The 144179-nt window shown below is 42.3% G+C and overlaps 2 protein-coding genes across 4 annotated transcripts; both read left to right on the forward strand.

Moving 5' to 3' along the window:
* Positions 1-12227: 12227 nt before the first annotated feature.
* Positions 12228-74570, forward strand: NUP133 (nucleoporin 133). 2 transcript variants are annotated; one of them, XR_013345683.1, is made up of 27 exons: positions 12228-12524; positions 15097-15215; positions 16848-16951; positions 19959-20066; positions 24661-24792; positions 26635-26805; positions 28910-29065; positions 29151-29221; positions 29835-29982; positions 32789-32933; positions 36529-36686; positions 37458-37549; positions 40887-41050; positions 42629-42723; positions 42818-43042; positions 44159-44281; positions 47756-47855; positions 53832-54083; positions 55423-55556; positions 56795-56953; positions 61681-61816; positions 63419-63537; positions 65090-65170; positions 69088-69152; positions 73049-73111; positions 73231-73319; positions 74316-74360. XR_013345683.1 is itself a non-coding variant. In XM_077813395.1 (26 exons), exons 1-26 carry the CDS (start codon positions 12352-12354, stop codon positions 74450-74452), a joined length of 3456 nt encoding a protein of 1151 aa, XP_077669521.1. In that variant the 5' UTR covers positions 12230-12351; the 3' UTR covers positions 74453-74570. The 2 variants fall into 2 exon arrangements, 1 of the variants encoding a protein (XP_077669521.1); XM_077813395.1 differs by lacking the exon at positions 73049-73111 and having other exon boundaries at positions 12230-12524; positions 74316-74570.
* A 6090-nt stretch (positions 74571-80660) lies between these two features.
* On the forward strand, positions 80661-85599 carry ACTA1 (actin alpha 1, skeletal muscle). Of its 2 annotated transcripts, none has more exons than XM_077813396.1 (7): positions 80661-81151; positions 82527-82667; positions 83139-83463; positions 83771-83932; positions 84433-84624; positions 84741-84922; positions 85192-85599. In XM_077813396.1, the coding sequence occupies exons 2-7, from the start codon at positions 82539-82541 to the stop codon at positions 85333-85335; spliced, it is 1134 nt and encodes a 377-aa protein (XP_077669522.1). In that variant the 5' UTR covers positions 80661-81151; positions 82527-82538; the 3' UTR covers positions 85336-85599. The 2 variants fall into 2 exon arrangements, with proteins under 2 accessions (XP_077669522.1, XP_077669523.1); XM_077813397.1 differs by lacking the exon at positions 80661-81151 and adding an exon at positions 81319-81501.
* Positions 85600-144179: the final 58580 nt, after the last annotated feature.

Consider the following 144179-nt stretch of genomic DNA (forward strand, 5'->3'; position numbering starts at 1 on the left):
CCTATATGCCATTGTGTGAAACATTAAAAACAGTTCTAAAAACTACTGCAGGCTAAAAATGCTGACAGAGAATGCTTTAACTTCAATACTTCCTACCCATTATTTCTCTCTATGTACCCTTTCAAACGATGGGCTTGTTCCTAAAAACCATTACTAGTAATCATTCTCAGGTAAGGTGCAGAATGAGCTCATAAACTGTGCACTAGGTGTCTGTGTGGACCCTGCTGCCACACTGTAAAAGTTCCATAGTGTGCTTTAATCTACTCTCATTTCAAAACAGCATAGATTAAAGTGCACCATGGAATCTTACAATCTATACTGTTTTGAAATGGGCGTAGATTCAAGTGCATTGCAGAACTTGTAGTGTGTGGCAGCAGGGTCCAGATGTAAGTGGCAGGCTAGTAAGTGGCAGGCTAGCATGAGTAGATTTACACCCCAGTTTGCCACGAACTAAGTGTTCCTATAAACAAGCCCTGAGAGTCATTGGGATTTGGGCTCCTAAGTCACTTAGGCTTTTTTGAAAAGTTTAGCCAGTTTGAAAAGAGAAGGTATATACCATAGCCACCATGCAACTGCTGCAGGGAGCTGTGATTTGCATTGTGGGTAGGTGCCCAATCCACAGATCCTGCAACGCGTGTTGGGAGTACTGTATGTGGCCAATACAGCATAGCTTGTGAAGTTCTGCACAGTTTTGTCTTATATCACTGCAGTCCTACTAGTTCAAGCTTCAACAATACAATTCTTCAGCTTTGAGGCTTTGTAGGGAGATTTAATCTTTCTGCTAAGAAAACCAGTGTGTTTTTAAAAACGCTCACAGTATTGCATTCTGGTTCACTAAGGGAACCCTCAGTGGTTGCTGGTATAGGCTAAACCCAGCAAACTGTTAGCGTGCATCCGAGACACCATTGACATACTTGCTTTGCCAAGGAAAATTTTATTTCATCCAGTCTGCTAATTCAGTGTGGTCTTATGAAGAAAAATGGGCCACGCTTAGTTAGAGTATCTGAATAGTGCACTGTAGCACCCTATATAAATTGAACTTGTTTGTTATACTAACTGATCGCATTTTCCAGCATTGCCCTCTTCAGTTGTTTTTTGTAATTTTTTTGTATCCTGAATTAAAATTTATAAAGAAAAAATGTATTGCATCTGTTGTCTCCTGGTAAGACATACTGCTTCATAATGATGTAACAAGAACTTTGATCATTTCAAAGACTGATTAAACAGTTCTTCTGAAGACTTGAAATTTAGAACACTAATGGTGATGTACTGAATGATAGTGCATAGAACTCCCATGTAATTTAATGGAAATCTTGTTCAAAACTCTGAAAGTGGAATATGGCTCTGTTTCCTGTGGTATAACACTTTAAAAAAAAAATTCCCATTTACTTACTCCCTCAATGTAGTTATTCCGTACTTGACACATTTCTTGGATTGCTGTACACATTAAATAAGATGACCAGCCTGTCCAACTTCAAAAACCAAATTCTCAGAAAGAATGAGAAACTACTTTCTTCATTTGGAGTTGTAGGCACTCAACAGGTGTTCAGCATCTCTCAGGATTTGACCCAAAGAAAATAAAAACCTTTTCTGTAATGTATAATATAATCTTATTTAGTGTTGAGTGCTTGCGGCCCCAGTGACAGGCTAGCAGTGACTGCTCCGTTCACTGTGTTTCTAATTTCTGGTAGTATGAATGCTTTCCTGAGGGAGCTAGGACACTGAAAATAAAATCACTGTCTTGCAAGAATTATTTTGATTAGCTTTTTTTAAATATTAAAGTATTATCACTGTTAATTATTGGCATGTTTGAAATAGAGAAGATTCTTTAATTCAAGTAGCTGACTGCTGCTGTGAAACTATATTTTTATCCTCTGATGCATAGAACCTCCCTCATTCTCTTCAAAGACTGCATATTGGCAGTCTACTTCTTGTGCAATACAAAAGATTATAATTCCTGAGAGAGCGCTTAAACAATACTGCCTTCACACCACTTCCACACTGCTGGGGTTAGGGTAACAGTTGTTCTACTGTCTTGCGAAAGTTTAGTAGCTGTTAAAACAGTCAAGAAAAAACTATCAGCATCTTAAAATGGAGGCTGCAATTTGTTGGAAAAAGGAGTCAGGTCAACAGTTGATTGTCCTTGACTTTTAGAGTAAATCTTTTGTATTCTGTGTGATGCAAGAAGCTGCATTTCTTATTTTTTGAAGGAAAAACATTACTGTTCTGTCAGTTAGGCACATTAGTTTGAGCCTCTGTATTGTCCCCCAAGACACCTTTGTATTCAGATAAATTAGTTTCATATGAACCAGCTGCCATAATATCAATTCTTGAAGTTGTTATACTAACTCTGCAGATCACAAGTCTGCCTGCTTCTATCTCCTAAAACAAATTGTGTTCCCAGACAGGTAGGCAATTCCCTAATTTTCTGCAGTAACCTTTTTAAAAAAAAAAATAAAAAAAAATTCATGTCTATTACTTTCCCAGAATTTCAAGACAAGCTTGATCTTTTTGAAGAGGTGTACCTGAGCATTAACATCTCTGCACATTTCAAGGAATTGGCGATGGGTGAGGGCAGCTCTGGGTACTGTCTTCCTGATCTGTAAAGCACCTAGCACAATAGAGTCCTGGTCTATGACAGACTCCTAGGGGCTATGATAATACAAATAATAATATAAAAAAAAATTTGCGAATACAGACTAACACGGCTGTTACTCTGAAACAAATAATGAAGAATACTGTAATTTAATTTCAAAGTTGCTAGTTTAAATCCAGATCAGGTCAGCAGCGTCTTTTATTCAATGCCATATGTGAAATGGGATGATTGTCTAAGTTCATTTCCTAGGTGAAAAATGGCTAATAGGTACAATTAGCACTAGTTGGCATTCTTTCTCCTGTGCCAAAGTTTGAATGACCTCCTCTCCCCTGGAGGCAGTGCACGAGTCCAGTTAAGATGGGTTGACAAGGCAATGAGGGAAAGCTTCATTGCTACAGTAGCTGCTTTGTTAATTAGTAAACACAATTTAATTAAGCAAACCTGTTGTAAGTACTATATTCTTTTAAAGTGTGACATAAGTTATGTGATAGGGAGCTAAATGACATTATAAAGAGTTTTAAAATCTGTTTTGATGGATGTTGGGAGGAGTGGATTGCACTCCAGTTCCTTTTTTTGGTTCCCCCACCCTCACTTCTGAGTATTGTTTGCATTCATTTTTGTGGTTTGGTTTTGTTTTTATGAAACAGCCATAACATGTGAGTTCCATGCCATTACATAGGGGTGAACTACCATAACAAAGAAAGACTGCAGGATAATAATTAGAATAAAATGATACAGTGAAGTCCTATTGGACATTCTGATTTATTCCCTCCTGTAAAACAAGAACCAGAGGACACCAGCTGAAATGAAAAGGCAACTTCTTTAAAACATCTGGAAGGAATTTTATGCAGCAACGTATAACTAACAAATCTAATACTGCAGGTATGATTGAGGCTAATAGCTTAGTCATATTTTTAAAAAATGGACATATGATTATGAATAGTAACTGCTGTTGCTCTAAGTAGGAAAAGTAAAGGTTTGGATCCTCAACTGATATAAATCAGCTGACCTCTATTGGCTTCAAATTATGCTAAGGAGGATTTGTCTGTCTTGAAGCAAGCCCATGGGCCACATCCACAACTGGTGTAAATTGACATATGTCCCTAACTGGGGATTTGGCCCGAGAACTATTAAACTTAACCTTTAAAACAAGAAGCTAATCCCCATGTGAGGGTCAGGAAGAAATGCCCTGTATTTTTATACTGTACAATTGGCCAGGTGCCATACCTCTCAATGTACCAAGGCCCAAATATGAGATGCAATCTGTGACCCACCCAAAGCAAGGGGCATAAGAATTATTTATGCAACTTGGTTTTGGAAGCTTAATGATGTAGCAGTCATTACTGTAATTCAGGGAGTGTATGAAGGTTTTGGAAGAACATGGAATGGGGTAAGAGGGATGGGGATGCTCCGACTTCCTTTGTGGCATGTGGGGTATGAAGAAGTGCTTATGTTTGCAATGAGAGAGGGGTGCTACTTGTGTATGGGGTGTGAGGTTAGCGGGGTCCATTTTTACCCTCCCTACTTCAGCATAATTTGTGTTTTCCTGATGCTAGGGAGCCTGTCAACTACATCTCCTAAAACGTAGGGGCCTCTGACTTCCCCTTCATGCTACTCCCTGGTGGCTGCTCACCAGCATCACCCAAACAACATAGTTCCAAGCTTATGGCCACGGTTGGCAGGGGAGACTATGCTTTGACTATATCCATGTGGTTCTTCCCAGCTGCTTGGTGTCTGTTTTACAAGTATCTAACCATGTAGTTGCAGCCTGAAGCCTCTCCTGCTCTCCAAATCGGTTTCAGTCCCACTGGGTAGCTTCAATCCTATTAGAAATTTTAAAAAAATTATAATAGCAGCCATTTCTTATATGGGAGAATTATGAATATAATGGAAAAGATAGCGAAGAACAATAATAGCCTTGCTGATTTGGAACCTAATTTCTTTGAAGGTATGTTTGAAGAATGCTAGCAATGATTTTGTGAAAAGTATGACTGACGCAAACCAGCCGTTAGCAAAAAGTAAAAGAAAAATGTCTTTAAAATCCTGCTTAATTTTCTCTCATAAATCGAGTAACAGATTTAGTTAAGTTTCAGAGTAACAGCCGTGTTAGTCGCAAAAAGAAAAGGAGTACTTGTGGCACCTTAGAGACTAACCAATTTATTTGAGCATAAGCTTTCGTGAGCTACAGCTCACTTCATCGGATTTAGTTAAAAATCCCCAGACAATTCAATTTCAATTTCCCTAGAGTAGATGCTGTAAGTATACTTTCCCCAAATCTGTATTCTTCATAAAAAGCAGTGCAGTTAAATGTCTGCTTAAATGGAAAAACTGAACCTTTACCTAATATGGAGGTGCTACTGCACATCGAAATGTTTTTTCTATAACCTCACTTCCATATTTCCTTATTTGTAATGTCATCTTCAACATTAAGGTTGAGTAACAACAAATCTGTGTGAAGCACAGTTAACTTGGGGACAAAAATAAGTTACACTGCTCACAACAAAGGAAATTTTAGAGATATGGCACATGCATTACTGGGTTGAGTATTAGTTTGTCTTCCTCTGAAACAGTGGTTTGTAACTTCAAAGGCTTTCCTAGCAAGTTGTATTGGGTGTCTAATTTTCACTACAAAGAGTTTATTTAGTTACTTGCAACCTGTTATCTACTGCTGCTATGTATGCCCCATAAATCATTACACTGATTTCCAAAGCAACTATTTTGAAGTAACCTGGGACTTACCCTAAAGGACTTGGGTGTATCTGAGGAGGATTAGTTTGGGAAAAATCACATATGGAGCCTAGGTAGGAAAAAGGTGGATAATTCCTGTGGCAGATCTGATAAAGGCCTCTGTTGGAGATGCAATACTAGACTAGATGAGGGACTATTTATGACATTGTTACCCCATTTGCCTAACCACTCAGGTCAAATTTGGGGTGTTGCAGGTTGCCCCAGCAAAGTGAGATGGAGAGATAGATACTTTATTTGATTTGTTTTTTTCCCCTTGTTTATTTACAAGGAACATACAAAGACCTATTTCCCCAAGGACGAAATAAAACACAGGAGGCAGTTTCTTTGCTTACAGCCCCAAGCCTCTTTAGCCAGCTTCCTCCCGAGGCTTTTCTCAGAGTCACAGGCTGGCCAGGCTATTTCGTACTTTTCTCCTGCACACCTGCCCCCTCAGTCATAGGATACTCAGTGATCCCTGTCTTGCTTCTTCCAATTGCTGGCAGCCTTGGTTGCATTAGTCTGTGTTGGGTAGAGCCATGTGCTTGTGCTTTGGGTTTGGACACTTATGTCCGTCCCTTCTTTCAATGTTTTCCCGAGAAGCTGAAATTAGGGGAGGTGTTTGAATTTACAGGGGAGTGAGGGTGAGACCGTGAGGGTGAAGACGTGCTGTTTTAAAATCATCACACAAATTAAAGTTGGCTACTCAAGCCTATTGGGGGGAGGGATAGCTTAGTGGTTTGAGCATTGGCCTGCTAAACCCAGGATTCTCAGTTTAATCCTTGAGGGGGGCCATTTAGGGATCTGGGGCAAAAAATTGGGGATTGGTCCTGCTTTAAGCAGGGGGTTGGACTAGATGACCTCCTGAGGTCCCTTCCAACCCTGATATTCTATGATTCTACTATGAAGCACTAAATCCTTATTGGTTTCGTACTGTAATTTTGCACAACTCCATTAATGAACTTCTACAATGCAGTGCATTCATCTTTGGTAGCTTCTTGTGTGTCCAGGACTTCCAGTCCTTCATGATATGTTCATGATCAGGCAGAAGGTGACTTATTTCAGACCACAAAATTGTATCCAGTGAGGAAAAAGAATGCTCAATTTAAACTGTAGCTGTTATGACTGAGAGGAGCAAGAGATGAATTCCTACTTCTTTCATCCCAGGAAACACAACAAAGATTGGGACAAACCACTGGTGATGATAAAGAAGAAGTTGAAGTCAAACTTTTATTCATTCATTCATTGTATGATATTTCATTCTGTGTTCAAATTCTTTATTCTGTCCTGAAAACATAGCAGCCCCATTGCTGGTACTGCCTCACTCCACTCAACTGTCAGTGTTTTATAAGACAGGCATCTGTAAAAGCTCTGTAGAAGCTGAGTAGAATCCAGAAGTTGCTGTTGGTAGATTTGTAAGAACCAAATCTGTGTACCTTTTTCAGCTGCCTTAACAAACGCTTCTTGGCCTCTTCACTTAAGGAGTCAATATAAATGCCTTAATCAATCAACTTCTGAACTGAAGTCTTTGCTTCTTCCAGTATGTTTTCAACTGATAACTATCTGATCCAAAAAGAAAAGGGGGACTTGTGGCACCTTAGAGACTAACCAATTTATTTGAGCATAAGCTTTCGCGAGCTACAGCTCACTTCATCACTCTGATCCAAGTACAGCTTTTATCACTGGACAAAGACCTACTATGGTTGTAGCAGGCACTTGGATGGCATTGTTTAATGACCCAAGTGGTTTCAACAGTAGACTTACAAGAGAGACAATGGCAATAGTTTTCTCTGAACTTAGTAGCAAAAGTAAACCACCAGCCTCACTACTTAGATCTGTCCCATCTCAGTAGATACTTTCCGAAGCCAATAATAATGGTTGCAGTAATTTTAAGACAACTGCCAAGGACCACTCATGAGAAAGTCACCAGGTTTTCCCAGGTTGCACTAATCTGAACTTCAGTCCCAGTGTATCTTCTATTTTTCCCAAGACGTTCAGTCCTTTTGGACTTTTGCTGAAAAAAATAATATAACTAAAACATTAAATTTATGACTTTTTAATGTCTTTTGAAGATTCTGCAGCTTGTACTAGTGCTAGTTGGAGTAGATGGCCTCGGCAGTGTGTATAGGAGATATTAGGAATACACTTTTCTCTGGTCAAAGCTTGTACCACATCTTCTAAAGAACTTTGCAGATCCATCAACTGCACAAGAAGCCATATCTTTAGGGTTTAATTTACAAGCATTTAACTTCTAAGATATGGGTTGTCACAGATGCAGCCAATCTATCTTTTATAACCTGAACATCTAGAAATGCATCAACTGGCCTACCATTGCCATCAAGATAACATATACAATGACTAGGGCCCTACTAAATTCGCAGCTGTGAAAAATGTGTCACGGACCATGACATCTGGTCTTCTGTGTACTTTTACCCTATACTATACAGATTTCATGGGGGAGACCAATGTTTCTCAAATTGGGGGTCCTGACCCAAAAGAGGGTTGTGGGGAGTTTCACAAGGTTATTGTAGTGGGGTTATTTCACAAGGTTGCAGTATTGCCATGCTTCTGTGCCGCTTTCAGAGGTGGGAGGCCAGAGAGCAGCAGCTGCTGGCCAGGCACCCAGCTCTGAAAGCAGCACTCTGCCAGCAGCAGCGCAGAAGTAAGAGTGGCAATATCATATTTCATAGAATATCAGGGTTGGAAGGGACCTCAGGAGGTCATCTAGTCCAACACCCTGCTCAAAGCAGGACCAATCCCTAATTTTTGCCCCACATCCCTAAATGGCCCCCTCAAAGATTGAACTCACAACTCTGGGTTTAGCAGGCCAATGCTCAAACCACTGAGCTATCCATACCATGCCATCCATAATTCTGGGTTGCTGCCTTCAGAGTTGGGTCAGGACCCCTACAGTTACAACACTGTGAAATTTCAAATTTAAATATCTGATATCATAAAATTTACAATTTTTAAAAAACTAGGACCATGAAATTGACCAAAATAGACTATGAATTTGGTAGGGGCCTAGCAATGACTTAATTCTTGATGCCCATTTGCATCGGTGCATTCATCAGTCATGTATGCACATCTTCTGAATGTGGTGAGAGAGTTCTTCACTTTTTCAACTGCTGAGTCTTTCACTGTTGCATCGCATGCTTCTAACCAGTCAGTTGAGTTTCTTGCAGAAAGAGAGTGAGCATTTGCTGGTCTTGTTTAGAATCAGTGTCCAACTTCAGGATTAACAAGTGACAATGCACCTAACATTGGCCTCCAGTTTGTAGTATTGCTTGCTTAAATAGAAAGTATGATGCGAAAGCCATATTTGTTTGCATAAACTGTGTGAGTCTCCAGCATTTTTAACAGCCTCATTAAGTACTTCTAAAATTGACTTTGACAGTTACTAGCTTATAAGGCTTTCTGCATGTCGATGCAGTCCAGAGGCTTGGTGTTTTGCAGCCTTTTCACAGAGGATGTCCGCACTGGCTTTGCTGATCACTCTGGTAAACCAAGCTCCTCCACATTTATATAAAAACACGGTATGCCCACATCTTGCATACTGTATGCAGTTCTTGTCGCCCCATCTCAAAAAAAGATATATTGGAATTGAAAAAGATACAGAGAAGGGCAATTAAAATGATTAGGGGTATGGAGCAGATTCCATATGAGGAGAAATTTAAAAAGACTGGGACTTTTCAGCTTGGAAAAGAGAAGACTAAGAGGGGATATGATAAAGGGCTATAAAATCTTGACAGGTGTGGAGAAAGCGCATAAGGAAATATTGTTTGCTCCTTCACATAACACAAGTACTAGGGGTCACCCAATGAAATTAATAGGCAGCAGGTTTAAAACAAACAAAAGGAAGTACTTCTTCACACAACACACAGTCAACCTGTGGAACTTTTTGCCAGGAGCTGTTATGAAGTTCAAAACTATAACAGGGTTAAAAAAAGAACTAGGTAAGTTCATGGAGAATAGGTCCATCAAGGGCTATTAGCCAGGATGGGCAGGGATGCAATAAAGAGTAGCCCTAGCCTCTGTTCGCCAGAAGCTGGGAGTGGACGACAGGGGATGGATCACTCCATGATTGCCTGTTCTGTTCATTCTTTTTGAACAGAACAGCCAACAGGCCACGGTCGGAAGACAGGATACTGGGCATAGATAGACCCAGTATGGCTATTCTTATGTAAAAATTAATTATAATATTGTAATAAATATTTAGTACAGAAACTCTCCAAGATAATGACCTCTTGAAATAGCGATGATGTGAGAAAATGACCTTGGCAAATAATGCATTTAAAAATGTTGTCCTACTAGGATATGTATATTTATATAAGTTTCCCAGTCACAAATCAAGCATTCTGGTGCAAAATCACTAAAACATAATCCAACACACAAGCGTTACTTTAACGTGCCCCTCCCTTCTCCCTCCACTGCACCCCACTCAAGAGTTGTTGTCCTTGGTCAGTGGAGACCCAGAGTTCAGAGGTGCTTTCATGCGAGTTCACCTCTCACCCTGGGGTCTGGAGAAGAACGCACCTAGCCTGTGCGTCCAGCTGCTCACCACTCACTCCAGCCACTATCGTTTGTTGTGCAACCATTCACGCCACTGCTCTGTTGCTGATGATCCTGTGCTGTCATCTTCTGATGCCACCTGCCAGTGTGACATCTGCAAGTCAGTCTCTTGAGATTCCACCCAGGTCTCAGTGGGGGAACCTCACTGCTAGTGCAGGCTGGGCTGTTTCTTCCACAGAAACACTATCCCACAGCAGGTCTAAGCACTTAGACCTGATTATCGGTGATTTCAGCTCTGGGGTTACTTAAAAAATCAAAGACACTCTATGGAGCCTAATTAGTTCATCTTTAAACAGGGGAGAGGACAGGTCAAACAGTGCCTGTGACTCTCTAGGCAGAGCCCATCTTCTCTCCACCGGGATCTGGCATCCAAGCCCCCTGATTAGCTAGTGCAGTTCAGTTGAGAGTGACCAATGCTTAATTTGTAATGAAAGAGGTGCCAGGGCTCAAGCAAGTTTTTTACTTTCATAGCTGATGTGGCAAGCCCAGATGTTCCAGGGCTATAAACTGCCAAGCCTAACTGTGCTGGGCCCCAGCCCTAGCATACACTGGCACAAATTAAGCACTGAGTATGACCCCCCGCTCAATCAGGACAAGCTTAGTACAGTTCTGCTGCCCTTTACTCATACAATAAAGATAATTATTCTTGTATTCAATATGACAGTGATTTGTAACTCAACACTGGCCAAAATTGATCACTTGGGCAACACAGCTCTGTCTGCTGGATACCTAGGGAGAGTAGGTGTGCCTGTAAATACAGTCTGGTCCTGAAGCCTTTCCCCGCCACTTCCCGGCTCATTACTGGCTGTCAGGGGAAGGCTCATTTGGACCTTGCTTACAAATCATAACTTGAAATTATTAGGTTGGCCAACATCACCAAAATGAATGCGTCAACATTATCATAAAAAACACAGCTGGGTGAGAAGCTAATCTTTGTTCATACTTTTCAAACCTACTATGCTTTTTCAGTATATATGCTTTTAAAGTCTGTATTAATGTTTCAATTTTAAGTCAAATTTCCAACAGACTAAATAGGCAACACTGCATGTAACCAGTTGATCACTGTGTGGATGATGGGGAAATTCAGAAGGGGTGTAGGGAAATCTCTGCCTTCTTTCTATTCACTTGGAATGAAAGGGGGTTGGGCAAACCTCACGCCTGACACCAGGGCTGGCCCTAGACCAAATGGTGCCCCAGGAAAGGAACATCTTTGGTTCTCCCCACCCCCGCCATTTGTTAAACTTTTGAATACCTTTTTTTTAATTGCATTTGTAGCCCATTTCATGAGTTTGATACATTATTTGCATGCATGATTTATCCCTGTCACATAAGACGATAAGTTTGCACACTAAGCTCTGTAAATGCAGTTCTCAGAAAGTCTGGAAGGTTCCATGAGATTCTACGAAGGTCCAAAACATTCTAGGAGGTTAATGAAAAATGAATCCACATATTGAATACCTGAAACATGTTACTTCAGACATGCTATTTTCCCTTTTGCCGCTAACAAAAACAGCACCCTAAGCCCGGCAACCCCCAGGCGGTCACCTGCCCCTAAATCTGATGCTGCCTGACCCCAAGGTTTAATCCAAGCCCAGAGGAGGATGCTGATGGGCACAGTGAGTCTGAGGGAAAAACCGCCAAGGCATGGAGCTCAGTTCCACCCCCCCAGCCCAGTCAGCACGCCTGCTGGCCTGTGGACACAGAACACTCCTTCCCGCTCAGACTGTCCAACAGTTAGAGCTGGCTGCACCTCAGGTAGGGTTGCCAACTTTGGTTGGACATATTCCTGGAGGTTTCATCGGATGACATAATCTTTAATTCCTGGAGACTCCAGGACAATCCTGAAGGGTTGGCAGCCGCAGGACAGGGCGCGTGGGGGCTTCCCCCGCGAGAATTCAGTTCCTCTATCTCGTTGGGGGATCACCCGGCTCTGGAGGCACCGCCGCTGCCCCCGCCTGGTGCGGGAGGCTGTGCAATCCGCCCCCTCTGCAGCGCTCGGCCGGGACGCTGACAGAGGCGGCTGAGTGGCGAGCACTGGGGACCCCTGTCCAGCCCCCTGTTTGTGCTAACGGCGCTTCACCGGCTAGCGACAGCCCAGCCAAGGTGGGTCCCGGCTCCGGGGGCAGCGCTTCACGCACAGCACCGCCTCGGGCGCGTGGTGCTCGGGGTCAGTGCTGCCCCGCCCCAGCCCAGCCTCCCAGCAGCGCGAGGTATTACCTCAGCGCCGCCGCCTTTCCACTCCCTCCCCCGCCTGCGGCCGGAGGCGCGCGCGCGCCCGGGCCCCAGCTGACTCCGCCCTCTCTCGGGCAGCGGGGCCGGGAGCGTGACGTCGGCAGTTGCGACGCCCGGAGCTGAGCGTGTGGCTCTCGTACGTTGGCGGCGCGCGCGAGGCCCGGCCCCGGCAGTTGGTCCCCAGGCGGTGCCGAGCTCGCGCCAACTCTCTCCCTGCGCCTCCTACCATGTTCCCTGCTGCCCCCGGCTCCCCGCGCACCCCGGGCGGACCGGCCCGCAGGACACTCGGGGCCGCCGCAGTCTCTGTTCCCCGGCCGGGCGGCAGGAAGACCCTGGCGGCGGCCGGCTCCCCGGGGCTGTTCTCCCCGGTGGGGAGGCGGAGCGGCTCCCTATCGGCGCGGTGAGTTCCCGGCGGGGGCGGTGGGTTCTGGGCTGGGCCTTAGTGCTCCAGAGCGGGGCTTAGGGGTACTGGGGGGCCGCGGCTTGTGCCCCCAGAGCAGCCGTCCCTATCCCCCTGCGCTGCCCAGCTCAACCGGGAGTGAGAGTGACCCGGCTCGTGGCAGGTCCGCGCTGTCCGGTGTAACTGCGCGGGGCTGTTGTCTAGGAGAGCCATGGCCAGAGGCACTGAGCTGCCTGCCGGCTCGGGAAGCCGTCCCTGCCTCAAATCATCCCTCCATTGCGAAGGGATAGAAACTTAATTGGTGCTGTTTAAATTAACAGTCTGCAGTGGGGGGTCCCTGTTCACAACTGAAATGCCCCAGTGGGTAGGTGGGCGAGATGAGATTTATAAGTCCAGTGTAATATTGATGTGGTCATCTACGTTTAGGTTCTCTTTTTCATTCTGTAAGTGTGCTTTAATACTGCAGTGCTCTTTTATGAGTTTATTTTATGAGTGTAGGGACCTAAACTGTGGTTCAAGTAACCTGCTTGATCACCCAGGGGTTTGTGCATTACCCAATTTCTTTGTGGTATTGTGCACAGGACAGTCCATTCCTAAAGTTGGCGATGTAAGCAGGATGTCTGCCCACTTCGATTGTAAGCACTTTGGGGCAAGGATTTTTTTTTTTCTTCTGTGTTCATACAGTAGCTAGCACAGTGAGCTCCTGTCCACGACTAAGGCTCCTAATGCTGCCATAATTCAGATAAAAAAACAGTATTTCCTTTATACTCATTATAGTGTTCATTTTCTTTTTGATATTTCTAAGAATATGGGGCACAGGTCTTTGTTAGGTCTTGAGTAATTTTGTGGCTGCTGGTAGTAACCCTGAAAATCACATGAACTGAAGCTCAGCATATGATTATTTCCATTCATTTTATGTCTAGAATGATTGTCAGTTGTACCTTTTTAGTTTTTGGGCCTCCGGTTGTCAAAGTTTCCATGGATTTAAAAAAAATCACTGTCCAAAAAAAATTATTGTTCCCTATCCCACATAGGTCAGAAGTGTTATAAATCCAGAACAGTTATATGACCCTTCAGAATTCAGTCTCAAAAGTAGTTATTTGCTCTTGAGACTGACAGGTGTTGCTCAGATGACATTTTCAGCCCTGGGGAATCGCTAGACTGAACTTTCAGCCTGTTTAGCATGGCAGCCCGTTCTCACTTTCTGACCTTGGTTTCAGGTTTGGGTTACAGAGATAGCCAGTCTTTCTGATTGAAAGATGCTATTGCAGTGTTTTCCTGCTTGTTGGCAAGGAAAGTGCACCCTGCTGAGAAGCAGGGAAAATTTGTAAAGAACTGAATTAGAGTAGAAAGGAATCTAATAGCAACCCAACAATTTCCTGGAAGGAGCTGTGATAATTAGGCCTACAAATTTACCATCATTTTGAGTTTTAGATAAAAAGTGCAACTTCATAAGATGTCACAATAACCTATAATAACAAATGTTGCTGGGAATAGATGCAAGAAAACCAGACAGAGAAACTAGATTTGTCTAAACCAAAAAGTCTTCATTGACATAACCTGTTGAAAACAGATGATGTGGAGCTGGAAATAAATGTACCAAAATTGGTGTGCCAGATATTAAGCCTAATTGGTGGACAAAATAATGAGGGTATGGGCTATTCCACCCTCGCTCCCTTTTTGGGTCCTTAAATGAGAGAGACTTTGGGGTGGGGGGGGAATGCAGAGCAAAGATCAGACTGAGGCTACTGGAGTGAGCTTCACCATCACTGTCTCCTGGGACCCCAGGCCTTCTTTGTCCTAATCCTGAGGGATGTCCTGACCAGATGGGGTCAGAGGGAGCGATCCAGGTGATATTGCTACCTCCTACCAGCTCCAGCTATATCCCTGACACCATTGCAGATAAAATGGGATCTGACTTTAACAGCAGCAGGAATAACATCAGTTCCAGCCCATCTCAACTAACTTATTTTCATTTTCCCAAAAGGAGTTTTAAATTTTTTACAGTAGCAACAGCTGCAGCTCATACCAACCAGCTTCTTCTCTTTTACCCAACAGGACATATATTGCCATCTTTAATACCATCTAAGAGACTCACAAAGTTTTTTTTTCCTCCTAAAACTCTTTCCAGCTGAAAGATTTGCTGTGACAAGCGCCAGTGTGAACAGCACGTTGTCAACAGGAGAGCCGACAAACAGGGGCTACACTGCATGACTTTTAGCAGCACGGCTGTAGCGACACAGCCATGTCGCTAAAAGCTGTGTAGTAGTAAAAGCAGTGTAGACATAGCCTTTGTTTAACACTGTTTAATGTTGGATTGTGACTGGGTTTTATTAATACCTTTGGTCCATTTATTCCATCTAAATTAATACAACAAGGGAAACCTAATATATGGACTTGTCTTGAGTGTTCCCAAAGATATGCATTTGTGCCTCTTTTTCACAAACCTGGCCATTTAATCAAATCTATCTTTTAAACAATTAAAAATGAAATAAATATTATATATTAAAATTGCAGGAGACATAGTAGAAAATTAATCACAGCTGGTGTGTTGGTTTTTTTGTTTTTTTAGAGCAACACCCACAAGGGTCATACAACATCCTTCAGCCAGTGAGACTATCAACTATGATGTTAAGAGTTTTGGATCCTCTCTCCCTGTTAAGGTTATGGAGGCCCTAAGAATGGCTGATGGTAAGGGTTGCATTTTTCTTTTCTCCACATGGGAATTGGATCAGATAAAGGAAAAATGGTAATCTCTTTATACTTTTAAATAGTTGATTTTTGAGCAAGGAGGAGGAGAAGATAGCACCTCTTTTTAATTGCATGCAGTAAGTCACTTGTCTGAGCATTTGTAAGCTTCAAAACATGTAAAACTGTAATTGTTTATGACCAGAACAACACAACTACTTTATTTCAAATGTCAGTCATCTGGATATCAATTCAGTAACAGACTTCTTGTGAAAAGCAGAACTATTTCATTATATTTTTGTTTTATTTGTAATATTGGAGAGTATCATTCAGGTCAAGCAAAACAAGTACCTTCAAAGTTAAGGTTGCTGCTCCATACATTCAACTGTGTTTAAATGTTATCATTCACAGTCTTAGGTAAGCTCAAGAGGTGTTTAGGCCACTTGTAATAGTCATGTACAAAGTCCTAAGTTAAAAAAGGACAACCATCCTTAATTGTTTCTTGTTTTGCACTTGTTGGTTGATGCCATCAGTCGTGCTGTATAGGTGCATAGCATGTGTGCACAGTGCTGTATTTTTATACATAATTGGACTGTATCCATTGATCCAGATTCTTTACCTTCAAAACAATAACAAATGTGAGTGGCTTCTAAAATTCAAGACTTGGGAATCACACTGCTGGAAATGATTAGAATGAGCTAAAACTTGTCTGTTTTGAGAGCGCAATGCAAAACTTTATGAAAAAGTCTTCCCTCAATAATAAAGGCTGAACTAATATAAAAAAAAATCCTTTCCAAATATAAATAGCTGAATCTAGGAATGATAAAGGAGCTGGATCCTTTATCAACAAAGTTAATGAGTTTTGAATTTGGCACCTAGATAATACAGTTAGAGGCATGTTAAAAACGCCTAAAATAGTGTCTAAAAGGGGATTGTCTGTGTCAAATCCAAAGGATTGAGTAAAGAAATCAAGTTGTGTATATGTCTGTCTTTTTTTATCTCTTTCATTTATTTTGTACCTATCTCAAACTTTAGGTGCTTTAATAGTTCTTTAAGAACACATAATGCAAACTGTTAAAACACAGATACATCAGCTTGATATAATCCAACCCCACATAATGGCATAAAACCAGCAGATAAATAGAAAAAGGTACTCATTATTATCTTCTTATCATTCTCCAAAAACCCAGGAAAATGGGCTTTGCCTTGAAACCAAGAATCTCTCTTCAGATATTTTTCTGTACATTGTTGTTTCTTTTTTATAATGGTTCACTGTTTTAGGTTTATATTATATCTGCAATAACTTTAAGTAATTTTCTCAGTGATTCTGCTGCTCTCAATTCTTATCTAATAAGATGTAAATAAAATGTAAATGGGTCATTTTCTTGGAGTGACTTTCAACTTTTGTGAGAAATGTAGGTTACATTGAAATGTATTTTAAACAATATTTGGTAAATGAGTGTCTTGCATTTAATTAGCTAAAGGACATAGAATTTTTCATGTGGCGTTGGATCTATTAGAAAAAAGTTTCCTCCTTTCCTACCAAAATGAAGATTTGATAGTTTAAAGACTGTTCTACAGAGTTTTAGAAGTCGTATTACTTCATGAAATTTTATATGGTCTTTTTGGATGTAGCTGATGACCTGTTAAGCGTGCAGGTGGATGAAAGTGGATGGGCTTGGCTAGTCTACAAAGAGAGGCTGATTATTTGGAAGATTGGTCAATCACCAGTTGCTAAGGTAAATGGGCTGTCAAACTGATGATGAAAAAGTGGGTATGTATTTGTTATGCTAATTGAACAAGTCTTTCAATTGTGTAGTTTGACCCAAGGGATAGTCGAGGACCTGAGACCTTAATTCACAAGAAAAAGATGAATGGGTTTGTACAAATCCGTGGTAGCAACTGCATAAGAAAGGTGAAAGTTTAGAACTTAACTCTTGTATTTTCTCTCTGTGCAACCTTAATATTTCCCTATTTCCCCTTGTTTTTTCCTCCCCCGCCCCCCGTTCCTCAGACGTTCTTGTTAAACCCTGGATTTGTGCTGGAAATGGCCCACTTTGATTATCATACACATTGTAAGGAGAGTGATCACTTTAGATAAGCTATTACCAGCAGGAGAGTGGGGTGGGGGGAGAGAGAACCTTTTGAAGTGAAAAACACCCATTTTTTCATGGTCTGTGTGTATAAAAAATCCTCACTACGTTTTCCACTTTATGCATCTGATGAAATGAGCTATAGCTCACGAAAGCTTATGCTCAAATAAATTGGTTAGTCTCTAAGGTGCCACAAGTCCTCCTTTTCTTTTTGCGAATACAGACTAACACGGCTGCTACTCTGAAACGTTAATATTGTATTGTTTTTTTTTTATTTAATAGGTATCTCTCAAAGCAGATGCACTCTAGTGATTTAAATAACGTTTTTAGAAATTAGCTAGTATATTAAGATTGGTTTTGATAATCCTGTGCCTGCTCTTCAACATGTGCGATGAAAAATGAATTTTTATAAGCCTCTTGTATTGTGAGTGGATGTTTTGATTAATTTCCTTTTTGTCAAGAACATATTTTTACCTATGCACCAAGAAACACTTAAGTGAAAAAACACTTTGGTGCATAGCAATTAACATCTGTAGGAGCCTGTAGTTGTTTCAAGTCTCTCTTGCTGATAGGGAATATGTCTCTCCTCCTCGGTCAAATGCAGTGTGTATTCCTTGTACAACTCCCACAGTACAATGTCCACAATACCAGAGTGACAGGTGCAGCTGTGCTGATTGTACTGATACAGTTGCCTTCCCTATTCAGTAGTCATGATTTTCTCCAGCACATTTCTTTGGATGGTTTTGCCATCTTGTGTCTGAAAATGTATAACCAGTGTTCCTGCTAAAAGGCTTCAAAGAAGCCTGCTTTGTCCGTTGTAGTGTTGAGAAGCACTCTTACCCTGTGTAATTTGTGAATTGTATTTTAAAATAATGTGTAAATACATATTTGAGCTATCAGCTGGCTGTGGCAATCTTGCTAAAAATGACAGCTGTGACACTCCATATGGGGACCTAATGTTAGAACTTAAGATAGTTTAAAAGCAGAAAATTGGTTCAAAATTTAGAGCTTACATTTTTTAAAAGAAAGTGCTTCATACATTAACAGTATTGTTCTGATTGGTACACCCATATTAGTGCAAAATAAGTAGTAGTTCTATTATTTACAATTTTTATTCCAGTAGCACCCAACCAGGTGCCAATCAGGATTAGGGCTCCATTATGCTGGGTGCTGTAGAAGCAGATAGTGATATAATCTGTGCTTTAGAGCTTTCAATCTAAAAGATTCCAGAGAAAATGAAGGGTTGGGGACATTGTAATGACATACATGCAGATGAACCCGATGCTTGGCACAGGTTGTTAGTTGTATGTTTTTCTTTAATTGGGGGTGTCATAAATATAAAGGGAAGGAAAACCACCTTTCTGTATACAGTGCTGTAAAATCCCTCCTGGCCAGAGGCAAAACCCTTTCACCTGTAAAGGGTTAAGAAGCTAAGGTAACCTTGCTGGCACCTGACGCAAAATGAACAATGAGGGGACAAGATACTTTCAGATCTGGAGGGGGGGACAAAGGGTTTGGTCTGTGATGCTTTTGCCGGGTTTGGTCTGTGATGCAGCCTTCTAACTCCTGTTAAGTTAGTAAGTAATCTAGCTAGAAAATGCGTTAGATTTTCTTTTGTTTAATGGCTGGTAAAATAAGCTGTGCTGGAGGGAATGTATATTCCTGTTTTTTTGTCTTTTTGTAACTTAAGGTTTTGCCTAGAGGGATTCTCTGTGTTTTGAATCTGATTACCCTGTAAGGTATTTACCATCCTGATTTTACAGAGGTGATTCTTTTACCTTTTCTTTAATTAAAATTCTTCTTCTAAGAACCTGATTGATTTTTCATTGTTCCTAAGATCCAAGGGTTTGGGTCTGTGTTTAGCTGCACCAATTGGTGAGGATTATTATCAAGCCTTCCCCAGGAAAGGGGGTGTAGCGCTTGAGGGGGGATATTTGGGGGGAAGACGTCTCCAAATGGGCTCTTTCCCTGTTCTTTGTTTAAAACGCTTGGTGGTGGCAGCATACTGTTCAAGGACAAGACAAAGTTTGTACCTTGGGGAATTTTTAACCTAAGCTGGTAAGAATAATCTTTCATGCAGGTCCCCACATCTGTACCCTAGAGTTCAGAGTGGGGAAGGAACCTTGACAAGGGGTAAAGGTGGGGTGAATTTATGTTCTTTAACAATGGGTTTTCTGAGAAGCCTAACCTAATACCACTGCCAAGCTGGGGCTGTTGTATCTTCTCCAGCCTTCACCTCCTGAAGAATTTCTCGAAGTGGTGAGGGAGCATCATCTGAAAAATGATTGGCATTGTAAATCACATTTAAGACATTTAAATAAAGAAATAAGTTCAGTGAAATAATTGCCTGCTTGTTGGCAGACACAAGTTGCTGTCTGGTTGACAGAAGACTGGAATCTAGAGTTCCTGTATTTGTCATTAAGATGGGAGTGAAGCATGCCTGGGTATTTATTTAACACAAATGTGACTATCCTCTGATAATCCTCTCTAAAACCCTTTGCTGTAGTTTCATGTAATTTGAGCAATTTAATTGTTTGCTTTTACCTTAGTATCTACTGTCAGAACAACGATTTAGTAGAATTTGTAAAATGGATATACAAATGACTTTGTCTGAGGCATGTTTATGATAGTGTCTCTTTATTCCTCGTTGTAGTTATCTGTATGCAAGGAACTACAGTTGCCATCCAGTGACTTCCAATGGAGTTCTAGCTTAGCAGCTATATCCTGCCTCAGTACTTCAAGTGAAGTACCTTCTCTACAGGTAAGCAACTTAACAAATTAAAAAAAACATCTATGACTATCATCTTCTTTGTCACTCATTCTTTTGGAAACTGCATTCCCTGTGTTATAATTAGGTTTGGCGGGATTCAGTTTTAATCGATAACTGTCAATAAACATTGATTTCTGTTGACACACTCAAATTGATGAAGTAACCATTGTTCAGCGTGCCTACAGGGATTTGGTGTCACCAGCCCTGTGGCCCTGGAGGGAGTCCTCTGCAGCCCTGCTGTCATGGGGGTGAGTGGGTCAGTCTGTGGCAGTGGAGCTGCAGAGAGTTCTCTGGGCTGGTGATACCTGATCCCTGCACACAAGGTGCAGGGGGAGGCTGCAGTCTTGGAAGGGCAGAGCGGAGATCTCTGTCCAGGACTGTAAGGAAGAGGAGTCGTCCCTGGCTGCGGGCGTGGCCACCTCACTGCTGAATGACTTATGTAGCAGTGCAGGGAGCCCTCTGTAGCACTGCTGTCATGGACTCTCACTCACCAGGTGGGAGTGCTGGGTGGTCTCTGCTTTGCTCCACCAGGATGACAGCCTTCCCTGCTCCTTGTGTCTGTAGAGATCTGGCGTCAATGGCCATGTAGGGATCTCTCTGCAGCTCTGCTGTCAAGTCCCACTCACTCACTTTTTTTGGTAATTAAATGTAGTAATTAGAAACTTCTTACATTGCAGTTCTTAAAGGATTAATTCATTAAAAAAAAATTCAGACTAGGGAAAATAGCATCATTCAGCAGTGGGACACCTGAAAGTTTAGTCCAGATAAGTGAAATTTGAACATAGTGCTTCCTGAAAAAGTTATGCATCATCTGTGTTTTAATTCTGGGTGTGTGGACTGACTGCAAATGAAAACTGTTTTTTTGCCTAAGTTTCATTATGAATGCCATCCAACACTGGAAGAAATAGGTGATCTGCCTGTCTGGGCCTGCTGCTTTGCTAAATACCTCTTGTACTGTGCGGGGATGAGAACCCAGGATCAACTAGGTATACACAATATTGCACTACTGTGTACGATATTGTGTGTAACTACCGTTCACAAAGAACATGAGATAGTGGCCAGTTTTCAGTTTCAGGTTGTACACAGCATTCGTTCAGTGCACCCAGAGCTTTTCAGTGAGGATCAGATCAGCAGCTAGTCCTTGAAGGGAAGAAGCCATCCATCCTGGCATCATCTTGAATTTCTAGGTGGTGAAAAGAGGTAGTAGCATTTTGCTGTCACATCCCTCCCCCCAAACTTGACCCCTTTAATCTTGCCGCAGTTTAATCATGCTAGAAGTAATATAAGAGGTGAGAACATGCAAAAGCCTAAATTATTAAATTAATCTTTCCTTAGCTGGGTATGTTTTGCAAAGACATCACTGTTTTGTGGACCACAATAGTAAGCCTGTAAGGGGAATATTAGTGGTGGGAAAACTGCAAGAGGTTGGGTAAAAGGAGTAGCTCAATGACATCCTCAACAACAACATTATAACATAAATTATTGTTAAATTTTTAAATATAATTGAACTGATCAGTAATAGTGACCATAACGTAATTAAATTTAACATCCTTGTAGGGGGGAAAATACTAAAGAAACCCACCACAGTAGCATTTAACTTTTAAAAGGGGATCTACACAAAAATGAGGAGGCTATTTAAATGGAAATTAAAAGGAATAGTCACAAGAGTAAAATGTCTTCAAGCTGCATGAAAACTATTTAAAAACACCACAGTAGAGGCTCAAATAAAATGTATACTCCAAATTAAAACAAAACAAAAACGTAAGAGGACCAGAAAAATGCCACCATGGCTAAACAACAGAGTAAAAGAGGCATTTAAAGGCAAAAAGGTATCCTTTAAAAACTTTGGAAGTCAAATCCTAATGAGTAAAATAGAAAAGAGCATAAACTCTGGCAAGTCAAGTGCAAAAGTATAATTAGGCATGCCAAAAAGGAATTTGAAGAGCAACTAGCAAAAGACCCAAAAACTAACAGCAAAAATGTTTGTAAGTACATAAGAAGCAGGAAGCCTGCCAAACAATCAGTGGGGCCACTGGATGATCAAGGTGGTAAATGAGCACTCAAGAAAGATAAGGCCATTGTAGAAATGAATTCTTTGCATTGGTCTTTACTGCAGAGGATGTGCAGGAGATTCCCACTCCTGAGCCATTCTTTTAGATGACAGATCTGAGGAAATGTCCAAGATTGAGGTGTCAGTAAAGGAGATTTTGGAACAAATATTCACCCAAGAGTTCTGAAGGAACTCGAATATGAAATTTCAGAACTACTGACTGTGGTATGTAGCCTGTTGATTAAATCAGCATCTGTACCAGATGACTGGAAGATAGCTAATGTAACAGCCATTTTTAAAAAAAGGCTCCAGAGACAATCTTGGCAATTACAAGCCAGTAAGCCTAACTTCAGTACTAGGCAAATAGGTTGACATTATAGTAAAGAACAGAATTATCAGGCGCAGAGATAAACACTGTTGGGGAAAATCAACATGGCTTTTGTATAGGCAAATCATGCTTCATAAATCTATTAGAATTTTTTGAGGTTGTCAACAAAATCTGGACAAGGATGTTAGAGTTAGATATAGTGTACTTGGATTTTCAGAAAGCCTTTGACAAGGTCCCTCACCAAAGGCTCTTAAGCAAAGTAAGCAGTCATGGGAGAAGACGGAAGGACCTCTCATGTATCAGTAACTGGTTAAAAGATAGGAAGCAAAGGGTAGGAATAAATGGTTAGGTTTCACAGTGGAGAGAGGTAAATAGCAGGGTCCCCCAAGGATCTGTACTGGGACAAGTGCTGTACAACATATTTAAAAATGATTTGGAAAAGTGGGGAAACTGTGAGGTGGCAGAGTTTGCAGATGATAGAAAATTATTTGATGGTTAAGTCCAAAGATGATTGCAAAGAGTTTCAAAGGGATCTCACAAAACTGAATGACTAGGCAACAAAATGGCAAATGAAATTTAATGTTGATAAGTGCAAAGTAATGCACATTGGAAAACATAACCCCAACTATACACACAAAATTATGGGGTCTAAATCAGCTGTTGCCACTTAAGAAAGAGATCTTGGAGTCATCTTAGATAGTTTTCTGAAAACATCTGCTCAATGTGCAGTGACAGTCAAAAAAAGCTTAACAGTGTTAGGAGCTATTAGGAAGGGAATAGATAATAAGAAAATATCTTAATGCCACTATGTAAATCCATGGTATGCCCAGTCCCTGAGTACTGCATGCAGTTCTGGTTGCCCCGTCTCAAAAAAGATATATTAAAATTGGAACAAGTAAAGAGAAGGGCTACAAAAATCTTTGGGATATGGAACAACTTCCATATGATGGGGAGATTAAAAAGACTAACTATTCAGCTCAGAAAAGAGACAACCCAGGGGTGGGATGTGATAGAGGTCTCTAAAATCATTAATGGTGTGGAGGAAGTGTTATTTATCCCTTCATGTAACACAAGAACCAGGGGTGATCCAAATAAATTAATATACAGCAGGTTTAAAACAAACATAAGTACTTCACACAACACGCAGTCAGCCTGTGGAACCCCTTCCCAGGGGATATTGTGAAGGCCAAAAGTATAAATGAGTTACAAAAGAATTAGATAAATTCGTGGAGAATAGGTTCATCGATGACTATTAGCCAAGATGGTCAGAGATGTAACCCCATGGCCCTTAATCTCCAACTGCTATAAACTGGGATTGGACAGCAGGGAATGAATCACTTGATAAATGCCCTATTCCGTTAATTCTCTCTGAAGTATCTCGCACTGGCTATTTATAGAAGATAGGTTAGTGGGCTAGGTGGACCATTGGTCTGACCCATTACAGCCATTATTATGTTATTATTTTGTGATTTTTTGGACAATCAGTTGATTAGACGTAGTGCTTCCTGTTCAGATCTTTACTTGGATAAAGGCACTTGCACCATTCTTTGGCCTTGGGTGGATCTCCAGGGAGAGTAAGTCCTAAAGTGAAGAACTCTTCACCCAAAACATCTTGATAGAAACATCTGAGAGTTTGTGTGATTATTCTTTGAAGAATACATTTGTAAAACAAGGCATTGTAGAGTTTAATGTTTCTCTTAATGGCTCCAGAACCATTTTATTTGGTTTACAGTTAGAGATTTTTTTCTCTTAGCCGTCAGCTTCGCTGGCTGACATTGGATATTAGTCAACCTGAGTTTTTGGGGTCACATGTCATGACCAGTAATAAAGATTTTGCATCTGGAACTTAAGTCCTTCGCTGGTTCTTACAGCAACAAATCTCACTTGCTCTCAGTAGCTATATTGACCCTGCTACATGATCAGCAGTAAAAAGTAGTAAAAATTATTTTTGTCAGTAAGACAAGCAGATGTGACTCAATATATACATCTGTTGAGTTAGAAGTTTCCATTTTTACATAATCCTCCTCCTCTACCCTAAATGTGCTTTAGTTCTGTTTGTGTGTGTATGTATATATTTACCATTTTTTGTTTTTATCCTCTTAACTTCTGGGACACTCAAAAGAGATTTAATAATATTCAAATAAAAAATTTCATCCTTATTATAGTCCACCTATATCATGTGTTGACTATTTTTCTGTAATTCCAAGTCTCTGTCAGCGATGGTTGCCACCAGTGAAGGGTTTGTACGTTATTGGCCCAGCCTTCTGCATGAAGGTTCCTATACGGAGACTTTTACAGACTTTGGCGGCTCTCTGTGCAGTTTTCTAACAGCTGTTAAGGTATAGTACAAATTTTGTTTTCATCAAAAGTATTAATTTGATTGCTAACTTAGAAACAGGAAAGAGTATTTGGAGCATCAAGTCTTAAACCCCTAGGAACTTTAATAAACTAAACAGTTGCAGAGTGAGCTATGTGACCTCATTATGGATAACTTCACAGAACTGTCAGAGAGGCGATACCACCATGAGTGAAAGTAAGATCCCTTTCCTCACAAAAGTTCCAGAATATGACAAACACGAATAGAGAATTATTTTGTGCATGAGCTTGTTAAACGGGATATATTTTTTTTATAAATCCTAGTTCAGAAATTAGATGTAAGAGGAGTAAACTGCAAAGATAAAATGGTGGTAAGACTACTTGTATTCTCTTTTTTAACCTGTTACGTTTACTAAGGAATTGTGAATTTTTTTCACTTAATTAAATGAACAGTTACACGTAAGTGTTTCAGATGTCAGCAGATTGACCCTGTTGGAAAATTTTTACCTGTATTTTGCAACTTCTAAAACCTGGCACATCTGAAGTCTAATTTAAATAAAATGATTTTCCTTTTAGGGCAGAATTATTATATTTATATGTAACATTTTTGATTAGCAGTGAGTATTAAAAAATCCCCAAACAACACATATGTTTCTTGTTTAACTTAAAAAGTCTAATAAAAGAATTAAGCATCTGTCAGAAAATGAAAGCAATTGAAAGTGTGTGTGCAGGCACCTCAGACTTTGAAGCACTAGACTTGCTAAACTGAGACTCAGGAAAAGTTCAAATGGAACTATACCACAGCATTTTGAGAAGTGTAAACATTTGTTTGAAAACATTACATGGAATTTTAGCTTTGCAATTTTTGTTGACTGAAATGCAATTCCATAGGTGAAATCTTGTGCAGTGTTTAGAAGATTAATCATTGTTGAACTCCAGTTTAATATTTGTTTGATACAGACTTCTTTCAATACTTCTGAGTAATGTGTCTTTCACAGTATGGGCTATATTCATCTCTCATGTAACACCATTGAAGTTAATGACTTTGCACAAGAGGTGAGCCTGTCCCTGTCCTCTCCACTACTGTTGCCAAATAGTGCTGCATTTCGTTTAACAACAATGTGGCATCTTTTACAAACACTACATTCGCTATTACCAAAATCATTTTTAAAAGATACTGAAATAAGTCTCACAACATAGTCTGATGGATATTTTCTTATGCAGTTAGTTGTGATGTGTCCTACTTAGTTAGGTTAGGGCACTTCAGTGAAAACAGCAAGCTACCCATGGAAATAAATTTTTGTTATGGAGCAGAGCAGTTCCTAGTAAGAAGATTATGAAAATGAGCATTAAGTTCACAAATAATAGTTGTTAAAAATGTTCATTAAAGGTGGACTATTTTTGTGATCAATAAAACAGTTTTTCAGAAAATGTGGTAAAATATTAATTTAAACATGCGTAACCTAACAAATATATTGTGTGCTATATGCCATAATTTTAGCCTTGGAAGAACTATAAATAGTTGTTAAAAAGCACTACATCTGATACATTTCAGTTTTTATGTAATGCATTATAATTTCCAGGTAAAGAGCACAGCCTATTGAAAAGCTGACATTTTTAACCAAGTGAAGTTTTTCCCAGGCTTTTACAGCCAGCTGGCTTTAAATTAATTTGCTGGAAAACATGTTTCATACTATATCTCTGCTAGCCCTTGTTTTCTTTATAGAGTAGCAAGGATGGCTATGTTCCCAGTCCTGTTTTTCTCCTGACCTGGTACAAATAATCCTTATTTGACAGTAATTGTTGCTGAAAGTTGGTGGTGTGTCTTTTATGTGTCTAATGTAGACATTTTTACTTTTTGTTAGGGAGGAAGTTTTGTTTTATCATCTTCAAGGGGCCAGCTAGTTCGATTGATACCAGACAGTTCTGGTAAGATCTATCAGCATGTCCTGCCACAGGGACAGGGCATGTTTTCTGGAATTGGCCGAAGAGTCTCCTCTCTCTTGGGGATTTTGTCTCCTAGTAATGATGCTGCGGTAAGTTCAAGAAATAGATTATTATAAATAGATTTTTTTTTAAAAAAATTGTAATGACGTGTTCCAACTTGTCTCACTCCTTCCTTCCCCTTTCACTCACTGCTACTTAAGGACATACTGTACCAGGATACAGAACATCTGAAACCCACTCCATACCAATTATATTCACTAAGGCTTAAAAAAGAAATACTTTACAGCAGTGGTTTTCAATCTATTTTCATTTGTGGACCCCTAAAAAATTTCACATGCAGGCGGAAATCCCTTTGGAAATCTTAGACATAGTCTGTGGATCCCAGGTTGAAAACCACTGTTCTTTAGTAACGACAACCTTTCGCAGACCTCTTCGACATAGTCTGTGGACCCCTAAAGAAAACCACTGTTTGACAGCACTGATGTAAACAGAAAGGAATAATTATCTTGCAACTGTTTTTAAATTTCCTCAGAAATCATAGCATCAGTGTGCTCATTAAATGATCTGCATCCAGTATGATCACTTGGACTTAGTCCTCAACATGATTTATGTTCCAGAATTAGTATTTCTTATGCTTCCTAGAAGATTCCCTGCACTGCGTTTGTCAAACACCAAGTGGCTTAAAGCCTAGAAAACTGGAGTCTACTACTGTTCCTCCTATTCGTTTGTTATAGATTATCCCCGTGGTAATTGAATGTCAAAAGCAAACTATACTTGGTGTCCTGTCTAGATTTGGTATTTCTCAACAGCCTGTGGCCCTTTGTTTATTTCGTGGAGTGGCCTTACACAACGTATTGTCTTCCTTTCTGGTCCATACCAGACTTGAACTAGCAGTTTAATTGCTGAGTGCTTGTGTATTTTTTAAGATTTTCATGATAGGAAGACTAATTTAAGTTAATCAAAAGAAACTTTAGTGTGTGCTTTATTGTGCAGTATTATCATTCAAGTCAGGAAATGCCAAAGTTAAGGTTGTATGCAGTGTAGTGGTACTTGTATATTCCAAGAATCTTTAATTATATGTTCACTTACCATATATCAAATATAACATACAGTTTTCTATAAAACTAGATGTGTGGCATTTTGTAGTTTTGTATATATGCTCTGCTTATGCTGACAGTCTCTGAAAGTCACTTACATACAAGATGAGCCCCATACAAGGTGAGCGATGAATGAAGCAGGCCCTGTGTCATTTGCTGCATGTTATATATTATTCACTTTTCAAGGTTATAAGGACATCTATTTGTATTATTTGTGACTTATTTTGTGATTATATTGTCATGCATATCCATAAGGAAGGACATAATTTAACTTGCATGTGAATATTAACTTTGGCATTTTCTGATTTGAGTTCTTAACCGTACAACTCGTATTAAAAAACCCCCAAAAACCTGTTAAGTTACGCATCACCAAAACATCCTATCCCATGCACCTTACTAGAGTCATAGGAAAAAGTACCCTTTTGTCTATCTGAAGAGCTGCAGTTTTAACATTCAAATGCACAAAGACTCATGCAGTCGCTTCTGTGGAGACCTTGCCTCATTTCTTGTGCATCTATAGCACGTTTACTTTATTAGGCAAATGTTCTTTCAGGTCCTTGCATCCCCAAAGCACAATTTTTAAAGTGTACATTGACCTATAGCCTGGTGTACACTTGAGATGTGCAGAGAATGGTGCAGGCAATTTGAATGACAATGGAGAAACTATTAGTAACTCATAGGTTCTCCCTAGATAAAGGGATGCCAGTGGTTGTGGGTCATCCTCAAGTTTTGTATGTGAATTTTACAAAAGCTGGAGAGGAGCATGAGATATATTTTTTCTATTTTTTTTAAATCCCATAAAATGACTTCCATCTGGAATTATTTTGATGCTTAAATTTTGTATCATAGTTAAAGCAGAGATTGTAAACTCTTTCGGGCAGGGATCATTTTTTTATCCTGTGGTTATATAGCCCCTTGCACAATGGGGTTCTGGTCCATGAGCAGGGCTCGTAGGCACTACAGTAATACAAATAATAACTGTCAAATTGAGCATCCATATGTCTTATCAGATTGAGTGGAGTGGCACAATATATCAGAATAGTAAGAACATACTTTAACTGACAGAGCTTGCTTTTTTTTTTTTTATTAAATGCAGCTTTCTAGTGTTCTTTGGGACAAAGAGAGATCAAGCTTTTATGCACTGACCAGTTCAAATCTAAACAAATGGGAGATAGACGATTCTACTGAACGTCAAGTTCTCAGCTGGGATATCAACAGAATCCTTAAAGAACACATCACAGATGCAATTTGGGTAAGAAGCAGTACACTTGAAAAATAAAATGACATTGGTAGTTAGCTGATTTATTTCTGTCACTATAAATTAGTGTCTTTTACAGGGCTCTGAAAGTAACTATGAAGATATTAAAGGAGGAGTCAATGTTCAGTATTTGGATTTGCAACGAAACCGGTAGGCATGAGCATTCTGCCTAGCAAGAGATGAACCATATGCTGATTTGATAAGTGCTTTCTATTTTCCTACATTGTTTTATATGCAAATTATTGGGATTTTAATTACTCTGAATGCTGTTGGGGACAAAACAGGCACCTCAGTGCAAATAACTAATTGTACTAGATGTGATGGCATTAGTAACTAGTAATTAGGTTTTAAAAATTCTTCACCCAGAATAACTCTATTAAGGTTCTGTCATTTCATGATAATTTTCTTTGCAATGTTTTTTTCCAGGAGGCTGGGTAAGCCAAATATAACTTCTATATAACTTCAGAATAACTGATCTGTGGCTTCTATTGGTATTACTTAAACAACGTGATGGGAATTTAGTTTTCCACATATTTTCAGTGTCTAGAAACCATTGTTGCATTAAGAGCATTAAAACAACAAAATACTCCATATACCCCCTTACTGTTTTAAGTTAGAGACTAAAGTTCCTGTTTAATAAAAAAGACACTTTTCTAATACTGTTGGATACCTAAAAATATTATTTATGTAGCGTTCTACCTATGTTCCTGTTTTCTGAACCATGGTGCATGTACTAATGGCATGTTGCTTTTTCAATGAATAGTGATGGACTGGTAATTTTGGCTGCAGCATGGCATCTTGGAGACAGTCCATGTCTCACCTATTACACTCTCATAACAGTGGAGGATAAAGGTTACCACATGTCTGATGATGTTGTTGTGGAGGTTACCCAATATAATCCACCTTTTCAGGTATGGAGTCATTGGACCTTTGCTCTAACGTGAATTTGGAATTAGTCTTGAAAATAATGTATACAGGCAACATTTTTGTGTGTGTGTTTTATTTTCCTCAGAATTAACATAAACAGCTTTTGATGAGAGCAATACGTGAAGTTCAATGTAAAATATTTAAATTTCATGTAAAATATATAAAGTAAAAACCCACAGAAACTCTCTCCTTTTTCAAAGTGTTATTGCTGAGATATTCCATACTGTTTAGGTTTACTATCTTGCCCTCTACATACTGCCATCTATGTCTCTGTTGTAAGCAGTTTTATTATAAAATCAATTTTGCATGAATTATGAAGTAATTCATCCTCAGGGTCTTGAATCTGAAGGAAGAGGCTGAAGGAATTTTGCTGAAAATGGATAGCTAATACAGAAAAATTAAGAGTAAAACTTAGAGCAGCGGTTCTTAACTGGGGGTCTTTGGCCTCTTGGGGGTCTGCGAGCCATTTCATGGGGGTTGCAGGGCCTATGGCCAAAGCCCCAAGCCCCGGCACCCCCCATGGGACCAAAGTCCTGGTGCCCTGGCACTCCCCCTGGGACTAATGCCCCAAGTCCATGGGCGGATTTGGGTGGTTATGAGGGGGCATTGCCCCCCCAAAACTGCAGTGCCTTACCCAGAGTAGGGAAGTCATGGGGGCAGCTCCATGCCTGCCCCACTTCCTTCTCTCCTCCAGCCCCCGAGGCCCTGCCCCCTGGCCAGGTTGGAGGCTGTAAGCTGGAGCTGGGCAGTGTGGGGCAGCTGCTACTCTGGCTGGTGCCATGTAGCTGGCAGCTATGGTGTTCCCCTGTCTCCTCCTCCTTCTGCTGCTGGTGCCTGGGGTTGCCCCCTTTGACTGCTTACGTAGCTGGTAAAGGAGAGCAGCAACCGCAGGGTGGGGAGGCTCTCCAGGCACATAGCCCCTAGCTACCCCTCTCCCTGCATTCTGAGCTACTCCCCCCTGCCTACACACAACACCTAGCTACCCCCTGCCCTCTGAACAGTTTTCAAACTTTTTGAGCTGAGCCACCCCCTTTGAGTTATAATCTCCCCCCCCACCCCCGCCCCGACAACCCAGACAGGCTGGGTGGCCTGCTGAGGTGAGTGGCACTCCCTCCCTGCCCCATCCCCTGCCAATAGAAGTCAAACTACTCCTATGCTTGAGGGCCCGGCGGACGGAGCCCTAAGTCCCCCCACACTGGACCCTGGTGTTTTTATAGCTTGTTGGGGAAAAAGAAAGAAAAAGGTTGAGAACCCCTGACTTAGAGGTTAAAAACTGTTGTTGAGGTAGCTTTTAATTTTAAAGCTTGATCTTTGTCTTTTTAGAGCTTTTAAAGCAGTTAAATAATATTGAGTAAGAAGAAAAAAGGATACTTGAAGAGCATTTCAGCCAAATATGAATCTTGTCTTTATTTTAAAATGAATCTTTTGTGAGATTTGGGCAGTACCTGATTACATGGATTTATATGCCATAGATCAGTGATATTCAGACCTTAGTAGTTCAGGAGCCGAATTAGCAATCAGCATTTCCCTAAAGAGCCTCAGTAGTGTGAATTCATTGTTTCATTTACTATAGTACTATATTTTTATTTTTAAACAGTATGACAGGGGAAATATAATATTCTCACAGCAAAATGACTAGCCAACTATTATTTTATCAGCTACAATTGGTTAATAAGATAGTAGAAGCATCCTGTTTGGTTAATAACTTAGATTGGTTAATAATTAAATCAGTGTTTTAATATCATGTGCTGCAAAGAGCTGCAGTAGTCTTATTAAAGAGCCACTTGTGTCTCGTGAGCCTCAGTCTGAGTATCACTGCCAGAGATTGTTTTATAGGGTATCTTGTGCTGTATATATTGAACTAATTTTCTAATCTGCAGTTGCTGCTTTATTTTTTGTACCTTGTACTGATGCTCAGCAAAGCCAGCTGAAGGTTCTGAATTCCAGCTAATATCACCAGTATACATACGCTCTTGCCCCCTCAGATGCATCATATGCTCAAAAAAGAGGCTTTGCCTCTGCTGCTGTCTGGCTTGTTGATATTTTGGAATCTCATGCTTTTGATTAGAACTGAAAAACCAGACCAGATTTGAATTTAAATTTCCTGGCTTCTGATGGGGTTATTTTTTTGGTCAGAATCTTAGCTTTTAAATAATGTATATAGTCTGTTATCTGATACATCAGTCTGCTTTACTAGCCTCTCTAATACCAATAATCTTGAATATCTCTGATTAATTAAACCCATCTATAACTAGTTTTCAGCGATCAAATCTTTAATTACAGATGTTCTGAAGATTTCTAACAGAAATCTGCAAAGTGTGCTTAAAGTATATTTGCTTACACAACTGACACTTCAAAAAAAATGTTTCATGAAGTGTCAATGTCTCTTTAATTAAGCTTTTATGTTCATGAATATTAGCTTTGACCTAACTTTATAAGGCTGGTATTTTTTCCATGGTGTCAATTTTCAAATTGGCTCTTACATTAGGAGGAGTGTCTGATGGCTGCTGAATTACTGATTTGTTCATCTCTTTTCTATCCTGGTGAAAATATACCTCTATCTCTTTTGGAGTTAGCAGGTAGATAAAACAGATCTTAAGTATTCAAAGCAAATTAGAAATAGAAACTGGGATCCTTTTAAAATAAATTTGTGATAGATGTCTGTCATGTTAAAATTAAGAAAAGGAAGATATTCATGTTTGTACAACTTTTTGAACATTTTTAAAGTGCTGTATTAAGTGTTAAATATTGTTTATTTGTATATTCTGTCATTCTTCTGGACACTTCTAGTCTGAAGAACTGATGTGCTGTTTCGTGGTCCCAGACTTCTTTAACCATGCTGCCTACCTGTACACTGAAGATGAGGTCTTTGCTTGTTCAACTGGAACTGGAAGAATTTCTTTACCACAGGAGAAAATTATATTTGGTGCACAAGGTAATAGCAATAGGAAACTTAATTTGTATTAACTCACTTAGTTAACCATATTGACAAAAAAATTCTTCTTTGATTTTAATTATTTCCACACTGCATTTAGATTGAGCTATCCGTTTTGGCATTCTGTTCCTTCATTCAAGGATCCCCAGTTACCTCAAAACTAAAATTGAGGCAGCATGAGCTGATGGAATGAACAAAGGTTTGGCAGTCAAAGGTCTGAACTCTAATGCCAGTTGTTGCCGCTAGTTCTTTCTCTGACCTGCAACCAGTCACTTTGCTTCAGCTTCCCTGTCTGTGAAATGTATAAGGATAATTTGTTTGTGCACACAATTTTGAATATATATAAGTGCTGAGTACATTTTTATTCATATACTGCTTGAAAAAAGTCTGGGATTTTACTCTAAAAATGGGATTGAAACTCGCTTGAGAGGAGACAGACGGAAAATGAAAATAAGATGATATTGTGTAACTGTACATAGGAGCTCTATTTTTAAATACCACCAAATCTTGCTTATTCAGATAAACTTTAAGGTCAGAACGAACCATCATGATCATGACCTCTGGCACATTGCAGGCCAAAGAAGCTCTCCCACCCACTCGTATAATAGATCCCTAACCTCTGGCTGAGTTATTGAAGTCCTCTAATCATGATTTAAAGACTTCAAGTTACAGAGAATCCACCAAAAAGAAAAGGAGGACTTGTGGCACCTTAGAGACTAACAAATTTATTTGAGCATAAGCTTTCGTGAGCTACAGCTCACTTCATCGGATGCATTCAGTGGAAAATACAGTGAGGAGATTTATATACACAGAGAACATGAAACAATGGGTGTTACCATACACACTGTAAGGAGAGCGATCAGGTAAGGTGAGATATTACCAGCGAGAGGGCGGAGTGGGGTGGGGGGGACCTTTTGTAGTGATTATCAAGGTGGGCCATTTCCAGCAGTTGACAAGAACGTCTGAGGAACAGCGGAGGGAGGGGAATAAACATGGGGAAATAGTTTTACATTGTGTAATGATCCATCCACTCCCAGTCTTTATTCAAGCCTAAGTTAATTGTATCCAGTTTGCAAATTAATTCCAATTCAGCAGTCTCTCGTTGGAGTCTGTTTTTGAAGTTTTTTTTGTTGAAGAATTGCCACTTTTAGGTCTGTAATCAAGTGACCAGAGAGATTGAAGTGTTCTCCGACTGGTTTTGGAATGTTATAATTCTTGACATCTGATTTGTGTCCATTTATTCTTTTACGTAGAGACTGTCCAGTTTGCCCAATGTACATGGCAAAGGGGCATTGCTGGTACATGAAGGCATATATCACATTGGTAGATGTGCAGGTGAACAAGCCTCTGATAGTGTGGCTGATGTGATTAGGCCCTATGATGGTGTCCCCTGAATAGATGTGGCACGGGCATGATGAATAGTTGGCAACGGGCTTTGTTGCAAGGATGGGTTCCTTGGTTAGTGATTCTGTGGTGTGTGGTTGCTGGTGAGTATTTGCTTCAGGCTGGGGGGCTGTCTGTAAGCAAGGATTGGCGTGTCTCCCAAGATCTGTGAGAGTGATGGGTCGTCCTTCAGGATAGGTTGTAAATCCTTGATGATGCATTGGAGAGGTTTTAGTTGGGGGCTGACGGTGATGCTAGTGGCGTTCTGTTATTTTCTTTGTTGGGCCTGTCCTGTAGTAGGTAACTTCTGGGTACTCTTCTGGCTCTGTCAGTCTGTTTCTTCACTTCAGCAGGTGGGTATTGTCGTTGTAAGAATGCTTGATAGAGATCTTGTAGGTGTTTGTCTCTGTCTGAGGGGTTGGAGCAAATGCGGTTGTATCGTAGAGCTTGGCTGTAGACAATGGATTGTGTGGTGTGGTCTGGATGAAAGCTGGAGGCATGTAGGTAGGCATAGCGGTCAGTAGGTTTCTGATATAGGATGGTGTTTATGTGACCATCGCTTATTAGCACCGTAGTGTCCAGGAAGTGGATCTCTTGTGTTGACTGGTCCAGGCTGAGGTTGATGGTGGGATGGAAATTGTTGAAATCATGGTGGAATTCCTCCAGGGCTTCTTTTCCATGGGTCCAGATGATGAAGATGTCATCAATGTAGTGCAAGTAGAGTAGGGGCATTAGGGGACGAGAGCTGAGGAAGCGTTGTTCTAAGGCATAAAAATGTTGGCATACTGTGGGGCCACGCGGGTTCCCATAGCAGTGCCGCTGATTTGAAGGTATACATTGTTCCCAAATGTGAAATAGTTGTGGGTAAGGACAAAGTCCAGCCACCAGGTTTGCCGTGACATTATTGGGGATAGTGTTCCTGACAGCTTGTACTCCATCTTTGTGTGGAATGTTGGTGTAGAGGGCTTCTACAGCCATAGTGGCTAGGATGGTGTTTTCAGGAAGATCACCGGTGGATTGTAGTTTCCACAGGAAGTCGGTGGTGTCTTGAAGATAGCTGGGAGTGTGCTGGTAGCATAGGGCCTGAGGAGGGAGTCTACATAGCCACACAATCCTGCTGTCCGGGTGCCAATGCCTGAGATGATGGGGCGTCCAGGATATCCAGGTTTATGGATCTTGGGTAGCAGATAGAATACCCCTGGTCGGGGTTCCGGGGTTGTCTGTGCAGATTTGTTCTTGCGCTTTTTCAGGGAGTTTCTTGAGCAAATGCTGTAGTTTCTTTTGGTAACCCTCAGTGGGATCAGAGGGTAATGGTTTGTAGAAAGTGGTGTTGGAGAGCTGCCTAGCAGCCTCTTGTTCATATTCTGACCTATTCATGATGATGGCAGCACCTCCTTTGTCAGCCTTTTTGATTATGATGTCAGAGTTGTTTCTGAGGCAGTGGATGGCATTGTGTTCTGCACGGTTGAGGTTATGGGGCTTTTCCACAATTTCAGCCCGTGCACGTCGGCGGAAGCACTCTATGTAGAAGTCCAGTCTGTGGTTTCAACCTTCAGGAGGAGTCCATCCAAAATCCTTCTTTTTGTAGTCTTGGTAGGAAGGTCTCTGTGGGTTAGTATGTTGTTCCGAGGTGTGTTGGAAATATTCCTTGAGTCGGAGACGTCGAAAATAGGATTCTAGGTCACCACAGAACTGTATCATGTTCGTGGGGGTGGAGGGGCAGAAGGCAGAAATTCACCATTTATACTTGTTTAAACCTGCAAGTGATCCCTGTTGCAGAGGAAGGCTTCTCTGCAAACCAAATAAGTCTCTCTCTCCACCTGGAAATTTCATTCCACTTCTCATCAAAGATTTGAGTGGAGCACTGTAGTGAGGTCTGCTATTAGTATTTTATAGTACAGTTCTTTTACTAGGATAGCATAGTGTATAACATAAAATAAAGGTGGACTTACTTTAATATGTGAGACTATTTTATAAATCTGTGCTTTAGATTTTTTCTAAAATTAGGTTTGTTTGCTTAGTTATTACCTCATATCATTTGGTAATCTGCAGTGGGTCTTATCGTTTGTTTGAATGATCAAGTCTGTTGTGAAGTACTGCTGTTAGCTGATTCATGGGAAAACTTAGTAAATGTCTACATGAAGATAAAGCTATAAATGCAGCATTATATGATCATTTTATTTATTAAATGTCTGTTTTTCTTTCCCGTTAGGAGATAGCATTTTAGGAGCAGGTTGCTACACCGGAGTTCCCATTTTTTTCACCAGAAGAAGTGGGCTTGTGGCTATCTTTTCTAGGGAAAATGTGTCTGTGCTTCCTGAAGACCTTGAGGATTCCCTGTCATCCTCTGTAGCTGGACCAAACAATGAGGTAATATTTAGTATGAAAATTCAGAATCTCATAACGCAAAAAGAAAGTGTGCCTAGAGTTTACTCACATTTTCATTCACAGAACATTTTAATTTTTTAATAGATCTAGCTGAAAACAAATTTTCAAAACCCAGAACAATTTTTAGAATATTTTGAAATTCCCAGTCAAATTGATATTTGTCAGCCAGCTCTACTCATTTGAATAATGTGCTATTTTAATTCTCCTTTTTTATCTAGTAACCAACTCTTTAGAATGGAAAAAAGTTTTTTCACATGTCCATATTTAACTTTTATACAATATGCATTTACTTAAAATCTCAGATTAGTTACCTAGTCAAGAATATTTTTCTAAAGTAGAATCTTTTGCTCAAAATGTTTTAGAGAGGGATGGAAGCTGGGTTTTTAGTATGGGGCTGACCAGTTCTTTAGTTGGCTAATAACGAAGAATGAATTGGTCATTATCCCATTTATCTTACCCTCTTGGGTCAGTTGCTGTAGTAGTACTTCATAATGGAGGGATCTTATGACCATTACTTTGGCTAGATCAATCTGTACAGCTTCTGAACTGTGATCCTGTTACCTTTGCCCCCAGTCTCTTTTTTGTTGTTGTTGTGATCAGCAAGGACATCCCACAGGAATAAAAACTTTAGATGTTGGCATGTCTATTTTAATCTTAAACCACTGTTGTTTTTAGAAGGATTACTGTCCTTCCATAATGAGGTTTGTATTTGCCTATCTGTCCTTCGGTCAAAATTTTTATTTTACGTTTCAGGGTTCTGCATTTGATGCTACCAGTAGAATGGAGATTATAGCACAAGAGGATAAAACTAAATTATTGAAAGCTGCTTTTCTACAGTACTGCAGGTATGAGGAGTCACTGTGTCGATATAGTAGAGAGGGCAAGTTTGTTTTTAATTAAGGGATTCTCTTGATAAAAATAAAATTCATGTTGATTAATTAAAAATCACCATGTACCCATGTTTAATATATTCCTTTTCTAGAGAAGTGTGTATACATCTTGGACACTGTTGAGTAAATTGTTGTTGACAATTTTTTTTGACTAGCTGTTTTATTTACCCTGAAATGCTTTTCAGATTGGTTGAATTTTTCTGGATTTTCAACACACACATCCCACGTCCCCCAAAAAAACAAATCAACCGAACAAACAAAAAACCCACAAGAAATTGGTTAAAATGTTGAGTTTGGTTTTCAAAAACATTTCAGTTTTTATTTTTTTGTGGTTAAAAAAAATCACAAGAGATTTTGTAAAAAGAACCAATTTTAAAAAAAATATTATTGCATGAAATAATTGGCATTCTTGAACCAGCTAGACAGTGATCCATGTTAGAAAGGAGCAGACTTGTATAGTCATTTTTACAGTTATAACCTACCAGAGCTGGTATTAATCATCTGACTGACACAAAGTAAAGCTATTTCAAGCTTAAAATTTTGTTTGTCTGTTCTCTGTAACTGGCATTGGTGAAGAAAGTTAGGGAAGAATGTAAATAAAATGAATAGTCAGGATTTTTCCATTTAAATTTTCAGTATTTAGAAGATATTTTTTATACAGTGCCATGAATGTGCATAGTGCTTCTCAAAACATAGTCATTGCCCTGATGAATGTATGATCTAAATTGACAAAAACGAGAGGAGGAGATAAACACAGGAAAGGGTGGAGTGACCTAAGGGTGAAAACAGTAAGTAATCTATAAAACTATAAAACTAAGCCTCCTAGAATAGAGGTTGGAGAAAGGACTTCGAAGAGAGGAGGATGGAGGCATGGAAGAGAGAGTCAGAAAGAGGGTTCCAGGCATAAGAAAGACCTGCATGAGAGAGACAGATATTTGTGTGGGAGAAGTGCATGAACGGGACTGTCAGGCAGAGCAAAGAGATAAGAAATTGAGTTGTGGAGATCCTTAAAATGCAAGGAGGAGGACCTGAATTAGTCTGGGAAGAGAGAAATCTTTGAGCTCCATTCTTGGTGTAGAAAGTTGCAACCAGAGAGGTGAATGGGGGAATTGATTTGTGACAGCAGGTTGAGCAAGGGTATTAGTAAGAGAACAAGAGACAGAATGGAAGTTGTGATGAGGGAAACCGAGTGAAAGTGAGACATTATTTGGAGAAAGATGATATTGGATCAAATGGTACCAGATATGAGAAGGAATGGATAACCTGAGCCATGGTAGGTGACACCTAAACGAATACGTTGCCTCAGTTTTTAATAAGGATAATGAGGAATTTGGGAGCAGAGACAAGGTGGATAATGGAAACAAGGATATGAAAGTAGAAATGACTACATCCGACATGAAAGTCAAACTCAAACAGTTTAATGGGACCAAATCAGGGGCCCCAAATAATCTCCATCCAAGAATACTAAAGGAACTGGCACATGAAATTGCAAACCCAGTGGCAAGGCTTTTTAGTGAATCCTTAAACTTGGTGGTTGTACCCTGTGACTGGAGAATTGCTAATATAGCACCTATTTTTAAGAAAGTGGGGGAAAGGTGATCTGGGAAACTGCAGGTCTGTTAGTCTTACCTCAGTAATATGCAAGGTCTTGGAACAAATGTTGAAAGAGAAAGTAGTTAATTATATAGAGATAAATGGTATTTGTGATAAAATACAACATGGTTTTACGAAAGTTGAATTTTGCCAGACCAGCCTGATCTCTTTCTTTGAGAAGATAACTGATTTTTTAGACAAAGGAAATGCAGTAGATCTAATCGACCTGGATATCAGTAAGACATTTGATACAATTCCAAATGGTAAATTATTAAATTGGAGAAGATGGGATAAATATGAGAATTGAAAGGTGGACGAGTAACTGGTTAAAGGGGAGACTACAATGGGTCATATTGAAAGGTGAACTGTTAGTCTGGAGGGAGGTTGCTAGTGGAATTCCTCAGGGATCGATCTTGGGACCAATCTTATTTAACATTTTTTTATTAATGACCTTGGCACAAAAAGTGGGAGTGTGTTAATAAAATTTGCCGATGACACAAAGATGGGAGGTATTGCCAACATGAAGGAGGACTGGAATATCATACAAGAAGATCTGGAGGACCTTGAAAACAAGAGTAATAGAAATGGGATGAAATTTAATAGTGCAAAGTAATGCACTTAGGAGCTAACAAGAATTTTTGCTATAAGCTGGGGACATATCAGTTGGAAGCAACAGAGGAGGAGAAAGACTTGGATGTATTGTTTGATCATAGGATGACTATGAGCTGCCAATGGGATGCAGCCATGAAAAAGGTGAATGCAATCCTAGTATGCATCAGGGGAGGTATTTCCAGTAGAGAGAGGAAAATGTTATTGCCATTATACGAGGCACTAGTGAGACCCCATCTGGAATACTGTGTGAAATTCTGGTCTCCCATGTTTAAGAAAGACGAATTCGAACTGGAACAGGTGCAGAGAAGGGCTTCTAGGATAAGAGGAATGGAAACCCTACTTATGAGAGGAGACTCAAGGAGCTTGACTTGTTTAGCCTAACCAAATGAAGGCTGAGGGGAGATGTGATTGCTGTCTCTAAGTATATCAGAGGGGTAAATGCCAGGGAGGGAGAGGAGTTATTAAAGTTAAGTGTTGCTGTTGACACAAGAACAAATGGATATAAACTGGCCATTAACAAGTTTAGGCTTGAAATTAGACCAAGATTTCTAACCATCATAAGAGTGAAATTCCGGAATAGCCTTCTAAGGGGAGCAGTGAGGGCAAAAAACCTCACTGGCTTCAGGATTGAGCTTGATAAATGTCTGGAGGAGATGGTATGATGAGAGTGCCTACAATGTCATGTGGACCATCTGCAACTGATAGTAGCCCCCAATAGCAAGCCAAGAGGAGCATTTGACACACACATTTTTTTTAATTAAAAAATTGTGTGGACTGCTCCTGTTAGCTTGGCTACTGGAAAGACATTCAGCATGCATAGCTAAACATCAGGGTTTTTTTGGTCAAAAGTGACTGTAAATTACTTACCCATCAGTAAAATAGATAACACCCCTTTGAAATAGGTAATTATACTGAGATGCTTTTTAAAAACTCAGGTTAAAGGTGGTCAGTACAAACAGTGTTAGCAATTATAACCTACAGATTTCATAAAAAGGATAGTAGAAAACACTGCTAGTTGTGAGAATTTTTAACATTTTGGCCACTTCTGATTAACTTTGTTTTATGCAGCCTTTCTCGTTTATTTCAGAAAAGATGTAATCAGTGCACAGAGCATGGTTGTTGAGCTCTTTCCACCAAATGCAGACCTGGATTCTGATACTGAACTGGATAGAGCTGTAATTCAGATCAGTGTAGACTTAGTGGATGACTACCCTGCATCTGACCCACGATGGGCTGAATCTGTACCAGAAGGTAAGGCTTAATATTATTTGTGGTTTTATATGTGGGAAGTTGTGCACAGTTTTCTGTTAAAAAGTAAATCATAAGGTAAGCCCTATGCTCCATGAAGTGGAGGCAGTTTTTGGGACTTATGGATTGCTTAGTATTCAACAACTTGCATTGATTGCACCACTTGGACATTTCTTTCCCTACGCTCACTCCTTCTTCCCAAACTAATCACCAACAACCTCCCCACAATTTTTGCTATGCGCTCTCAAGTGTACTTTCATGGAGGTAAAGAGGCTTTTGCCTTTGACCACTGTATTTCCGCCTAGCAACCTCTACTCTAAATAGCTCCTTTTCACTCCTTTTAGTGCTGATGTTTCTCTAGTAATGCTAAGAAGAGAGGATGGTAGCAGTTGCTGCAGGGGGGAGCTACATGCAAAGGCTAAGTGCCACTTTCTTACCTCCCCAACCCCTGCTGGAGGAATCTAGTGTAGGTGAAGCACTAAAGCAGGCCACCTTGTGATCAGACACTCCTTCCTGAGCAACTACCCATGAGAAGAGACCTTTCTTTATATCTCCCGGCAGCATTTACCCAGAGCTGAGCATGGACTTTGCTGGAAGTTTTATATGTAGCATGTATGGACAAGTGATGCTTTTTTTGCTGTCATTTCTACCTGGCAATCTATAAGAAATTATGAAATATCAAATACTAAATTTTTAAGGATTGATAACATATTGAAAAAAAGGCATTATCTGTATTAATTTCCTGCTAATGCAAAAACTGAAGTTGATTAATCTATAAATACTTGAAAATAAAAATAAAATCCTGATAAGCCTACTCATGATGGAGACTGCAGACGCAACTGTTCTTGTGAGTTTCACATCTTAGCAGTCTTCTGATAATAGAGTATGTAGAAGTTGTGAGAATTCTAAAGCAATAAAAAGGTACAGTGGAGCTCCACTGGGATGTCAAACACACAGATATACCCAAAGAAGCTTCCACTCCACTCACTTGTTCCTTAAAGTCTTTGCTACTTTGTGTCCCAAATATTACCAGGATCCTGGGATTCAAACCCTGAGGGAAAGGAGTGAGCTTGGGCCAACCATATTTAAAACAGCATTACATGGCTACATCTGGGGGTGAAGGAGAGGGAGCAATTTCCTTTTGCTTTGCTAAGCCCATATGTGCATGGAATGTACAATCTGTGCAGTGGTGGAGGTGCTTTAGGTCTTTTATAAACCCTTTAATCAGGATTCAGATAGTTATCTTCATTTTAATGTTGTCTGTCTTCTGTATTTATATATTTGTTTTATTTATATTACAGAAACTTAGTTTTAGGTTGTGTTTTCAGTCTTTTAATACCAAAACAAGGTGATCTGATTTAAAAAAAAAAAAAAAAAAAGTCCAGTCTTTGTGTATTGGTTTTTGTTAGTATCAGATATGTTCTTTTCAAGGGTTTGCTCTTATTCGTTTTTTTTTTTGTAATAATTAAAGACAGAAAAGCTGCAAAATGTAAGAGATCTTAAATTCCATCTTGCAATACCATGGACTTTATAAAAAGTGCTCTTAGCTAAAAATCTTGTCTTCTCACACACGCCTTTCAGAAGCAGCTGGTTTCAGCAATACATCCCTTATTCTCCTTCATCAGTTGGAGGATAAGACGAAAGCCCATTCCTTCTTCATTGACTTTCTTCATCAGGTACGGTCCTAAAATTCTGGTGGCATGAACACTTACATTTTTTATATTATATTAATCATTTTTTGCATATTGCTTAACATTTTTTTAATAAAAGGTTGGCTTATTTGAACGTCTGGGCAGTTTTCCAGTAAGAGGGATGCCAATGACAACTCGATTGTTGCTCTGTGAACATGCAGAAAAGTTATCAGCAGCCATTGTTCTCAAGAACCACCACTCCAGACTGCCAGACTTGGTGAACACTGCTATATTGATTGCTTTAAACAAAAGGGAATGTGATATTCCACAAAGTCTTACCCCTGCAGATGTTTTCTTTAGAGAGGTAAGACGAGGAAGTCTCCTTGATTAATTGGAACCATTTTCATGATGAATTGTTGTGTTGTAAAAACTGAAATACATTCATGTGTAATATAAGACTTTATTCTTCTAAAACAAATTTAACTTTCCGGAATTCTCCTGTTAAGACTTTATTGGTAGCATTTTCTCTCATTTTAAAACATGACTTTTTGCATGCATCTGCGACTAAAATATGAATCCTGACTGACATCCTATGGCTAGAGTAAAACTAATCTGATCTCCAACAAGTTCAGCTATAGGAAGGATGAAAAGACTGCCATGTTTTCCCTTCTCATCAGAGAATTGTATCCTAGGATTGCCATGTTACAGGAGAGCACTGAAGGACACTATTGCCTTCTAGCTAGGCCTCTTTCTCATAAAGCTTTCTCATGTCCTCATCTCTTCATTCCCTTCTTGGAATGAGTTGTAACCACTCAGTGCCTTTCACTATAATATATTGCTCTCTCTGATGCAGTATATCTAATCCAATTAATCAATTACATTTTTAAGGCAAACATTCCAGTTGTACTACATTCTGGTTGTGTCCAGTTTACATTGATTTCCTCTTTCATCTTAACAATGTGCAATAAAATGTTTAGATTTAGTTTTAGATGAATTATGTACAGAGTATTAATAGCTAGTGACTGACTGATTTCTCCCTAGGAGAAGTGAAAAGTGGTGTCAGCAGTGGAGAAAATAGGAATTGTGATACCTGATTGAAACAATTGTCTGTGTTGTCTATTATCCTTTTCCTGACAGTAGTCAGTACCACATGTTTCAGAGGAAGGCACAAGGAGCCCCATAATGGACAATGATGGAAAAACCTGCACATATGGGGAGTTTCTTCCTAACCCAGTTGTTTTGTGTCCAGAAGTGAGAGGGCCTATAACCCTTAAAAAAACCAAACCAAAACTCAGCTAAAATAACTGGATGTTTTCAATATCCATATAAATGTTAAATACTTTTTTGTATTCCGGTAGGCTGTTTAATCAAGGTCCTGTTAATATTTCTGTTTTCATAGATAGGAATCATTTGGCTCTCACACATCACCTGATAATGGGTAGGCTTGTGTTCAGTACAAATATTTTTGTATGTTTTACAGGTATCCCAGATAGATACGATCTTTGAATGCTTATTAGATCACGAGGAGCAAATCTTGAAGGATACACCAATTGAATCCATTGAATGGGCCCAGATAGTTGTCGATGTGAATAACATCATAAAGGTATCAAATTACATTGATTAAGGGAAACACTCAAGAAAAAAACCAAGACCAGAATTTAGCAAGTTGAGTCCAACCCTACTTTCTGAGTATTAGTAAGCAAGGAAAAGTTGTTGGGAATGCAGTATTGTTTTATAAAAACAGGAAAGAGAAATAAAGAAAACATAAGAATTATTTCTAAATATAAAATTATAGAAATGTAGGACTGTAAGGGACCTTGAGAAGTCATCAAGTCCAACCCACTGCTCTGAGGCAGGATCAAGTAAACGTAGACCACTGCTGATAAGTGTTTGTGCAACTTGTTTTAAAAACTTCCAATGATGGGGATTGCACAGACTCCCTTGGAAGCCTATTCCAGACCTTAACTACCCTTATACTTGGAAAGTTTTTGCTAACATCTAACCTAAATCTCCCTTGCTGCAGATTAAGCCCATTACTACTTAGCCTTCCTTAAATGGACCTGGAGAACAATTGATCAGTCATTTATAACAGCCCTTAACATAGTTGAAGACTATTATCTGGTGTCGTTTTCCCCCTCCCCAGTCTTTTCTCAAGATTAAACTTGCCCATTTTTAAAAATATTTCCTCATAGGTCAGGTTTTCTAAACCTTTTATCATTTTTTGTTGCTCTCCTCTGGGGCCTCTTAAATTTGTCCACATCTTCCCTGGAGAGGGGCGCCCAGAACTGGCCACAGTACTCCAGCTGAGGCCAGTGCTGAGCACCACGAAGGCTGGATAGAGCCGGACAGTTACCTTCCGTGTCATGTGGACAACATTCTGTTAATATACCTCAAATGATATTAGCCTTTTTTGCAACTGCATTACATTGTTATCTTATACTGAATTTGTGATCCGCTGTTAACCCCCAGATCCTTTTCAGCAGTGCTATCCTCCTTACCAGTTATTATCCATTTTGTAATTGTGCATTTGATTTTTCTTTCCTAAGTGAAGTAATTGTATGTCAGTTTTCCCACGTGATTAATAAGAAAAAGGACTTGCAATGTTGAAAACAAAATCAATAAAGAAGGCATATCTGGACAGGAAACTTCAAGAAATACTTTGACTTTGCAAATCTAATTTTACGTTTGTCCTTTATGTAGGCTACATAAATATCAAATGCCATGTGCAAGACTATCAAGGTACTAATAAACAATGTATAATGTAGGATTTTATTATATGGATATTACTAATAGAATCATGTAAACTTCTGGACCTGCTCAGTCTATAGTAGAAATTAATAAGCTGCAAGAGTTAAGAAAAAAAAACAAAACAAACCCCAGTGCCATATATGGAACCCTTTTTAACAAGGCTTTTACTTCAGCCAGCCCAAATATTGGAAGAGCAGAGTGGAAGGATAGGGTAAAAAGTACAGAAAACTGTAATTTGCATTTCTTGGCTGAACAAAAACCATGGAGTATGTATTAGTTGTTTAATAACAAATGAGTACTACTGATATTAAAATAAGTTAGATGGTTTCATGGTAGAGTTAGATGGTTTCATGTATAGTACAGGAATCATTTGTGGTTGTGGATTCAGTCACGGGAAATCCTTGACTACTGCTCAATAGAGTAACCTGGGTAGTTCTCATAGACAAGATGGCCAAATAAAAGAACTAGCCATTAATTAATATGAAAGTGCACAAAACAAGTTTTAAGAAGGATCCGTTAGGTGCCTCATCTTCCTTTCAGTATCCAAGCACAGTGTTAAAAGGAAATACGTAGGGAAATTCACAAACAGGGAAAAATAAAACTCACCAGTTGCCTGTCTCACTCCTTATGCATTCTGTAGTAGTTTATACAAATACAGTAGTATTTCTCTCAACAAGAGGGACAAAACACTTACTGAATATGACCTTGTTAGTGGCAGTATCACAAAAAAGGGAAAATATCCGAAACAGCTTAATCCACGTTTAATCCATCCCGCAATGCCAACACAAGGCATACTCAGTCTGACTACTTTACATAAAGTTAATGTCCATCATCTGTTTAACAATATGACTTTTTGTCTCCGCTTCTAGAAGTGTCATACTAGATAAAAGCTTTCTGAACTTTCTGGGCTGGCATGGATATATTCCAGAAATATAGGATCACATTCCAAGATATTGTCAGAACAGAGTAACACAACTGTAGCGAACCATATGTGATTTTGGCCTGTAGTGTTATCTTGAGATCCAGTTTCTCTCAGAATTCTGGCAGAAACCAAGTGCTTAGGTAGCTCAAGCCCCAGAAAATCAGAGGCACTGACCTCAATAATGTGTCAAATCACCCACTTTGGCCTTCTTTCTCCCTGCTAAGTCCCAGGAGTCTAATCTTGGATTTGTTCTCTTTGTTATGATGGGCCTGATGACCTGATTCAGTCTCAGTTCCCTTTTGTTCCACTACATCTGTCCCGCCCAATTACTAGAGCTCAAACATTTTTCCTGATTTATTTCACCCCAGTTTGTCCATTTGACAGAGCTTTGTGTAAAGGTGTACTTCTATATTGATCAGTTTCACTTCTTCCTGGTCTCATGAACAAGCACATGATATCAGGCACTCAAGCACTGTAGCGGAGGAGCTTATAATGCACATACTTCTCCAGGCATTTGAAGAGTCTGCTTAACAGTAAGAGCAACTCATGAATTGTTGCTGTTTCAGTACGTGGGCTTGGAAAGTCTCTCCTTTCCCAAACTCCTGCAGGGAGGCAGAAAGGAAAGTAATGAAAAGCATGGTCATGTTGGTTTAACCACCTCTTTACCTTACAATGGATCCAGAAGAAAGGTGGAAGGAGATGCACTTAGGCTCACGATCACCACCAGATCTTTTAATGGAGCTGAAGGAGGTTGGATGCCTCCACAGACGTAGAGGTGGCAAGATGAACCCCTTCACAGAGCTGGGAAGCACCGAAATTAGTGTAAAATAGCAATGGGGGGGGGGCCCTCCATTTGCTGGTGGAACCCTTAATAGTCTCTAGAAGCTAGCATGGAGGTGGGAGTCTTGTGGGGGATTGCCACCTTTACTTTGCATCCTTTTAGCAGGAAGGAGATGATGAAGTGATGGCCATGAACTGCAGCGGTGCACAGGAGCAGGAAGAAAGACCAGTAAAGACCAGGGGTATATAGTTGGCCACATCCTCTGAGCTCAGGAGGCAGCTGAAGTACTGGGGTGGGATTGAGGGTACATGGTGATTGTCCCTCTTGAACTACTTGTCATGGGAACCTTAAAAGTAGCAGGATGGCTAGCAGCCTGGGGGAGACTATTGATAGCAGATGTGCATGATAGAGAACTTACAGCTCCTGCGCCTGTACATTAATGCTCCTTGCTAGGCCTCTGCATACTCTTCTGTTTGTGAGTTGTATGCAGCAGTAGAGGGTGAAAAAAAATTAACATGGGAAAAACGTGATTGAAAGAGAAAATGTGGCAGGAGTGCTTAAGCAAGTATACTTCTCAAGTTTGTAAAATTGACCAGATTTTAAGGTGTCCATTTAATGTTGTACAGGATGTGCTACAAGCTGCCAGCCAGTATCGCCAGTCTAGAGCCTCTTTATATAAAACAGGAGAGCTCCCGGAAAGAGAACCTGAATATGTTCCATGGACAGGTGAGAATAGTGAAAATGTTAGGCAAATTAATATCGGTTTTAAAACATTAGCAAATACTGTTCATGTGTTTCAGAACATTTGACCGTATCCTCTGAAGTCTTTGCTTTAGCTCGAACTGTGAATATTAAACTGGACAGTGCTGTTATGCTCTCTTCTAAGCTTGTATGTAGATATGCATATGGATAGTAGAACCTAATGGTTTAAAGAAAAGGAGGACTTGTGGCACCTTAGAGACTAACCAATTTATTTGAGCATGAGCTTTCGTGAGCTACAGCTCACTTCATCAGATGCATACCGTGGAAGTCTGCTGCAGTTTCCACGGTATGCATCTGATGAAGTGAGCTGTAGCTCACGAAAGCTCATGCTCAAATAAATTGGTTAGTCTCTAAGGTGCCACAAGTCCTCCTTTTCTTTTTGCGAATACAGACTAACACGGCTGTTACTCTGAAACCTAATGGTTTAGTTTGTGGATGGGTGGTTGGTTTCTCCATTACTGATGATATTCCTTTAAGCTCGTTGCACTGGATACTGAGAATCTGGCTACAAAACAAAGGTGCCAGAAGTTGAGAGGCAGAACTAATCTTTGTTTTCAGGGTATCCTGATTCCAGCTGACAAGATCATGATTTTTTTGTCTAACTTTTAAAATGAAGCATATCTTACTCTGTTTAAAACAGGTGGATAGAGTTCAAGGTCCCCTGTCAAGAGTAAAAAGCTGACAGTTGCTCACTTTGCTTCTTTGTTGAGTATTTGTGCTTTGCTACTCAAGATGCAATGCTGTGAAAACTTGTCAGAACAAGTTTTGTAAAGTAAACGTTTTAACGTTTTTCTTCCAGCCTTTGTCCAAATGGACCCCTCTTACGGTATGCATATGCCTCATGTACCCAAAATCAAAATCTTCTGAACAGCAACGTTCGTTGGTGTTATGTCTATGTCCTGCATGTCATGGTGACCCCCATGTCTAAGGGCACATGTAGATCAGATTGGCTTTGATCACCTCTGTTCCCACTTGCCACCTGTGGCAGCAAGACCAGGGTAGATTTGATTTAAATCACTAGTCAGGACGACTCGATTTAATCATGGATTTCTACATAAAAGTTCATTCTTGTTAGTTGTTACAACCTTAATACATATTCTTCACAACTTGGAGATAGATGTAGGTTTCGTGTTTAGAAGGTACACAGTATACGTTTTTAAAGTGATATATTTTGAAAACTTTTCAAATTAGTTTTACAGCTATATCAGAAAATGAATGATTGTTTGGTTATTTCATTTACCAAAGGTAATTGAAGCAGATATTTATGAAGTTCACCTCCCAATGACTATCTCCAATTCAACAGGTTAATCATTAATATTTGGAGGATTTTCTTGCCATGCTGTATTAGGAGGAGAACATCACCAAATAGACATTTAAATTGTTTTATTTAACTAAAACAACAACGTTACGCATTCTGGATTTTTTTTCTTCAACAGCAAACATAATATTTTAACAAAACATATGAATTTTTGAATTTAAACATTCAAGTTTTTTTAAAATCAGGTTTGTTTTTGTTAATTGTTTTAAACTAAAATAGTTAAATAGTTTTTTTAAAAAAACACAAACTTTTAAAAAACAACTACCATTTTTTGCTGTTAACAAGCATGTTATCTCTGGAGACACAAATCCACAGTTTGAGAACTGCAAAACTAAGCATCTCTGATGTTATCTTCTAGACTGAGTATTGAGTCTCATTGGGTGGGTAGATTATTTAGGTTAATCTTTCTATAGAGAAGTCCCTGGAACCCCATAAGATTGGGTCCCTAATCCATGAACTATTGGAACTCATTTACAAAACATTACATGAATATATTGTCTCATACTATAGAATTAGAATTTATAATCCCTATTCCATGATGAGATATCTTTGAGCTATAATGTATCTTAATTAAAACTATCTTTAGATAGGTTTTTTCCCTCAAAAAGCATTTTATCAAAAAAATTGATTTAAAAAAAATTCAATTTTTTTTTAATCATTGATTTTTATCCACCCTGAGCAAGACTTATCTCTGTGGTGTCTGCTGCACTCTGCATCATAGTGCCTTTTCTTCTAAACTGATAATTAAGGTAGTTAGTCTAGTTAGTTTTTAAAGTGATATTGCTCTGTATGCAGATCCTTCTCCATCAGAACCACTTCTCTGCAGATACTTAGTTAAAATTCTACGTGTTGGAGCAGTCCACAAGATTCTGAAAATGCTTCTCAAACTCCAAAAAGGGATGCTCTTCCCAGGGATACCCATCGTTCAGCATTCCTTGGGGTATGGATACTCCCATTACCTGTATCAAGAAAAGGGCATCAACCCTTTCAGCTCCTCTCAACACTCCAAACCTATTTCAGCACTGGCTGCATGCTTGGTGCCAAAGCTCTGTCTCACTTATGTTATACCAATAAAATAAAAACCAGCAGGATCTTATTAAAGGGGAAAAGGCAAAATGCCACATTTATTGTGAATGCAGAAAGAATCATAGTAAGCAGTTACTTATAGCTATAACATTCCATTCAATTTCATATTTATTCACACATTCATTCATACACACACACAAGTTCTGCAAGGTTGTTATCATAGATACCAGCCTTAGAGTTGCTCATGCCAAGCCACTGGCCAGGTAGCCTGGACACGAGGAGGGAGCAGGGCCTTGTCAGATGCACATCTGACGCTCCTGGAAGTTGGTTTGCAGAATCAGACCCCAAAGTTCTCATTTTCTAGAGTCCATTTTTATAGGAATTTCTTCCTATGCCAGTCTATGGGAATTGCTTCATCATGCTGTTGCTGAATCAATCAGCAGATGGCACATTCCTGATGGCTCCGTGCTGCAAGATGTTATCTTATTCTTCGGCTCTCCCATCCTTGAGGCTGTTGGGTGGATTCCAGTCTGCCCTCTGGGGGTCGTCTGGTTGTTTCCACTTGATGCCTTCTTCAGCCAATTGACACTGGATTCTTAGGCTTGCACCTCCCTGATCATTCATTTATTATCCACACCAAGCAGCCATCATGTACATCCTTTATCTCTGTTTTAATCATAGTTGTTAAGAAAGCGAGATGAATACAACAAAAGGGCAAGGAGTCTCTGTGTGCAGTTTCTGTTGTTACAAAGTATCGCTTTGAGTCTCTCTCTGTGTGAGTAGTTGTTACAAAGTATTGCTTTGAGAACAGACTCTGCCTTAGGATGTACTAACACAATTAACAGCTTGCAAGTTTCACACAGAGAGGGTGAGAAACAGTAAAAATAAGAGACCAAAAACCAAGAGACCTTTTAATTAGTAATACCCTGGAATTTAAACTATAGGAAATCAAATTCATTTGTGATTTTAATACAAAACTTCTTTAATGTGATCCAATATAACACTTACACCACATCAAGGCAGGGCACATCTGAGCTGCTTTCTAAGGATGGCTCTACTAGCAGTCCTGTTTCCCAGAGAGAACAAAAAAACGAAACAAAGTCATGGGTTTCTGATTCTTGTTAAGTGACCCGAAAAGTCTAATCTCTTCAGACTGCCTAGTGTGAGCAGACTCTTTGCTCCACCCAGCTCCAAGCAAAATCAGGTCCACTCCCACACCAAAACTCATTACTGACAATGACTCCCTGTTGTCATCAAGACCCTTGGTACCAGACCCAACACTGATACAAAAATCTTCAGCAGTACCAGCAGATAGTTCAGCTACAGACCTTGAGACACCAGCACCAGCTTGGTTACCAGTGCTACCAGCACTGACCTTCCCAGTAACAAAAAGAATCAAGCCTTCAACACCAGTATTCTCTATCTCATTAGAGAGAGGTCATAACCATCTGTAGGACAAATATACTCTTCTTCCTCTTCTCCCACCCCTTCTTTCCCGATAGCATCAAGCAAAGACCTTTCTCCAGATGTTCAGATCTCCCTCCTCAACCTGTTCCTTGGCAAACTTCACCTTTGAGCCTCAACACCTACCCAGCTCTATCCATTTGGCTTACCACTTTATTGGGCATTCTGGCACTACTCTAGGAGCTACTCACACCCTTCCTGCAAATGACCTAGATCACCTTCTCCAGTTTCCCTTACTAGGCCAGTCAGCAAAGCAGGTCTCCAGAGGGAATGAGGGTTGGAGCAATGTGAGGAGGACGCAGACGAGTAGGAGGAAGATAAGATGAAAATACTCGCTTTAATGTGATGAATGTTGTTACTGTTTAAGTCCTATGCTATGGGAGAGGACATAACATTTATTCTCCTCCTCGTTCTTGCAACCTCTACTGCTCTGATTTCGAAGTCACTTGTTAGTTTGATTCTGTTCTCATGTATATTTGCTGCTTCTCCAGTAGAAGTGTTTACTTGGCACAGGTTAAAATCTCTGGAAGCCACTGAAGATTTGTTTGTCAGGGCACCCATTGATGCAGCTGAATTAGCATTGGCATGGATAGTAACTCTGGGAAATAATTTGCTGCTGAAGGCCTCTGTGTGTTGGAGTGTGCTACACTGATGCATGCAGAAACTTGTGACAAACAGTTTGGTAGACTAAAACTTGACAACCACTGTCCTGTAATAGTTAGAGCTGTTTGCAGTGCCTCATAACAGTTTCAGAATATTTTCTGATCTTTATACTTTTTAAAATTAAATTATTAAAATAAAACAGGTCCAAAAAATCCCAATATACACTTGTTTTCATTTTTTTTTCTGATTGAATTTTTTCCTATTGCTCACCAAATCTCTTGTAATCAGTTATAAATTTAGTATGTGTCAATGTCAGCATGTCAGTCTATATTTATGGTATGTAAATTGGTTGATTACTTAAAAGCAAAATTGCTTAGTTGTACTTGGTTTATATTGTATGAATGGCATAACAAGTTTGGGGCTCAGAGTTAACCTGTGGATAAAATGGGAAGGTTAGAATTAATGCTTCGTATTAATAATGTAAAAGAAAAATGGGAATATTTTAATATATTTTTTCTCCATATTTTCTGTTTCCCCGCTGGTATTTGAGTCACACCAGCAGCGGTGTACATAGCCATCACAGCTCTAAATAAGACATTTCCAGCCTCCAGGCCCTCTTCCGCTCAAACAGGTTCCTAGCTACGTCTCACAGAAGCTTATGCACCTCCTATTCCATCTGCTCTGGCCTTCCAGTACATTCCTGCTTTGCTGACAAGAACTGGAGCAAAAGATTCCCCATTCACTTTCCTTCTAGATCTGTGGAAGGACTCCCCCTGCTATTTGTTGACCTTTGGATAGTTCTCAAGAAGCGTTAGCCAGATCCAGTTGTATTCCCCCAGCTCTATGGAAATGTCCCAAGAAAAAGTTCCTTCCCTAGCTCATAAGTGCACACTACTTCCCTACTGCTTAGTTCTGTCTCAGGATCACAGGGAGGGGAGGAACACCACCTCTGCCACTGCTCTCTTACTTTCTTTTGCTCCTTTGGGATCTTGACATTGTGCATAATTTAAAAAAAAATTAATATAGAAATTCAGAAATTATATGATTTATACCAATGAAAAATAGTGAAAAAGCAGCAGCCAGCTGAACTAAGACATCAGCAGCTCCGTTTTTGTTATGTTCCCTTTAAACACTCTCTGGGGAATTGTGTACATGTGGGTTCCCAGAGTACTGTACCAGTGTGATAATGTCTCATGCTTGTCTGGTTCACGTGCAGGCACTGACAGAAGCACAAAGAAAACACTGAAAATGTGAAAGACACTACAATTTTTTAGATAATGTAATATGAGGTGCTATTTGTAACACTAGTATGTGTTTTAAAAAATGAGATAAAAAGGTAGTTTGTAAGTAGAGTGTCCCTTTAGTCTTGAAATTAAAAGAAAATTGCTAAGTCTGTATTTTGCATGTGGTGGTATATCTGTCTCTTTAATGCCTATAATTGTGCTCCCTTCATATTATCATACATAAAGTCACAAGCTAATTATAGAATCTAATGTTTTTTAATGTTCACTGTTTTTTGTCTTTCCAAGCATCTAATGGTGCAGCTGGCATACGAACAGCAATAGTACGTCAGCATGGAATTATTCTGAAGGTTGTTTATCCTCAAGTGGACAGTAACCTCCGTAGCATTGTGGCTGAACAGTTGGTGGCTCTGCTAGATTGCTTTCTAGATGGCTTTGTTTCTCAGCTTAAATCTGTGGACCGGCCTGCTGATCAAGATAGATACAATAATCTGGAAATGGAATATGTTCAGAAAAGATCGGAACTTTTGTCTCCTCTTCGTAAGTGCTGATCTCTTTTCTTTAGTCTAAGGATTAACCATTCATCTAGGAAACAATGCATGGAATGTTTGGATCCAAGCAAATACAGAAAGTTAAAAAAAAAAAAAAAGTTCCATATCAAGAGTAAAATGCCATTTCTGTGCAGCATATTAGTTGTTGGTTTGTTTGTACCATTTATGGGGAATTAGATGTAGAAATAGATTGAAGAAAATTGAATTCTTATTGTAATGATCCTAAATCAAACCTATGTAGCAGACAGAAGTCTCCTTCCTGAATTGTAAATTCAGTGCATTCTTTCCAATTATTTATTGCATAGCCTGATGCCAGGAACTTGATATGACTTGACAGTGTCGGATGAAAATAGCTTTAAAATATATTTCTAAGTAAGCCTACTTTGTTGCCACTAGCCATAAGTCTGTTTGAATATTTATCAAACATTTATCTAGCAGCATAAATATTGTAATTGTATAATGGTAATTGTGTATGATTTTAATAATCATAGCTTAACTTGTCATTGATGTAGCCAAAATATTTTGGGTTGAATAATGTCATCTTGGAAACAGTGCTCCCTTATAATAGGTAGCACAACATTTGGTAAGTTTATGAACCTGATGTTTTTTAAGGCTTAAAATGAATTAAATTAATAGAACAGTTGAATATTAAATCAATCAGCTTTTAAAATTATCATCAGGGAAGTCTTTGAAAATTCTGTTCTAAGTAAAGAAATTGCATGTGTTAGTATTTTTATACTAACATACATATATTCTGGTAGCGTGTAAATATGTACAAGCTCTGTAGCATTGTATTCAGTTTAAAGCTTTAATTTCCTTAGCAGCACAGTGATGGCCCTCATTTTTCTTGACTTTCATTGTATCAAAATAGAAGTGACCAATAACGTATTGTGTATATTAATCTAGTAGTCCTTATAATTGTTCTGTACATCGACAAAATGTCTTGTCTTGTTACTTTCTCACTTGTGGTGATGCCTGATTATGAACTGTAAATATTTATGACAGCAAAGAATTTCAAATGTGAAAATGGGAGTGGTGTGCTTACTTTCAGAGGTAGCTGGGTGCCTAACAGGCCTTTGTGGCTCTGAAAATCTCCCTAGATTTATTGTGCTACTTACTGTATATATGATACGTTTATGCATGTTTACATAAGCACGCATATCAGTTGTGGTTTGAAAGCTCAAATGAATGCATACTTGATATACAGCTATTTTTCTATTGCAGAGATTTTGAATTATTTTTATTATTGTGGTCCAAGACAACATGCATCCTCTTACAGACAAAGACGAGTGTGTTTGATTGACTTGTTTCTTTTTTGGCTTCCCTAGTTTCCCTAGGACAGTACCAGCTGGCAGCTGCTTTAGCAGAGAAGTACTGTGACTTCGATATCTTGGTACAAATGTGTGAGCAGACTGATAATCAGGCCAGACTACAACGTTATATGACACAGTTTGCAGATCAGGTAACTTTTTTTCTCACTCATTTAGACATTTGTTCTGCATTAAAACGGGATATAAATCATTGCCAACAAAATACTGATGGTAATTTTAGGCTTTCAAAATCCAGTTAATAGACCTTTGATATCTTAGGTTTTTATATTTAAAAAATTCTTTTCCTGTTCTTTTGATTCTCCATTCTGAGTGGTACAAAAGTAAAAGTAATCTTGCTGAACAAAAAGATTGTATCTAGAAATGGGATTTTAACTTGTTTAGTATGTGGTGTCCCTCTTCAGATATCCTGTTAGCTTCAGGATATGAATTTAAATAGGAGATTCATTAGTCAGTTTAGTTACTAACAATTTTTATCTCCTTTTTTCTATTTTTAGTCATTTTCTTTTGAGTCACTTTGGCAATACAGTAAAATGTTTTAAATTGTTTGACTCACCTGTACTACATAACATATGTTCAATCCTAATCTATTTCTAAGTCTTGCAAGTATATGCACAAGGTAAAGTTACTTGTTGTGTTCTGGAAGTCTTCTGTCTTTGCAAGTGTGTGAGAGACTTCCACAATCATGCATCTAATTTAAAGTCTTATAGTAAGGTGATTCTTTACAGTGGTCTTATATATCACACCGAAAAGATACAAACAAAAGAATCCTTTTGTTTTTATTATAACTGTTGAGTTAGAAATAATTTGGTCAAAATATAGTAAAACGCTGTGTGTGATAATCATAAGCAATGTGTACACAGTTTGTTGAAATTTGAGAATTAATAGATCACAGTCTTGAATGCATTTTATGGACAATGATTCTGCATGTGAGAATAATTCATAACAAGGGGCAAGTTCTCCACTCAGATCCCTATGGCAGACTTCCAAAGTAAAATTCTACTTTCCCTGCCTAATCAGTTTGCTTATTGATGGCAATGAACTTTCCAGAAGTAAAGAACAAAGATGTAATCTGTAACAACTAAAGTTCATACTAAGGATGTTCCTACTGAGACAAAAATATTGAGCTGCTTATAGCTTAAAATATGTAGAGATAATGGTGTAGATCCTCTTCCATAGACACTTATATTTTTGATCAAAACACTGGCTTTTTCAGTGGGATTTTGTTAAACACTTTTCCCTCTGGTTTTGTTGAGCAGGTAAATCCATGTTCTAACCACCTGTGGTCTGTATAGCATTTGGGTTGAAACTAAATTGGACACAAAAACTGACATCAGTTTTTAACATGTGTTCGTGCTCCTGTAATCTTTAGAATTTTTCAGATTTCCTGTTTCGTTGGTACTTAGAAAAAGGAAAGCGAGGAAAGCTGTTATCTCAGCCTATTGCTCAGCATGGACAACTGGCTAGTTTCTTGCAAGCTCATGAGCATCTCAGCTGGTTACATGAAATCAATAGTCAAGATTTGGAAAAGGTAGGATTTCAGTTAATTTTATATGAGAAGTGTTTGTTTTAAAACTAACAATTTGTTGAATACACATACAAGTGTAAGGGTGTACTAGTCACAACTCTTTGATGTCACTAACTAATATTTTGGATCAAGGAAGCTTTTATTAGAATAACACCCTTCACACCTTCAATTAAGGTAAAAGCGTTCACAATTAATATTTCCTAACACTGTCAATAAGTCTTCCAGCAAAACCAGGGAAACCCTAAGTTGACATTCTTGATATTTTAAAAGGTGGTAAATCTTTTTTTTAAATCACCTTTCCAACTTTTTTATACATTGTAAAGAAACAAAAAAAGTCACTAGTCCAATTTTTAAAATTATTTACAAGTTACCTTTAAATGATGAGCATGAGTAATGTGCATATAGGTTTTGAAACTGGCTTCTTCTATATTCGGGTTGATTTCTGTGATCTTCGAAATTTTGATCTTTATTGCCCAGTTCGTTGACAAATTTTCCTCCCCCTACTTCTCACTGTTCTCTTCCTTGTCTCCTCCCACCCATTTTTCTTGATTCATGGGCCCACTTCCCTTCATCCACCCCCTGAGTAGAACTCCATGGTGCTAGTTTGTTTTCCCAGCCATTAACCAGAAACTATTAATTTCAACCCATGTGTACATTTCTTGTATAAAATATGGAATAACATATCCCCCACCCATGCATTGTAGGGCTGTAATATGAGTTTCAATGACTCTGTAAACCAAAGGAGCTAAAAATCGTCAATATATACTGAGTTAATAGAGATTTGTAGCAGTGGGAGTTAAATTACTTTGTTTTCCTCTGGGTAGAATATGAACATAACATGTTAATATTTTTTGGAAAATACAACTGACATCCTATTCACATGGACTGAAACTTTTCTTTTCAAAGGAATAGATGAGCAGGGAACCCAGAAAAGAACTGAAAGTGTTAGACTAATTTCTGAATTAATATATTTTCGTACCAGAATTTTTCCACTCCCATGTCTGACATACCAGATGTATAGGCAAGGATTCACTTTTTACCTCAGGATTGTACATAAATTTCAGTTTCTAGCTAAGTAAACATTCCTGAAGTAACAAGTGAATCAGTCTGCATGTTAGACTGCTCCTTTAAGCTCATTCTGATACGGTATTTGCGCTTATTTGAATAAAGTCAGTGCTTTAGTGTGTAAAGTAGCAATTCATCTGCTTACTTGATCCTTTAATCACGTGACAGTTTTTCTTGACTAGCAATGAAACACACATTTTAAATTGTTGAACATAGTATAGGAATAAAGATCTGTCTTATCTCTGTGGGCTGAAATGGGGTAGCTATAATTGTTGGATGCCAGGTAATTTTATTTTAGAAATTACTAAAAAATATTTAGAGAAACAAGAAAAAGGGTAGGCCAGCTCTTACTAATTATTTATCTTTCTGCCAACTCAGCCCACTGTTTAGTCAGAGTGTTTTATTTACATACCTTAGAGGAACACTGTGATCAAGACCAAGCAAAATAATCATAACTATTAACCATAGCTATTTTATTATTAAAGAAAGCATTAAACTAAACAACACAAATGATTCATTGACCACAAATAATAAACTGGTTACTTCTGTTTGTACTCTCTTCTGTATGTCTTTCTGTGGAGAGCTTTTAACAGCAATTACATCATCTCTGGCGGGGTGCTTTCCTCTTGATAAGTTGAGACGAAATTTGTGAATTCAGTTTTAGTATCTTATTAGATACTTAAAACTGTTTATGTATGTGACAGGGTTCCCGAGTGCAACCTGGACTGTGGGGCTGCTGAGTCCTCTGTCCCACCAATGTGGGCTGCCTCTTATACTGTGATGCTGTTGGCAAGCTCCAAACCTCTGGCAGGTACTGTACTTGCACAGACATTCACAGGCAGGGACACACCCAACTGAGTTACATGCATGCTTCTCCCAGCCACTCATGAACCAACAATAGAGAGGCTCCAGCCAATTCCCCCCAGCTCCCTAGCCTTGCATCTCAGAACTGTACTGTCTCGCCCTGGTCAGAAGCCTGACCAGTGTAAGTTCATTACTCAGTCTGCCCCTCCTTCTATGTGGAGAGGACACACATTAGTCTTCGTAAGCTGAGCTGAGTTTTCCCAGGCTCTTCAACCAAAACACACTGTTTTAGGTAAAATATAAAACAGATTTATTAACTACAGAAAGATAGATTTTAAGTGGTTATAAATAGTACGTATAGAGATCAAAGCTGGTTACCTAAGAAATAAAAGTAAATTCGCAATCTGAGTTCTATAGACTAGACAGAACTTGAATCAAGCAGTGTCTCACCCTGATAGATGGTACAAACAGGTCACAGATCTTCAGTACACAGGCTGAAACTCTCTTTCAGCCTGGGACCACTCTCCAGTTCAAAATCTTTATCTTCCAGATATGTTTCCAGGTGTTGAGTTGTGGGGGAAGTGAGGCAAAGTCATGATGTCACTTCCCCTCTTTATAGTTTCTTCCAGTTCGCTGGAAAGATCTTTTGCTATGACGTGGGTCAAGCAGTCTCCACTATATACGTGCACTCGCTGAGATGGTCGTTGGGAGAGTGGATTCCCTTCAGTGGGCCATCAGCACGTCTGGCAACTCTTGTCGTACCTGAAAGGCTGGTTGTATGTGTTCCAGTCTAACAACATTTTTCAGTAACATTCACGTAGCAAAACTTCATAACCTCACTTACAAGTATAGCACATACAATCCAACAGGATATTAATGTTCAACAGATCAAGACTTTTCAAATGATACCTCACAAGGCATTGTTTGTACAAAATGTATCATAACTGTATGACAGTGGTGCTGCTTTGAAGTACAGAGTGCCACAATGTATGGGAAAAATAATTTAGGGGCAAATTTAGGGTAATTATTATAGATCACCAAACCGTTTATTGTTGGGCAAAATAAGCAATCTTAACTAAATTCTATGAAATTGAAGAAAATACTTAAATTAGTTACTTAGAAGAAGCCATTTAAGGAGCTGTCTTAAAACAGGCCAATTACAAATATTAAGAATCTTAAATCCAGTTACATCGCACTATTTATCGGTTTACCAATATTTAGTCCCTTTTTCCTTTCCAGAAATACGTGGTCTAAGCACTTAGTGATTAACAGAAGAAACTGTTAGCCGTTCAGCATTTTGATATTCCAACAAAATCATTGCAAGAGTTTTAAATCTAATCCCGTGGCAGTTTCTTAGTTAAATTCCTCTCATCAATCCATGTTGAAGTCTTGGGGAGGTTTTCCATAGTTTGGTTTCTTCTTGAGTCTTCTCTGTTTTTTTCTTATCTGTCTGTGGCAGCTTGTTTATAGAGTGCTGTGTAACAGGGTCTGTTGAGCAGGGTAACACAGGGTGTGTGTGGGGTGTGTGCTCACTTCTGAGTTTTTATACCCTTTTCCTTCTTATTATCATGAAATTATAGGAAAACACATCACTTTCAGACTTGTTTAGATTCAAGTCAGTTGCTATCTTTACATTAGCTTCATGCCTTTGGGGTTGACCTAGGTGACCCTTTCAGCTCCTGAAATATGCAGTCTGTTTAATGAATATGCAACATTTCTTTAATTGCCTTTGTTCTTGTAACAGGAAACCATCAGATAACTAGCTTTGAAAGTTTTAATTCTCTTTTTAATCAGTCCATTCTAGATCTGTAATGTCTATTCTGAGATATTCTTTCAATTTTATTAGTTTGATAGGAAATGAAATTGTTTTCAAAAAGTCTAAACACTTCTATAAGAGATCTTTTTAGTTCCCAAAACAATATTTTAAAATTAAATAACTTTCAGAAAGTCTTCAGCTTAAGTTGTTGATTCCACGTGACAGTTTTTGGAACTGTGACTTTTTTTTGTCTTCCTCCATTGGGTGAGGGTTTGCTTGTGCACTGCTGCTAATTCATTCATTCATCATTAATATAAATATTCTATACTTAAATGTCATCTTACACTAATTTAGCAAGGTCATTAAATTTCATGTTGGTACGTAAAGCATTTTACAGCAATGACATCAGGAGCTATATTAGGAGTATTGCATTAGCTAACATATTTGCAAGTCTGCATTTCACAAAGGTGTTTGTCATTTCAGTATTAAGAAATAAACAAGAGTTTAAAATATCTCAACATCATATGTTTTTTGTTAAAGTTTTTAAGAACATAAACAGGTTTTCTTGCAAGAGGGTGGGGTTATTAGAGCCCACTTTACCAAGATTTATTGATCTGATAACACACACCCTGCATTTCTTTCACAAGCAGGTTTTTTCCTAAAATGTGAATGTTTACATTGTTTGTCAGCATGGAATTTGCTTGTTGTTGGAAGATAGAAGCAGAAACCTTTGGAATTTCTCTGATTAGCTTTAACATATGTATTGTTATACTTCCAACCATCCTTGAAATAACATTCTTGTAGCTATATGTATTAAAAGACACAGACAAGTTTGTAACAACTTAAAAAAATTGCAATAATTTTACTAATATCACTTTTGCATCAATATTGAAGTCTTATTGCCACATGTCCTGAACAGTGAAATGCAGAACTTCAGTTTCCAAGTTGTGCAACTTTTTTTTTTTTTTTGGAGTGTTACAGCCTATAAAATCTTGGGGGGAGGGGTTTAAAGAAAAAATAGCCATAAGGGTTTAGTTCTAAAGGATTCCATCTATTCTCTTTCTCCATGTGCCTTTGTTATTTCTAATACCCTTCTTAACTTTAGGCTCACAGAACGCTGCAGGCTTTGGCAAATGTGGAGACCAGATACTTTGCAAAGAAGAAAAGTCTTCTTGGCTTGAGTAAACTAGCTGCATTGGCATCTGACTTTTCAGAGGATTTACTGCAAGAAAAAATAGAAGGTAAGAAATAAGACCAGAGCAAAGAAAACAGCAAGATAATGGATTCTTTTAATCAGAATCTTGTTAAAGTGTTACACATGGTAAAGTTAAATCCTTAGTGCTGGCGCTTTGGAAGTTTTCACCATCAGTGTTGTCTAGTGTCACTGGAAAATTTGGACCCTAGTTCACGGGTGTATAGTTATTTTTTAAAAGGCTCTATCAGCTACTCTGGTAAATAGGTTAATAAAACTACTGCAATTTAAAAAAACCCAAAACCACCTCTGATCATTTCTTGGAGCCTTATGTTGACTGCCTTTGGAGGTGAGGTTACATGGTGCTACATGCCCTCATGTAGTTGCAGGAGAAAGCCTTAGCAACTTTAAAAGCCTGTCAGTTTTCCTTTATTAGTATATTTGCAATGTGAAAGTCTAAGCATGTGTGCTGTTAATTTGGATTGTCAGTTTTTATTTTAAATGTCACTTAAATTTTTTTGGTAGGGACATGGTTTCGTAATACTTTAATTCAAAACCCATTGAGGTTGAGAGCACCTGTCCCTTCTCCAAGTGGCTATACAGGTTCTGCACCTTGCCCCAGTTTTTAAAATGTAATCTACCTTTCTGGTGATAGTAACTATTGCTGCGTCTTTACTACCAGATTGTGGAAAGGCTCATGAAAGATTCTTCAGGAATAGCTGCTGTAATATTGCCAATCAGGGGGAGCATTGCAACATACTTCACAAAATCGCTAATACAATAGTATTTTGTTTATTTGTTTTAGTACCTATTTATGGCTGTTCTTGAATCATCCCTTTCCTGTTATCTGTGTTTTTAAACTTAATGACAGTTCACTGCATATCAACACTATTGTCATCTTAACTTGCATTTTTAATTAAAATGCTCAGACTGGGGATGTATAAAGCTCCTCTTTCAGTTTTTGTAGGGAGGTGAACAGTTATCTGTACAACCCCAAGTGAAATAATATTAAATTTACAAAGGATATTAATGGTAACTAAGCAGACTTTTTGAAACTGTGTGCTTCAGCTTTTAATATGTTTAATATCCTACATAAACTTTTTAAATAAAATAAATTGGCAGCATCAAATTTTGAACTTAAAAAGTTGTTTTGCACATTGGAGAAGCAGCCACTCTGGAAACATATAGACAGGCTGATGTGAAGAAATGCCTTTGAAACGTAATGATGAGAGCCCCAAATGAGAGAGAGAATGGTCTGTCTTGTGGTTTAAGAGTTAGGAACTCAGGAGATCTGGCTTGAGTTCCCGGTTTTGCCAGAGACTACCTATGTGACTGTGGGCTAGTCACCTAATCTCTCTATGTTAATACATCCTTTCTCCCACCTTTTCTCTTGGCTATTTAAACTGTACTCCCTTCAGAACAAGAACTGTCTCTGTACAGTGCCTGGCAAGTGAGGGTCCCAGTCTCAGTTGGGGAGTCTGTGTGCTTCTGTAATACAAATAATTAAAAAAACCCTAAATAAATTCACTCTTTAAGACAAATAACTTTGTAAACCTGAATAGTTTTGTGACTTGTCAGAATTTATTTGTATGTTCAATGCTCATAATATAAATAATAATGTGAAATATTCTTCTCCCTAACTAAATGCAAGAAATATCAGAACAGGAGCGTTTTCTGTTGCATCAGGAGACCTTACCTGAACAACTGCTGGCTGATAAACAGTTGAACCTCAGTGTCATGCCTGTATTGACTGCACCTCAGCTTATCGATGTATGTATCTCAAATTTTCTTAGCTAAAGTTTACCTATGTGCCTATATTTTCAACAGAATTGGTGAGAAGATCAGAATTGAATTGTCTTTTTGTTGTTTAAAGGATGGTTTCCATCCCACCCTCAGTTGTAAAATATGAATTGGTTATTTATACTTAAGCCTCCGTTATGGCTTATGATTAAACTCTAAGGTATTGCTTCCAGTTCCTGCTTTAGCTTCCTGGTTGAACATGTGCACTGTCATGATGCATGGAGCAAATCAGAACAGCATCAAGAGCTGAGCTATCGGATTGGGGCACTGTGTGGATAAATGATAACTTGGAGTCTGGTTTAAGAAGCAGAAGGGACCCAGAACTTTTCACCTTTGGAAGACAGGGATGCTGCAAAGTGGAAGAGGGGGGAGGGCTGCAACCAGGAAGGGGGGATTTTGATGACCAACTGCACTGAGAGCCAAGAGAAAGTCTTTGATCCCCTACAGCAAATCCAGCCAACAATCACTGGTAGAGCTGACTTTCTCTCCTTTGTCCCTCACTTCTTTTTGCAGTAGTAGCTACAATCACAAATTGCCTTACCAGTTCCTATGCCTTTTTGGTAGCATGATCTTTTCACCTGCTTCTCTCTTACTACCCACTGATGTGTGCAGAAAGTAGCAGAGGAATGTATGGTGGCAGCATGTTGCTACAGTCACCATCAAAAGAAACCAGAACCTATCAGTGGTGTCATTTCTTATATTCATTGCTCTCTGTACAGCCTCTACAAAAGAAGCAGCAAGTTGCACATTCTGTTATTACTGTCCTTCTGTCTTCTTGGACCTGCCCTAATAGTCAGCAGGTTCTGAGCCCTCTACCCACACCTTAAACTAGGCTAGTTAGGGGGAAGAGGTAGAAGAGGAGATATCACATAATCCCTTTTCAAGCAGTTGGGACACTGTCAGCTGTCCAGTTTTCCTCAAATAAGTTCCTGCTACCATCAGATCAGTGTCTTTAGTCACTGTTTACCAGGAAGTGAAAATCAGAGGCTGGGAACAAAATATATTAGTCTTAATCTTAAATTTCAATTTAAAATCCTGATTGAGGGTTTCCTGTATGGAAACTCTGTATTAAAGGGTGAGTTGCAAAATAAGTATCTGCAGTTTTAAATGTAAAAGGCTGATTTTGATAGCAAGCATGTCTGTTTTCAGGAGATGAACAATGGTGCATTCATTTTTATATTGCTGTGAGCTCATTTTATTTGTGGAGCTAAGCTCTGGCTACAATAGGCTAGGAATGTTGCAGCCTTTAAACAGCATTTAAATTTGAAACCTGTACTATAGCATCCTTATATCCAATATAGTCTTTCCACAGACCATTGTCATGTGGGTGGAATGCTCTCCTAAAACCTTGACTATATTCCTTACCATAAAAATACTTGCAGCCGAATCAATACATATTTCAATGAAAAGGTCACATAAGTGGAAAATACATGGTGGTCTTCCCTCAGAGTTCTTCACAATATCAGCTTACATCAGTTTGCAAGCTAAAAATAATTCTGTACTTAATCTTTTCATACCTTAGCTGTACATATGTGATGAGAACAGAAGAGCTAATGAGTATGACTTCAAGAAAGCACTGGACCTTCTGGAATATATTGATGAGGTAGGAAAACTGTTGGATGATCTCAGAATCAGAGGAAGTATATTTTAAGTTCTCTGAGCTGGTGTTATTACTGTAACTTGAGGATTACATACTGGCCCTTGGTGCCCCCCAATGGAAGTGACTTTTTCTAGTTTTTCAATCTTTGGAGATATGTCAAATGTGGTGTAGGTAAAAGTAACTGTGGTTTAGATCATAAGTGAAATAACACTTATCCTTGTAAACCGCAACAGGGTAGGCCATCTGTTATATTGAGAACCTTGCCAGTCTAGAATTTGACACCAAACAAGAAGGGGGGGTCCATCAGTTTTAGGAAAACAGTACTCGTCCACTATTATCAGTTTATCTGTGTGCCAATAAATAATCTAAAATGAATCTGCCATGCCTCCTCAAATTGACAAGACTTCTTTGGCCTACTTCTGTGCTTTTTATCATTATGATGGTACTCTTTAGGGCATAAGACTTGCTGTCTTAAGCTTGCATCTTGAGAGGTCACCATTTGTCCTTGCACACTCTTATTCCCTGTTTGCTGACAATTTATTCTGGCAACGCCAAAAATCACCTCTCCAGGACCATCACTCCTGAGCAGCATTCTTCAGCCAAAAATAAAAGCCATGTCATTTCAGAGCAGTGTTATTTCTAAATTATCTAGGAAAGGTTGCTATAGAAAAGGTTCCAGCTTGAATCCACTGTATGATAGTGATTTGTGCTACAAAGAGGCCATTGTGTTACCCAACAATAACTTTATTGATCATGTAGTTATTTAATTTAGATTATTTAGACCTTAAATTATGGTCTTTTCCTTGTTAAAGTTCCTTTTTGTAATACCTGTTAAGTAATTCTTATTTGTGCTTTATGTATGAAAAGTTTCACGTCGAAAATATTTGCCTGTATTTTGTGCTTGTATTACACATTATTGTATGTAATGGAGGAGGAGAAAAATTTTAATGTTTGGGACAGTGTATTGTATCGATAGACCCAGAATTAGTTTTCTTCCACTTTAATGAAAATGTTGCTTAACACACGTACCCTGATTTGACTGCTATATAAGAACTAAGTGTAAATAATAACATTACTTTGGGAGAGAATAGCAGTAAATGGGGTTACTGGACTTAGTTACTTCTCTTCTTTCATTTGTCATTGCCTTTTTCCAAGTTCCCACCATCCTTTGTGAAAATAGTCGTATCGTGTCATTTTAAGAAAATAAGATTTAAAAGTTTCTCATTTAAATTAGAGAAACTTAGATGTCTGAGTAAGAATATACACTACAAATGGGAAAGCATAAATTAAACTAAAATTTCTGAGTGGACAAGATCACCCTAATTTAGGATTTCATCTTTATCATCCATGGAAAAGCATGATTTACCAGAGAAACTGCAGAATTTTGAGGCTAGACATGGGTTGCCTAATTGCTCTTCTTAGCTATCCCAGTCACACTCTAACTGGCAAAAAGCTGATAGCACAAGGACTTTGCTCACACTCTTGCTTCCAGAAGAGTCGGGGGGTTAAATAGCTGAGATTGGGGAAGGGGGGGTTAAATAGCTAAGATGCCCAAGAAGGCTAATGGGAAGACAAATGGCCTTTTGTGATGACAGCATCATTATCTGAGCAGAAAGGTCTCATGCCAAGCCTCTTAATATTTGTGCTAGAGGTCTGTCTGCACTAGGGTAAAGGCATATTTTAAAGACATGTTAGTTAACACATTAAAAAACCCTAATGTAGATAGGGTAAACTGTATTTTAACATGTGATAGATATCTGGTCATGCTGAACACCTAGCTAGCATGTAAGACAACTTGCCCTGGGCACACTGGGGTTTTAAAACAGAGTAGCTAACATGGGTTTTAAAATATAGATAGAGATAGATATGGGGTTAGAGAAATTCATAGCCTCAGCTGCAGATGGAGAGGAACAGCCTTTAATGGTTGAAGTCCGAGCCATGTTGCCTTAAAATAGGAGTTGCACTCAGACAAGTGATTCTCCCCTCCTTTACAGACTTACTTTTCCCTAATAGCCAAAGCCTTTATGGCTGCCAGAGTGCCAATGGGTAACCCCTTTGTGAGAGACATTTTCTTAAACTTTTTGGCTTTGCAAGTCAAAGCTAAAGTCATTTCCAACTCTGTCTTCTCAGATGTCTTTAAACATCAAGGGGCATTTTTGCAAGGCATTACTTTAGAGCAGTGCTTTTCAAACTTTTTAGGCTACATACCCCTTTCTAAATAATGTAGTCTAACATGTACCCCCATCTGAGACAGGTAGAGGAGATGCATGGGGGGGCGGGGCAGCGTGCCCCTCCCCCTCAAATTTCTGCCTTCCATTTAGCAACAGCTTCTAGAGGTTCTCAAACCGTGGGATGTGGAGTAACATTTGGGGGTAGGGGTGGTGACGCCAGGCAGCTTGGGCCAGCCCCGCGCAGCAGGGCTCAGGGGAGGGATTGCTACCTCCATCCCCGACTCACCTCAGCAGGCCACCCAGCCTGGGTTGGGGGGAGGCATAACCAAAAATTATAACTTGCAGGGTGAGGGGGTTCAGCTCAAAAAGTTTGAAAACAGCAGGTAATGCTCCCTTTTCAGTAGCTCAAACATGGGGCTGATATTTTCAGAAGGTTTTTTTTTTTATTTTTATTTCTAATTTCTATCAGATGCTTTAAGGTCTTATTAGCTATTACTGCTTTCTCAGTTAGGTTTAAATAGGTGAAACCATTCTTAACTGTCTGACATAATGAGCACCGAGGTCCTTCATCTTTTTCATCTAGTAACTGTATCTCAACCAAAATGCAGTAATTTGTGGTTTCCTGAAACAGGTCTTTCCCACAAATGGGTAGAAGTTGAAAAACATGGCAGCCTTACTATAATGCTGTAATTGATTTTTCTATTTTTATTAAGACCTACCTCTGCTAGTCACTGTTGGTTTATCTCTTAGGCCCTAGAGGACCTGTTTGTATTTGCTTTTATTTTGCACCATTTTTGCTGACTTTCCCACAAGATTTGTTCTTTGTAATGTGTGCCAAGCATACAAAAAAAATAGAACAAGTAATTGTGCCCTAAATGTTGCATTGAATGTAGAGTAAGTTTCAATCTTTTCTCTCCTGTTGATTCTTTTCTGTTTTAGAACACAAGATTATTTACCCTTTGCAAGCCTCTCAGATTTGGTACTAACAATTGTCCTGCTAGTAGGGCAGTAGTGCAAAATTACTCAGGGTCAAACGATCATATATTGGCCAGTTAGATGGTTTGACAATGCAAGAGTATAACACAGCTGCGTAGAAACATACATACATATTACAATACTTACTTTCTCTTATACTTCGTTGCACTTATGCAGTACTTTCAAATCTTCAGATAAAACAGAACTAAGTCTTAAAACTCCTGTGAAATAGATCAATAAAGTGAGGCACAGGGAGGTTATTGCTAATCTACAGTAAGCAGAGCTGAATAGAATTCAGAGGCTATGTGAAGCTTGCAGCCCCTGCAGTTGTGAATCAAAAGAACCAAATGACTGAATGAAATGTGGACAAATAGCAAGTTTTAGTAAGTTTTTGTGTCAAAACCATGTGAAAATACTGCATTTTTCACTGTTTCCACCCCAAGTCATAACTGGGCTTCATTTCAGGTACCTGTCTCAAGTGTTGAAGTGGTAACAAAACTAGGCAGTTTTGCTTTGTTTGAGGGTTTTGAGAGATGATCTGTTGCTTTGACTACTAGACTGCACTGCCTCTCTGCAATGAAGTAGACCAACAGGTTCCTATGTACTAGTTACCAGTATCAATTATTCTTTTGTAAACAAGAGTAATGAAAGCATCCAAGTCAACTGTCAGATCTGGATGTGATGTGGTGGTTAGGAAAAACCCTTTATTTGTCTTTTAAAAAAACCCAGCAGTTAATATTAATTTTCCTTCTTTTTTTTTTTTTTAAATTGAAGGAGGAAGAAGTGGATGTAAATGATCTTAAGCTTAAAATTCTCTGTAAAGCTCTCCAAAGAGACAGGTAGGTCATAACTGAACATACATGAAGGGTACAATTTTCTCTATTCATAGCATTGATTCTTCTAATTGTAAATTTTTGTACTATTCTCCAGCTTCTAATATCAGATTGAATGTTCAAATGGTATGTATGTATGTTTAATATAGATTCTGAAAAGTCTGTCCAGGACAATGTGTCTTTTTAGAGGGAGAGGAGAGGTATCACTTACAAAGCTACTTCTGTAATAGTTTATCCATTAAATCCTCTAGCTATTCTACAAATACTTTAAACATTTAGGGAATTAAAATGAAACTATGTGGTTTCTTGAATTTTCTTTTGCCCTTTAATGGAGGGGAGAGATGACTGTCTATGAAACTGGATTTTCTTCTTTGAGGCTAACAGCATATTTCCAATTGTGGAATAAGCAGATCCCAAGCTTGGGATCTTCTAGAGCAGTGTTTCTCAACTGATCACGGTTTAGGAAGGCAGCAAGCTGGTCCTCGGTATAAAAAAGGTAGAGAAACACTGTTCTAGAGCACTGTCCATTAAGGCTACTGCTGGAGACTGTCATGTCACTTATGCTGGGCACAGAACTACTTTGACAAATTATTCTCCAGAGCCAGCAGTCCAGGATGTTCAGCACTGGACTTAGTTGACTTGGACAGCTCCAGGGACCTTGGTTCTGCTTATGTTGGACACAAACACTTTGGTAAGCTGTTCCTCACTTTGTAGTCAACAAAACAGGACCATTGGTACTGGAAGAGACCAGGGACCTAGATATTGTTTTAGCTAGCTATAGAGCCACTTTGACTGGCAGATCTCCAAAGTCAATGCTGGACACACCTTACTAGACTTAATCACCAGTGTTTGAGGCAACCCTCCTGCTCTTCATAGATCTTAGATCAGTGGTTCTCAACCAGGGGTACTCAGAGGTCTTCTCGTGGGTACATCAACTCATCTACACATTTGCCTAGTTTTACAACAAGCTACATAAAAAGCACTAGTGAAGTCAGTACAAATTGAATTTTCATATAATGACTTGTTTAGACTGCTCTATATACTATACACTGAAATGTAAGTACAAGATTTATATTCTGATTTATTTTATAATTATATGGTAAAACTGGGAAAGTAAGCAATTTTTCAGTAACAGCATGCTGTGACACTTTTGTATTTTGCTGTCTGGTTTTTGTAAGCGAGGTGAAACTTGGGGTAGACAAGACAAATCAGCCTCCTGAAAGGGGCACCGTAGTCTGGAAAAGTTGAGAGCCACTGCTCTAGATAATGCCCATGACATGTAGGGGACCCTTTCCTCCAAAAATAAAAAAGGATAGAGAATAAGACGGAGAATATCTTATTGCCCTTATGTAAATCCATGGTACACCCATATCTTGAATACTGCATACAGATGTGGTCTCCTCTTCTTAAAAAAGATATACTGGCATTAGAAAAGGTTCCGAAAAGGGCAACTAAAATGATTAGGGGTTTGGAACGGGTCCCATATTAGGAGAGATTAAAGAGGCTAGGACTTTTCAGCTTGGAAAAGAGGGGATTAAAGGGGGATATGATAGAGGTATATAAAATCATGAGTGGTATGGAGAAAGTGAATAAGGAAAAGTTATTTACTTGTTCCCATAATATAAGAACTAGGGGCCACCAAATGAAATTAATGGGCAGCAGATTTAAAACAAATAAAAGGAAGTTCTTCTTCATTCAGCTCACAGTCAACCTGTGGAACTCCTTGCCTTGCCTGAAGGTTAGGACTATAACAGGGTTTAAAAGAGAACTGGATAAATTCATGAAGGCTAAGTCCATTAATGGCTATTAGCCAGGATGGGGAAGGAATGGTGTCCCTAGCCTCTGTTTGTCAGAGGGTGGAGATGGATGGCAGGAGAGAGATCACTTGATCATTACCTGTTAGGTTCACTGCATCTTTGGGTCACCTGGCATTGGCCACTGTCGATAAACAGGATACAGGGCTGGCTGGACCTTTGGTCTGACCCAGTATGGCCATTCTTATGTTCTAGTTTTCAAATGCTAGTCCAGTCAGATTTTTTAACTATAGTCATACCCCACCCTCCACTCCAAGGGGACAGAAGGGGAAAAAAATAACCAATGAGGGAAGAGTATATTCCATGCCCACTGCAACTTTGGCAGTCAAAAGGAGCTGAAGAGCAGTTGGAGCCACTCCCGCTTAAAGGGGAGGTTAGAAAGGATAGGGATTTCCAGAAAACTCCAAGCTTACATGGCCAAGGAGCATTTATCCTACAAGTGGGAATATGCAGGCAACATAGTTAGTTACTGATTAGTAACCTTCCCCACGCCTTATTAAATTGGGGGTAGATCCTGTTTTAAAAGCCTTCACAATTACAGCCCAACAAGTTTTTAGGCCTTGTCCATTCTGGGCCAAGAACAGAGTTTAGAAATGGTATTTAAACTCTGCTAGAACAAATTTTAAACATGACTCTGGCTAGCCAAACCTAATCAATGTGGATGGGGCCAATCTGTATTCAAACCAGTTTGGGTGGAATAGTGTTTAGATAGTTTACATATGATTTCCAGATTTGGTTCCCAGTTCACTGAGGTTCTGTAGCCAAGGAGGCTAATCCCTGTTCCAAAAGAGGTAGTGGCCATTCTCTAGCATCTGGAAAATGCTACATTAGGCATTCCACAACACCTGCTTTTAGGGGTGGAGCTTGTTACATTCCCTAACTTGATTACTATACATGGTGACTGGATTCTTTGGTACAACACCAAGACTCGCTAAGCATGCTTAGCAACATCCTAATATAGTGCTGGATTTCAGTTTCTCTCATTCTCTTCACCACTCCAATGCCTGTAGAAGGAGTGGAGGTAGGGGAAAAGGAGGGTAACAGGAAACTGTCTTTTTCTCCTCAATAAAACTATGGGTGAAATCCTGACTCTGTTGAAGTCAATGAGAGTTTTGCCACTGACCTCACTGGAACAACGGTTTCTCCCAAGATGCTACCTTTTGTTGTTGTTAGTGTACCTATTTGGAGACCAAACCATCCATTTCCCAGTGACCACACAACGTAATTATGTCCGTTTTAGGACTGAAATAATGGGTATATCTACACTGCAATTAAAAAAAACCCCACAGCTGGTCCATGCCAGCTGTCTCAGGCTCACAGGCCAAAGTGCTGTTTAATTGCAGTGTAGATGTTCAGGCTCTAGGACCCTGTGAGGTGGCAGAGTCCCAGAGCTTAGGCTGCAGCCTGAGCCTAGCATCTACATCACAATTAAACAGCCCCTTATCTGGAGCCAGCTGGCACTGGCGAGCTGTGGATATCTAATTGCAGTGTAGTCATACCCAGCGTAATTCCAGGCTGCATGGCATTTGACATTGGGGACAAGAAACCTCAGCAACTGAAAAATCCAGTGCCAACAGCAAGGGAAGTTATTTTAAATCCGTTTTTTTCCCCTTTCTGCCAGGCATTTTAGAATGGTTTGAATTAGGGCTTCAACAGCAGCCTGACCTTTCCCTTGAATGACTCAGCATATCTGATCACATATTAAGGCTTGCAAACCTCAGAAATTAAGGATATTTTGTGCTGAGTTAGGGCCTTGCAATTTTAAACCTTTCACTCGACATTTTGTTCTTCCTTTGCTTCTCCTGTTTAAAAAAGTATGTTGGCAAGTTGCCTTTGCTTCTGTGTTCTGAAGAATGTCTTTTTACAGAAAACTTGTCAAAATGGTGATTGTGGAATAATTAAAATAATTGTTTAAACTAGCTTACTTAAACCCATGTGTGTAATTGATTCTGAGTTCTCTAACTGAAGCAAATAACTTTTTTCTGCTGTTACGGTTTAGTCAGTGGGGAAGCATTCCTATTATCTGCCTTATTAGATTGTCTTGTAATGCCACAATTTTAATAAAATTTTTCTCTAAAATATTAAAAGGATAATCAGTTCAGGATGCAAAGAACACTAGCTTTCAACTGTAGAAATGCACACAGAATACAGGTATACTTCAAGAAAATTTATTTCTATTTTAGTATCAGGTTTTTAATTATCCTGTTCTCATATTTGATCAAGTTTTTAATCAACTTTACAACTTATAATTTATACTTTCTGAGTTGCAGTTGGTCCAGTTCAGAAGGTAAAGATGATCCAATTGAAGCATCTAAAGACAGTATATTTGTGAAAATATTACAAAAGCTATTGAAAGAAGGTAAGTTTTGTTATATGTAAAGAATACTTTTTCAGATTACTGTATGTCAACCTTGTTTTAAAACATACTTAACAAAATAAACAGCTTTTATCTATTAAAAAGAACAAGTAAGGTGTAAAAGAAGCAAAAAAGCATTGCATCAGTAATTCATCAGATAAAAATGTGACCATGTGGCACCCTATTCTATCTTTTTGTAGGGAGGCGACAAAACATGTAAATTCTCTCTCTCGAAGCCTCCAGATTACATCTGTTTTGCAGGAAGATAGTGTTTATTTTTTTAGTAACTCATTATTATACAATGAAACTCAGCCTCCAGTGTGAAGATTCCCTATGAGACAGGAGGAATTTTAAGACACCAGGACCGTATTTCAGAATGGCTTAATTGCTTTAACTCAAACTTTTAAAAAACTAACAAAAAGCCTTGAGTTCAGACCATTTAAGCAACATCACAACTCAACACAAATTGTTGGGGGGAAATTTTATAAGCAATTAAGAGATTAGAATAGTAACTCAACCTTAACTATAATGTTCACAATTTTAAAAAGCTATATTGTCAAATAAGAGAAGCTTGAAGGTTATAAATCTGAAGAAATGCACTTCCATAAGATTTAAAAATGCAACATAAAACTATCTGATTCTTGACCCTTTTTAAGGGCTGCAGTATCCAGTCATTTGGACTAAGTCCATTTTCATTTATCAAAAGTATGATTTGTTAAACAGGGACTTTGTGGAGTTTACATAACTGTTCAAATATAGAATGTGAAAATGGTCAAATTGAGGAGGGGAATATAATAATCTTTAAACAATGAACTCAGTTTTACAGAACACTTTATAGAGTTGTTTCACTGCATGACACAGTAGATGGAATAGAATTAGAACAGTCTTTACAACTGCAAACAAATGAATCAGGAATTGAAATACAGGTACAGATGTTTCCATTGGCATCCTTTCTAAGTATCTTACAATTTCTGTAATGCAAGTTTATTTGTGTTGAAGGAGTTCAGCTCAGTGAATATTTACCAGAGGTGAAGGACTTGCTGCAAGCAGATGAACTTGGCAACTTGAAATCGAATCTTTATTTTGAATTTGTGCTAAAGGCAAACTATGAACACTATGTTCAAGGACAAGCATGATGACTCAACATTTTTGAAAGTAGAAATTTCTAAAGAACTGAGTTAAAGCAGTGTATACTTCTTTACATTCTGTACGTACTTCATTAAACCTTTGTAATAAAGTTTATACAGTAATGTGTTTGGCTTTTGAAGTGAACAGTCTTTACAATATAGCTAAGTCTCTTAATTTTTCTCTGGGATACTTACTTTCTCTCCCAATGGCTGAAAATGTATGGTTGAGTAGATCAAGGGCTAACAGCAATCTATAGTTATACATAAACTTTAGCCAGTCTAACAGCTATTGAGATGTCTCTCTGGGCATACGCTGTGGATTATGACTGGGTACAGGTGGTTAGATTGTATGGAGATGAGTCGGAAGGGCGGGGGCTGAGAAATCCCATCAGTACGTTCAAGGCTTGACCAGAAATGTCCACATTACTAGACACTTCAAGCTAATTTTAACAAAGCTAAAGCCCAGGAATAAGATACCCCAACAAAGAGTGCCAGTCCTTTGATATACCATTTCCCATCTCCTTTCATTTTCTGTGCCTCTTTTGGTTTCACGTTTGTTCTATACTTTTGTCTCGTGTGCAGGAAGTCTCAGCACTGGCGGCACATACACCAGGGGTGAAATCCTGGCCCCATTGAAAACCATGGGAGTTTTGCCATTGACTTCACTGGGGGCAGGATTTCACCCCAGGGGTATATATTGGGGAAAAATACAGTAAATGTTAAATGATGGCTGAATATATAGCTTTTTGGAGTAAGAAATTAAAGCCACAATTGTGTAAAGCACTCTGCTTAGAAAATAGGCTTTTGGTATAAAACTTTGCATTGATACAGCACCTTCCATCTGAAGAGATCCATGCAAAAATGGATAGGTAAGTAGTCCCCCTTTACAGAAAAGGAAACTGGCACAGAAAGGATAAGTGACTTGCACAAGGTCACTCCTGGTCAGTGGCAGACGGGAATAGAACCCAGATCTCCTGACTCAAAAATCCCCTGGCCTAGCAAATACATCAGTCTTTCAACTTGTACATAAATGCAGTTTTTCACATAAATTTTCAACAAATCCAGAGCAATTTTTTAGATTAAGATTACAAATACAAAAGTTATCTATAGATTTTTACATTTTTAAAACTGAGATTGACATTTTCACCCTACAGTAATTGACAATAAATGCCTAGAACCTAAGCTCACAAGAAACCTAGAAAGCAGTTACCAAAGTGAGAGTCCAGGAAGACCTTCCTTACTCGAAGACTCGTTCTTTACTAGTAGATGCCAACTTACCCCAGTTCACTTATCTCTGACACGATGATAAAAAAAAAAGTCCATGTAACTCTTAAAACATTGTAATGGTTCTCATACTGAAATAACAGGTTTAATTTAAAATCATATAAAAATTGCTTTAATCTGACAAATCGCAGGAGGAGCTTTTCTTTTACAAATAGTTTAATGTCCAGAGATTGAATGCAGAGCAACTTGCATACCCTTATGCTCTACTTGCCCTGGCTAGGTGCCTGCTAAAACAACTTGATCCAACAGCTGAGAAGGTCATAAGTTAAATCAGTTGAAGAGAATCCAATTTCTAGTTTAAAAAGCACAGCTATCGCACCATTGCTTCCCCCCTCCCTGTGCTAATACAGTGCTCGGCTGAAAGGCTGAACATGTTTGGAAGAATAGACTTAGCTAGAGGTGTTCTAACTAATATGGAAGCGATACTCATTAGCAACCTTGTAAAAAGTCAACACAATTAAACATCACCTGTTTCTACAGTATTACATGGCTGTGAGAGCAGCAGGTAGAATTTACAGCTTTGACTTTACAAAAGGGAATAATTCAAAGTATTGGAAATTTACTTACTCATGTAAAACACAATTTTAAATGGAAACGGGATCTCAAATTATTTAAACTAAACTAAACATTTAGGAGATGGGAAATGGTATATCAAAGGACTGGCACTCTTTGTAGGGGTATCTTATTCCTGGGCTTTAGCTTTGTTAAAATTAGCTTGAAGTGTCTTGTAATGTGGACATTTCTGGTCAAGCCTTGAATGTACTGATGGGATTTCTCAGCCCCTGCCCTTCCGACTCATCTCCATACAATCAAACCACCTGTACCCAGTCATAATCCACAGCGTATGCCAAGAGAGACATCTCAATAGCTGTTAGACTGGCTAAAGTTTATGTATAACTATAGATTGCTGTTAGCCCTTAATCTACTCCAAAGAAAAGGTTATTTAAGCATTCTGTTTTGCAGAAAGTCAATATTTATAGGTTGTAAGCTCCTGCAGGCAGATTGTTTGTCCTGCGCAGCATGGAGTATACGTCCTCAACAAATGAACTGTGTAATGTTCACAGCTAAGGCTCTTTGGTCTAGTGCTGGTGTAAAAGGTACTTTGAATTGATATAGTACCTTTCATCTGAGGATCTCTAAAGCACTAGGCTGTAGGCAGTAGATTTAAAACCAAACTTATTTTAATAACTTCCATACTCAAACTGAAGTTCAATATTTGGATATTAGGAATGTTCAATGTGTTCACCATGTCAGTATAAAATTTGAAAGGTCAAGATTATTGGGTTATTGTCCCTTTGCAGCTGCTTGTTCATTCTATGCAGTCAGAACTCCGTGATTCCTGTTGGAGATCTGCTTCTATTAGGGCAAATGGGGTCCAAAGTGTAAATTGCAAGAGTTACAGAGTTAAGATTTGATATTTGCTCCTATTTCCAAGCTTTTCTGATAATCCGTTCTCTAAAACAAAACTTTATGGTGAACACTTCTCTTATAGAATAGACTTCTCTCAAATAGGGGCACAGAGAAGATGTCTTCATTTAGCACTACATATGAATGTCACGGGTATCCTATTTTGCTTCATAATAGATCTAAAAAAATTGCAATGAAGGGAAACCGTTACAATAAGTATAGACTACTACCTGTTCCTGCAAGAAAGTTTTCAGTTAGCCATGTGGTTAAATTAAACAGGGGAGAAAATGTTCTCAAATGTTTTTTTTGGGGGGGGAGGTGTTACATAAGTTTTATAATTAAAGAATGTATTAAGCATTTCTTTCCTTGTAGAGGATATAAATCATTTTAAATGTCCAACCCTCACTTGTAAAATCACAAGTTTAAGAATAATGGGAAAGGGTGTGAAGTTGAGATTTGTATCAAGATAAGTGGAAGAAATTGGACATTCCACTACGGAGATCAGTTTTATTCTTGCCCTGGTCTTATTGCTGAAATGTGAACTGACTTGTCGCTGTGGTGGCTGAGCACTGAAAAAATAAATAAATATTGGTTTAGCCCCTTGTGCCTATCCTAGGTTTTAATCCCAGAGAATGTATACAGGGGAAGTGGCCTTTTATGTGGAAAAATAATATTGCCACCAGGCATTTGTCTATATTGAATTGCTATTTATCATACTTAGCGATAGTATCAGTTTGAGATACCATGAGATTTGTTGTAGGAAAACCAAAATGGTATATATCCAGTAATTTTTTTTTCAAAACTTACAATAAAAGGTCACTGACAGTGCTTCCATTGTTAATATTTTAAGCATGGTTTATGCCACCACATATGGATGACTGGACTACAAATACATCTCTCATGAAATAACTAACCTGTACTTTAGTCTGCTTCTGAGCATCTTTTTTTAATATCTGATTGTGATTCCTTAAAATCCTCAGGAAAGGTAGTTTCTTTTTATGGTGAATTTATGTAGGTTCAGTTTTAGTCAGAGTTTGGGAAGAAGGAAGAGGAGAAAGTTGCAGAAAAAATCATTATTCCCCCAGCCTGTTTTACAACAATAGCATGGCAGGAAGTGGAAATGGAAAGCAGCAGCAAAAAGACATAGGGTGCAGCCAGAGGCGAAGGGAAGAGCTGCCAGACTAGGAGTTGCAGAGATTAAATGTTCGAGAAGAAGAAAAGTCACCTGTCTCCTGATAAACCTTGCTGCTGTCTTGCAGCTGGGGAAATCCAACTGCAGAAAATGCCTTCTCCTTCATAGTGGTTCCTGGTAGCACAGAGACTTCCTTCTCGCACTTCTTTCTCTACCCCACATTTTAGTAGTCCTTTTTTCAGAAAGATTTTCCTTTGGTTACTCCTACCCTAATTTCTCCATAGTTGGTTGCTACAAACCAGACCTGCTTTCTTCATCTCCTTTACCTGATTCTTCCTTCTAATTGTAACAAATTTCTAAAGAAAGTCTTTCACCTATGCCAAATAGAATCTCTGCTTATTCAGAGCCTGGCTAGATGAATAGTTAATTCCCCTTTATTTAACTATGGAGTAGTTTCATCCAGTCAGAGGCAGCTTATCAGTAAGACTAATATACCTTTTTAAAACCCTTATGGATGAGCTATTCTGAGTCACACATCAAGTCTGTGTTCTAAGCCAATCAGAACTCAGCAGGTCAATAATGGATACAGTTCATAACTGCAGTTGGAGTGCACCAGGATCCAACAGCTAGTGGTTAAATCTACATCAGCCTTCTGGTATTAGAAATAGTCACTGATATAAATTTTCCCAGGACCAATATCTCTTGAAGGGTTTCTTTAGCAATCATCCACCGCTACCCTATGCATTTTTTTCATATGCAGCTTTAAACCAGACCCAATAAAATCTGTGTGCTTTAAAGAGCTCACTAATATGAAACTGATTTTTAAATGTAAGGTCAGATCCCATATAGGGCAAATGAAACCATGAGGGGGGCATTGTGTATAAGTAAATCATAATCTACTGTTTCCTTTTCAGTGTTATTTTCATCTGTGCTAACTCCCCTTCTTACCTACACAACCTGTTACTTTTCTAAATGTGTTTTCCCCCTTTTATGTCTATTCTCTGTTGGGGTAAATACAATTCCTATTTATGGAGGAAGAACTGACCCTTCCCTGATTTGGCAAAGAATTGTACAAGAATTGAATGGGTACTTAATAATGTTCTGTGATCCCTACCTTTAAAATTTAATTACAAGCATTTTTTCAGGATGCCTGAAAGTTACAAACCTCTCCTCCTCAAAAAGAAAAGGAGGACTTGTGGCACCTTAGAGACTAACCAATTTCTTTGAGCATAAGCTTTCGTGAGCTACAGCTCACTTCATCGGATGCATGTAGCTCACGAAAGCTTATGCTCAAATAAATTGGTTGTGGCACCTTAGAGACTAAGTCCTCCTTTTCTTTTTGCGGATACAGACTAACATGGTTGCTACTCTGAAACCTCTCTTCCTCAATAAGTCTTGTGGTAGATGCAGCCAGGCCTTTGTTAGCCTAGATATGTAATTATCTTGCTGGTTGCTGAAACTATAAGTAGGAAATGTAGGAGCAGTTTCTTCTACCTAATTTTACAGAGAAATAGCCTATAAAAGGATATTTTATGGTGGAAACACTTCTACCTTTATCTTCCATAGAGAAAAACCCTGGTGAGCATATGGATTCCTTCCAGCATATGTGTACATTATGTACTTTAGAACAGTAGATGTTGGTTACCATTGCTCTAAGTGAGGCTGCCTCTCTCTTCCACTAACTTTTGTCACCATATCTGTCTTTCCTGACCCGCTAAACGATCCATTTATTTCAATTCTCTCCTAAGCAGCTGCTGTGCTTCCTATCCTAACAGAAGTTCGACAACTACCAGCTGGACTTCCAGCCTTCCCCAACCCAAAATGACCATTAAACCTCTACGTGACCATAAGTAGATTCAAATCCCTGGAGAATTTTTTTTAAATATATCTGAATGTATCAGTGGTACAAATAGCATAAACAACAGCAGACCCACTGTGCATGGGAGCTGTCCAACCCATACTGGCAAGGAGCCAGAACGTGGGTCTTTCTCATCTATATATAAAACTGATTTTGCACAGCGTTTATTATTATTATAAATAGCTGCTGCTGTGCAAGATTGCATTTTTCTACCAAAAAAAAAAAAAATCTGCCGTGATTAAGACAAGGAAACGTGGCCCCCTGCGCGGGCCCTTCCCCCTGGGATGGAGAATGCTCATTAGGAGGCAGCGTCCCCCGAGCTGCCGGTGTGTCTGACACAAAGGGGCCGCTTCAAGAGACCCTACGCAAGTGTGCCTGGCTCGCCAGGGCGCTGTGCGCTAGGCGGCCGGCATGAAAGTGGGGAGCGGGAAGTGAACGGCCAAAGGCAGGGGCCTTGCTGGGGGGCCCGAGCGGCGCTGGAGAGGTCCCCGCCGCTTGGCTCCCGGCGGGCCGGCGTCAGAGCCCCTTGCCCCCGGCCAGCCCAGGCCGCTCACCCCGCGGCGCAGCTCTCCGCCCCTCTTCCTCGGGCTGAGCCGGGCTCGCCTCCCCCTGGCTGCCCCGGGCCGGGGGCTCCCTGCGCCGCCTTCTCCTTTCTGGGTAGCGCGGGGTCGGGATTATTTCGGACACGAGCCCTCCCGGCCCCTTCCCCTGGCCCGAGGCGGGGGCCGGGGAGGGCCCGGCAGACGCTCCTTATACGGCCCGGCCTCTGGTCCCTGGGCCCGGGCCAGGAGCTCCTTCTTTGGGCAGCCCCGCGGCCGCGCGGCGGGTCTGGGGGGCTCCGGCCGGGCCAGCTCGCTGCCCAACACCCAAATATGGAGACAGACGGGGAGACATTCCTGCGGCCGGCGGGGGAGGCGGCGGCGGCGGCGGCCCTATAAAGACCTGCCGGGGCCGGGCAGCTCACCGAGCTGGAGAGCCGCGAGGAGCCTGAGCCGGAGCCGGAGCGGAGAGCCAGGAGCCACCCGAGGTGAGCCGGGGGAGCCCCGCGGGGCGGGGGCTGAGTCCGCAAAGCCCAGGGAGCGCGGCGCGCCGCCAAACGCCCAGCCGGGGCCCGAGACTAAACAGTGTCTGGGGAGCCGCCAAAGCGCCAGCCCCCAGAGGCGGGAGCCTGCCCTCCGCTGCGGAGAGCGAGCGAGCAGGCCGGGCTGGCTCGCCAGGCTTCTGCCCTCGTGCTGCTGGGGAGGAATCGCGTCTACACGCGGGGGCACAGCTCGGATCCCTCGCCAGGCAGCGAGAACCTAGCGCCTCTTGCCTGGACTGCGGCCGATCTGCCGGGCAACTTCCCTGGCGCTGGGTGGAGGGAGAGAGTGCTAGCAGGTCCGCGTTACCTACCTCGCCAGGACCTCGTTACTGATCGTAATGAACAGGGACATCGTTTAAGTGGCCCCTGCTGAGCCAGTCTTCTCTTTGATTGTAGCCCGGCGGGGCGGGGTTCAGATTGTAAGGAAAAGCACAGTACCATAGATTTTTACTGTTTGGATTTTAACTATTTGTGCCATCCAAGATGGCACTGGAACTTGGATTACTTCGCAGTTTCTTAATTCCATCCAACTGAAAGCAGCACGTGTATTGTTTCAAACGTCTAAAACCCTTTAATAACTAGGCGAAAAGTAACTTTTGAAAGTTTATTCTTCCTGTCTCCAGTTTTTGCCACACTGTTGAATCAAAGTGCCTGGCCTTTATTTTGAAACTGTGGCTTACTATTGTTATCCTGATAAAGGTTTATAATGATTTCTCCTAAATACTCTTGGCCGCTATGATCTACTTTAACTTGTGTTCCAGATTGATGAGATTTTTAAATCAATTGAAGATGATTATAGGATCACAATTTTTACCCTCCCCCCACCACCAAATATAATCACTGTGTGTAGCTTAACTGTATATATTAAAACTACCAGATTACATGGTGACAATCTCTAAACTTGATAAAATGAGGATCAAGGAATAAAGAATGCAGTTTACTGAGGATGTGGTGGATTAATTCTATTAGTTCTTTGAGCTAATTTACAATTTCCTATAACCCATACTGAGTGGAATAAAGATTTTAAAATAGAGTTATAACATTGAAGGGAAGGCTGGATCTACTTTGAGTTTAAAATGTGATTTTAATTAACCACTTTAAAGTAGCATAGAAGTTTTTTGTTTTAAATCAAACCCTTTGAGATGCCCATTGGACCTTGCAGCCCCATTCTGAAGCCACGCCCCACTTTACCCCGCACCTTCTGTGGGTGGGGAGAGCCTGGCTCCTCTGGGACAGTGGATCAAGAGTGGTGAGACTGCGGCTGTGTTGCATTGTCTCTCGTTGGCTCTTACAGTGGTTTGATTTTCTTGCCGTTCCCCAGAAAGCCGACACCATGTGTGATGAGGATGAGACCACCGCGCTCGTATGCGACAACGGCTCTGGCCTGGTGAAGGCTGGCTTCGCCGGGGATGATGCTCCCAGGGCTGTGTTCCCCTCCATTGTGGGCCGCCCTCGCCATCAGGTACGATGCCCTGGCTTCTAGCCGTTCCAGGACTGCAGCTTCACAGAGGTAGTGGTGAAAAACCAACCCCTACTTTCTGGGGAAAGTCCCTAATCACGTGGGAGAGGCTGACCCCCCTCCATAATGGGACTGAGTACTTTATATGCCAGCTGTGCTACAACTGCCTGCTGTCACACCAGCTGTGACCCAATCACCCTTCCTCCCATCATGAAACTAGCATATATATATATATTACTTACTAACACTTATATAATACACCATCAGTGCCCCACAAATGTGCTCTGTGCTCCATGCAGACACACCTGCTCTTACAATAGGCTGGATTTGCCCTAGCTGTACCCTGTGACTTGGGAGCCTTCTCCTCTTCTGACCTGAGCTGGCTGTCACTCCCCAGGGTGGATAACGTGTGACTCTCTCCCTCCTTCCCCAGAGAGATGTTAAGCTTCCCAACCCCCTTTTGTTCCTCTCTAGGGTGTCATGGTGGGTATGGGTCAGAAAGACTCCTACGTGGGGGATGAAGCTCAGAGCAAGAGAGGTATCCTGACCCTTAAGTACCCCATTGAACACGGCATCATCACCAACTGGGATGACATGGAGAAGATCTGGCACCACACTTTCTACAATGAGCTGCGTGTGGCCCCCGAGGAACACCCCACCCTGCTCACTGAGGCCCCCCTCAACCCCAAGGCCAACCGTGAAAAGATGACCCAGATCATGTTTGAGACCTTCAACGTGCCCGCCATGTATGTGGCCATCCAGGCTGTTCTGTCACTGTACGCCTCCGGCCGTACCACTGGTAAGTGAGGGTAATGGGCCTCAAACAGCACCCACCCTCACCTGGGGGGCATCCACCTACCAGCATAGGTGCCACCCACCCTCACCTAGTGAGGGCACCGACCCACTGGCATAGACTCTTAGACATGAAGAGAGGCCCCCCATTCTGCTTTAGATTGATGTTGCCACTAGTAAAAACCAACTTTGCCTGCCCCTTTTCCGTGAGGTCGTGCAGGGTTTGCTCCTTCCCTTGTGACCATTTCCCCAGCCTTGCCTTGTGTTGGCCTAGGGAGGTGCTCGGTCTCACTCACTCTCCCACCCCCTCGCAGGTATTGTGCTGGACTCTGGTGATGGTGTCACACACAACGTGCCCATCTATGAGGGGTATGCTCTGCCACATGCCATCATGCGCTTGGACCTGGCCGGTCGGGACCTCACTGACTACCTGATGAAGATCCTGACAGAGCGTGGCTACTCTTTTGTCACCACTGGTAAGTGGAGCCTGCACGCACACCACCACCTCTGATCGGCAGCACACGGCAGTCACACTTGAGGCTGACTTGTTTAACTTCCATGGGGATGGCCAAATCCTGCAAACCTGCACTCCTTTGTGTGACTAGGGATCACCACTCAGTGCAATGGGCACTTGTACTTAGCTACTTGCTTGTTAATTGGCACAGGTTTGTACTTAATATACACAACCTGAGCTGGGGATACCTGGTGCGTATTTGCTCAGTGTGGTCTTGTTTGATAGATTTAATGTTAAACACGGGGATCTGTATCTGATGTTCCATGTTGAAAATCTGGGACCATGATTTGACTTCCCCCTCCAGTCATATTGTTGACTGACTCTGCACAGTCTCCCCCAGAGCCAGAAAACATGTAGGCACGTTTTTTTGGAGCCCTTACCTGTTCCCCTTGACTTCTGGCTGTGCTGTTTTCTCCTCTCTCCTGTTCCAGCCTTCTAACATCTTGTTTTTCCCTGTGACAGCTGAGCGTGAGATTGTGCGCGACATCAAGGAGAAGCTGTGCTATGTGGCTCTGGACTTCGAGAATGAGATGGCAACTGCAGCTTCCTCCTCCTCCCTGGAAAAGAGCTATGAATTGCCTGATGGGCAGGTCATCACTATTGGCAATGAACGTTTCCGTTGCCCAGAGACCCTCTTCCAGCCATCCTTCATTGGTATATAATCCTCTCTCTCCAAAGAAGTCCTTCCCTTCAGTGTTACTGATCCTTCTGCTTCACTGGTGAATTAAGTGCACTTACCTCTGTATTCCTTTATCTCCTCATGTCACCAGGTATGGAATCTGCTGGTATTCATGAGACAACTTACAACAGCATCATGAAGTGCGATATTGACATCAGGAAGGACCTGTATGCTAACAATGTCATGTCTGGTGGTACCACCATGTACCCTGGTATTGCTGACCGCATGCAGAAGGAAATCACAGCTCTGGCTCCAAGCACAATGAAGATCAAGGTACATTTGACTATATGATTATTGACTCTTATATTCAGATAAGACTTATTTTCAGACAAGTACAGTGGAATAATATATAATACTTAACACTGCTGATCTTCAAAGCACTTTACAAACAATCAGATGCACCCATTCGAACTAACTCTGCCTCTTTGGCAAATGCCATTCCACCTCCCTTAGCATGTTAAGTTAGGTGTAGTAAATCATAAAATGTTTTCTGTGCCCATATATGGTTTGTTTACTGATCAGAGCTCTGCTTACTCTTGTAGATCATTGCACCACCTGAGCGTAAGTACTCTGTCTGGATTGGTGGCTCTATCCTGGCTTCCCTGTCTACCTTCCAGCAGATGTGGATCACAAAACAGGAATATGATGAAGCTGGCCCATCCATTGTCCACCGTAAATGCTTCTAAGCATGTTTACATGATCACTATGCTAACCACTCTCAGGATGACACTGTTGTAAGTTGTAGGTTGTTGAATACCTGCAACAGCCATGTAACTTTCTATTTTGTAACAATTTCTGTTACTGTTGCTGCAAACTCCAAGTGACACAGAGTGTATGTAAAGTGTACATAAATTAATGTATTATCTCGTTTTGTTTATTTTTAAAACCATGCCCTGTGGAAGGAAACCAAAAACTTCAAGAAGCATTAAATCAGTCATTCTGTCACGCCCCATTGGAGTTGGTTATGTCATGATTTATTTCTGTTTCTGGAGCTGAAATCTCTACATACATTTATCCTGTTCTTTAGAACTGGTTACAATTTAGGGAGGAAAAAAAGGTTATGACACTTTAAATTGACATAATAATGATGCAGGGTTATTGTACATAGTAGCAATGCTACATTAAACAAACACACTGGGTTATAGACGGTCAGAGTGCTTCACAGTTAGTTTTCAAAATATATTTAAAAGGCTTTGGTGTCCTTTTTTTTCCAGTTTAAATATAAACCTGAAACTGCTTTCTTGGTTCTGAGAAATACTTAAATATCTCTAATTTTTAGAATTACACCTGATCTTCCTATTCTGTGCTATCATACAGGTACTGCCCTAGCCTCAAGTTCAGGTTCACATTTTCTGCGTAAAATCTTTTTCAACAGATTACAGCCTGGCTCTAAAAAAATGGTCATAGCTGTAATGTGCCCATCTCAGCCTAGACACCTTTTTCTAACTTTTTTAAAAGGCTGTTGGGTTGTAGGAGTTGCTTAAACTCAACAAAAACAAAACTCCTTTTGAAGGAGATGCAGTCTTACGCTGGCCCAACGCCAAAGAGATTTCACTGGACAAATGATCCTATGCAACACATGTGTTGCAAATGCCTCATTGGAACAGAATGTAAATAGTAAGTTTTTTATAACCCATTTCTAAGTGGAACTGACAGGAGAGGGTTTTCCTTTAGAACTACTAGTAAATCACTGGGCTAAACTATATATAACTTAGTTGAGCCCTTCACTCTTTATTTGGCCATTCTGTGACTGCCCTGAAACACTGCATAAAGTAAATGCCCAGTGGCAGACAGGAAGTGGGGCTTAAACATAGATCATTCCACTCTATTATACACAGGCAAATATCAACTACACCTCCTCTTGGGAAACAGGGGCAGTGCCCAGATGAGCCTTGGGAGCTTTCTCACAAGTTAGGCAAGGGACTTTGGCACCTGAGGGAGATCCCTCTTTGAGAAGGGGTCAGAAACTTACTGTTGTGGTTCTTGTTCAATGGCTTCAGACTCTGAGTCAATCTGGTGGCCCTAGTTTGGCTGTCAGTAAATAGTAAAGACTGAATCATAAGATCCAAACCCAACTATGGATACAATTAGGAGGCCCACGGATAAGCCAGAGCTAACTGTTCAAGCTCCCTTTCATTAGCCACAGCATTTCTTCCCTGAGAGGAAGCCACACCTTTTAGCTCTTGATTAGGGGATGGGACTTGGCTGCCCTTATTAATTCAGCTTCAGCAAAAATCCAAATTCTTTCCCCTCTGCTCAGGAACTCCTGACCACTCACTCTTCAGGTGCTCCACCCTCATGGACCCAGCAGTATGAGGGGATTGGAAATGTAACTGGGAGTGGCCAAGTCTTTCAGTCCACTCCTAATAGCCCAGACCCCCTGTTTGTCCTTCTAGTAGGAAAACGGAGATGGGGAGTGTTGTGGTTGTGGGGATGCACCCTAGAGGTCCTGAAGGAGCTATGGATCCTCCTTAATGCGGAGTTGGTAGGCTGGAAAATGGTAAGTGACAAAACAACCAGTTTTGACAGAGTATCACCCTAATGGAGGTAAAATAGGAAGCCAGTAACCCTGTCCCCTGTGTGTTCCTCCCTCATGCCCTGGAATGACTGAAATGGGTTCCTTTAAGCATCGTGGCATGATTCTGTTAGACAGAAATGAATCTCTAAGAGCCTTATTTGATATGGATTTCTTGGTCATGATCCCATTGAAATAATTGCACAGTAAAGTCAAAGAGATCACAAAGATCCCCAAATACTGCATTTGTTTTAGATAAGGGTTTTTAGAGACATAAGGTATGTGCATGTGTGTAAATGACTGTTAGAATAAAAGATGATCACAAAGGGATTCACACTGGTATAGGACTCAATCCTACAAGCTTTAGTCGTGTGGCTGAGTGTTTTCAGGTCTAGACCATTTAGTGTCTTCAAAGTATTGTCAAAGTCAGATTCAGGACTCACATAATTTGTCAGACCACTCTATTTATTAGCAAAGCGCTTTGCTAATGCACCCAGATGTGAACCCCTCTCTGAGGCTCAAGATAACTTATTTATACAGCTAAGCCAAAGCCAATTTAACATGAGAGACAAAAGAAAGCAGAAACTGACAAATATACATACATATCTTATTTGCATACTAACGTTTACCAATCTCCTAGCTCAGTAGGAGCTCTAAGTTAATTAGTTTGAGGACCCATTGTCTCACACTCCTTAATGTTTCTCTTCCTGACAACTATATTTCAACAAACCCTTCAAGTAGCATTTCTTTAATGAATTATAATTTCAATATAATTCATTCTACTTTCACAATCCCTCCTTTTGGTCAAGCTACGCAATGACCAATAATGACTGGGTTCCACATATCAATCGTTCTTTATCTCTTTGTTCATCAATGATATTTAAAATCATCAAATTAGCACTCTGGTTTGGGGCAGCTATCTGTGTAGCATGCCTGACACAATTTTGGATACAACAGGAAAGTAACTGAAAACATACAAAAATTATTAGGATTCCAAACAGGAGAGTTAGGGCTCCCTGAAACAACCAGTTTCCTATGTCAGAGAAATTGAAAAGGTTACTTAGCCACTTTCATAAAGAACTTGGCTCTTCATGGGGAAGATATGCTATTTGTTCTAAGTGACTAGCACGATCTATTACCTCATTGGTGTTGTCTGGTATATACACACAGCAGTCTTTTCCAATGAGAGTACAAGTCCCTCCTTTTGCCGCCAGCACTATGTCCAATGCCTGACGGTTTTGGAGGGCCATCTGTTTCTTTGGCCAGGGTTCTTAAACTTTCTCCAGTTTCATTTGCCATTATTTCAACTGCTGCTTGTAACCTTAGGATACTTTTTGCATGATGTATTACTCCCCCTAATGGTATTAAGGAACCGCCAATGGCCTCTTCCCAGGTTAAGGGGCTTATGTTGTTTACATACCATTGGGCATCTGTTAAGTCCCTTCTTTTTCGCCTGAAATTGCGGAGGCGTTCTCGAGGGAAGGTTCCAAGCACTCAGAATTGTGGGAAGAGTCGGGCGGGATAGCAGATTCCTGACCAATTAGCTGGTAGTGCGGTATAAGCTCTGGTCCCACACATCCAGTGATGGCCTATTAAGGCCAGGAAGGGTCAGTTGCACCCATTTGTCATATAGGTGTTTGCAAAGGAGGAGGAGTATCTCACAAAGGGTACAGGGTCATTCTCCTTACGAGGAGTGGTGTTATTTGCATGACATTGAAAGATTGTATTGTTTTCACTAAGGTTACTGTAGGGGGAACATGAGATTGATTTCTCTGTTTGATCCCAGGTTGAGAAAAAAATTCATATCTCCATACCCGGCCCGCCACTTTTTAGTTTTGTTTGAATAATCCCATACACCATTGGCCACAATATGCTGAAGGCAATGGCTTTTCCCCAGATCCAGCCCTGTCCCATTACATACCCAACACCAATGACTTTTTCCCTCCGCCACACTTATCCATTTAGATGCATTTATTCCCACCGCATCCCAAGTGTCATTGCTGTTCCATATTTTGTTAAACGGACAAGGCCCTCCAGTGAGGTCTGGGGACTTGAGTGGGATAGCCAGGACAGGAACACCAGTTTGAGAGTGGGCTGGGATGTGGCTGCAGACCCAGCAATTAGAAATATTAAGGTTCTGAGCTATCCACACCTGCTGCTGGATAAAAGAATTGTCATCGTGGTCTCCCCAGGCCATAAGATACCAGCAGCCGAGGAACAAGCAGAGGCGCATGTTGGAGGCAAGGCTCTTCTGGTTCTGACAACCTCAACTGAGGGAACCACAGTCACGGTTTTATGCCCACCAGGCAGTAGGCGCTAGGCTCGCTACTGCTTTTTTTTTTTTTGCTCGTCGTCTGCTTCTGGCAACCCTTACGAGAGCGTAGATTGTAAGGTATTGCAGACTGTTCCTCTATGTCTTCTTCCGAAGTCAAAATTGACTCTGCGTTGTCCTGAGGCGATGGTTGGTTCTCTGGGGATGGTGCCTTCTTATACCGTGAAGCATGTATCCACACTGCGATGCCAGATAGTTTAACAGCCGTCTGTGTAGTAAGCAGTACCTGATGAGGACCCTTCCACCGGGGCTCCACGGCGTGCTTTCAATGATGGCGCCATACGTAGACCCAATCACCTGGCTCGAGGTTGTGGCAAGCATCGGAGGTGGGTTCCGTGGGCCAGGCGACTTGAACCTGTGAATGGAAGTGACTTACAGCTTGCATTAGTCCCTTGCAATACTGAAGGAGCGCACTGTGAGTCAAGTTCAAATCTGGAATGGGAGTAATGGTAGTCATAGCTCGCATAGGGTGTCCCAAAACAATTTCAAAGGGACTTAATTTATGCCTTTGGGATGGAGTGGATCTCATGTCCATAAGGGCTACTGGCCAGCTTAATCCTGTAGAGTTACAAATTTTAGCAAGCTTATTCTTAAGTACACCATTTTGTCTTTTCAACTGCATCTGCACTCTGTGGGTGGTAGGGACAGTGCAACAGGTGTTTGATATGCAATATACGGTCCCAGTGTTGAACAAGTTGTCCAGTAAAACGTGTACCCCAATCACTGGACAGAGTAGCAGGAATTCCCTTGGCAGGCATAATATGATTTAACAAACATCTGGCAACAGACAGTGAGTCAGTCTTGCGACAAGGAAAGGCTTCAATCCAACCAGAGAATAAACATACCATAACCAATATAAATTCATATTGTTGACACTTAGGCATTTGTGCAAGAACGGTGCTTGAGGCAGGCCCCGGAACCCCTGGGCCACTTTTACAGGTTTACCAATATTATGGCTTTGGCAAATGGTACAGGCTGCACAGTGGCAGGCTGCAAAAGAGCTAAAATGGGGGGGCCCACCATCCTGTCTTTGTTACAGCAGAGACCATCCCCTCCTTTCCGACATGTGAAACACTGTGTAGCAGGGCAGCCAGAGATGGGTAGAGTGAAAAGGGGGCTACAAAGGTGCCAGTAGGCGAGCGCCAAAAGGAATCGGGATGTAGAGAGCAACCCTGGGCAACCCAGGATTCTCTCTTGGTTTCTGGGGTAGAGTCTTGGAGCAGGGTGAGGTCAGTGAGGGACCAGGAGGGTAAGAGGAGAGCGGAGAACAAGGGAATCAGACATTTCGACTAGGCGTGCTGCAGCAGCCACAGCATGCAGGCAGGGGGGTAAGCCTTGGGCAACAGGGTCTAAAGTGGTAGAGAAATAAGCCACTGGACGGTTCTTTTCTCCGTGCATCTGAGTGAGAACTCCAAGTGCACATACAGATTGTTCGTGGCAGAAAAGGGCAAAAGGCTTAGAGTAGTCAGGCAGCCCTAAGGCAGGGGCAGAAGCCAAACCCTGTTTGAGGGAAACAAAGGCAGAATTGGCCTCAGGGGGCCACGGCATGGGGTCAGGCACAGAGAATCGAGTGAGTTCCTGGGGAGGTTTTGCAAGGGAGGCATATTGGGGAATCCATTGTCTGCAAAATCCAGCCATGCCTGAAAACTTCTGGATCTGGCGTGGGGAGCGGGGTCGGGGAAAGCTAAGGATAGCTTGGACGCGTGGGAGAAAGTGCACAGGAACCCTGGGAGAGGAGAAAGCCAAGGTATGTGACAGAAGCTTGACAGAGTTGTAGTTCAGAGCGAGAAGCTTTGTGACCCTTATTTGCTAGGGCAGTAAAGAGCACTAAAGAGTCAGTTTCAGAGGCAGACAATGAAGGGGAATAGAGGAGTAGATCAGCTACATATTGGACTAGTGTGGACCTGGAAGGGAAAAAGGTCAGCAAGGTCTCGGGCTAATGCTTGGGAAAAATATGACAGGCTTTCAGTATACCCCTGGGGCAGTGTGGTCCATGTGTACTGTTGCCCCTTGTAAGAAAAGGCAAACAGGAACTGGGAGTCAGGGTGAACCGGGACAGAAAAGAAAGCAGAACACAAATCAACAACAGTAAAATGAGTTGCATCTGGTGGGATAGAAGCCAGAATCTTTGAGAGAGGCAAGTTTTGATTCTGTCCACCTGTGATTTGCCTCTTCCCCACCACTGCATGAAACAATCAACTTCTTCTTTTGCCAATTTAGTTTTAGGTTGGCCGAGTTTGTCTTTTAAGACGTCTACTCGGTCTTTGTCCCAAGATCCTAACAGTGGCCACTGAATTTTGGGATTCTCCTGAGTTAGCCTTTTGCATTCCCATACACAGCCTTTTGAAGCTATCCCCCACCCATGTCATGAGGTTTTCTGTTCATTAAAACACAAGAATGCTAGCAACAAGACAAACACCACAGACAAACAACACAAAACATAGATCCATGGTATTCTGAGTTATTCTTCCACTGGCGCCAGCTTGCTTGTAGAGTCTAAAAACAAAAGAAACAATTTCCACCGCCCTGGTGGGGACAGATTATTGCTTAATAATAATACCACTTTCTTTTACAAATTTCCTTGCTAACTGCAGGAAAAACAGAAGAATTACCTCCAGGCTGTACTTATTTTGTTCTATAGTCAGGCTGTTCTATAGTCAGGCTAGTGAATTACCCCACGCACTGATCATTTATGAAATTCATGAGGTGGTGTGCCTCAGTTTCCCCTCTTGTGCAACAGATCATGTTTGCAATAGTTTCTCTGCTGTACCAAGCTATAAGTTTATTCTCAGGTAATAGCTGAGACACAGCTTCAGATTTTAGCACTATACACACACACACAAAATTTTCTTTTGCCTAACATCCCTTGCACTGTGATTACTCTTCTATTACACTTCCATCTTGTACAACTAGACACAACCAGGAGCAGCCAAGTTAAGTTCCAATAGAAACCCCTTACATCCTTTAGTGATTTTGATTACATTACCCAATAGTCAAACAATTTTGATCAGATTCTCTCTCTGCCTGCAGCAGTCCCTTTCTGTGGGAAAAGGGCCCATTTTCCCTCAGAATAGCTGTAAAGGCTTCTGGGGACAGAAGCGTAGTGGTGGTAGTAGCCACTCTACCTGACCCACTTAGCCTAGACCATTTTTCCAGAAATTTACAGGAGTCCGGACTCTTCCTAAAATACATAAACTGAGCCGGCATTCTTTCAGGGAACTGTCCCGACTTAGACGTCTGGTTACCCATACAGGAGGACTTTACACACCAATCACACAAGAAGGAAAGTCGGGTTCGTCAGAGCGATGCCCAGTGCAACACACAAAAGGAGCCCACAGGCTACTGCCTCAATCGCCCTTGCTTTCACACCGAGGGTTTTACCCAAGGTGCGGTGTGGCTGCGACTGTGCAGATTTCACTCACTCAGACCGTGGGGACAGGTCAGCCGATCCCCGGATGGAGACAGCGCCCAGACTCAAACACACCACAGGGAGGACGGATAGACACAGAGACAAGACAGTCCTCAGTCCAGACGAAACACAGAAATAATTACCTGACCAGATTCCTGATGTCAGATCCCGGGATCCCTACCAGAACAGAGTGGGAACCAACAGGTTCGATGGCGTAGACTTCACTGTGGTCATGCACCCTTCTGTTCTGGAGAAGGACCGTTTGGGCCAAATGCTCAGGTGCCAGCTTGCCATGGCCATCCTAAGAACAGTCAGGAGTCACACAGCCCCAGAGAAGACGGTTGCCATCTCGGTGGAACTTCCAAATTGTCAAAGTCAGATTCAGGACTCACATAATTTGTTAGACCACTCTGTTTATTAGCAAAGCGCTTTGCTAACGCACCCAGATGTGAGCCCCTTTCTGAGGCTCAAGATAACTTATTTATACAGCTAAGCCAAAGCTAATTTAACATAAGAGACAAAAGAAAGCAGAAATACACAAATATGACAAATATACATACATATCTTATTTGCATAGTAACGTTTACCAATCTCCTAGCTCAGTAGGAGCTCTAAGTTAATTAGTTTGAGGACCCATTGTCTCACATTCCTTAATGTTTCTCTTCTTGATAACTATATTTCAACAAACCCTTCAAATAGCATTTCTTTAATGAATTATAATTTCAATATAATTCATTCTACTTTCACAGTATGTACATTATTTGTAAGGAAAGACTGGGTGGATTTAATGTCCGCTTGAAAAAAGGTTTTAAACTGGTTACCATTGTTATCAACGGCTACAAATGTTTTGAAATCTACATACTTGAACATAAGGTATGTAATATGAAATGCACATGATCTTTAAGCCTGTAGAATATTTTGTTTTTTTAATGATGTCTGTAAAGTGTAAATAACGTTAAGGCATAAGAAAGGTTTGATCTGTTAGCCAAAAGTTTGGGAAGGGTTCACATTTCCTTTTAGCTCTTTGGGCAGCTTTTCTACAACTGCCCTAACCTCATATACTATAAACAGCTAGCTAGGTAAAATGTCACCATTAGACTTGGTTGGTAACCCACTTCTCAGGGGGTTACATTTCAGTTGCTTTAGTTTGCTTCCATCTTAAAAGTAACAACCTCAACCCTCCAAAACAAAAAAAAATCTTTTATACATCTATTTTGCTAAGAGCTGGTAACCATTCTGATAACTCCAGACACAATGAAATACATAGGACACCATCCTGTCAGACCCCTGCAGAGCTATCCCCCTGAACTGTAAGGCCTTAGAGGATACGACCCTTTTTCTTTTTTAAAAGGTTTTCTGGTACCCCTTAAATTCTATATTAAAAACTGGCATAAGTGTCCACATATTGCAGTGATGAGCCTTGGATAAATGCCTAGACAAATAAGAATTTTGCTGGCATTTGCAGTGGTATTCACCCTAATGCAGGGTTTAAGCGGGGCATAGGAGCTTACCTGGGAACTATGTGCTGATGTGAATTTCACTCTTAGTTCAAGCTTTTGTTAGCAGGTTTAAAAATTTTTAAACTGCTGGGGAAAAAATGTTAATCTAGAAGAGCAGCTGCTCTTCATGATGGGACAAATGCTGCTGTCAGATCTATGCATGCAGACTAAACTTTCCAAAGTGGGGACCTAAAGTTAGGCTCTTGACTCCATACTCAGGCATCTGATTAAGTGGCCTGATTTTCAGAGGTGCTGAGCACCCTCCATTCTGACTGAAGTCAATGGGAGCTAGGTGCTCAGCACTGCTAAAATTCAGGCCACTTATTCAGGTGCCCAAATATGGAGTCAAGAGCCTAACTTTAGGCACCTATGTGTGAATGTTACTAATTTCATTGGGATTTGTGTGTGCTTATCTGCAGGCAGAATCTGACTCAATGGCTTTATTATCCCTGTCAGTGAATTACATATGCTCCATGTCATTGGAGAAAGCCTAATAATTCTCTTGACATCTCAGTCCTTACTGTCCCTAACAGCAAAATTCAGTGTATTACTCATACATAGTAATTGCCCTGAAGATGCCATGTTCTTACAACCAGATTCTCCCATTCTGTATCTAAGTGCCATTGTCCTAGTTCTATTCCTACTGAAGTCAATGGGAAGAATTGGGATCTCTGATTTAAATGTTAAATGAGTGCTTATGGGCTCCATCCTGACTGATCCCACTGATTTAGATGGAAGCAGGATTGGTCTCTAAGCTACCACATTCTCTTCACTTTGGGGAAGCCAGGTACCTGCATCCTCGTTTATGTCTATGGGGGAACTTAGCTCATTATGGTATTATTACAAAATCCAAATGCCTGTTTTCCTTCTTATATGGTCAGAGAGTAAATCAGGGAATCAAATTCCAACTGGGTATATGTGGATGCAACAGCATAGCTTTCTGTGGCGTTTCATTTGCTTTCACCAGGTGGGACTTTAGCGCCTGGTGTGTATTTCACCTGGGTGCTATTTCTGCTTCTGGTTATAACAACACAAGCAAAACAGGACTGGAAACATTTACAAACAGCTTCCAAGGCAGTTTGAATACAAGGGTTCAACTGAAATGGTCAGATTTCGCTGGGTAAAACCCTTAGTCCATGCATATTTTGTTTCCTTCCTCAAAACTGAGGCACTCCACTATGTTTTCAAAATAATGTTTGAAGCCCTTGCAGGAGGTCAGACTAGAATGATCATAATGGTTTCTCCTGATCTTAAAATCTATAAATTTACCTCATTGGACAACCCCTGAAGTCTCTCCTCTAATCCTTTAAGCTAGTCTTTGGCAGTTTCCATTGTTAATCGTCCTTTTTCGTGATTATAAATTTGTATTCTTGATTGGATGCTGAATACATCCTTGTCACCGAATCCCCATTGATGTGCTCTGTGAGGGCAGCCATTGTACTATGTACAATCTACTCTATTTTGTTAGAGCAGATCAGTATGTGTGAATGTGGCTGTAGGCTGTTTCCAGCTCCATGCTTCTGCCAAATAAGGTTGGTGTTACGCCCATGCCTATGTCCCATCTATGTGTCATTAATACAGGGCTGTCAACTCACGCGCCTTCGGAGGATGACACCCACACATTCCCTGTGCCACCCACCCCTTTTTGAAACACTCCCATCAGCTGTGCTGGAAGGGTCGGCCGGACTAGTATTTGGGCTCCTATTCTGAGAGGGGCAAGGGAAGGGTGGTGGTGGGATGAAATGGAATAGAGAGAACATGGGAGATAGAAATGGAGGTGAGAGGAGACCCTGGGGAAGTTAGAAACACAGCAGAGGAGGATAATGGTGGGGCGAGATTGAGGCAAAGAGGAGAAAGAAAATGCTGAGGACCAGATACACTCTTGTGATCCAGCTTTTTTGTGCCAGTCTGGTGGTAGAAAGCGGCCAGAGCACATCAGATGGGGAGTGTGTGTGTGTGTGTGTGTGTGTGTGTGTGTGTGTGGCTGGGGGCCCCAGCTCAGGAAGCATCTGATTACACGAACTTCTACACCACCCATCTCTGCAGCCCTGGTATAGAGAGCTGGTATAGGGTGGGGGTAAGGCCAGAGCACCACTTTGCTGGGGCTATTCTTTGCTGGAGGAGTGTCCCCCTGGGGCCATAGACAGCTGATATAGTTTTGAGAAAATCCCTAGGCTGCTCTACCATATGCTGGGCCAGGCCCACACGTCAGCCCTCCTCTTCAACTGGGCCCAATGATCCCTGGGCATAGCTGAGAATCTACCCTGGAAGGTAAAAATAGATAGGAAAGAGAGGCTAAATCCAGCAAAAAGTTTTGAAGAAAGAAAGAAGATTCAGAGAAACATTTAAATTGGACATGGGCTCAGATTGCACCATCCAGAGTAGCTGTAGATGTGAGCTTCCCCCAACCTGGTAGTGTAGACGCAGCTGTAGTACAGCGACAGACTGGGTATGTCTGTTGCTGGAGGAGCACCACCTTTCTGAATGACAGCAGCCAGATCAATGGAAACATTCTTCCATTGACCTAGCAACATCCATGCTACGGGTAAGGTCAGCATAGCTACATAGTTCGGGGGGGAGGGGGATGTGGTGTGGATTTTTCACACCCTGAGTGCTGTAGCTGTGTTGACCTAATTTTAAATGTAAACCAGGCCGCATTGTCACTCCAGAGCTCTAACACAGCCCCTTCCCTGCTTTGATCATTATACTGGTGTTATTTAATCTTTTACATAGCACTTCTCACAAATATCGAGGAAGCTGAAGAGTCAAGGCTTAGGGACCAAACTCACTTCTCAATGATGCTGTGACTCCAGGGTGACTCCGCTGAATTAAAAATCAGCACTACACTGACAGCAGAATCTGGTCCAAAGTGTGTCTTCCTTTCCTGAGAGGCGGACCACATGCCATGAATGCCACACCCCTTTTCATGTTCTGAATTGGGAATTTGTACCCTGTTCTTCTCTCTCCCGTGGTGATCTGAAAATGTTAAACTGAAAAGCATTTTAACCCACATTAGTTGTTAGTATTGACCTATGCTCCCAGGGCTGGAATCGCCTCTCTCACAGGTTTTACGTCAATGTAACTCCATCAGTCATGCCTGATTTACACCATGGAGAGATCAGCATCAGGCCTAGATTAGTTATCCAATGAGGGCTTATTATTACACACTAAAAATCAAAACAGGAGAGCCGGTTGGAAACTGTCAATTATTTTTCACAAAAAAAAAAAAAAAAAAAGAGAAAAAAATCACTTTTTAAACAGATTTCCTGTGGAAACTTTTTTTTTTTTTAAAAATGAAAACAACCGCCACCCTTCCAAAATTTTGGTTCTTGAAAACTGGAAAATGTTGGCTTTACTTTACTGACAAAAAAATGATTTTCAGTTTGTTTTTTCCAAATTTACCCCAAATGAACATTTGCTACAAAAATTTTTGTTTTGTCCAAAAAGCCATTTTGGGGCAAAGTTTTGATTATAACAATTCAGCCAGCTCTGCAAAATCGCTTCCAGAAAGTATTTGTCACAGATGGAGAAACAGCACAGCTGGGTGAATGTGGCCTATTGATTGGCTTATGGGTTCCTACAAGGTGGTGTTGCAAATCCACATGATGCTCTTAATTGACACTTGCTGTTGCGAGGGCGGGCTAGGTGTAGAGAATTCCCTCTGGAAGGATGGCTTTGAATAAAGAGCCCTGTCAGGAAGGACTGATTGGCAGATGGATTAATTCAGAGAGTCTCCTGGCCATATCCTGTCCTAGAACAGCACCCCACACTTCTGGGGTTGCACTGACTAGATCTGGGCCCCTGTGGAAGGGGAGGTTGATGCAGCACCTCTCTGAGTGGACTCTGCACTATGTTCTGGGTGAAGAGAGAAGACTTTGATGTAACCAAGGCTCTTAAATGCTGGAGTTTGCATTTGGACAGGGGTTAACTAAACAATGTATCAAACTCCCCAGTAGTCAGACAGCTCCTTATTGCTATGCAACTGGCAAGGCTATGTCCATTTCATGACACAGACTAGCACAGGTGTGGGACTTTGTTGCATGAATAGGGTGACCAGATAGCAAGTGTGAAAAATCAGGATGGGGGTGGGGGTAATTGGCACCTATATAAGACAAAGTTCGAATATTGGGACTGTCCCTATAAAATCAGGACAGCTGGTCACCCTAGCAGGGTGAAGCTCTTTATTTTGCAAGAAAAAAAAGTGTCATGCTAACTTTAATGATGCACAATAAATGCTACTAAGGGTAGGCTTTGGGACAGGCTATGGAACAGCCCTTCTTGCAGACAGCTGAGCTCCACTCTGCCCGCCGGGATCACAGCCAGACATAGGAAGTTCCCACCCAGTTTCACATAACTTTGCCCCAAAAAGCGTACGGCCAGATTCTGCTCTTAGTTACACCCGTGTAAATCCAGAGTAACCCCACTGACGTTACTTGGGAATCGCACAGTGTAACTGGGATCGCAATCTGGCCCTGAGCATCTAGGGAGCATCCTAAGCAGCCAAGGCATGAGCCAGCCTTTTAGCCACACCCCAGAGAGCTCCGTATATATGGCATGCTGAAAGCAGCTCCCCTCCCACCAGCAGTACACGCCCAACCGCAGGCCCAGCCCCTCTCCCCCAGCACGGCTCTCTGAGCTATGGAGAGATTTACAAAAAAACCGCCAGCAGCTTATTTATTGGCTCCAAAGCAAATGACTCTTTGAAGCTGAGGGAGCCCCCTGGCGAGGGGAGAAAAGAGGGAAGGATTGCTGTGCAACGGAGAAAGACTGACAGACCCAGGGCCGTCCCCAGCCATGCGGGTGCCCTACGCAGCCCCCCCCGTAGGGCTCCAGGCCTCCTAGGGTCTGGGAAGCAGGAACTGTGGGGGGAGGGGGCACTTTTGGGGGCCCCACAGGCCGAGAGCGGCCTGGGGGATTGGCGGCGGCCGGGAGCAGCCCGCTCCGCTTCCCTCGCCCCGGCCTCAGCCGCGTCGCTCGAGGGGGTGTGGGGGGGGGGGAAGTCGCCCACCCCGCGCACTCACCGGCAGCGGTGGAAGCGGAGCAGCCCGGCCCCAGCCCGCTCCACTCCGCCAGCTCCCAGCCGCGTCGCTCCGCTTCCCCCCGCCGCCGCCGGTGAGGGGGGCGGGGGGTCCTTTCCTCGCGCTCACCGGCGGCGGGAAGCGAAGCACCGCGGCTGGGAGCTGGCGGAGCGGAGCGGGCTGGGGCCGGGCTGCTCCGTTTCCCGCCACTGCCGGGGAGCTCGGGCTCGCAGGGGGAAGAGGTGGAACGGGGGCGGGCCGGGGGCGGAGCAGGGGGGAAGGGGAAGAGGCGGGGCGGAGGGAGTTGTCGGGGGCCCCACACCCCTCTAGGGAGGGCCCTGCCCCTTGCAGTGGGCGCGGCCCGAGGGTGGGCGAGGGATAGGGCTGGTCGCCGGGGCTGGTGCTGCGGCGTATGGAGCACGCAGCTGCCTAGGGCACCATGAAATTCGGAGCAAATTTGGTGCCCCAAGTTTCATGGTGCCCTACACAGCTGCGTATGCCTAAGGAGGGCCCTGGACAGACCCATACCCGTAGAAACAGGCGTTTATTTTGTGTCTAATGGGCTGCGCCTGGAGCATGAAAGTCAATAGGAGTTTTGTCATCAAGCGCAGTGGGAAGTAGATTAGCCTTGGCCATAGATCTGGGTACCTCTACACGGCAAGAGACACTGGCGGCTGGCTTGTGTCAGCTGGGGTGACCAGATAGCAAGTCTGACACACTGGGATAGGGGGTGGGGGGTAATAGAGACCTACAGAAGACAAAACCTTGAATATCAGGACTGTCCCTATAAAATTGGGACATCTGGTCACCCTAGTCCAGTGGCTCTCAAACTTTTTTCCTGGTGACCCCTTTCACATAGCAAGTCTCTGCGTGTGACCCCCCCCTTATAAATTAAAAACACTTTTTTATATATTTAACACCATTATTATAAATGCTGGAGGCAAAGTAGGGTTTGGGGTGGAGGTTGACAGCTCACGACCCACAACGTAATAACCTCACGACCCCCTGAGGGGTCCCGACCCCCAGTTTGAGAACCCCTGCCCTAGTCATCTGACTTAGGCTTGTGGGGCTCGGGCTGCAGAGCTTAAAAATGGCAGTGTAGACATTGGGCGAGGGCTGGAGACCAGGCTGTGAGACCGCACGAGGGGGGAGGGTCCCGGAGCCTGGGCTCCAGCTTGAGCCTGAATGGCTACCTTACAATTTCATAGCTCCACAGCTCGAGCCCTGCAAGGCTGAGTCAGCGGATATGGGTCAGCCGTGGGTGTTTTATTGCAGTGTAGGCATACCCAGAGACTCTGGTTGGGATTTTCAAAGGTACCTGAGGCCTGGTCTCTACATAATTTTTGAACCAAATTAACTGTTTCAGTTAGGGCTGTGGTGTTTGGGGGTTTTCTAAAAAAAAATAACAAAAAAACCCAAACCACTCAAATCACAGTTATACCAAAACAACCCCTAGTGTAGCCACTTACACCAATATAAAGGTGCCTTACACTGCTATAGCTTATTTCCTTCCCCTCACAAAAATATCTGTACTCGTGTAAAGTGCTTTAAATTGTGCTATAACTGCATGTCTGCTCAACAGTCTTCTACCACTTCAACTATATCACTGTTAGAGCTGGGTGGCGAAAGGTAACTCCATTTTCCAGAGGATTTTGATATATCAACATCTGGTTTTGTTCCAATTGAGAATGAAACCCAAACATTTCAAAGTTCTCTTCAAAAGGAAATGGATCCCTGGTGGTTGCCCTAGAGTTGCAGATCCTGGGAGCCTTGCAGTCCCCATCTCCAAGGCAGCCTGCCTCAGGGATCCTGAGAGGTCGGGCTGCCAAGGAGCCACAAGCTGGGGTTTCCAGGCTCCCAGCTCCCCACCAGACCTTCAGGCAGGCTGCCCAGAGGCTGAGCTGGCAGAAAAGCAGGCAGGGTTCTATTGGAACATCATCAAAATCAAACCATCTCCACAGAATGTTTCTATTCTGACAAATTAGCCAATTCCAACAACAACAACAAATTTTCATCAGAATTTTTCTGACTAGCTCTAATTGGTATAGTTAAGTGGTACAATGTGTGTGGCCTAGGGCTGAGGGATGAGGCAGGCACCCAAATCCCACTGAAATTCAATGGGAATTGGTCACAGGCTCTTTTGAAAAACCTAGTCTCTGGCAATAGTACTTAGGTGCTCAACGTTAATTATGAAAACTATATCATGCTAACTGGTCCTGCCCTGCCTAAATGATCCCCTGGCCAAAGAAATCCAGCTAGATGGAGAGGTGACACGCAAACAAAGAGACCCAAAATCAGATTTAGATCCTTCAGACCGAATAAGGTTTCACCTTTGGTGTCTTAATTACCATAACCAGTGGAAATAATAAAAAAATGGTTAATATGACACGGAGGTTATGGGCCAAACTATGCTGAGTCAGGCAGTTCAGAGTCAGCTGCTATCACTCCATCCTTAGTTCATCCTGCTTGATGCATATGAGCCTTAGGGCAGAGGTTTCACAACAGTCTGCTGACAAGCACCATGCTAAAACTGAAGTAGTGCCCAGGTGCAGAACTAGTGCTTTTAAATGTGTCACTAACTATTTGTGGGAGTGTTTTCATGGGGTCATCTTTAAGAATGCTGAGGAATGTAAAATTGTTGCAGAAGAAAACTTTTTTTTTTTGCCTTCAAAAATTTCTTTTAATAATTAGTCATAATAAATAATATTTTGTGCCTCTATAGTTTCTTGTCTAGGCATTTCAAAGCTTCTGATATAATGAAACTATTATTATCATCAAATCCAAGAGGGATTCTACAGCTGAGACGCTGCATTTTTGTGAGAGCAGGATTGGGCTCCTTAGCCAGGAACAGTGGCTTTGTGGTAAAGGCAAACAAGTGGGAATCCTGAAAACTGTTTATAATCCCAGTTTTGCCACAGACTTGCTGGGAGAGCATGTGGGCTGGGAGAAGTGGCTTTCTGTGCTGCAGTTTTCCCCATCTGTAAAATGGGGCTAATAATACCTACCACACAGGAGGATTATGAGGATTAATTAACATTTGTGAAGGATTTTGAGATCTTGGCAAGGAAGTAGCTATAGTAATGCAGAGTATTAAGATATGTCTAAACTACAGAAATTATACTGGCATAGCTATGCTGACGTTCAAGGGTGAGGGGATGTTTTCCGTTGGCATGTTGATGGAAGCTCTCTTCCGTTGACATAGCTGAATCCATACTGGAGTTTTGTCAGCATAGCTATGTCGGTCAGGGATGTGGGTTTTTTTCCCTGTAGCTATGCCCATATCACGTTCAAGTGTAGACCAAGCCTTAGTCATTCCAAATTCAGCTCCACAAGTCAGGTCCCATTTTCACAGTACAAATAAAAGTTCTAAAACTCACCACTGGCTGAAAATAGGGCACTGCTTTGGTTATGAGGTGCTGCAATATTGATCATCTTATGGAATCCCAGGCTGCGTGTCTCTTCTTTTGGGCCCCAACAAATGGATACAACACTATACACTCCTTTTCTGTCTGACTGCTGAGTATCCCAGAAGCTCTTTTAACAGATCTGGTCACTCCATGGGCACAAACAACTGGAGCTGGTGATGTCTTACAACACACAAGGGTCATGGTCCAAATCCTGAGTTCCAGCTCTCCAATGCCACATAGCGGATGGAGCCAGTGAGGGTGTGAGGAGCCAGAGCTCTGGAGCTGGGTTTTTAAAAAATCCAAAATTTAGCAACTTTTCAATAAAACGTGGCACAACTTTTTCACAAAAATGTGTCCCCTTTTTTCAGCCAGCTCTAGTTGAGTACACTCCAGGCAGTGAGGGAGGGGCAGGACAAGGGCAGAACTGCTATGCCATGAAGCTCCAGTCCTAGCTGTGGCATTTTTTTGTCTGTGTACAAGTCACTGTGTTAAGAAGACGTTCATCATTTTAAAAGAGTTGGCTGACCCAGCTGGGTTCAGAGTCAGGTTGTCCATATGTTTATAAATGATCTAGAAGAGCCAGTGACAATATGTACTACTGCAAAATTACTTGTTAGTAAATAGTATGGTGGCTTGTGAAGTACTCCAAACATAGCTGTTAAAACTGGGTGATTAGGCAATGTGATACCAGATGAAATTTAGCAGAGACAAGTGAAAGGTAATATGCATTAGAAGGTATACGTTAACCTACTTGTAAACAACATTGATTTCTGAATTATTGCAACTTCTCCACACAGAGCGTTAAGCATCCGCATGGACAGCTCAGTGAGAACATCTAGTCGTCGTGGATCATTGCTTAAAAAACAAAGGGAATAGGTTGCTGTGAGGAGAGAACAAAGAATAATAATAAGAATATTGTAAGGTCAGCATATGCATTGATGGAACACCCTCCCCTTGGATACTGGACTGAATTTTGATACAATCATCTCAACAAAGACAGGAAAAACTCCTGAGAGACACAGTGAAAGTGACTGGAGTCATGGGGAAGATTCCTTTCGAGGAGAGAGGAAAAATCCTGGGGTCACTGAGAGCCAAATCCTACTCACTTTACTTACATGACAGAATTATCTGTGTGAATAAGGTGATCTGAGTCTGGCTCTTTGTTTGGAAAGGCCAAGGGACAGAACACAGAAGTGTAGGATTCATACAAGGTTTATGCGCTTGGCAACATTCAGGGCACACCCGGAGTGTTGTATAGGAGCTGTGCACACACAGCTCTTCTCAAGGGCATGAACCTTGGAATCTCGCCCAGATAACATGAATCGTGGGAAGCCTCCCAGGACTGGGCTCAAGGCCCGAGAACAAGGAATGCGGTAGATAGAAACTGGTAAATAAGAATGTTAAACAAAGCCAGTGTATTCCTTTTATCTGTTGGAGAATGTAATGCGCGGGGGGAGAGAAAGAATAAAGGGGAAGGTGGAAAGCTGACAGTCAGAAGCCCGTTAGCAGACCAGCTTGCTTGCTTGCTTAAAGCTCTGTGCTGTCTTGTCATTGAACCGCAACACAGAAGGTATGAAAGAGGGATATAAAATGATAGAGAAGGTCAACTGAGTGCTCCTATTAACTCTGTTCCGGTGAGTATTATTATATAGTCAGCGGATGTGAATTGACAGAGCTGGATTTGGCCCAAAGTGCTTTAAAGACACTTGGAATTTTGCAGCGTCAGACCCAAACCCTCTATTTGACGTACACACTTAGAAATGTGAGTAGCTTGATTCAGGAACAGTCTTAACTGAAGCAAATAGGAAAAAACTCACATGACTATAATAACTCCCATGCAAAAGTATGGGCAGGATCAGACCATAGATGCAATAAGTGAGAGCTGCTGGGGGTAAAAGTTGGGAAACCGAGTCACAAGTCCACCCAATTTAGGCTTAATCAATTTTCACCTTTATTTTGTACAAGTTCAGACAGAATTGTCACTTATAGTGCCTGGCTGTACACGTGTGCCAGACAAATAATAACAGACATTCTGGGGCAGTGGGAGTCCTTCCACCATCCATGATAGTTGTCATCTTCTTTTATTCCCTTGTGTGGTCTTTCAGTCACATTCTTCAGTTTCTGGTCCGGTTTGGGCCCAAGTTCACTTAGGTCCTTTATACATTTCTACATTAATTCATCTTTATCCAATTGGCTTTTAGGATATCAGCCCTTTGGGTTTTAGGTAACCTGTATATTATGCATGCTCAAGCTTCAATTATCTAACTTGTGCGTTTTTCTGGCAGGTTTTGCAGTTTCTGGGTCACGTTAATGTATGCCACCCTGCCACTCCCAGAGAAAGTGGGTGTTTATTTATTATTCCCTGTCTGTGTATCTTTTACTTACATCTTCTAACACAACATCTTACTTTTGGTCTGTCAGCAATGACATTTTAAGCAGATTAGCAATTCTATATAAAAGAAGAATTGGCAAAACCACACTTATGCCAGCAAGAACTTGGCCTAAGTGTTCTCATCTGTACTCATTCACTATCCATAACTACAAATTGTTAACATATAACTAAGAAAACTTTTAATTTTACCATTAACAATTCTTCCTTATATTTCAATGTTATAAGTCATTCTGTGCTATCCTTGATGGGTTAGAAAGGAGAGGAGGTGTTAAAGAAAACATGATGATTCTTTAATGTTAACATTTCTTATCTTCCTTAAAGATGGGTTTTTCATTCAAATTCCAATTTTGTTTATGCATCATTACAAAGAAACTTCATTAGAAATTTTCCTGTGAATACAATTTGAGGGGTGTCTCAATTTAGTTGCTATTAACGGTACCCCAACAGAACCAAAAACAATAGCAGCAAGAAGGGAAGAGTAATATAATTAGTTATGCAGTCCAGTAATGGGCACAACTTGAGTATATGAAATGATTAGTTAAAAAAATAAAAAGCCCTCTGCCTGGTTCTTTTATTTATTTATTTTTTTTGGTAATTTTTAAACCTCCGCCTGTTTCCCGCTTTCTTAAAATTAAGTTTCAAACCTGTCTCTTTCTCTCTACTTTATATCACAGAAACAGAGTGCAAAAGGGCATGCAATAAAATGAAAAGGTAAGCAGTATGTACGTAAAAACAATCAGGCTACAAATATTTCGTAGAGCTTGGCAGGTAAGATGCTGTAAAGAAGAAATCGGAGTACATGCATAAGGCCTCGTTCTGCTCTCAGCTATTTTATACTTGTATAACACCACGGACTTCAACTGATTTACGCTATGTCTACACTACAGCCACTAGAGTGGCACACCTACAGTGCAGCAGGTGTAGCATAGAGGCTTCCTGCATCGATGGAAAGGGTTTTTCCTTTCATGTAGTTAATCTACCCCCCTGAGCAGTGGGAGCTAGGTTGACAGATCTTTTCCCTTGACCCAGCTATGTCTACACCAGGCCATGTCTACACCATGTCTACACCTAACTACAGTGCTCAGTGTGCAAAATTCTTCACAGCCCTCAGCAACATAGCCAGGTTGATATAATTTCTGAGTGTAGATCAGGCCTCACATTGGTGGAAGTGAGAGCAGGATCAGATGCTGAGGTTGGCTTTTACATCATGGTTTATATCTCAACAGCAAGATGATAAATGGTTTCACACTAGTTTTGGAGAAATCACCCTAAATCAAATTGATTGAACATGTGTATGGTGCTTTTATGGCAAGTGTGAGTAACGTGCTTTTATGGCAAGTAATGTGAGTGTAACGACAAGCCATGTTTGGAATTGTGAACTGAATGTTTAAAGCCAATGCCTGATAAGTTGCTCCCTGGCAGTTTGATTTGTGATTCACATTGCACAGTCCCCAAACCATGCCCCTCTCTATTTATAAATTCATGCCTTGCTATATCTGACTTGTTAAATAAGCATTCCAAAGTGTGGATGGGACTCTGGTGGTATATTATAGGACCTAGGAAATAATTTAGAAGAGTAAGTGTAATTATAAAAGGCACAGCAAATCTGTGCAAATATTCCTTCTTCCTAGCTGTGTTTTGTCATTGTCACAGTACAAATTGCACATGTTTTAGGAGAGAGGGTAAAAGTGAGGCTAATCCGTGAAAGCATCCCTGTAAAGTCAATGATACTTGAGGCAAAGTAGCCACCAGACCGTGCCCCCTAGTGGTTATATGTGGCTTTGCAAGAGGTGTGCTTCAGTTTCCTCAGTGTCTTCTCTGGCCTATTTTGGTTGTTTAATGACCTGGCTGTCCAACCAAGTCAGGTAACAGAGTCCAGCCCTTTGCATGGCCTCAAAGCCCTTCACTTAAAGTCTGATAGAAAACAGCAAAACAACTAAATCTTCAGCCCAGCTGGTAGGTATCTTGTTTGCAAGTTAGCCCCAGCTTCAAGCCATCCCAATACCAGTCTCAGTTCCTGGGTTTCACTCCCGCTCCCAGGGCCTGTCACACTCTCTCTCTACCCCAGGTTTCAGGTGGGCTGTAGCCCCTGATCAGCCCCTGTATGCAGTCAGGCTTCAGCTGTCACCTGTTGAGCTGACCTAAACTTCAGCTTTAGGCCCATGAGCTCTCCCCCAGCAGTACTGGTGATAGGGCATGGAGCTTCACAGGACGTGACAGGTGGGTGGCTGAGTGCTGAGGGGTGCTGCAGGAGAGCTACCTGTGGAGGGGAAAAGGTGGGACAGCTTGGTTTGGGGGGAGAGGGAGAGGTCTGGGAAGAAGATGGAGGCAGCTGACAGAGGAATTGTTTGGGTGGAGGCTGCTGGGAGAAGCAGGTGCTATAACTAAGGGAAGTTGGGATCTGTGGAGGGCACAGAGAAGCTGGGGGTAGCTAGATTAATGGGGTAGAAATGAGAGAAACTCCAAGGAGTTGGCGCCTATGCCTGCAGGCTCTTCTGCTGCTCTGCCTGCCACGCCAATAGGGACTGCCTTTCAATGTGGTGGGATTGCTGGAAGGTCTGCATTGTCTTTTGCAGCTCCAGCTGCTGCAGAGCCTGCTCCATGTCTGGATGCTGAATCTTCACCAGCTTCCCCCCATTAATTTTCACTCACCATGTGTTGGGGGAAAAATCAAGATCTTGGACAAGCTCCCACTTGTGACAGGACACATGCCCCCACTCCATCCATCCTTGGCTACCCCAGGAATTGCTCAGACTCTGTTCTTTTAGTGTTCACTCGGTATAATTAATTCAAGTCTCCTCCAGCCACACCTGTACAGAGCAACACGACAGTCCTAATCCCTATGACCTGCAGCCCCTATTCATCAGGGCCCTGGGATGCTATGAGAGTCTCTTTCTTGGAATCTCCTTCAATCCAATTCAATCTAATCTAATTCAGACCAGCCCTCCCCTTAATGCTGTCTTCCTACCTTTTATCCAGCTCGTCATCTGACGAGCTACTTAATTCCTTTGCTCACCCAGCTTCCTTCTCTGAGTAGCTAATTCCTCCCTATTTTCTCAATCAGCCGTCAAAATTAATGGAGACTACAGCTATCAGTGTACTGACCCATCCACTAGACCTCAGCAGTCTGTCACACCTTTACATCCTCTCCTCTCCCTTCCTTTATCTTTCTATTTAGCTATTGCTGCCTCCTTAATGAAACCTCAACCAATTAATCATGGCACTAATATATGCTGTTTTCAACCTATTATTCTGTTCCCCCGCTGATACGTTCTGTCCCCTTCCTCTACCCCATGTCCTTCTTGTCTATTTAGGCTGTAAACTCCTTGGGGCAGAGACTGTCCGCAATTCTGTGACTGCACACCGAGACATATGATTCCCTGGTGACTCACTTATGCCAAGACCACAAGGGCATAATTTTCAGTATAGTTATATTATTGCTTAAATATTACTCACACATACATCTCATACTGATTATGAGTACTGATAAGTTACACGCTTTCAGTACAGACCTCACATATTACCCCTCATGGATAAATACCATGAAAGTGGTGTATTAGGTGTAGTGAGTTTTTTCAGGTCTGAGATAGGAGTTGCTTCAACTTGCTTGTGAAGTTCAGTGAACCCTTTGCCAGTTGGCACCAATGGGCCTTTGTGTTACACGTAGGTACTCCACAGTTGCCAACTTTCACGTGGTAAATAAGCACCCCAACTTTCACAATAAGCCAAAATTCAAGCTAATCCCATTTCAAAACAAGGCCAAAACAAGCCAATCCCTAAGAACCCCAACACTCTATGTGACTAGATCCTCCCGGCATGCAGTCTGGGACTGTGGTTGGCCCACTGTGCACCCCTGACTCTCTTCCCCTCTTGCCCCTGCTTGCCCCCACTTGCCCCTGCTTGCCAGGAGCCGATTAAAAAAAAAAGAAGCAACAAGCTACAAGCTAAAAACTAGCCAACAAGCAACTCACAAGCTATTAAATCTAACTATACAACTAGTAAGTCTTTGTGCTGGTATCCTTCTATAGGAAAATTGTTTCAAACTTCACATCATTTGATGTGATCTGGCTCAGACCAAGGGCAAAAAATATCCCTCTTGAGAGGTCTTTTATTTGAGCTAGGAATAATAGCCTTCCTTGGCAAAAATAGTTTTGCAATGCCTAGGGAGAGGAATAAACTATTTATCTCAGACATTTATAAAGCACCCATCATTGTAGTATCTGCACCAGAGGCAGGGAAAATCTCCCCCATCAGCTGGAATGCTCTATATAATTACTACAGTAAAATATTCCATGCATTTTTACCATCATTCTACTGTATGAGCTTTCTTGGAGACATAAAAGAGGAGATTATCTCCTCAGGAGTAAAGAATACATGAGCTAAAGTGGTTGCTTTATTTAAAAGTCACACTTTATTGCATTCACATTAGACTTAGTAAAAAAGCTGCCCTTGATCCTTATGAAAGGAAGGATATATAAGCCATATAATGAAAATAACATGCAGGCAGCATAGTGACAATGTCATTAATGCAATAGAAACAATTCTTTCTGTTTTACACTGGCTGCTCTCCAGACTGAAAGTGCCAAGCGGGACAGTGACATTAAATAACTTTATAAAGATGTGGTTGAACATTAGCCCCTCCTTTCTCAGCTGTAGTCTTTTAGCTTTTTCTGGGCTTTAGAGTGACTGGAGCCAAAATGCTGACAGCACCTTATGAGATGGAACCCTTGGTCAGCTCTTGGTCTCACCAGAGCAAGTAAAACCATTGGAGTGGAAAAAAATCAGAGACCTCTTTAGGGACCCTGATTAGAGCCTCCAGGCTATTAAATCCCATCTGTTTCTCTCTCACTCACACACTGTGTTCCAGCCTCTCGGATCAGCAAGCCCCGCTCCGCATGTCTCCTTTGTACTGTTGGCCTGTCTGTTTATAACCTCTGGGGACCCTGAAGCAGTCAGGTATGATGTCCTTGTGCCATTATTAGCCATGGAGCCTTATGCTGTATTCACACAGCTAAAATTTTTGCACAGATGTCAGAGCTTGGAGCTGAAATTACCTGCTCTTTTATTAAACTGATAAGAACAGGTGTTAAAATTTTATTAAGACGATGTTTAAAAAAAAAAGTGAATGGTACAGAGTTTAAGCGTAGAAGTTTCTGGTTATCAGGGAATAACGTACAGATTATCAAGGGGTGTGAAGTTCAGTTTAAGATTGGATGGTGTAAGGAATACATAATCTGCAATATCCGCAATTGGGGGTAAAAGGTTAATGGGTCAAAGTACAGACATTGAGGTATGAGGGTATGTTGTTCATATAATGGCTATGTTCAGGTGTGGAGTATAATGAGTGGATACGATGATGACGATTGACTCTCATTTGGTAAGATTTAATGTTCAGTGAGTTTATGGTTCCAGTTCATATGGTCCAATGGAAAAAGTCTCTAGGTCCCTTCTCTTTACTTTTATCTCTTGGCCAAATTAGTCCCCGGTGGAATGTCAATGGAGTTACACCCAGAGTTCATCTGGCCCTCTCTCACTCTCTACTGGAAAATTGTGGGGTTTTTTGTTTTCCAGTAAGTATTCTTCATTATCTCTCTTCTTTGTTCTTCCTTGGTGTTCTAACTAGATAACATTAAAAAAGAGCCCAAGTCTAGCCAGGGTTGTGATTTGGTGGCTTCACAAATGGAGCTGGGGGAAGACAATCATCCGGTACTGGAAGGCAAATGGCTACCCCCCCCCCACCTTGTTGAGCCCCAGCCCTTCCAAGGGAAGCCAAGACAATGGAGGTATGAATAGATAATCTAGTGACAGGTGCTTGAAAAGCCTGTGATAACCCTGCATTGAGCAACCACTGGTATGAGCTGTGGGAAGGGGCTTGCAAGTGAAGTTGTGCAGAACTGATCTGGTTGTTGGCTTATTTTGGCTGGTGTAATGTCTGAGCAGAGACATTCTCCTCCAAGGTACCATCACTTGTTGTGCTAAAGCAAATCTGCTTGTTCGGTAAGGAGCCACCTCTATGCTAGGATCTCTGCCATGCAGGGGATATGGATAAACATGGTAGCCCTTGGTGTACTTCTGTCCTTCAGTGCTCATGAGACTGATCCATGTCCCCAGAGCATGATGAAGCCTTAAGCATTGCAGGGCTGCAGTCTGGCCTGTTAAATGGGAGAATCTAAAGGGAGTTCTTCTGAGCCCCATGTGTTAACGGGGCCCCAAGGCAAAGCATTATTGTGGGTGGGAGCTTAACTCCCCCTCCGCAACGAATGTCTGGATTATTAGACTATGCCTTAAATGGCTTTCAGTGGGTCCATCTCCGTCCTTGTATACCAGTCCTGCCCAAGCACATCAGTCAGTGCCAATGCGGAATTTTTCCAGTCCGATAGGTGTTCCATGGACCCACAGACTGGCTAGTGTGAGTGCACCAGTCCCTCGCTGGATGAACGGAACTCTCAGCTTTCTGAATGGGAGATGGCTCGACTTTGGAATTTCCTCCATCTTTCTCCTTGTGCGCCCTGGAATGGGCAGGAGGAGTGCAGTTCAGGGGCTGAGATGAGCAGAGACACCCCAGGGATGGAGTCCTACTTGCTCCAAGTGGTCTGTGCTTGTGAAATGTGTCCACTGTGCTCTGAACAGGGGCTTGTCTGGATCTGTCCTCCCTGACAGGAACTGGAATGCACTTCACTCCACTCTGGCTGCAATGATTTAAGGGCAGGACACCCGGGCTTATTCCCATCATGTCTCACCTATCACCCTGTGGAACAGGGATTTCCCTTGCTAGCCGGGGGCACAGCAGCCCTTCTCAGGGAGGGGAAGGAGTGACTCCTCCTGTGTGGAATCCTTAACAGGACCAAGGCTCTCAAGGCACTCGCTTCTGGCTACAGATGTTTAACAATTAGCACCACCAACCAGAAATGTGCCTGCAATATTCATTTCACTGCCAAGCATGTGCCTGGGTGTAACAGCGGCATAGCCAACGCTCTCTCGATTGCCAGTCGGGAGATTCTGAGCACTAGCACTGGAGGCCAATGATGTGCCAGAACAGAGGCCGGCAGCCCTGTGGAATTTTGGTTGCTAGAAGCAGTATCCATGGCCAAGGGAGCAATTGTACCATGCACCGGTTTAGCATACACAACGGCGTGGGAGGAGTTTCAGGGGGGCTGAGGGTCTACCACAGCCTGGCCTATCCCAGAACCCCAAATCTGGCAGTTGATGGTTTTGCTATAGCTAATCAGTTATCCAGGGTGGCCTTTTACTGCAGGTCTGCAGGTCATCCAGAGCCCTATCAGGAATTCATGATCCAAAGAATGCGAGAGGGGTGGGCCTGGGCTGCCAGGATGTGCAGCAACGTTAGAAAGACAGTGACCTTGCAGGTAGGGTGCTGGGTGCCCGGTTTTTGACTGGAAAGTCTGGTTGAAAAGGGGACCTCAGTGTCCGGTCAGATCTACTAACTGGACACTTGGTTACTGCGGGCAGGGAAGGTGTGGAGGTGCCAAGTCATCATGCGTTCCAGCCCCTACTCAGCTGGGGCCATCTCCTACCTTTGTCAGGCAGCTGCAGCTCGCAGCCCCGGCTCTGCAGGCAAGTCCCTCCAGATCCAGGCAGAGGTTGGGGGAGGGAGGGGAAGAGTAGTGAGTGAAACGGAGAGGGGGAAAGATGAGTGAATGGGGCAGGGCATCAGGGGAAAGGGTGGGGCAGGAGTGAGGCCTGGGGAAAGGGGCAGGGTCTCAGAGGGAAGGGGCAGGGAAGGGGAGGTTCCAGGACTCCTGCTGGAGTGTCCAGTTTTTAAAATCTTACAAAGTTGGCAACTCTATCCTTAGGCAATTAGTTGAAGTTCTTCCTCAGGTTTTCCTTTCAGGGGGTGAGTCTGTACTCTTGAAGGCAGCCTTTCTGTTGGCTTTCTCTGGGGCCTTCTGCGTCAGTGAGGTGTTCCCTTCAGCCAGAGGAGACTCTTCAGGGCAGGCTCTCGAACTATAAGACATGCAGCGGGAAGGTGATTCTCTATGGCTCAAGGTCCACAGATCAAAAACCAATCGGATGGGGGTGGGTGAGGCTGTTGCTTTGCACTGCGTTGGTGAGGGGCACCTTTGTCCTGTATGGGCAATATGGGCATATCTGGCTCAGTGGTCACCCAGTCAAGGTCCCCTGTTCCTGCCTGGGGGACTACTCCTTCCAAACCAAATTCCAGTTTGTGGGAGTGTTTAGGAAGGGACTGTCATTCTTGAGCTTGCCATTGGGATAGTATTGCTCTCACTTGTTCCGTATAGGAGCTACAACAGCAGCTACCCAGTCAGGTCTGGGGCATCAGAGGCCCTGGCTACAGGGTGTGGGTGATCCAGAGTTTATAAATCCTACGTGCAGCTACCTGAGGGGAGGCCGACACAGGTGGGGGCCATAAGCACCCCATGTTTTAACCAGATCTGCTTCCTTCCTCATGTCTATCCTACAGAATGTATTGGAGCATGCCTATGGGTGAGGACATGGATTAGTGGGCACAGCGCTGTGCACTGGGCTTACAAGAGAGCATGTCATTCAGCAAGGGGCTCGCAGCTGGACTTCAGGCTGGTGCGAATTTTGTCTTGGTGCAGCAGATGGAGCATACATTGGGACCAGCTCATGCCTCCTTTGCATGGGCTGATGCCCCATGAGTACACACCAGACATCAGTGTTAGCACCTAGGGGGGGGACAACCTGAGAATATGCTCCGGGCTCCAGCTGATTTGGAAGGTCTAAGCAGGCTATTGGACTGCGGGTGGACATGGTTTCCTGGCGTGGGGATAGTATAGCTGGCACTATCAGCTCACAGGTTCGGCAGACAACCCATGGCAATCCACCCATGGAAAAGGTGGATAGGGCCTGATGGAAGCCAACTGGAAAGTAGTGACGCAGCTGGAGTCCTGAAGTGGCTCAGGTTAAAGCCCAGAGTGTGGCTGAGCTTTACCGAGAGGACGGAGTGCACCTGTAGGTGCTGATTTGTTCCTGGATGATCTTGATATTGGGTTGGACGAATTTCTGGGTAGCCCCTGCAAGATGGGGTGGAGGCAGCCAAGCTGCTGCTGGCTCCTTCCCATGGCCAGTGCCCAGCACAGGAACTCAGTGATTTAGCTTCCAGATCCAATAAGGTAACATAGTGGGCATCCAGGGGGCACCTCCTTATGAGCTTGGGGCATTGTATCTAACCCCCTGAGGGCAAATGTGAACCAGGGGCTGGGGGGACCAATACACTTGAGAGTGGTACTGGCTGGGGGTTGAGGCCCCCTCTTGCCTTGACCCCCCCAAAGGGGGAGGGATGCTAGTGGAGACCCTCCTAGTGTGATGATTGGCTCCCCATGTGGTGGGAGCCCCCAAGAGTTGGGAAAGGATCAATGGGGTGTGAGTGACTGTGTGGGGCTGTCCCCCAGTGGGCCCCTGGATGTAATTTGACTTATAAAGTTGCAGCCTGGCTAAAACCCATGTCACGTGTCCTTGCCTCCTTCCACGCAGTGAGCTCACCAATGAGCAAACCCAATTTAGGAACGTCAGACACAGATGTGTTCTTGTGTGAAAAGCAATTGCACTGTAGATGTTGTCACCTATGTCTGTAACTTTAGTATTAATGAGTGTAGTTAATTATCTCTGGGTCAGCAAGGCAAGGGCCCCATAATGTCCTAGGCACAAACATGATTGTATAATGCTTTGCACTTCCATAAATGCCTTTCAGTCAAGTCTCATAGTGCTTTGGAAAGACTAATGACTTAACACAATCTCCCTGTGAGGGAAAGTGGTATTATCACCCTTTTCATTGCCACTCTTCTTGCATCATCAGCTGCTTAAAGCAGAAGTCAAACAACGCCAATCATCCCTACCCAGGGCTCATTTTTCCAGGTCTTTTCTGTTCCCCTTTTACAGATGGGAAAATTGAGGCATGGAGAAGTTAAGCCACTTTCCTAAAGTTACAAAAGCCTGTGACAGAGCCAGGAATAGAACCCAGCTCTCATGACGCCCAATTCTGTGCTTTAGCTAAAAGCCCATCCAGCTCCTTGGTAGCTGCTAGTGAAATGGGCAGTTCACATCTGTTTGTGGATAATGCTTAGCTTTACCTTACACCTCAGATAAATATGTATGAGAACGATCTCTTCTTGCTCTTTAAACTGAGCTTCTCTTTAGATCAATGTCTGTTATTTCTTGAATTCTCTACACGAAGCGCTCCCCGACTGAAGCCATTTGTTTCTAGTATAGCTTTCAAGTGAATTCTGTGCCGGAAGGGAAGATATCAGTTTGACATGCTCCAGGGCAAAGTCCTCTCTGCTTCCGCAGAACAGGTACTGATCCAGCATGGGCAAGCTTTTCTCCTCTTCTGAAGGGGAGCACCTCTGGGAGCCAGAAAACATTTTAATTCTCTGTGCTTATTGAGTTCTAGGTCTCCCTGCTGAGTAGGGTGACCAGATGTCCCGATTTTATAGGTACAGTCCCGATATTTGGGGCTTTTTCTTATGTAGATACCTATTATCCCCCACCCCCTGTCCCAATTTTTCACACTTGTTATCTGGTCACCCTACTGCTGAGGCTCCTCAGCAAGGTTACCAGTTGTGGTAGGGGGCTTGGTGACCACCAGCTCATTGCACACAGGTCAGCAAACACACTTCAAGGGTGGGATTGGGCCTCAGACTGTAACAGTTTTTGGTCACTAGTGGTCTAGGCTGGATTCAAACCAGCTACTTAGAGATGAAAGGTTTTGTAATTCAAGCCCCCAGAGCTATCCAGTTCCTGCTGCTGGGTAAATACCTCACAATAAACAATGGGTTTCAGAGTAGCAGCCGTGTTAGTCTGTATTCGCAAAAAGAAAAGGAGTACTTGTGGCACGTTAGAGACTAACCAATTTATTTGAGCATAAGCTTTCGTGAGCTACAGCTCACTTCATCGGATGTAACTGACAAATGTCAGATCTGTCTCATCACAAATTGTTCATGAATATAGCATGATTTTGTCAAACATATTTGTTACTCAAAATCATTCTTCCAAGAATCCTTTGTGGACACCTCTCCAACATTCCTTGGGAGAATCGAGCATCTGAAATTAATCTGTCTTTCATTGGACATGCAAGTCACATGATATATATCTCTTCCCTGAGTGGAAGAGTTTTTAACTTTCAGAATCAAACCTCTGGAACCAATGTGTGTGATCACAAATTTGAAATTTGCTTTCCATGAGGATATTGCAGCTTCTGCAACTGTCACTGCTTTTGTGATCATTCTTGTTGGGAGACTAGTTTGCTAGAATATTTGTACGTAGAGAATGCAAAAAGGGCACAAACATAGCTGAGGTGAATTCATTAAAAATGTGAACAGATAGTCACAGAAAACTTATTGCAGTGTTTGATCAGTGCTATTTATAGCATGTCTATCTTTCTATGAGCAATTATGCTGCCTGTGTAGACTTTTTTCATCACTAAGAAGGCAAGGCTCGTGACAAGATATAGAAACCTTCACATGAATATATTCGGGCAGAGAGCAACTTGTAATATTGTATGTGAGCCCTCTCTCCTTCACCTAAACGTAGGTCTCCTGTTTAATTATAGCACTAGAGCTGGAAAAGAACTATTAGGTCATCTAGTCCATCCCTATGCCAGGGCAGGAACTGTACCAGTACAACCTCTTAGTATTCTGAGTAATGCTATGCAATAGGCCAAAAAAGCCAATGTCAAGTAATGCTAACTTCATAGCAATGCTGATAGACATCAGAAGCCTCCACAATAGCCCTATCCAGACTGAAACGGCAACTAGCAAGCCACAGATATATGTTTCACCCTTCTTGGGGCTCCCTGGCATCCTGCAGCTGTTGTCTCAGTCACACAGACGCTGTCAGGCTGAACACGTAGGTTAGGAACTCTAACTAAACAGAAGACTTTGGAAGGCAGAACTGCAAAGCTGATGAACTGTAGGAGTAGGAGCGCTTAGCGCATGCAGGCAGCCAGCCAGCCGGGATCTTGATAAACCCAAAAGAAGATACACTCTAAGACTTTAATCCTCTGTTCTAGTAGCATTTTTCCAGACTGTTAGTCAAGCCAAATGACTGATTTAGTGCCTCTCTCTAGCTACAGATATACACATACATCTGCGGACTCCAAAGAGTTAAAAATAAAGCCCACCCCTTTGTGGCTCATTTCATGTCCATTTAAAGGTGTGACATGCTTTCCATTCTAATACTCCTCTGCCAGATCTGAGGAAGCGTCTTAGCAGTGGCATTTTGATCAAGATCTTTTTATGATTTAAAAAAAAAAACCAATATGTATGTAGGATAGTGTCCCTTCCAAAGGTTGTTTCTGCAGGAGTGTGTTTGCCATCCATTTGTCTTGTTTTAAACTGGGAAATAAACTGTGTTTGCCAGCACATTTCCGGTTCTCTCCACTGCTACATGTGTGGTGCCTGCTATGCGGTCAATTAGAAACATTGGCACACATTCAGGAGGTAATTATTTTATGCATCTCCGCTGATGGTATAGCAAGACAGGGTCTTTTTGCTGTTTTATACAACAATGTGAACCTTTTCCATTATAGATTTTGCCCTTTTGCACCTTTCTCCAGTCACAGACCTCCGCCTTGTTCCTTTTTGGTGCTTTAGCACAGTGAATATTTGTTCAGATAATTGCTGTCAGTTCCTGCAATCAATTATGTCTTCCTCGGGCTGTTTGGTGGTAAATTGTACTGGGTATAAGCAAAATGAACATGCAATACCCAGGTATTGTGTAAAGAGTCTTTCAAACTACGTGTCTCTTGAGAGTTAGCAGAAGGAACTTTAGGTTTGTCTTCACTGCAGCGTTAACTCTGGTGATCGGCACCTGGCGTAGCCTCATCTGGGTGAGTGGCCACACTGCAATGCCACTCTTGAGTTATTGCGTCCTCACTGGTGCCGCATTCCCCCATATGTATCTGTTATCCTAAGCACCCCTCAGGATAACAGATACCTACATGCTGTGGTAATAATCTTTGTACAAAATATGCCTTGTGAGGTATCACTGGAAAAATAATAACTCACCACCCATTAATACTCTTGCATGATGGATGGATGTGGTGTGCATTAAGAGTTATGGATGTATGCTGCAATGATGACTAAATGTGTTTAAAACAGGCAAGTCAGGGGAAGTTGGTAAACCGAAAGGAATGTATTTGCTTTTCTGTCCAGCTGGGTCACCGGGCAAAGACAGTGAAGGTACATTTACATATCAGGTAAACAAAGCTATCAAGCTAACAAATAGGGGAGGAGACAGCAGGGTGTCTACATACTGCATGAGAGAGAAGCTTGGTCTGGGTTTGCTTGTGATAGACTGTATTGCAAAAGTGTACTGGTTTATAAAGGGGCTTGGCTGAACCTCAAGTGATAAGCAATTGAATCAACTGATTGGATACAATATTACTTTATTATAAAAGTGTACTGAGTGAGGTATTTTATGTAAACCTATGACACACTGGTGATATCATAAAATATATTAACACTATATAAAGAATTACGGAACCTCATTGATATTAGGCTTTACAGTCTGCGTCTGAACAAAAGGGAGAAACAGGTCTCCCCAGACAGGAGGGAAGGCAGCTATCTAGCTGTCTCCAATGAGCAAGGTATGACCAGAAATAATGGAAGCCCTATTTACATACAGGGAGATGGGAAGCCAACAAGAAGGGAAAAACAGCATAAGATCATCATGCCTCTTGAAGTAAGGTCATTGAACTTTGGAAGATATAAGCAAAGACAGAAACGCTCTTTGGCATTGATAACTAGACATACACAAGGGAACAGAGCTCTTACAAACTGAGAAAGATGGATCCTTCAGGTAAGGGGTGGAGGTTTGAAGTCTGGAAACTGAAAATAGGTGAGAAACCTGCTGTGGCAAAGATCTTTCACCTTGGAAGACAAGGGAAGCCAGCCTCTTGTGCTTCTGTGGAAGGTCCTGACTGAGGGAAAGTCAGCCATGGCTGGGAAGAAGAATGATTGGTGAGAGAAACCATCTTGAACAAAGCCTGCACCTTGCTGGATTACCTTTCACACTTTGAGATGCATGTTTTCACTTTTATTTGCTTCTTACCCTTTCTAAGATTATTCCTTTTACTTGGCATCACTTAACCTAAGTCCTACTGTTAATACATTTGTTTTATTTTTACTATAAACCAACTCAGTACTGTGTGTGAAGGGAAGGGTGTATTTACCCCAGTGACGTTAATAAGCTGTAATGTGCTTTTGTCTCTTCTCTGAAGTGTCCAGCCCTCTCCTGGACTACTCAGGGCACCTGGTTTGGGGAAATTCAGGACACGGAGTGTGTTGGGGTCACCTTGCTGGTTGTAGCCAAGACTGGTGGAAGCCAGGGTGGGACTGTGAGGCTGTAGACAGACTGTTGGGGTCAGAGCTGCTGAACCAGGAATGGCTGCATAGCACACAGACACTCAGGGTGTAACCTGCATTATTGTTGCTGACTGTGAGTGTCCTAGGCAGAGTGCTACAGCAGCAAGGCATTGTGAGGTGCCCATGGTTGCAGGGAAAATGGTGACAAAACCCCCCACTGTTCTGGATTACACCCCTCAAACTCTGTTATGGCATCACTAGGACTTCTGGAGGCACATCCCATGGTTCTCTGTGCTTCACGAAGCTGAGCCACTCTGATTCTTTCCCAATGAAGTGTGGGAGAACTTGTCTGTCCTGGGCACCTGGAGGGAATTGTGGGAAGGCACTGAAAGACACTCAGCACTCCAGTGATTTAGCATGTATCCTCACTGCCAAGTGGGTGGGTTATCAACCCAAAAGTAAGTGGCAGGGGCACTGTAGCCTACAACTCCAGCCATGCCAGCTAGCGTGGATTGAAAGCACCACCAAACTTGAGTGATAGGGGTTTTTTGGTGTGGATGGAAGTGGGAACTAGGGAAAACCCCCAGGCAAGAGCCCCTGCTACTACTGTAGTGAAGATGCATCCTTTTTGAGGTTTAGTCAAAGGAGAACAGATGTTGAAATGAGATGAGGTGTCAGCAAATTGGAGTGACACGGGAAGGCTGTTCCAAATGGCATAGCCTGCAAAGGGGAAGGTTCGCACACCAACAGAGGGGAGAGGGTGTGACAGGACCGAGGAGGTGACCAAAACTACATGAGGAAGCCTGGGAGTAAAGAGAGACAAAGTCCATCAGATGAGGAGCAAGTCCATGGAGCATTTAATAAAAGAAACAAGGCCAGTTGGATCTGGATCCTGCAATGCATGGGGAGCCAGTGGCGTTGCTGGAGCCAGGAGACACATGGTATACTCTGTACATTTGAGGAGACAGCTAGCAGCAGCCTTCTGCATCTACTGAAGCTGGGACAGCTGAACTTGGAAAGGCCACAGAGAAGTGGGTGTCAGTAGTGAATAGGCAGATTTATAAATATGGGAATTATGGAAAGAGAAGGGGTCAGAGAACCCACTCATCACAGCTACAGCCAGGGGAGGCAAATGGAAAGCCAGAGGAAGGGAAAAAATCAAAACCAAGTTTGAGAATTCACTTCTCCCAAGGCCAAGCACTTTTAAGACCATTAACTGAAGGAGAGAGGGTGCACAAGGCAGAATAACGAGGATCAGCAAACCAACGGTAGCTAAGCTTTTAACACAGAGGGCCAGATTCAAAGGCCTTCTCTAAGGCTATGGCTACACTGCAGACCTTACGGCGGCACAGCTGTATCTGCACAGCTGTAACGTAGCTAGTGTGACACTTCAGCCGATGGGAGAGGGCTCTCCATGGACTGACTCACTCCAGCCCCCGTGAGCGGTGACAGCTCTGTCGGTGGGAGAAACTCTCCTGCCAACGTAGCACTGTCCACACCAGCGCTTAGGTCCGTGTAACTTATGGCGATCAAAGGGTTGGTTTATTCACACCCCTGAGCGACATAACTCCTACCAACTTAAGATGTAGTGTGTACATGGCCAGCGTACACTGTCTTTTTGTTCTGTGTTTGTACAGAGCTTTGCACATCGGAGTCCTGCTCCATGACTAGGGCTCCTAGGCACTACAGTAATGCAAATAATACAAGCAAATTTGTGCCATTTTAACTAACTGGTGCAAGCCACTAATGTAGACTTAGGCCATGTTTACACTACCACTTATGTTGGCATAACTGATGTCAGTCAGGAGTGTGAATAAGTCACCCCCCAAGGGACATAAGTCACATCGACCTAAACATCAGTGTGGACAGCTCTGTGTGGGTGGGAAAACTTCCCACTGCTGCTCATTGGGGGTGGATTACGTCAACGGGAGAGCTCTCTAGTGTAGCCATAACCTCACTTAACCAGTTTAGTTTAACCTACATTTAAATCAGTTCAGTTTGGGTCAATATATTACCAAATTAAGCTACACTGATTTCAGGAAGGGTTAAACTACTTTGAGAGACTCAACGCTATTGGCTAGCACCAGTTTAACTAGTTTAATTTTAAAATGATTAGTAAACTGGTGCAACTTTTCTCATATAGACAAGGTATAAGATCACTTATAAGGGTGTAAATCCAGAGAAACTCTACCAAAATGAATGGATTTATCTGGATTTACACAGGTATGATTGAGCTCAAAATGCAGCACAGTGACTTCATAGCCACAATTATTACTTTATAAGTAGATGTTCTATCAGGGTGACTTACTATAGTAGAAGAGAGTTGCTGTCAGAAGTTAAGCGTTACTTGAAAAAGGATACAAGGATTTTCTTTGCTGAAGTCCATCAAATTCTGGTCAATATCATAAGCTATGCATAGTCTTCCAGACAACCACTTACTGCTGTGCTGAAACCCAAGAGAGCCTGGATAATATCCAAGAGGCACACTTGGTTCACATATCAAGCCAGCCTCACCCTATCTCTGCTAAAACCCAGGAAGGTTTGCATTCATGTTAGGACCTGGATGCTTTTATAAGGGACTACTTTCTACCCTCAAGCACCCTACCACCAATCACAGAAGCTACTACCATATATGGAACTCCATTCACCAAATCTCAGTCGCAAGCCTACTCTCTCACATTTCCCACAGTATAACTCCCAGTCAATGCAGCAATCAGTGAAGTTCCTTCTAGTCCAGAGGTGGGCAAACTATGGCCCGCGGGCCATATCCGGCCAGCGGGACCCTCCTACCTGGCCCTTGAGCTCCCAGCCGGGGAGGCTAGCCCCCGGGCCCTCCCCTGCTGTCTCCCCTCCCCCGCAGCCTCAGCTCACCGTGCCGCCAGCGCTCTGGGCGGCGGGGCTGCGAGCTCCTGCTGGGCAGTGTGGCGGGCTCTGGCCGGGTGGCACAGCTGCCAGTCCTGCTGCTCTGAGCAGTATGGTAAGGAGGCAGGGAGCAGGGAGGTTGGATAAGGGGCAGGAGGTCCCAGGGGGCAGTCAGGGGACAGGGAGCAGGGGGTGGTTGGATGGGGCAGAGGTTTGGGGGTGGGGGCAGTCAGGGGACAGGGGGGTTGGATAGGTGTGGGAGTCCCAGAAGGCCTGTCAGGGGGTGGGGGTGTGGATAGTGGTCGAGGCAGTCAGAGGATAGGGAGCAGGGGGTTTGGATGGGGGTGGGGTCCTGGGGGGGCAGTTGGGGCAGGGGGTCCCGGGTGGGGCAGTCAGGGGACAAGGAGCAGGGGGGATTGGATGGGTTGGGGGTTCTGCGGGGGGCAGTCAGGGAGTGTGAAGTGGGAGGGGGGTGGATAGGGGGTGGGGCTAGGCTGTTTGGGGAGGCACAGCCTTCCCCACTCGGCCCTCCATGCAGTTTCGGAACCCCGATGCGGCCCTCAGGCCAACAAGTTTGCCCACCCCTGCTCTAGGCTGACTAAAGAGGTAGTGAAAGCAGCAGTCAAGAGGTGTGTAGGAGTGAGAGGAAGTATATGTCCATAGGCTCTTAAAGTCACATCAATTGGCTGTCTGCTAATCTCCCAAACCAGCATTGCTCCCAAGTGAAAGTTAAGACAAGCTACTAAACCAGCAGCTAGAGACGGGGGAAATTCTCACTTTCGTCTGCTGGCAATGTATTCTTTCTTTGTACAAGTGTAATGTGCATTTTCTTTCCTCCTTTAGAAACTGCAACAGAGTCCTCTTGCATCCAGCCAGAACCGCACTGGATGGCCCATTCATTACGCACAGTTAAAATTATTTGAGTTGCTTTAAACTAAACCCCCTCCAGGAAGCACAAAGGTAACACATTCATGCTGCATGCCACGCTGGAAATTAAGGCTAAACGTTGCCCTCTATAAGAACATACCACTTCCAAATATTTGTACTGCCTTCCTCTGATAATACAGCCCAGTAAAAATTGCCATTGGTCTAAAGGCAGCACTCGTCAGACTATTCAAACTTACCGCTCATGCTCCATACTTTACTTAAAGCACTAGGAATTGTTTTAAAACTACCTTTCACCAAGGTGAAAGAGTCTGCCATACCACTGGTGTGTAGGCATTTCTGTGGTGCTATCTGAGTGCCTCATAATAATGTAAATTTCAATACACCTTCCAATCAAGGATCTCAAAGCCCAAGATATACCACTCAGGTCTGTAAGTGGAGTTGTATGCAGGCTCTCAATGCTGGGGTGAAGAGACTATGTTTAGAAAGAAACAAACATGTAAATTTCAGATAAGCATAAATTATATGGATTTGATCCTTATTTAAAAAGACAACCAACAACAAAAGCAGCGGAGAATTACTATTCAGAAATGCCTGCTCAATTTCTGCCATTTCAAATTGATATTTAGGAATACGTTTGCTGCTGCTCAATTGCATAACTGTTCTTAATAATTAGTACTTAGCATCTTTAAAGTCCTTTGGAAACATTAGCCTCTCTAATTTTCACAACGCTCATGATGTGTATGTGTAGTATTATTGCCTCCACTTTACAGATGGGTAGAGAGAAACAGAGGTTATGTGACTTGCCCAAGACCAAACAAGGTGTCAATATTAAATTCAGGATCAGTACTTGGGGGCTCATATGGCAGCTGGGCACCAGAAGTGTACCGGGGGAAACTGATGTAGTGATGAGGTCCCAAGGAGTTCTTGGCTTCTGCACCTGTGCTTAGACCAAAGAAGAAGGCCCGTCCCCTCTCTCTAAATGACCACAGAGCTTGGACTGAGCTTTTAGGAGGCATTATGTTGTAACCAGCCCTTCTCTAGTGGCCCCTTTAGTTTCTGCAGAATGTAGGATGTCACATAAAACAAGATAAATATTTAGCCTTCATGGGTCTGAATGTACACAGCCAGCCAGCCTGAAAGAACAGTTCTGAGTGATGGGAACTGCACCCATTCAGCTCAGCTGAGTTCTAACCCTGAAGTCCAGTGCTGACCAATTTAAATAGCAGCCTTGTTAATTATTTTACTGCACTTAATTTAGTAGAAATATCCAGAGCTTGAGTAGCACTTTCCTTCCCCTTCCCCCAAATGTAACTCTGGTTATGGATAGTTATGTTGGGTTGCATTGGTCAGATACTTTTGGTGAAGGATTCCAGATAAATTAATGTTATTGTTGCTAAACTAGGCTGCCAGGGGTCTGCTCCTGTTTCTCACCTGGATGAGATGAGAGCTCTTCACTTTGCTTAACAGATGGGAACGTTCCTTGGAACAGTACTTGGCTCCATGCTCTGGCCCTGCCTCTTAGGCAGTGTAGGGAGAGTACAGATTACTGGCATGAGAAGGGGAGAAAGGAGTGAGCGGCTGCATTGTCCTCATGTCCAGAGTGAGGGAGGAGGAAGATGGGTAGGATTAGATACAAGTCCAACTTCTGCTCCTCTCCCTTAGTGGTGCCCAGTGTGATTATAACATCTGCCTAGGTAGGGTGAGGTTCTGCTGCCCACAGTGAGAGACACCTTACTCCTTGAGTGGCATATTGATATCACTGGGACTACTTCGGGAGCAAGGTGTTGCTCAGTGTGAGGAACGGTGGCAGAAACTGGTCCAGAATCACAAGCTCTTTGGGGCCAGTGCTGCCTCTGGTGTTGTGTGTTTGATTACAGCCCCAGCGAGAAGACACTATGTGTGTGGGAAAGCTAGTAAAGGGGAAGAGATAAAAGCAAAGATGAAGCCAAAATGGGGCCAGGGGGAGGAACAAAAGGGAGACACAAATAGAATCACCTTCCTGCATCCAAGCAAATCTCTCACCTTTGACTGGAACTTGGCAGCTCTGCTTGTGGCAACATGATCCAGCATGCTGGAGCTGGCCTGCTATTCCCTTCGGGAGAGGGCAGTGAGCAGGAGACAGCCACACTGGGCCAGAGCCTCAGCTGGTGTCAATGCAGCTTGGCTGATTTACTGCAGTGGGGATGAGCCAATTTCTACCAGCTGAGGGTCTGGCCTGCACACTTTCAGGTGGAGGCATGCATGAGAAAGATGAAAGGATCATAGGCCAGAACAACTAGGGGGACAGGCTGGGGAGGTAACAGTTCACTGATCACTCAGGGTTGCTTTTCTAGAGAATGATAATTGTGTCCAGACACAAGGGATCCAGCAGTGGCTGAGTCTGCCCATGATCTTATAGCTGTGGTGACCAATTTATCAAGTTTCAGAATAACAGCCGTGTTAGTCTGTATTCGCAAAAAGAAAAGGAGTACTTGTGGCACCTTAGAGACTAACCAATTTATTTGAGCATAAGCTTTCGTGAGCTACAGCTCGCTCACGAAAACTTATGCTCAAATAAATTGGTTAGTCTCTAAAGTGCCACAAGTACTCCTTTTCTTTTTGCAATTTATCAAGTGTGTTTCACTCGACAGGAAACAGCAGGGAGTCACATCACATCACAACCCAGGGGGAAACAGGCAAACTTGACAGCAAGGATTAGTCTGCTAGGAGGTGGGGAGGGTGTGTATTCAGAGGGAAGCCGAGGAGCTGGATGGGTCTGAATACACAACTCTCATAGTTAAGTAACATCACAGAAAAGTGGACCAAGGGTTTAATGAGATGGCTGGTTAGGAGACAGAAAAGGAGTGTGTTCTGGTTTGCTGTGAATAGTTGGATCAGGATTTTAGGGGTAAGTCACTGGCCACAGGCAAAGGACCAAGACAGCAGATCATTATGTGTGCCAGATGATTATGGGCAATAGTGCTGTTTTGAGATATGGCAGAGTTGAATCTCCATAGCAGATTCCTGTCTATAAATTAAAAAACAAACAAAAAGCAGGTGTACTTGTAGCACCTTAGAGACTAACAAATTTATTAGAGCATAAGCTTTTGTGGGCTACAGCTCACTTCATCGGATGCACTGAATGGAACATATAGTAAGAAGATATATATACATACAGAGAAGTTTCAGAGTAGCAGCCGTGTTAGTCTGTATTCGCAAAAAGAAAAGAAGTACTTGTGGCACCTTAGAGACTAACCAATTTATTTGAGCATAAGCTTTCATGAGCTACAGCATCCGATGAAGTGAGCTGTAGCTCACGAATACAGAGAAAGTGGAATTTGCCATACAAACTGTAAGACACTAATTAATTAAGATGATCTATTATCAGCAGGAGAAAAAATCTGCTCAGTGGTTTGAGCATTGGCCTGCTAAACCCAGGGTTGTGAGTTCAATCCTTGAGGGGGCCATTTAGGGATCTGGGGCAAAAATTGGGGATTGGTCCTGCTTTGAGCAGGGGGTTGGACTAGATGACCTCCTGCGGTCCCTTCCAACCTTGATATTCTATGAAAAGGGAAGGGTCTGAGGTGGAAGGGCAGGCTCAGTCAGTCTGCCCTGACAGTAGAGAGGTAGGGGGGCATTAGGACCCTGCGGCAGTAGTTGCTGCAGGGAGTCAGCATGGAGCTGCAGGGAAGAGGTAGAGGCAGGGACGCTCTGCTCGGGGGCCCGGGGAGGTGCGTGGGGAGCTGGGGGCAGCAAGAGGGGGCTGGGGGACACTCGGGGGAGGGGCGGGGGGGTGGCAGGTGGGGCTGGGAGGGGCACCCGGCCCCAAATATTGGTGGAGCTGGGCCCCTGGGCTCTGAATATTGCTGGTGCTAAGGCACCACGTGGAGATCTATAACTCGCCGCCCCTGGGAGTTTGTGCACATTTATCCCAGTGTAACCCAGATCAGGGTCTGGTCCAATGACGGTTACATGCACTAAACAAGCTGGTTTTAGTGCACTTTGTTTAAATGTGCAGTTTACTAAAAAACTTGGGGCAAACCTGGCTTCACCTCCCTAAAGCCAGCATGTTTGTGCTGGCGGAGGGAGGAGAGGCAGAAGGGGAGCGGAGAGGTTGGAAAGGAGATATATCCACCACCCCTTATACCCAAGACCAGTGTGTGCGCCTGCTGTGTAGGCTCTCACCCCCTGGCTGCTATTCTCCTAGGGCTGGCAAAGCAACCTCAGCTCCTCTGTGCTACTTGTGTGAGTTGCTAAGGCTACAGAGCTGCATGAGGGCCCTGTGGCCTGACTCCAGCATGCCTCATCATAGTTTTCCAGGTCAGCCCATGTGGTGCTGGCACAGAGAACTTTCTGCGGCACGCTGGAAGTTCAGAAGCCCCTTGTACCACTGCTCCAATCATGGTCCCTGTCAGGCAGCCTTTACATGGGATATATGTGGTGTGGAGACCCTCCTGCTGGGGCCCTCCATACCATGGGCTGATTTCACCCTTAGTTCTTATAAAGGATTTCTGATTGCTAGGCCTGGGTTATTTCCACTCCTTGTGCTGCCTGAGGCTGAGTGGCACAAATGGAGCAGAACAGGGCAGAGAATCCACCCCATGTTTACTATGACTTTAATTTGAGTCAGTGTTTCCCAGACAGGGTGCTGACAGATCAGCCCAGGAGAGGGCAAGAGACAGGTGCACAAGAAGGGAGCAATGTGGGTGTGGAGAACTTCATGGGCTTGGATCCACTTCAGTTCCCCCCCACAGGCATAGTTCGATGTCTTCATTTGGTGGGGCAGCACCAGTCAGGGCTACATGTGTGTGTGTGTGGGGATTCTGCACCTCCCTGAGGCTTCCAGTGGGGGGGGCAATGTCCCCCCTCCAACACCCGCCAAACTACACCCATGGTTCCCCCCTGAAAATGTGGTGCTGTGGGGTGGGGAAAGCAGCAGGCAAGCCTTTCGAATGCACCTTCCCTCCTGAGGCTGCCCCGGAAACTGCTCCTGCCTATGGAGTACGTGCTCAAGAAGGTTAGACCTCTCCAGTGCATCATCAGGGATCTACAACCTATCCTGAAGGACAACCCATCACTCTCACAGACCTTGGGAGACAGGCCAGTCCTTGCCTACAGACAGCCCCCAACCTGAAGCAAATACTCACCAGCAAGTACACACCACACCACAAAAACACTAACCCAGGAACCTATCCCTGCAACAAACCCTGTTGCCAACTCTATTCACATCTATTCAAGGGACACCATCATAGGACCTAACCACATCAACCACACCATCAGGAGCTTGTTCACCTGCACATCTACCAGTGTGATATATGCCATCATGTGCCAGGAATGCCCCTCTGCCCTGTACATTGGCCAAACCGGACAGTCTCGATGCAAAAGAATAAATAGGCACAAATCAGATGTCAAGAATTATGACATTCAAAGACCAGTAGGAGAACACTTCAACCTCCTGGACACTCAATAACAGACTTAAAAGTGGCAATTCTTCAACAAAAAAACTTCAAAAACAGACTCCAACGAGAAACTGCAGAACTGGAATTAATTTGCAAACTGGACACCATCAAATTAGGCCTGAATAAAGACTGGGAGTGGATAGGTCATTATAAAAACTAAAAACTAAATTCCCCATGCTAATTTCCTGCTAGTGTTACTCACACCTTGTCCACTGTGTGAAATGGGTCACCCTGATTACCACTACAAAAGTGATTTTTCCTCCTGTTTATAATAGCCCACTTTAATTGAATTGTCTAGTTAGAATTGGTAAAGCAACCCCCACCTTTTTATGTACTATGTGTATATATATAACCTTCTACGGTATCTTCCGCTCCATGCATCTGATGAAGTGGGTTTTAGACAAGAAAGTTTATGCCCAAATAAATTTGTTAGTCTCTAAGGTGCCACAAGTACTCCTTGCTGTTCACGCTCAGGAAGCAGCTCAGCTTGCCAGACTGTCTCTGCTTTTGCAATACACAGCCCAGCTGTGAGAGCCCCTGTGCCAGCCCCCCAGAGTCACTAATAGCAGTTGGTAGCCTTCTAGTAACAGAGGGAACCAGCAGCCAAGAGGAGCAAATAACCAGAATGAACAGGGGGAATAAAAGAGAAAATGAGAAAGAATGGACGATAAGAGACAATTCATGGTGCAGGGAGATATGGGGGTAGGTAAAGGGGACGCCTAGCCACCAAGTTATTGCAAAGAGGGCTGTTAATAAGAAATTGAACTACTGTCTTAAGTGCTAATCATTCTGTTATAGTTAATAGTACAATGTCCTGGTGTGAGATATGGCTGTGACAGTTGCTATAGAAACACAAGCTGTTTCAGAGGTTACAGTTTTAAAACCGTGTCCCAGATCCTTGGAGGAGGGTGACAGTCTTATGATTGACCCTTTTCGCAGTTGTACCTGGTGTGCCTGTGCTAATGCACTTCCCAGAGGGCAGCACAATGGTGGGAGATTTCCCCATGAAGTCTTCTGTAGACACAGGCCTAGAGTCTCTCATGGTTTCCACATTTTTAAAAATGCAATGCAGAAAAACGAGCTCTTACAGACAAGGTTTGGAGGATCAAAGGCTGGCTAGACTGCTGTAAACTAGATCAATTTAGATGGTCCAAGACGCAGCCATCGCAATTTCCTTCATCACTTAATACCATTGTAAATCATTTTTGAGACAGGCAAAGAGATCTCTCTTGCTAGTGAAACTCTTTCAAAGCTAATGTAGATTAGAGCAGCCACATTACCTCTTGGGAAGAATGGGCCCAATCTTGCAAGGTGTCCCCATTGGGCCCAGCACACTGGGCTGTCATGTTGCCCAGTGTAAAACAGCACCATTCTCATTTGATAGCATTTTCTACCTACTTGGCACTGATGTGAAAACTAGCTAAGGTGCAAGGCACTGGTGAATTGGATCCACAGACTTTAATGGGAATGGTGGGTGCTTAGCATCGTGTGTGTGTGTGTGTGTGTGACTGTTTAAATGAAAGATGAATTTTGCTTTGCATTTCTAATTTCTCCAAATCAAAGCACAAGGGCCAGCTCCTGGGGGGTTCTTGTAGCGGGAGGGAACAAGAGGGGAAGTAGGAAGCAATGATCAGACATGTAAGGAGGGAAAGACTCCTTCAGAGCTGTAAAGGTGAGGGTGAAAAGCTTGACCGTGATATGGAAAGAGTGTGAGATTCACAATAACTGTGACATAGGAGTTTAGCTAGGTAAAGACTGTAGGCATGGTGGAGTCACAAGTGACTTGTTCAGGTCACAATAAGCTTGCACTTACCATGTCTAAGCTCTCTGGTTTGTTGTACGAAAGGAGTGGCCCAAGCTGTTTTGCTGGCCAGGGTGGAAAACATTTTCAGCACCCCCCTGAGCAGCTGAGCACCCCTCTTCCCCAAGCTGGCCAATTAGGAGCAGAGCACAGAAAAGAAGCCAAACAGCACAGCAGTTCAGCACCCCCTGGAAGTTGGCCGCAGAGGGACTGCCCTGCTCGCTCACCCCTAGAACCAGCCCTGTGTCTGAGGTACTTTTTGCACCAAAATACATTGCTTTCTGCTAAACTGCTTTGTACGGTACCTGCAGCAGCTCCCTTGAGCCTTCCCCCAGGACAGCATTACTCTTTGCACAGTTGGTACAAGCCTAAATGGATAAACAGCCCATGAAATGAAAAGCCCAGCGATTGCTGGATTAACAAGCCTTCTATTACCAGTGTGATTGCCTAGGACTGAGACAGCTTGTTCTAGTTTTTGGCAGAGTTTAATTGGTGGATGCAGGTCCAGGCAGTTTATCTATCTACTGGCCTTATTTTGCTCATTTGTTGGATTTTCCTGCTGCTTAATTTGCTTAGTGAACCAGGCAGGCACTAAAAAAATCTGTTTTTAAGAAACAGTATGATTTGTCCCCTCTGTGGCTCACTCTCTCACCCAGCCATTATCCAAAGGGTTTGTTCAGCAGTCCCATTTCAGATCACCATCATTCCTGGTTTTGGCTTAGAGCCAGGCTGTAGCTTGAAAAGTTATAATGACAAATAATTTTTCCACCTCTACTACATATAGTGCAGCTGCTATCCTCTCTTATAATTTAGGATTGCAAATAGGCACTTTGGCATATAGTATACATGATTATATTTACTCTTCCTAGAAGTTACCTGTGAGAAAAGAGATCTGTGCTTACTTTTCTGTTACTTCCCCTTTCTAATAATCATTTTATATCCTCCTTGCATCTGCTGACCTTCCAGTTGCAAATGATACTGTTTCCAGTCCATGTAGCTTTCTTGTCTCTCTTCCTTTTATAATGGGAAGCCGTATTCTGTTTAGAATTGGGTAGGACATGAATAGGTGTCATGGCTCCTTGGTTTTGTTCCCAGCTCTGCTGCTGGCTTGGTGTTCAAACCTAGCAAGGCACTTATCTTACCTGGGCTGTTGTTTTCCCACTTGTAAAATAGAATAGAGGGGTGTTGTAAAGCTTAGTTAGGGTCTGTAAAGTGGATTAATATCTTCAAATAAAAGGTGCTGTAAAAGTGCTAAGTATCATTTGAATTCTAATGTCATAATTCTAATATCTCTTCATTTATGAAAGTGTCCCAGTATCATCATTTCTTATCCTGGAAACTGTGTAGCTGGAGTTACTTAAGAGTTTGATACAATTAGCATGTGAAACTCACTGCCACAAGATATCATTGAGCTCAGCAGGATTAAAAAAAATTGGACATTTGTATGGATAAATGAAAACATCCAGAATTACAGCAGTAAGACTGAGAAAACAACTATTGGAAGGGATTTGGACACTCACTGAAGCATCAACTCTTACAGAAGGGGTTCCAAAAGAAACTTCCTTTTGAGCATGGGTGTTCCCTAACTGCCAACTGTGGGGTTTCTTGACTCTTCCTCTGAAGCAACTGGGGTTGGTCGCTGTAAGACAGGACACTGGACTAGATGGACCTTGGTCTGATCCAGTCTGGCAATTCCTATGTTCCTAAGGCTGATGACTATTGAAATATGGGAGACAAAGTGGATGAGGTAATGTGTTTTATTGGACCATTTTTTCTGTTGGTGAAAGACACAAGTTTTTGAGCTACACAGAGCTCTTCTTCAGTCAGTGCAACTCAAAAGCTTGTCTCTCTCACCAACAGACGTTGGTCCAATAAAAGATATTACCTCACTCACCTTTTTGTGTCTCTAATATACTGGGTGCAACAACAGTGCAAACACTATTGAAATCGAAGGCATATTCCCAATGAAGTGGGCAGGAAAGTGAAAACATTTTAATTAGTTAAAGGAATACTGTCTATCTCAAGAAGTTCACCATACACCCCAAAGATCAGTACTTGAAAGCTGTTCTACCTTGCAAGTATGGAGGTCAAAATTTATCCATCCCCCTAACGTTCTCCTTCTTTCACCAGAAACTTCTTGGGTGCCATAGATACAAGCTGTGACAGGGTCGGGCCAGATAGCTACAGGAGAGTAATAGAAGGCAGATATATTTGCCCCAGGTTAAGTAGGTCCCTTTTCCCTGGGTAAGGTAACAGAACAATCAGGAACCTTCTGGAGACAATTAAGACAGACAGGCTGATTAGAACACCTGCAGCCAATCAAGAAGCTGCTAGAATCAATTAAGGCAGGCTAATCAGGGCACCTGGGTTTAAAAAGGACCTCACTTCAGTTTGTGGTGTGCGTGTGTAAGGATCTGGGAGCAAGAGGCGCTAGAAGCTGAGAGTGAGAACGTGGACTGTTGGAGGACTGAGGTGTACAAGCATTATCAGACACCAGGAGGAAGGTCCTATGGTGAGGATAAAGAAGGTGTTGGGAGGAGGCCATGGGGAAGTAGCCCAGGGAGTTGTAGCTGTCGCACAGCTGTTCCAGGAGGCACTCTAGACAGCTGCATTCCACAGGGCCCTGGGCTGGAACCTGGAGTAGAGGGCGGGCCTGGGTTCCCCGCAAACCTCCCAACTCCTGGTCAGACACAGGAGGAGTTGATCTGGACTGTGGGTTCACAAAAACAGCCAAACTAAGGGATGCCGTGAAGCTCCAAGGCGAGCAAATCTGCCAAGAAGCGACAGACCCACCAAGGTAGAGGAGGAACTTTGTCACAAAGCACACTGGGCTGTGTATCTGGGTTATTGCTGTCAAGTCACATGTGGACACATGTTTCTGTAGGGTGCTCAAGAAGCCATTAAAAATAAAATCTTAAAATAGCGTCTCTTGTTTCAGCACTGATCAATTACTATACAGGAGAATATGATGTGTAGTGGCTTGTGCATGATTACTGCTGCCATCTACTGGGTGGAATATATTAGACTTGCTTCCTCATGTGTCTCTGGTCCCTGTTCATGCTGAGCTAACAAAACTGCTCTTTCAGTTCAGCCAACAGCAGCTTATGTTTCTAGAACAAAAGGTTTTGTGTTCTCTTCTGAAGTGCATGTTAGTTGATTATGATCTATCCTAGATTTTACTAAGAAATCTATCAGTGTGGTATCTACATGCAAGCAGTAAATTTGGAAAACCAAAGGCGTATGGATAAAAGTGAGAGACCACTGGTCCTAGAGTGATACCACAGCTTTTTACAGTGGACAGTGTTATATGAATCCTGATTTTTCATACTACCAAGGAAAAACAACATAAAGGTAAATAGTATGTGGTTGGAAAGGAATCATGAAAGTAGCTAGCAAAAGTTTTGCATTATTTATATAATGCTGACACTTTGCAGACAAATATGGAGATAAGGTACCTGTCCTGAAGAGCGTCCAGTCTAAACAGACGACATATAGATGAAGGATAGGGAATGGGAAGTGACACAATGGAAGTGACAGAACTGTAAGGTTTAGTGCACACTTGTTGTTCCTACCTTTTTGGGTCTGGTGACTTGTTTTAAACCATTCATTTTTGTTAATGACTTAGAGGGAAGGACTAGGATATAGAGGCTTCCTGGAAGAAGTGTGTTTTCAGTAGAGTCCACTCAAGTTAACAGAGTTATACAAGACGTACATTTGGCTTGCAAAATGTCAGCTGTAAGTCACCCGATGGCATCCCTGTACCTTACAGCCACTATCTCCTCTGGAATTGGTGGGGGCTTTCTCTTAGGGAAAAGAGTGATTAATATTTCTAAAATAATGTATTCCATGAATGGCTTTCTCTGAGTCACGACTGCCAGGGAGATATTTGGTACTCTTTTGTTCATAAACTTGACATCTTTTCTAGCCACAAATGAAACAAAAATTGCTAGTTCTGGGGCCTGCCCTCTTACATTAAATCTGTTAGTAATCCTCATCCCCTAGCCTTCTGGAACGTCACAGAAGGTCACCAGCCTGCAACAAGCCATAATTTTCTTTCTCTCTCTCTCACTCTTAATTAGAATAGTCTGTTCACCCCTAAACCTATGGAGGTTACTGCAAATGAAGTAACTTATTTCATTCTTTAATCACTGATTATTCTCTCAGTTTCATCTGGGTTTGCCCAAATGTAAAGATGCTGGAGGCCAAATTATGTCTTCAGATACAGCTGTGCAGCCTCTTATTTTCCAATAAACATGCTCTGTTGCAAAAGATGTGACTGAGGACATAGCTGGAAGACAATGGGATTGCACAGGTGCAGTTGGGGACATGAGCTGAAGACAATGGGAATTGCCCAGAAGTCACTGGGGGCATCACTGCATTATCTTTACTACTGGAGATGATGCATAAAAAGGAAACACCCAGCTTGATGCTCCATCCCAAAGTGAATTTATTGGCCTAGGAGTGATTTTACTTGTAAACATTTTACTTGTAAACAGTGTAAATGTGATAGGGAAGCAGTACAATTCCAATAAAACCTGCAAAGCTGTTTTATAGTCACTTTATAGAGCAGCTGAATGCCACTCTGCAGACTTGGACTCTATCCTGGCCTCTGCCACCATGTTCCTATGTGAAACTGTCATTTACACCAGACTTTTCACAGGTAGTCACTTTTGCATGTAACTAAAGGCTGTATCATAATTAGGGCTCCTTGTCTGTCAGGGAGGCTGTGGAAGTTACAGATTCTGTGAATTTCTGCAATCTCCATGACTTCTGAAGCGGCCGGTGCAGCTGGCCCCAAGGACCGCCTGAGCAGTGGTCCCAGGGGTGGTGGGAGCAGCCCCCGGCAGTGGTCCTGGGAACGGCCAGAGCAGTGGCAGGTGGGTGGCCCCAGGGTCAGCTGGAGCAGCTGCTGTTCAGTGGCCCTTGGCAGCTGGTGCTGCTGGCCCCCTGGATACCCCCAGAGCAGCAGCTCCCTGGACTCCCCCCCACAGTAGGACCCTGCCCAGCAGTGGTCCCTGGGGGACCCCCCAGAGCAGCAGCAGCTCCCCCCAAGGCCCTGTCCAGCAGCAGCCCCCCTGTGGACTCCCCAGAGCAGCAGCTCCCCATGAGCCCTCCCCCCCCAGCTAAGATTTAGTCAGGGGTATTTATTGTAAAAGTCATGGACAGGTCATGGGCTTTGAATTTTTATTTATTGCCCATGACCTGTCCATGACTTTTATTAAAAATACCCATGACTAAATCGTAGCCTTAATCATAATGCATAGGCACAAGGGGGCTGAATTAAGGCTGCATGAGCAATGTACATTCTGGCACTTCCTAATCTGAGATTGCTTGCCTTTGCCACTTTTTAATCCTTAACATTGTGTTTCCTAATTTGTTATGGCTTAGTTTACTGATGAGAGCAACCTTAAGTACATGACACAGTTTTTTGTTTGTAAATATACACCATGCTTTAGTGCATCAATTGGAGCATAGAGTATAGTATCTATCAGGCATAAGAGAGAATTTCCCAGTGGTTAATAATGGACAGAATTAGGAATTACTCCTACATTTTCTTCCTGGCTGACATTCATTTGCTATGTGGCCTCAGGCAAGTTATTTCCCTTCTGAATGTTAACACTGGCCCACCTATAAAATTGATAGAACAACCTGACGGGTGTTGTGAGACTGAATTAATGTTTGTAAAGCTCTTTGAGCTCTTCAGAGGAAATGGTCTTCGACCTTTCAGCTCTTCAGGGCAGGAGGTGCATCGTGCTGTATGCTCGGTACAGGACTGAGCGTGCTTTCAGCGCTCTGATACTGCTACAACTTCTACTAGATGTGCTTCCTGATGGCCTGATCCTGTGTCTGTTGAAATCAATAGCAAAACACCCCCTGAGAGCCAAGTGATTCAGAGACCATGCTCCTGACTGGTATCAAAACCTAGATTACTAATGTCACAGCTTCAGGGTAACTGCACCTGTATTCCCCCTCTGTCATCCTTTGAGGGCACCCACTTAAAATTTCCGACTCTGAGCCATCATCTCTCTTGGGCAGAGATCCTTGTGTCTCTCTCTTCTGACCAGGGGGTTTTAAGGCTGCACAGCTCCCTGCCTTACACTGTGATATCCCCAGCAAGCCAGTCTTCCTAATGGCCAGTGCCTGTGTGCTCCTCTCTCTTGACTCTGAGGGCTAGGCACAGTGTATTGCCAGCAGTAACTACTTACTACACCACCCTTTGTAAGCAAGCACAGTTATTGTTAATGTAAAAGCATTTAAGAGAAAACATAATAATAACAAGAAACAGATTTAAATGCACACTGATCATACTGGGGTCACCCAACTATCTTATGGGGCCCTATTGGGCCTAAGTCTTTCCAACTGTTTCACAAGGGTTGGGGCCCCCTTGGACAGAAAGTCCTGTTTATTTGGTGGATCAGAAAGCAGGCCCTAAGTAAATGTAAACCAGCCTTTCTATACCAAAAACCCTTTCTTTGTCTTTTCATCTCTTGAACCACCATATGCAAGTCTCCCTGGAGGGTAGGGGTGTGCCCCTCTGGAGGTGCTCACAACCTGGGTGATTCACCTTAAGTTCCTGGAGGAGCTGTGGTAACTCTATGATCCTAGAGTTGCATAGAATCCCTGGCCTGCAATGATTCATAAACGTAATACAACATGGTCCCCAAGGATATTGCAGGAAGTTGCCATATCTGTCACAATTAACATGTAATGTATCTGTCTCCACAGCTGGCAGATGGTGTTAGGTAGAGGGAAGGAACTGGTGAGTGCTCCCTCCTCCAACTCCTCCTGAGGGTAAAGGATACAAGGGTCGCAGATGGCAGCTAATTTTCCTGCCTCCCTGCAGCTGACACAATTGTCAGAGCACTTTCCCCACCGCCCAGCTAACGCTAACCTCAGCAAACCCTCCTCCAGTGCTGTTTTACCACTTAAAACCAAATCCCCTCTCTATATGGCCACACAAGCCTTCCAGCAAAAATAACAGAGGAAGTCACGGCTTACAGAGGTTTCAGAGGATAGATACCACAGTGGTGGGTACACCAGGGGTGTTACAAATAGGCCTTTTCCATAGCATCCAAACACTCACTCGAATCTCTGTTCGTTATGATTCCCCATTAATTTTGCTATTAGTCCTGGGGTTAGAAAGATGTAGCAGGTGGGTGCCTTATTTTTGAGACACAGACTGCAGCTTCTGTTTTCATCCTGGCTGGGATGGCGGAGGACAGGGTGTATGGTGCTATGGGAAGGCTGTAAACCAGTGGTTCTCAACCTTTCTCAGCTCAGGACCCATCTGTAAACCCCATGCACCATGTCGCAACACCCAGAGCAAGAAGCTGAGCCCAGCCAGCCTTATGGGACTGAAACTGGCACCACAAGGCGAATGGGGGTGGGTGGGCTGTATAACACCCCTCCAGGCCCCCCCCCACTTGCCTAGTTACTGAAACCCTTCTGTAAACCGCACCTACAAGACAATCCTGCCTCTCCTCAGAGGCAGGTTGCTGGTGTTGCTGCCTTGATCAAGGAGGATGAATCCAAAGGGGTCAGTAAGTGGCACATATTTGCTGTGTGCACGTGCATGCAGACATTCGTACATTGTGTAGCCAGTGAGTTGTGCCTGCTTATGCCAACAGTGAATTGGGCCCTAGATTTGGATTGTTGTGTTTGCCCCTGCTTCTTTTTATGTCTTTTGTCCCTGTGTAGGCTGTAGGACCCATATACAAGTAGTAAAGGTCTCTTCCAAATCACACAGTTGCCAGAATGCAGATTACTGGTGCATGAGTGGAGTATAGCAGGACCCTTAACTTGGATAGGCCATGTACACTACGAAGTTTTTGCCACGGCAAATTATATCAGCATATAGTTGCCACAGTTAGTATATCGCTTGTGCCTGTGATACTTGGCTTCTTGCATTAGTTCAGTACATACTCACCAGGAGTGCTTGTGTCGATGCACAGTCCAGTGCACCATCGATAGGTATCCCAGTGTGAAACTTGCCACTGTTTAGTGCACTGTCTTTTGGGTAGTTTTGGAAATGCATGATGGGGCAGAAACAACTTGTACGGGGGTTACTGCGAGCACCGTGTCGACTTCCAATAATGCAATATTCTAGAGTCCCACAATATCTCTATCCTATAATTTTCATGCCTATTTTCAATTTTCCATGAACCCGTGCAGGACTTGTCGCTGCCTGCCATCTCTAACAGTAGCATGAAGTCTGCACAGTTCTGCACTGTCGTCATGAGTTTTGCAAGTACAGGACACACAATCCTTTGGTATTTGCAGAGCCCCAAGGAGAGCCGTGGCGAACATGATTTCCTGGCAGTGATTTTGCTGTGGGACATAACAAGAACCAACATTGTTGGTGGTGTTCACAGAGCAGCTTCAAACAGTGGAGTGCCACTTCTGGGCCCAAGAAATGAGCGCTAACTGGTGGGATCGCATTGTAATGCAGGTTTGCAGAACTTTCAGGTGTGCAAGGCCCCATTCCTCGATCTGTGTGGTGAGCTCGCCCCCAGCCCTCCAGTGAAGAGATACCAAAATGAGAACTGCACTGACAGTGGAGAAGTGAGTGGTGATTGCACTGTAGATATAGGCGCTGACTTCCCCTCTGCCCGGTGGGTGCTTGACCCCCGCCCCTGGCCCCGACTATGCCCCGCCCCATTCCACCCCTTTCCCAAAGTCCCCGCACCTGCCTTGCCTCCTCCCCTGAGTGTGCTGCGTCCCTGCTCCTCCGGCTCCCTCCTGGAAAGTCCTAAGCTCTGCCAAACAGCTGTTAGGTGGCGGGGCGGTGGGAAGTGCTGGTGGGGGAGAGAAGGAGGCGAGGAGAGGGGAGCTTGGCTGCTGGTCAATGCGGAGTACCCGCTAACTTTTCCCTGTGGGTGCTTCAACCCTGGAGCACCCACGGCGTCGGCACCTATGACTGTGGAAACTAGCCATGCCGGATTGCTACCAGTCATTGGGAAGTCATTTTGGAGTGGGAAAACCCACTGTGGGGGCTGTTGTCATGCAAGTGTGCAGGGCCATTAATCACCTCCTGCTACGCAGGACTGTGACTCTCGGCAATGTGCTGGACATAGTGGATGGATTTGCAGCTCTGGGATTCCTGAACTGTGGTGGAGCAATAGACGGCACACATATCCCTATTTTGACCCTTGAGCACCATGCTACAGAGTACATCAGCAGAAAGGGCTGCTTTTCCATGGTTATGCATGGGAATGCTTCACTGACATCAATGTTGGCTGGCATGGGAAGGTGCATGACACTTGCTTCTTTAAGAACACAGGCCTGTTCAGGAAGCTACAAGCAGAGACCTTATTTGCCAACTGAATGATTACCATTGCTGATGTTGAAATGCCAATAGTGACCCTGGGGGACCCAGCCTACCCCTTCTCCTGGCTCATGAAGCTGTACACTGGCCCCCTCGACAACACTAAAGAAAGACTCAGCTACAGGCTCAGCAGGTGCAGAATGACAGCTGTATGTGTTTTTGGTAAATTGAAAAGGTGCTGGCATTGTTTACGCAGCAGATTGAATCTCAGTGTGCAAAATATCCCAATGGTTGAAACTTCCTGCTGTGTCCTGCATAATATTTGTGAAGCAAAGGGGGAAAGCTTGCCGCAGGGGTGGAGGTGGAGTAGCTGTCTGCTGAATATGAACAGCCAGACACAAGGGCTATCAGAAGAGCTCAGTGTGGTGCTACATGGCTTAGGGAGGCTTTGAAAGGGCACTTTAACAGTGAGCCACAGTAATGTGTTGTGGTGTGCTGTGTTCTACCTGAGGAGGCATTCTGGGGAACTGTTAGGAATTTTGTGGTGCTTGGTGCATACCTGTGCATATATCAGGGATAGTGTACCTATTAATGTTGGGGGATTTACTGCACATTTGTGATAACTGCATTATTTGGCACGGATCTGATGGGCAGTGAGTGAACAAGAGCATTACTTTCACTGCCAGCAGGTCATAGAATCATAGAAGATTAAGATTGGAAGAGACCTCAGGAGGTCATCTAGTCCAACCCCCTGCTCAAAGCAGGACCAACCCCAACTAAATTATCCCAGCCAGGGCTTTGTCAAGCCGGGCCTTAAAAACCGCTAAGGAAGGAGATTCCCCCACCTCCCTAGGTAACCCATTCCAGTGCTTCACCACCCTCCTAGTGAAATAGTGTTTCCTAATATCCAACCTAGACCTCCCTCACTGCAACTTGAGACCATTGCTCCTTGTTCTGTCATCTGTCACCACTGAGAACAGCCTAGCTCCATCCTCTTTGGAACCCCCCTTCAGGTAGTTGAAGGCTGCTATCAAATCTTGCCTCACTCTTCTCTTCTGCAGACTAAACAAGCCCAGGTATTATACACCATGTGTTGTAAACTAATAGAGATGAATCACTTTCAAAACAAAAGCGTTTTATTCACTAATGAAAACATCTCCAAAAATACCCCTGAAGAACATAATAGTAAATATATTTTAACTTAAAAAATTTTTAGGAACCTTAATAAATAAACCAGAGGAAGGAACATTGGCCACTGTAGCTACACATACATCAACTGTGGCTCTCACAGGTCAATGTACATGAAGTTGTGGTTGTCCATGCTTTCCCCCCAGTGTGGAGAGGTAGGTATAGGCATGCTGGCCCTGAGAGATTCTGAGGGTGGGGGGTATAGAGATGCACTGTGCTGCAGTTGTCCACAGACTGCAATGAGAGTTGAGCCTGGGTTTGTTGAACCAGAAGACCATAAAAGTCTTCAGCCTCTGAGTTTGTTGTTGGAGAAGCCCTATTATGTCCTAGCACACCTCCCTCTCCTTTTCCTGAGCCTTTCTCCTGTGTGCTCTTTCCTTCTCCATGCAGTCTGCAATATTCACACTCCAGGCCTTCTCTCCAAGGTCGAATGAGGCACTGGCTTGCAGGATCTTGCAGAACATGTCCTCCTGCATCCTTTTTTTCCCTCCTCTTTACCCGGGTCAGTCATTCCTGGGTACATCTCCAGGCCGCAGCTACAGATAAAACACAGCAAGGTACAGTACCATTGTCAGGATAGTAGAAACAGAAAATGAAACTTAAGATTCAGAACTCCCCCCTGCCCTTGCTTCCTAAAGTGTTAAACAAAACAAGCTCATTGACACTTCTGCTTTGGAGTTCCTGATCCTCTCAGCTTAAGCTGTGGTCACCAGGGGTAAAGGAAACGAAGAGGGTATTGCTCAGATGTATGAAACTATGCGTATAGGGCAATGTCACTGAATACTGGCACCATTTTCCACGGGCAATGGTGGTGTTCGCTGATATCTCACTCCTGAGAGTAAAACAGGCACCGTGAGCACAGCTGCTGCTGGCCTCCCAAAGCCACCTGGGCCCGTATGTTGCTAGCCTGTGTACTGCAGTGCTGCCTGCTGAAGTGATCACTGCCTAGCATGGGAAAGTGCCCTACTGTGGAGGAAGAAATAAGGCTGCCATCCTTAGAGGAGATGGATTGCAGTGTACCTTCATGGAAGTTTTCATCAAGATCTCTCAGGAGGATTCAAGGGACATCCCTGTGTCCATAAACAAACTGTTCCATATGAGAAGCAGATAGCACCGCTACCACTCTTGGTTGTACTGCGTCCTCTTCTAGCACGAGTAAATTAATGAAAATTTACTGTGTTGTGCTAATTTGTGGGTGCCATCCCTGGAATGGGAAATTTATTTACACACTTACTTGAGGTTCTTTCCCCTGCATCGGGCTCAGCTGTGCTCAGTGGCGGGATGGGCTGGACTGCAGTAGAATCAAAAACAGCTCCTGGCTCACTACACAGCAGGTTTCCCCAGTTCCCTGTCTTCCTCTTCCTTCTCTTCCTCGTCTACCTCCTCCTCTTTGCTGTTCACGACAGGGGCCTCTGACTCAGGCTTCTTGGAGGTATTCATGGTGGTGTGTGAGGCCGTGGTGGGGTCTCCGTCAAGTATGGCATGCAGCTCATTGTAAAAGCAGCAGGTTTGTGACTCAGCCCCACATCAGCTGTTGGCCTCCCACCCTTCTGGTACGCCTGCCACAGTTCCTTGGCTTTCACAAGGCACTGCTGCTGGTGCCTGTCATAGCCCTTCTCTTGCATCCCCTGAGCAATCTGCTCCTAGATGTCCACATTTCTATGGCTGGTTCGGAGCTATGCTTGCACAGCCTCTTCTCCCCACAGGCCCAGGAGATCCAATATCTCCTGTCTACTCCAGGCAGTAGTGCCTCTGTAGTGCTTAAATGAAAACACTCCTACACCGACAGGAGAGCTTCTCCCATTGGCACAGTTACTCCACCTCCATGACAGGCAGTAGCTATGCCGGCAGAAGAAGCCTTCCCGTTGACATAATGCTGTCTACACCGGGGATTAGGTTGGTATAACTATGTCACTTAGGGGTGTGGATCTTTCACACTCCTGAGCAACGGTTATACTGATATTGCTCTGTGTGTCTCTATTCAGTCCCAGACCTGAAAAAGAACTCTGTGTAAGCTCAAAAGTCAGTCTCTCTCACCAACAGAAATTGGTCGAAGAAAAGATATTACCTCACCCACTTTGCGTCTCTAATATCCTGGGACCAACATGGCTACAACAACACTATTCTATCTAGAATAATTTTTATGAGAAATCTGCCATTCCCCCACTTCAAAATATTTTGTGCCAGCAGAGGAGAAACAATCCATTGCTCAGCAAAAAAGAACCCCAGACAAGACAGTTGAATATAAATGTATTGGACAACTGAGATGCCTACTCCAATCTAAGAATAATAAATAATACCTTTATACTTATATAGTACCTTTCATGCAGACATATCCAAAAGAGGTTTGGGATATTTAAAGTCATTTATAGAGGAGAAACAATGAATTATTGACCATGGTTAAGTGGATATTACTTCAGAAACTCAGTAGAGAAGAAACAGATACCTAGTTATGATACTTTCTGTAACATAATTTACATTATAAATATTGAGTGTCAAGTACTACTGCATAGTCTGTGCAACTCAATGTAGAAACAATGATGGGAGGAAAAAGAAACGCAAAGTCTCCTGAGGACCTCAAGTGGATAAATTTTAAAGTGTTCTGGTTCCAACAGCAGGTTCATGATAGCGAGTTAAGCTGTAGAAAAACAACATTTTATTTCCCAGTTGTATATTTTGCAAAGGATTCTTATGGGAAGATATGGAGCCTTTCTAGTTTTATTTTAACTCAAGAGCAAATAAAATAAAGTTAAACAAGCAAGATGGTATATCATCATTCTGCTTCTCTACCTATCCTTTTATTCAGTGAATAAATAGGACTTCATGGTTTAAAAAAAATGCTTTTTCATATGATCTACATCTGTGGAGAGGGATGCTTGTCAGGCTAAGGCCAAAAATATGGGCTTTGTTAGCCCAAATCACAAACACACATTTTAGAAGAAACATTTTCATGATGTAACAACAGAAAGAATGGTCTATGGTGAATGAAGGGCAAAATGCACACACCATGGGACATATGACTTGAAGGGAACTCTTGGGTCATTAAGCCCAGTCCTTATTAGCACATAAGTGTTAAATAGAAAATTATATCTGAAAATTTTTTGGTTTTTGTTAATCTAAGATGGTGTTAGTAGCAGAGGGAAGGAAGTACTTTTAAATGTGATTTTTAACCTAATTTTGTCCCTTTACAAATGGCATTTCATAGAAGAA

This window comes from Eretmochelys imbricata, chromosome 3 (assembly GCF_965152235.1).
Source record: "Eretmochelys imbricata isolate rEreImb1 chromosome 3, rEreImb1.hap1, whole genome shotgun sequence".
Taxonomy (NCBI): domain Eukaryota; kingdom Metazoa; phylum Chordata; order Testudines; family Cheloniidae; genus Eretmochelys; species Eretmochelys imbricata.

Coding starts and splice junctions, on each gene's coding strand:
- ACTA1 (XM_077813396.1), top strand. CDS start 82,539: ATGTGTGATGAGGATGAGACCACCGCGCTCGTATGCGACAACGGCTCT. Junction 83,464..83,770: donor CGCCTCCGGCCGTACCACTG/GTAAGTGAGGGT, acceptor ACCCCCTCGCAG/GTATTGTGCTGGACTCTGGT. Junction 84,625..84,740: donor CTTCCAGCCATCCTTCATTG/GTATATAATCCT, acceptor TCATGTCACCAG/GTATGGAATCTGCTGGTATT.
- NUP133 (XM_077813395.1), top strand. CDS start 12,352: ATGTTCCCTGCTGCCCCCGGCTCCCCGCGCACCCCGGGCGGACCGGCC. Junction 29,983..32,788: donor AATATAATCCACCTTTTCAG/GTATGGAGTCAT, acceptor GGACACTTCTAG/TCTGAAGAACTGATGTGCTG. Junction 63,538..65,089: donor CTGCACCTCAGCTTATCGAT/GTATGTATCTCA, acceptor TTCATACCTTAG/CTGTACATATGTGATGAGAA.